The sequence below is a fragment of the Euprymna scolopes genome, chromosome 12 (genome assembly GCF_053919585.1).
Source record: "Euprymna scolopes isolate OS-2025 chromosome 12, ASM5391958v1, whole genome shotgun sequence".
NCBI lineage: Eukaryota > Metazoa > Mollusca > Cephalopoda > Sepiida > Sepiolidae > Euprymna > Euprymna scolopes.
This window is the reverse complement of record NC_136493.1, coordinates 122,103,709-122,247,887: the sequence shown is the minus strand read 5'-3', so window position 1 is coordinate 122,247,887 and position 144,179 is coordinate 122,103,709.

The following is a 144,179-nucleotide window of genomic DNA, read 5'->3' as shown; positions in this document are numbered from 1 at the left end:
TGTGTAGCAACAAACTGCTATATATATATATATATATATATATATATATATTGTATAATATAAAGCTGAATGTCTGTGTGTTCGCGCGCCTGTGTGTGTGTGTGTGTGTGTGTGTGTGTGTGTGTGTCTGATTACATATAATGATAGAAGATGTATTAGGACACAGGAATGGGTATGTTTGATCTGGCAGAACGGTGGTTCATTAGAATTGTGGGGTCTGCGTTCGCGCCTTGTCCACGAAGTATGGAAATAAAAAAAAAATAAAAATTAATAGAAAAAAGTTTACAAGTGTGTTTGATATAGATGTACATAAGAATACTTTGATATGTAGGTGTAATGGTTTTAGGTGTTTCTAAATATGGTTTCGAATTTTTAATCACTTATTAATGGCTATGTTGTTATGCGAGTTTGTTTCCGCATTCAGGGATTTTTCTCAATATTTCGTCCTTTATTTATCAGTGTTTTACTTAGTGTAGTGTCAGGTTCCTCTGTCACTAGGCTTTCGCTCTTAGACAGGATCTTAAAAACAGTGTCAAACCTAATACATCGCGCACTATAAACCAAACTCCGACCCTTGCAGCATCGATAAAATATTTAAGTTCGTTGAAATTTTTGCAAGTATTTAATGCTTGCTTGTAAGTTTTGGTCACCCCTTTTGCTTCATTTTATACCGATTATCTTTAAGTTAAAGACACTTTTATTCCCCTGCTCTATCTGACACGTGAGTTATATGTTCCTTTAAATGTTTTTGATAAACGATTATTTTTAAAGTAAGTATGATGTGAGTGTTGTTATTTCAAATAGATCCTTAATATATATTTTTTAAGTGTCCCTCATTTTTATAAAATCACGGAAATTAATTAATATGTGCTTGATTCGGAGTAAGGTTTGGTATGGTATACATATGGGTTGAGTTTCGTTTTCTCAAAAGATATGAGCTGGGCAAATGCGTCTGACATTTCTTTTCTTGTTACTGTGACTTTTTTCTGCTTAGTTTAGTGTTGGTATTATATGTATAGTTTATTGGTAATAATTTGGTATGTGCGATTGCTGCTGTTTTGCAGGAAATGTTCCTATGAGTAGACAATGGCTGCTACCCGGCCTTTGCTTGCTTATAAGTATGAAATAAGTATGTGAAGTTCGTTCAATTCCAGTGGATGATTTGTTATGTGATTTTTTTTTATTTATATCAGATTACTTTAATTTACGTTTGTCTCTATCTCATTGGAACTAGAGGGTTTGTCTTTTGTTAGAGTTTGTATTTTTGGTAATATGTCTTGCTGAAGGTGTCCTATGTTTTGTTGAAATTTGGATGTTGATGTTGATCTAGGTGTTGTTTAGGATCTTGTTATCCATGCATTCAGATTTCCTGATTTCTCTTAAGTTTTAAGTATCTATAGCCTCGCCTTGATTAGGAGTTGATTTTGTTTTCATTTCAGATATAGGTGAGGAATTTCCTGTTGTGAAATTATTATATAAGCTCATACTCTGTTTCTCTTTTAGTGTTTTTCTTTTTCTTTTAGTTTTGTTTTTATTTTCTCGCGTTTTTCAGTTGGTCTTAATGTTTCGATTTTGAGTTTTAAGTATCTATCTTTTGATTTTATTCCCATTTTTCTGATATTTTGCATTTAGTCGGTGATTTAAATCTTTCCGGTTTTTGGAGTGTGTAGTTTCTTTAATGATTTTATTAGCAGGTTTCTTTGATTTCCTTTGTTTTCTCTTCAAATTTGCTGTGTTTTTCATTTTTTATTTTTATTTGAGTTACTTTCATTAGTTTTGGTGTTTTTACAAGATGGTTTAGACCATTCATATAATATATTTTTAGCTTTTGGTTATTGCCGCGTTAGTGTTTTCTACTTCTTTATTATCTGAGTTTGATTTCGTGTAATTTTGATAAATTTGTCCGTTCTTTTAAGATCTATTTTTTCTTGCATTTTGGTATTTATAATATAGTTCGGATTTTTTTTTTTACCATTTACTTTTAGTAATATTGTGTTATTTCTTAATACATTGACATTCTAGGGGATTATTTTATTTGATATCTGGAAGATAAAGAAGGGTGATGTTTTGTTTATAGGTAAATCAGAACTGGCTTCTAGTAATATCAAGTGTAGAAAAAGTTTTCTTCTTTTTTATTGTCTGAACCTCTTTCAAACTCTATGCGCGGTCTCTATGTCCTTGTTTGTACTCCTAATAAGGTTAAAAAGTTGATAAAGCCATGCTCCCCACCCGTTGCGGAGCACGTTTTTTTATATAGATGCCAAGGGGAAACTCATGTTCCTCAGTTCTCCGGAATTACTTGGCTGATATACGTCGATGTGAAATGGATTCTAAGCATTCATAATAAGTTGTTATACTTAACTGTGTATGATTTTCCATGTACTTTTATTCTTCCTGTCTGTTACTTTTATCCCTGATTCTTCAGTCACCGCTTGTTAAATCAGTTTCTTGTTTACTTGTGAAGAACAGCAGTGTATTTTCTTATTTGATTTGTTTGGTTGAGTGTTTGACCTGACTAACCTGAATGTAATACGAATAGGGACTACTTAATATTCCTTTGGATTTGGCCCCAAATAGTTGCTCCTCACGTAAAAGTGGTTCTGTGAGTTGTTTAAGATTCAATAACTAATCTCTAATACTCAGATAATCATATAATGATTAGATCACAGTGGCAGAACTTAAAAAGCATTTTAAAAATAAATGTTTAAATTTCAACAATATTTCTCGCAGTTAACGGTAGTCGAATGGATTAGATCCATGCTAATGAAGTCAGATATGGCTTTTGTTTCCGGGTTCAAATCTATCGACTGGTGTGAATCCCGAAACCCTGCGCTGATGATTCACGAAATGATGAAACACTAGGTATTAAATTATTAAAATAGTAAATATATAATAATAATAATAATAATAATAATAATAATAATAATATAATTATTAACAATATATTTAATTTTAAATACCTACAGATACTATAGTTTCATCTTTTCAGGAATCATCAGTAAACGGTGACGCGATTACCGCTTGCTGAAGATTCCAAACCAGCAACGAAGTCATCGTTGATCCATTAGCAATGAAGAAACCATCTCGGCCAATATTTACTGCAAGAAATATTGTTCGAATTTAAACATTTATTTTTAAATGTCTTAACGTCTGCCAGAGTCATCTAATGTTTTTAACATCATGATCTCTGCATGCGAGCTTAAGTGACGAACTTTATTTAAACTGTAATATGCTGAACGATGAAAACCGAGTTCTTAAAGGAGCTAATATAATTATTTACTATAATATTTTTTAATACTTACAGACACTATAGTTTCACCTTTTCGGTAATCAGCAGTACAGGGTGACACGATTACTGCTTGTCGAGAGATACTAACTTATCAACGAAGTCATCTCGGATTCCATTAGTAAATATATAAATGGACTCTCCCGTCGGTTTCGACGTATGAGGTTCCACCACAGCAACTAAGTTGTTCATAAATTCAAACAGATGATTTGTTTATAGTTGTGAAAGATTTGTGCAAAACTGACCACACTTATTGGTATTACTGCTAACCTTTGTCGGTGCAAATGAGTGGCACAAGGCACATCATACAGTAGACCGCAGTATTTTACGTCAGAGTTTAACAGTTTAACTTCTCGTAAAGGCATGTCGTCACATATATATATATATATATATATATATATATATATATATATATATATTGGGGAATATATATATATATATATAATTATATATATATAATTATATATATATATATAATTATATATATATATATATATATATATATTCCCCAAAACATCTGGCCTTGATAGAGGGGAAACTAAAACTTGATGCTAGGATATAAAATGATCTAAAATAAAAACATGGGGAGACTTGATTCAAAATATTTCTCATTTGTTATATTTCCTTTCTTTTGGAAATAAGGAACGATTAGTAATATCTCCAGTATAAAAGAATTTTTATAAACTGAGAAATTTACTTCATGTATGAAAACAAAAGAGGGGAGATATAACATATTTGAAGTCATGTATCCCTTTGCTGTTGTGACGTTATCGACCTGAGGGAGCGGTTTGCCCCTCATTGGGGAGCCGGGTATATTAAGATAGCTTTAATAGATCCCAGGCAACGGAAGATATACCAAAGACTTTTAGTGGAAGATATAAATATATATTTTATTTCATTGTCAAAGGAATATATATATTGATTTATTGTTCGGAAGTCAGAGATATATATTTTGTTATTCAGAATTGAGGACAGGGAATGTTAGAATAATCGACTGTACTTGTCGACCTACAGGATCTTTCAGACTATGGCTGTCTGAATGATGGCATGCCACCTTTTGAGGTCATGTGAATTGAATGTTTATTTTAGTTCCAGATTTCCAAACCCTCGACTATAATCGAGCTGCACACACGCAATCCGTACCGCGTGGCGTAATTTGATTGGATAAGGGACTTCCCACACCGAAAACCCTTCCCCTATATAATGCTAAACCGCTCAGAGATTAAGCAGATTCCCATTAGATTCCAAGGGGCATAGATTGTGGGGAACCTCGCCGTTCCCTGAAGACGTGATGAATGCGCCCATCCTTCGACCCGTCTGATGCTATCTCCGAAGAGAAGAGAGATTTGAAACATTTAAGAGCTCGGTTGAAAGATAGTCGAACCTAAAAAAAAAACACCCTCCACCACGATAGGCTGTATTATATTGCTAGTCAAGACGGAGAAATGGGATTAAAGATGCTGGTACCAACCCGACTCGGGAGAGAAGTCATGGATCAAGCCCATGAGAAGGCGGGGCACTTAGGAATCGAAAAGACGTATCAGTTGATATTTAGAAATTATTACTGGCCGAGACTAGTCAAGGATGTTGAAGAATGGGTAAACAGATGCGTAACATGTCAGACTCACGGTAGATAGCACCCGCTTGATCCACTGGCGGAAACAGATGTTCCGCAGTATCCCTTCCAGAAAATGAGTTTGGACATCTCCGGACCGTACCCCTTGACAGAGCGTGGTAATCAATATATCGTGAGCATAGTTGACTGGCTTACTAACTGCCCAGAGGCTTATGCAGTGGGCCCGTGTAATCCTAGGTGAGATTAATCCGAGGTATGGGTCCCCAGAGCAATTACTTACCGACAATGGCGCAGAGATTTGAATAGGATTATGAAGGAGGTACCCGACGAGCTTGGTGTCCAGCATGTGTTGACCTCCCCTTATAACCCGTACTGCAAGGTTGGGCGATTCCACAAGACGCTGGTTAAGCGTGTGAGTGAATATCCGGCGGAATTGGATCGATTCCTCACACAAGCCTTAGCAGCAGTGAGGTTCACAATGAATGAAACACCAGAATTCTCACCATTTGAATTAGTGTTTAGAAAGGATGTGGTGCTCCCGATTGATAATCTATGAGGCCGCTTAGGAAGTATTTGGGAGAGGAGCATCACCAAATATTGTTGGAACAGCAACATAAAAAGTTTGTCCAGGAGAGCAACCGCATTAAGGGAGCAGAGAAGAAACGGAACGCTCGAGTGAATAAAGATAGACGGGAAGTTGAATTCAAGATAGGAGACCCTGTGTATTATAACGTACAAACTCGAGAGGGGAAGCTGGATAAGCGTTGTACTCCTTACTATCGAATAGTAGAGCAGACTGGCCCCCTAATCTGCGACCATGTTGCTGGGAAAATAACAAGGGTACACGCCAATGATCTGAAGTTTGCAGAATTGGAATATGATGTAAAACTTGTCCCGCGAAAATCGGGGAGATCCTACGTAAGGCTACCTTGGTTGTACCCCGGGAAATGGAAACCTCCGATGAAGAGGGAATGTCCGTTCAACGCGACGTAGATGTTATGAGAACGCTAAGAAATCGGGATTATAAAACGGCGATCCCAGACCTCCAGGAATTCCAAGAGGCCGGAAATCGACGCCAATCTTGGTGGGTTTCCGAACTGAGAACTACGGAGGGCGTCGGCATTGGAGAGGACCCTAGAGAGGGGTCAAATGCGGACAGTGAAATGCTGTCGGAGGGCTCGAGTGGAAACTGGGAGGAAGAAGAACAAATTCCTCTATCCGTATTGAAAGAACGGTTGACAAGGCAACCGAGAGGGGCTAAGGAAACGACTCTGAAAGACAGATTAAGTGGTCAGCGGCAATAAGGGGAGATAACTGTTTACATCTTATTTTGAATTATGAGTTAAATCAAATTCCTTTTCATTTTTGGAATATGGAGCAGTCTTCCTAGTTGGGAAATTACAAATAACAATTTTATATGAGTTAATCCAATATATATATATATATATATATATATATATATATATATATATATATATATATATATATATATATATATATATAACGCGATATAATAATCATTGGAGTAGTATCCTAACAGAGTTTGTAGATACATTAATTTAAGAATTGTATTGATTATTTTGAAAAATTAATTACATGTTTTTTCCTTCCTTTTCTCTTTTCTTCCTCCTCAATAATAAAATATTTTTTGTCATATGGAATGGATATTATGCTAATCAGTTCGTGAATTGGATGAAACATTTTTGCTATATTAACCTGTATTTCATGTAGTGAATTAATTGGTGTTGTTAAGAATTAGCTTTTGAGAGTTGTGTTTTTATGTTTTCAACGGGAATAATTGGTAATATAAAATTTTGAGGGTTGAATTAATTTTTGGAAAAAAAATATCCTTTGTTTACCTCAGTCTGGAAGGATTTTTTTATCAAATTGAACAGAGTAAGTGGGAGTTCAGTTGGGAATAATTAAATACATCAATTGTGGCGAATAATGGGCTTTTGGGAGGAAATAACATTTTACCTCAGTTGGGAAGGATTTCTTAATTGCGAAATAAAGATAAATGAGATTGCTTGAAAATAATTATAAATATCACTAATGGAACTAATAAATTATATGGAGTGCACTCAGGTTACACGAAAAACGACATAATCTTTTACTCGGCTTTGTGAAGACCGCTAAAACATTGCGCATTAAAAACCATAGGGGTTGATGGCGGAGAAGGGGGCGTGTGCCGTTCTAATGATTTTCGGCCGGGAGTGCCCTGATACAAATGGCAATACCTCCGCCCTGCATAGGCCCTGGTGTCATTTATAGGTGTGGTGCACGGGAATGGGATGGATAAATAGGTGTACTATGAACGATATGTATACAACGCGTGGTAACAATAATTGTGCTGTTGTTGGTGATTGTATGGTGCATGAAAAGGGCGAATGTAAGAAGGAAGCGAGGCGATGAGCATCTCGAGGCTAATTGCATAGATGGCAGGAGATAGACTGGTTCGAACGCGTCAGTAATTCTGGAAAATGCGATTGCTAGTGTTAAGGAAAACGAGACGCAAACCGAAGACCACCTTGATGCTGAAATCCAAAGGAACTGAAGACGGCTTGAAGATTTTCTTCTTTTCTTTCTTTTCTTTTCTTTTCTCTCTGTTTTATCAAAATTCTTGTAGGGCGCTGAGCTGATAACTGTCAAAAGAAAATCCCAATGATACCTTGAATAACTGTCTATTGAGGTGAGAATCCTCAGTTGAAAGAAATTCTTACAAGATGCTTATAAAGGAGACTTGAACTGTGAATTAAAAACTGAAGGTTCAACTACGACTGCTTAAGGTGAGAAAAATTCCCCTAGTCTAATAAAAAGCGGGTCCTTTGAGTATCCTGATTAGAGATTACGAGACTGTGCTATTGATAGCAGCGAAGTGAAAAAATATTTTGGATTATGACTGAAACTCAGTAAGAAATAAAAATTTGATTAAATTTCTGAAGAAAGAAATGGAAAAGGGGAAATAACTCTTATAAAATCCTGGAAAACAGGGAGCATAACTTTTAAACAAGGAAAGTAACTCTTATGAGCTAATTGGTGCACTATTTTCATTTTATTGAGTGACATTTGTAAATGGTGATTATCTTTGAATTATTAATGTGAACTAAAAAAATACAAAACAAAAAACTTGCATGTGAAAAAAGAGACTTAAATACCTGATGAACACGTGAACTGCATTTTATTATCCCTGATGAACTCTGCACTTTTACATCTTATGCACTTATAAACTTTTTGTAACTGATTTTCTTATAAAGTTTTGGATGAAAAAAAAAGGAGAATACTGAGTAAACAGTGGTTGTTTGATTGTGTATATGTTATCTTCTTGACGGGTAAATTGATGATGGAGAGAGGGTCTGTGGGAAAAATCTGACGGCGAACTGTGAAAGGGATGGTGCGGTGTGTTGAGAAATTAGACTCCATTGGTTCTATCCAAGCAATGCAGTCTAATAAGGTTGATATTGACGTGATCGACCTCGGTGACCGGTTTGCCTCTCATTGGGCAGCCGGGTATGCTAAGATAGCTTTAATAGATTCCGGGCAACGGAAGATATCCCAAAGACTTAAAGTAGAATATATAGATATATATTTTTTATTTCATTGTCAAAAGAATATATATATATATATATATATATATATATTTATTTATTTATTGTTTATAAGTCAGAGATATATATCTTGTTATTCAAAATTGACGACAGGGAATGTTAGAATAATCGACTGTACTTGTCGACCTACAGGATCTTTCAGGCTATGGCTGTCTGAATGATGGCACGGTATCTTTTGATGAGGGGAATTGAATTTAAAAAAAACTCTCGACTATAAGTCGAACTGCACACAGGCAACTCACACCGGGTGGTGTAATTTGATTGGCTAAGGGACTTCCCACACCGACACTCTCCTATATAATGCTAAACCGCTGAGAGATTAAGCAGATTAACATTGTATTCCAAGGGGCACAAAACGTGTGGAAACGCGCCGTTCCCTGAAGACGTGACTAACACGCTCCGTCTCCGACCCGTCTCAGGCTATCTCCGAAGAGAAGAGAGATTTGAGACTTGTACGAACTTACTAAGAACTGAACCATATATTTGTAAAAAATCTGTAATATATTTTGTGAAATAGAATAGAGTGCAAGCCTATATTGTCCTCTCCTGCGTGAGCTTTGTTATTCGTTTTACACATACCAGATTCAAGTTGACGGTCTCTAGAAGTACCAGATGACACGAGCCAAGTTTTCGGAGATCAGGGGTCCTCACGTAACTTCATAAAAGTTGGTGTTACACTGTTATTTTATATCATTTGACATTATATCAGCATATTTTAATCTCCTCTTTATAAAAGCCAGAGATTTTGGAGAAATATCATATTTTGCAATTCATATGCAAAAGTAGGAAAACAAATTACTATAATTCGCACATTATATGGCTGTAAAACAAGTTCCAAAAAAACAGGCTTTGGATAGTTGATGATTTATGTGCAAGCTTAAGGGGGAATTTCCAGTAGCTCACTACGAAAACCAGATCATTATTTTCCAACGAGATTTAATTCGTAAAATTCTGATTAATAGTCGCCAAGATTTGGAATTTATAAAATTGCCAAAAACATAATTTATCTATCTACCTCTGTATCTATCTATATATCTATTTCTATCTCTCTCCTCCCCCTGTCTCCCTCTCTCTCTCTTTGCATATATATATATATATATATATATATATATATAGAGAGAGAGAGAGAGAGACGGACTGAGAGACAGAGAGAGAGCTATATTGGTAGCCAACTTGAATATTGAAATGCTTATATTTTTGGTTCTATAGGACGAAATTACAGGAAACTTTGCCGGCTTTGTCAAGATTATATTACTATTATATGCTTACAATTATCTGACAATTGATAAAAACACATTTGTTCTTATTATGTCCTGCAGGTTAGCTCTAACTTTGCTGCTTCGATTTTCTCTTCTTTTGTTTGAAAGGTCACTAATATATATTTCCATCAGTTATTTACTAGTATCTAGAGATTTCTTCAGTCGATACATCTTATACGAAAGTTTGCAATGCGAATATCAGGTCTTCATTGTCATAAGGAATTAATATCAGATGGTTCCGTCGCATGTTGTTAAAATAGATAAAAGGAATAAGATTTGGTTGTATGTAAAGAAGACCAACTACGTGTGTGGCATAGGGTCTATGTTGAGATAGTGGAATAAATAGGAAAAGATGGGGGCTTAAAAACAGAGATAGAGATAATAAAAGACTGAAAGAAAACGTATAGCTATGTTTGTGTGATAGCCGCCTATGAAATATAAGATCAATTATCATTTGAAAACATTTTGGAATATTTATGCGAAAAGGAGTTATCGGTTTATCAGAATTATTCAGTTATAAAATTTTTATAATTTAACTAAAATGTGTCGTGGTTTCGACAACTACAACTTACGCTTCCTTCTTGCCGATCCCTGCCCCTCCTCTACAATCCTTACATAAATACATTTATAAAGCCATTAAAAGATAAGGAAGAGAATGAAAATAGGCAAGGAATAAAAGAAGAAACGGAAGAAAGGGAAAATCATTTTCCTCTCATCCGTCATCCCTGTCCTCTGCCCCACGTCCACTCCTATCTCATACCGGAGCTTAAAAGCTGTAAAACAAGAATAATAAAACTTTCAAAACGCATATAATTGATAAAACCTCCATATATGCTTAGATCTAATCATGTACTATATTTTTATAATAATAATAATAATAATAATAATAATAATAATAATAATAATAATAATATTAATAATAATAATAATAATAACAATAATAAATAAAATATAATAATAATAATAATAATAATAATAATAAATATAGAAGGTAAAGGGGAATAAACACGTCAGTGGCTGAAATATAGACGATAATTGGTAATGATAAATTTTAATAATAGTTGCTTTGATTATTAGTGTATAAATAACGAGAACCACAAGGATAGTAAATAATAGTTGGATGGACGTGTCTAAAGAATAATTTTAAAAACGAAATATACCAAAAGAAATAATTTTAAATAGAAGAATAGAAGATGTAAATGAGAGAGAGTAAATCGTTACAATACTAACGATAATTGATTTGAATACAAACATATATATATATATATATATATATATATATATATATATATATATATATATATATATATATATAAGTGAACGTGTCTGTGTGTCTGTGTACATTTTCCTGCGCAATAACTCTGCCAATTTTCAATCTACAGACTCGAAATGTGATATACCGGGCACTGAGATTTGGGAAAATCTTTGGAATCTGCTTTCAGCTAGAAATTTGGCTGTTAAGGGGTCAAAGTGCAACGATTTGACCTTTGAGAACTCTAGCAAACACCTCCGCCAATTTTGGGTCTAAACACTTATATTTTAGATATAGGTTCCTTGCGCATGAATCTTGGTCACAATAGGGGTCAAATTAAAAAAAAAAATGACCGCTTTTTTTTGCTCAACATACACTTCCAAACATCCGGGCAACGCCGGGCGTAAATGCTATATATATATATATATATATATATATATATATATATATATATATATATATATATATATATATATATATATATATCTACGTAAAAATATATATTTTTAGATATAGTCTTTAAGATAATGTTATATAATAGTGTATATCATTTACTTTTTTAAATTTATAATGAATTTAGTGGTTGTGAGAGGTTAAAACTAGTCACCGCTTAGCGTTGACAATTCGGAAAGTATGGTTACATTACTTTAATATAATAGAAAAAGCTATTGTTTACATTAGGACAAAAATATGAAGTTAAATTTTCAGATAATTTTTGATAATGTTCTTTTATTTTCTCGGTTCAGTCGTACTTTATGTGCTTTCATTTCTAAAGCACTAAACAACATTACACGTACATATAAAATTAATTTTATCGAATACTTCTATTAAATTAAACATTAATAGATAAGTTTTAGGGAGAATTATTAGGGAACATACATGCATATGCAAAGTACTAAAATTAGAGTCGATGAATTGAGTAAAATAAATAAATATTTGGAGTATGTAAAGTAGTTATTTTGAAGTAATGGACTGATTTTAAGATATGGTGTCAAAAAAGATAGTGTAGTTTAAAATGTAGCTAATATTAAATTTTGCGGGGATTCATGAGAAAACGTCCATTGCTAAAGGATATTATTATAGGTAGTCTTTGAATCATTTTTGATAAAGAGTTAAGGGAGAGGGCTACGTAAGTTATTAAGGAGGTGTGATTTGTACTGCCTGAAATTAACTGACGTTTCTTGTTTCTAATTTAATAGTTTATCCCTATCTCAAAATTTCGCGAAAAAGAGTTTTTCATTTAAGCAGAGAAAGCAAGGGGAATTAAGTAATTGAGAATTTGTTGGTGGGGGTATTTCGTAATCAACAATTGGTGTTCAATTGATGCTTGGTAGTTCACTGTACTATGCAGCTAATGATGTCGTATACCTATCATAACCTTTATCTCCGAGTGGCTTCCGGGGCTTGATAAGTGGTGACTTCCATGTAAAAAAAAAAAATCCAAAACTATAATGTGAATTCATGAAGGAAATTCTGTGCCCATTAAATCTTTGCTGAAACGTATTACTAGACTTGTTTTATTGGTAGAACCATCTTTTGCTCTATTGTTAACTAGATATATAACAGAGGTTGTATACTATTTTTGATCTAGAGGACATTTAGATTTATCGATACAACTACATGTTTTATTTTTTCCTCTGGATATAATCCGTTTTATGATTTAAAATAGCATTGTTATGTTTATTTATTATCTATTATAAGTTATTGCTGCAAATGTAGCTTAATATAATAGTGTTTTTAATAAATATGTTTATGTTATTTTTGGATGAAGAGTGTAGCTTAATGAGATTTAAGAATTTATATACTAGGTTGGTCCTAACAATTTGCGTAAAGATAGGGGTAAACCAAATGATTTTCCTTTTACAAGTTTTTTTTAAAGATTTTGGCGATTTCCATTTTGGCTCTATATCTCTAATTTAGTTTTTATACACATTGTTTATAAGAGTCTTGTTGTAAACATTTTTATCTTTATTGAATATTTCTAACGATGATGAATTAAAAGTAATTCATCTGCTCATGGATTTTTGGATATGTTTATTTATAGTTTTAGTATGATTTGAGAGAAGGTGGACATATAGAGGGTACTATAGGACTTGATAAACTCCCTTTGTTAAGGCTTAGCGTAACATTTATGAACTGAACGATTTTTTATGCTCAAGGTAATTTTCACCTTAAAATTGATTTTTTTTTTCATTCTTTTATGATAAGTAATCTTATCGCATTTAGGGTCGTCAGAATTTTATTGGTAGACGACCATGATCTCTATTATCAACTTCTATATTAAAGTTAGATTGTATAATATACATAATCAAACTACATTCGTAACTTCTGCAGAGTGGAGCGATCCTATTATTATCAAATGGTCAGCTTGATTTTTAATCTATTGTTCATTTCTATCTCATTTAAGACGTAAGTAAAAAGCAAGGCAAATTCCATGGCGTCATTAAAGAGGTCTTTAGTAATAAAACGACAGTAAATTTGCGATATCAAATTGAATGAAAGAATTGTTTGTTTGTTTTTTATCTACAAGAAACAATCAATTGCGTCAGCCGTATTGAACCATTGTTTAATGAAATGTACTTGATCTGGGAATTAATACTATCAAGGACACACAAACACACACAAACACACACAAATATATATGTATATATATATATATTCTACAAATATTAAAGAAAACGTTTCGTAACTAAAACACAATGTCGAATCAATAAATATATAGTTTCCTCTTATGTCATGTTGTTCAAATATTTTGTGTGCTTGTTTATTTTCCAAGTATATTTATTACCTATCCATACACAGAGAAATATATATATATATATATATATAAATATATATATATATATATATATATATATATATATATATATATATATATATATGTAACACAATTTCAAAACTGTAAATCATATTTTGATGGAATTTAATGTTCGACAGAATACACAAATAAGGTGTCTTCAATATATTTTAATTGCGTATCTTGTCTGACAATAAGTTCATGTAAAATATAATTTAACATATAGCATGTGTTTTTGTGTAATTTAAGCCAATACCTTTTATTTACATAAATTTATAGTTCGACCGGATAGTCTAATAAGCTATACTAAATAGAATTTATTTAAATAGCTTGTAAAAAATAAATTAATTTGAAATATAATTGACAGTATTAAATTTGTGTTCTTCTATAACAAGCTCAAGTCCTTTGTTGTATCGAGATATTTCATTTGGTCACGATTACTATATAAATATTAATATTTATATTCATTTAAAGTTTACAGATGCTTTTGGCTGGTAATTTTAATTTTCCTTTTTTATGATGTATATATATATATATATATATATATATATATATATATATATATATATATATATATATATACGTGTTTACATATGTACATACATGTTTCAGTGGAGTCCCAATTCAGCGACAACACTTAATCAGATCAAAAAAGAATTGATATTGGAAATATCAATTCTTTTTTGTTCTGATGAAATGTTATCCCTTAATAAGGAAACCACTGAAACATGTACGCACGTATGTAACGACTAATAGTTGTTTAATAAACACATTATAAACCAGCTCTGTACTGCATTAAGCACTCTTTAATAATCACACGAGTTTCATTGGACTTATATCTAGGAAACCCAATCGATACAACCAGTATATATATATATATATATATATATATATATATATATATATATATATACTAGCAAAAGTACCCGTCGTTTACTGGGTTCAAAAACAGCCTACAGAAAATGGACATTTATTTATGAAAGTATGATAGGATATACAAAGGAAGGGTTGTGAAAGATAGCTTCGAAATTGGGGGTATCCAAACCAAAGAAAAATATGATGAAAGTAAAAATAAAATAGATACACCGCATAATTTGTTATACCATACCTGTTCACACTGAAACACTTATCAGAATATTTTGTGAACTATATTACAAACCTTGCTAAACTTTGTGACATATTTCCATTCTATTGAGGTCAGGCGCGAACGAACACCCCATAATTTTATTATACCATATTTCTTCAAACTGAAACATTATTATCAAAGTATACTTACGCAGATAGATATAAAAAGTCTTTATTAAAATGTGTGCCTATTTGCCTTATATGGAGGCCAGGCGCGAACGCAGACCCCACAATGTTATTATCCCATGCCTATTTAAGTTAAAACATACTTATCGAAGTATTCTTATATACATCTATATCAAAAACACTTGTAAACGTTTTTTCTTTAAATTTTTTATTTCCATACTTTGTGGACTAGGCGCGTACGCAGACCCCACAATTTTAATGAATCATCATTATGCCAGATCAAACATACCCATTCCCGTGTCTCGATACATCTTCTATCATTATATGTGATAAGTTTTCTATAATAGTCAACCATATAGGAGCCTATTCGTGACCAGACACGAACACACAGATGTTCAGCTTTAGGGTGTCCCAACGAAGCTGACGGATTTATAATTTGAGTAACTTCCTCAATACCTAAGCTATGCTTACCAATTTTCGTATGTAGGTAGATGAGCCTCTCTCTGATTTTTTGAGATATAGTAACATATCATTGTCTAATTTTTTTTACACAACTTCATCTAGGGTATGTTTTTCACAAGGTCTAATTTTAGTCATGATAAATCATGTTACTCAAATATCCACCATATTAATTTTCACACTCTTTTGCTGTCACAAGGGCATTGTCGAGCATATCACTGATGTTTCAGGGCTTATGGCCCTAATTTTCTTTTCTATATGGTTTCTACGGGCATTTATTGCGGCTGGTTTTATTGCATTGGGAGTAGGGGATGCTGTGTATCATCCCAAAGTTGGGGACCATCCTGACAGATTTAGTCATTGGCTGTAGAAGAGTATGTATACATATAATATGTCCTTGACGTTTAACTTTAACCTTGACAATTGTGTGCCCCATTCCTAGGTGTTTGGCCCTCATCATGCTTGGTTCGGTCATGACCGGTCTAGTGGTGTGGGCCAGAGGAGAGTTTGACTTACAGACAGACAGACAGACTCGCGCACACACGCGACCGCACGCACGTATGCTACCTTCCGTATACATATTCATTGCGTGCACAATTTCTAACTTGGTGACATTATCAAGTCAGGTTTAGCCATGGACGGTCCAGTTTTGAGGATTGCTGGAGAATAACATAAACAATAAAGAATACCGAGAATAAATTGAAATGCATTCGTGACTTTTTTAGACACCCCGTCGAATTTTGATCGAGTATTTTCAATAAATTTAACGCAAAGTGCAGTCTTATTTTTTGTCGCGTAAAGCACATGAATTCATGTTCGATTTTGTCAACGTCTTTTGATAATCCTCTCGTCGTCGTTTCATATTCCTTTCAAACCTGAGAAAAACGAATGCAGTTGTTAAAGTTATGTTTCTTTATGTGCATCTGCTTAACTCAATGTAAGATTTTGCTCTCACTCAGTTGATGTTCAAGTAATACTTCTTAGCATATTGCCATGTGATTCAAGCATTACAGTGGGTATATATCAATAAAACACAGCACGTCAATTTCAAAAACAGAATCGACTGATCATATTTATGATCATACATTTGACAGAAAAAAAAAAACATTATCCGTGCTCTCCGTGGTTGTTTCTGCGTAAACTAACACTCACACGCATTATTAATAGAGAAGAAATCCGTTTTACAAATAGCTTTGAGTTGTTTTCCTCACTTTATAAAATTACTGTTCACACATAAAAAAAAAATAGCCCAACTCTTCCAATGCAAGAAGAAGTATCTATCAAACAGTCGAACTCGTGTTAAATTTATAATATCACTGAGACGAAAGGTTAATAGTTCGTTTTATAGTAATTATTTAAAAAGGCTTATCCTATCTAGAGTGTTATTTTCTCAACGTTTGTAACCCCCGACATACTTCAGATCTATCTTGTGGATGTCTGGAATCTTTCTGTCGAACTCGGGAATCTTTCTGTCGAAATGGGAGTCTGCATAGGATTTCGGCTACAAACATTTTTTAATCTACGGGTTAACATGCTCGCGTACGGTCAGCCATGACTTAGTAAACGTTCTAATTCTTTGTGATCGTGTTTAGTCGCCCACACTGAAGATTAAACTTCTACCTCTAGAAAACTCGTGCTCCATACGAACGTTAATGACGCTCTCTTTCTTTTCTTGGCATTCGTGTATACTTCATTGTTTCTGTGATACCATAAACGGGACGCATAGTCGTTTTAGAAATCTAAATGCAAATTCGTCTCGATCTAACGTGAAGATTTACCATATTAAATATTACCATATCCTCTATTTACTACGTTAAAGCTTCAAATGAAAATAAGAGTTACGTAATTATCTATATTCGAGGTTATCCTTATTAGTCTATCGTGTATGTCTAAAATAGCATTTTAATCGGCAATTAAATTAAACTGATTGTTTAAGAATCAAAACAATATCGTGTCTAAATAAACTAACCACTTTTCAAATATCTGTTAAATCTATATTCATTTCATGTCAAGCCTTAGCCTCTACGAATCGCTCAAAAGATAGATTCAAAATAATTTAAATAAGTAAGATTAACATGGAAGGAGCTATGGAAATGCATCAATAAATGTAATACATATTTTCATATGTCATGACTTTATTCATCGAAGAATTACACGATTAAATGCCCCGCCATCTTCCTATGACGCCATGATATGTTTCGGTAGGATGCGTAGAGTGTTGGACAATTCAGCGCTTGTAATGGCCTATAGACTGAGAAGAAATTCGACGGGAACTATTATGTTTATCTTCGAAACATCTTGAAATGTAGAATATAGATGTATTGTCATATATATATATATATATATATATATATATATATAATATTGTCATTTATATATACATATGTATATACATAATATATATATATATATATATATATATATATATATATATATATATATATATATATATGTACATATATGCACGTATCTATAGTACAAGAGGTTTTCCAAAAAAACCTCTCATATATTATTCCGGCTGAATAGATCGAAGGAGATTAATTATTGCAATTGTATGGTAAATTAACTGATGCATTCACGCATTTATCACATAAAAGTACATATCTTTGTTGCAGATATTGACGGTGTAAGGTCCTAAGAAAGAAACTCTATGACGGACGTCTATTAAAACAGAAGTTCAGCAATTTCTAATAACTACGCTTGCTTACTTACTCTAATTTATTATTTCCTCTAATAATAGAATGTACACGCTGCTCTCTCCCATCATTATATATAGCCCCAAATATACTTACCCTCTCGTCAATGACCATCCCTCTTGAAAAAACCCGCATAAATCGGGCGAAACGTTTAGTACTCAGCTTAAATTAAATTCAGCTGGACAATCATAGGGGTGTGAAATAAGTAATGCCCCTGACCAACTTTCAATTGTTTGATCTAGCGGAAATTTTGCATGTGCAATTATTTATATCTCTGCTGGTTATGTGGTCAATTAAACCTCTGAACTAATTATGGTTTCTGTTCTACAGGTGTTTGAACTGAGGCAGGTGTGAAATGAAGTATGTTGAATGTCGAGCAGTGATCCGGTTTTTGTATTTGAAAGGATGCACACCACACGGGACATTTGATGAAATGAAAGAAACTCATGGTGGTAATGCCTCATCATATGACCTTGTAAAACGCTGGCATCGTGAATTAAAACCTGGCTGGAAGCCTGTGGAAATAGCTCCCAGACCTTGTCGCCCCACATCTGCCATTGATGAGACATCCGTCCGTCAAGTTGAGGCTGCCATTTGCGAATATCGGCTTATTACTCTTCGCCAAATAGCCCTAGATGTAAAGATAATGACATACTCTGTGGAAACTACCATTCATTACCATTTGCATATGCATAAGGTGTCCGCTAGATGGATTGCCAGGTTGCTCACATCATTCAAGAAGCTAGAACACGTCGAGTGATCGAGGATAGATTTGGAGATGTGCCATGAAGATAAGTCAAAGGTTTTCAAAACATTGATTACATAGGATGATAACTGCGTCTATCACTATGCTCCAGACCAAAGCCCAGTCAATGCAGTGGAATCACTTGAACTCACCACCTCCAAAGAAGGCAAGGGTGCAGCCCTCCGCTGGCTAGTTCATCACAGTCTCCTGGGACAAAGACGGAGTACTGATGACAGATTTTCTGGCAAAGGGTACCACAATAATAGGAGTCTATTATGCTTCACTTTTGAGGAAATTAAGGGAAGCTATCAAAATCAAGAGGCGGGGCAAGTTCAGCAAAGTACCCTCCTCCTGCAGGACAACGCTCCCGTTCAAAACTCGCATGTCGCCAGATCAGAAGCACGGGCATGTGGTTATGAACTACTACCCCATCCTCCCTTCTCTCCTAACCTTGCACCCTCTGACTTTCACCTCTTCCCAGCTATGAAGTTGCCATTGAAAGGAAAGCGTTTCCCAGATGATGCAGCCTTGATTTCTGAAGTCACGTCGTGGTTGGAGGACCAACCTGGGATGTTCTACAAAAATGGTCCCCAGTGCTTCATCAAATGATGGTAGAAATGCATAACTTTGTATTGTTCCTATGTAGATAAAGACTAATAAATGTGTTAAGTTTCGTTGCTCTACTCCTATGGGAAGTGGGCCAGGGGCATTACTTATTGCACGCCCTTCGTATTGTCTTATTCACATCAACTTATAATTCCTTCTCATAAATCGTTTGTTTTACTTCTGTCTTCCAAAACAATGTGTACTGAAAATAAGGGGTTAAAATTTGGGATTTATTTATTGTGTATGCGTACGCAAATATGCGAGATGTAAGTTCGCCTTATATTTAAAATTCTGTATGTTACCACAATTAGGGAAGCAGAAAACAGAAACAGGGAGAGAATTCCTAAGTGTAGCAGTGCGATATACGTAAATATTATAGTGTAAAGCTTCCAGCATCTAGATATCTAAACGTTGAAAAGGTCGAATTTTTCTGATAGAGTAGGCAGTCAATTGCGTTCGAAATTATAGAGGCGGATGACTCAGTAGTGGAAGTTTTCAACTGGTGAGATTTATGTCTGGTTCGTGTTAAATCACCGTGTTATAACTTTAATAGCCCATCTATGAATTCTGACGATGTTAGTTGGATATTTCCTCTTCTTTGTGAGGATCTTCCTCTAGTTGAAACAATGTGTAAGCTCATTCTGTACTCACAGTAATAAATTTCCTGTATACTGCTCTGGCTACACATTGAGCACTCTAGTCCGGTTTTTTCACCACTGGTATATATATATATATATATATATATATATATATATATATATATATATATATATATATATATGTATGTAAGAGAAAGAACATTAAAACTGTAAGTTGAACTTTACAATCAAAATTTATTGTTCGACCTAATACTCCTAAAACCAATTTACAAAGTCCTTATTCCGCGGAGTTTCCAAGAATGCTATTCTTGTTATTCTTCTCATCAAAGGACATAAAGAAATCAGCAAATTATATTTGTAGCAAGGCTAGAATTTACTCGTTAAGGCATTAAGTTAAACCGCAATTTATTGTAATTATTAATTGCCAAAATAAATATATATATATGCTCTACTCTCTATTGCGTATTGAGCTTTTTTTAATTCGGTTGGGATTAAATTTTCCCGATATTAATACTGTTATTTAGAGTAGTTTGAAGTTTACCATTGCATGTATCAGGTAAACACTACATCCCTTTGTTTTCATTAATATATATATATATATATATATATATATATATATATATATATATATATATATATATATATACTTCTCGATAGATCTATAAAAGTGAGAATGTATGTGCGTGTGTCTGTTTGTCTATATGTGTACACTTCCTAACCAAATAACTCTGTCAATTTTCGGTCTACAGACTCCAGATTTTACTTAAGGGGTATTGAGACTGGGAAAACCCTTTTTAATCACGTTTCGGCCAGAATTTTTGCTGTTAAGGGCTCAATGTTCAACGAGTTGACATTTGAGAACTCTACCACACTCCTCCGCTAATTTGGGGTCTAAACACTTTATATGTTACATGTAAGCAACGTGGACAATGATCTAACTTTATAATTTGATTTAAGGACACAACAGTGAATGATAACGGGTCAAAATTGGGGTCAAAGTTAAAGAAAATTTCATCTCTGCGGTTTCTAGCAAATATACTCAGCCAATTTGTGGTCTAAACATTTTGAATTTTACATAAAAGTAATTCAGACATAGAGCAAACATTTTAATCGTTTTCTGCTGAGAATTGTGGCTTCCAATGGATAAACGTTTAAAAGATTTGACCTTTCCGGTCTCTAGCAAACTATTACGCTAATTTAGGGTCTAAACATTTGAAACATTTAAAAGGGGTATTACGACTTTCAGCAAGATTTTTAATGAATTTTTGGGCGACAATTTGGCTGCGAAGAGGTCTAAGTTTAAAGAGTTGACGTTTGCAGATTCTACCAAACACATCCGCCCGTTTGGGGGTCTGAAAACTTAAAATTGTAGATGTAGTTTACTTGGATATGGGTCAGGTATTTTAATTTGATTTGAGCCCAAACCAATTAATGTTCAGGGTGTCAAAATTAGGATCAAAATAAAAAAAATATTGATCTCTGCAGTCTCTAGAAACTTTTCTCTATCGTAGTTAATGGAGCTTATTATATAGAAACGCATTACCAACAGATGCAGACTTTTTAATATACAGATATGCATATAAAGTTATGAACAGTACATAAGATCCGAGCAAAGTCGGGCTGAGCTACTAGTATATATATATATATATATATATATATATATATATATATATATATATATATATATATGCTGTTTTACATATTACGACTTACCAATTTTTTTTGCATTCGAAATAGGTTTCTAGTGTATTAGTTGTACAAAATATATACATTATATAACTTCTTCAGATATGTAAACTGCAAAGGTAGAATATATTTTCTGCATCAATGACAACATCAGAACATGTTAAAATTCCCGAAGTAAAAGAAACCCAATTATAAACTAATATATGTTTTCTCAAATATTTTTCTATCTATAACTAAAGTGCTAGAAAAGATCATTGTGTATTTTGAAGCTGACGTCTAAACATTAACAGGCAATCTCTACGGACATAGAAATATTGTATTTTATATCTCTATTTACAATTAACATTAAAAAAGTTTCAATTCAAACTTATAGAGTTGTACGTGTTTTAAGAGTTAAAGTTGAGAAACAAATAAAATTATTGGCGAATATGAAATGGTAAAATAGCACTAGTGTCTACATTATGCATGGAAAGGCGACAGGATATTGTGATCGTTTTTTAGCCCACGTAACAAACGAAACCACTGGGTTGTTTTTTTTATTATAGGCGTTACATTTTTCCAGCGGGCATTTGAACTTACAGATGTCGTAGGTTCATTCTACTGGTTTGGAAAGGGCAGCAATTCTTTGTTTACAAGTTATAATTTTAAATAATGCAGGGCGGCACTTGGTATGAGAGAAAAAACTTATAGAATTAACAAACTAAAACAAAAAGTACGTAGGAAAAATCTAATCTCTCCTTGTTTTTAAATATTTTTTATTTTGTTTTTTTTATTATTTCTTTTATTACTCCAAAAATATCGTTAACATGAGAAAATGTAATGCTTAAATACTAGAAAAGAAAATAATAGTAATTACTTAATAAATAAAAAGAGAGTCATTTTTTTTACGAGAAAGATGCCGTGTGATTAAAATCTTTCGTTAACTCATTTTGACATTTTTTTATTCTTTTTTTTTTCACCCCAAACAAGGCACATTGCCACTTTGGTGTAGGGGGCTACTATCAAGGGCAGCAACTGCTGGGGCACTATGTTGGGATTTGGGCAACAAGATGTCGGTTCACGTTACACTTGAACTTCTGCATGTCAGTAAAGTTAGGGAAGCAGGGACCTGGAATGGAATTTCAGAGTCTAGCGGTTCTGGGGAAGAAACTACTGGAGTAGAAAGATCCTTTACATCTAGGGATCTCTACTGTGTGAGGGTGGGATTTAGCTGCCTGTCGGGTTTGTCGAGAGTGTCTACGTCGTGGGCGCAAAAGTGTTTGCAGTTCGTCAGAGCATTTACCATTAAAATACTTGCAGAACAGGCAGAGGGATGCAAGGTTTCGTCGATGGGACAGAGGCTGAGGCTTAGATGCCAGTTCAGGGCCTATCAGATTGGCGACTCTCTTTTGAACTTTGTTAGGAGCGAGAGACTAGCAGCAGATGCACCAGCCCAAATGTGACAACAATACTCCATACATGGGCGAATGGCGGCCTTATAGAGGTACAGGATACTTTCAGGTGTCAGTAGTTTTCTAGCACGGTAGAGAGTGCCTACCTTTTTCGAAGCGGCCCTGGCAATGTTTTCAATATAATTGTTCCAACTCATGTTTCCTGTGAAGGTTAGGCCAAGCAGTTTGAAAGATGTACCCTCAGACAGGGAGTCACTGGTCATTGCTATTGGTGGCAGAGAAGGTTTCTTGTAATTAATGAATGAAACCAGTTTATTCTAGGCAGCATTGAATGTGACCATCCATTTATGTCCCCATTCCACTACTGATTGGAGGTCATCCTCTAGTGTTTTTGCCATTTCTTTAGTTATGTGTTTTCCTGGCATGCCTGTTATAGAATGTGGTGTCATCAGCATATATACCCATCTCAGAGGCAGTTTTGTCTGGAAGGTCATTAATAACTATTAGGAAAAATAGAGTCTCAAGGATAGGTCCCTGAAGCACTCCCCCATTTTATCACACTGTTTATATGTACGATCGTCGAGGACAACGTGGATTTTTTCTCTTATCTAAGAAGGATTTAATTATATTAAGTATTCTTCCAGTGATACCGTATGATTTAATTTTCCTGAGGAGACTCTCATACTATACCCTGTCAAAAGCCTTAGATATATCTAGAGCTACCGCTCTGCACTCCCCCGCTTTGTCCAGTGAATGGTATATACGTTCAGATTACAGTGAGGATGTCTGCTGAGGAACGGGCTTGTCTAAATCCATATTGTTTGCCAGTCAGAAGTTTAGCGTCTGTAAGATGCCGGACTAGAGCATGGTTAATTATGGTCTCAAATATTTTGGCAAAAAGTGGGAGGAGGCTAATGGGGCGATAATTTGATGGGTCAGTTCTTTCGCCAGAATTCTTGAATAATGGTACCATAGAAGAAGTTTTCCAACATCCCGGAAAGCATGATTTATTAAGGCATTTGTTGTAGAGTTTGGAGAGAACTGGAGCTACTTCGGCTGAGCACTTTTTTTAATAGCACATCTGGGATGAGATCAGGTCCACATGCTTTTGAGGTGCCAAGTTTTTTTATGATAGCGTGTACCTGAGCAGGGGTGATTTTTAGATCGTCTAGCGTGGCGTCTGTCCGCAAAGGAAAGTCAGGCAGGGTCCAGTTGGAAGTGTCCAGTGTGGAGTTGTAGGCAAACCGGCTGGCAAGCATATAAGCCTTGTCAGTTGCTGAGCAAACAACGTCGTGATTGTTGGTTAGTAGGGGAATTGTTGATTGCCCATTATTTACTACACTGTTGTAGATTTTCCAGAAGTAACGATTTCCTAATTTTTGTGCTTCGATGCGTTTTTTAGTGGTTTCAGTAAATTCTCTCTTAGCTGTCGCGTTTTCTTTCTTAACGTTACGTCTAGCTTATATATACTTCTCTTTGATTGAACTGGACTTATGTCGGTTAAACCTGCGGTATGCATGCTGCCTTTTTACCAATGACAGTTGTGCAAGTCGAACTAAACCATTGGGGAGAGTGGGGCTTGCTATAAAATTTCCGCATAGGAACAGGTGCTTCAATTGCTCTTTTGAACCATTCAGGGGTCTCATTTGCGCACTGTTCATCAGGAAGAGAAAAATATTTCCCCATGGGGCATGTCTGCTAAGATCTCTGATGGCTTCCCAGTCAGCCTTTTTATAATATCTCGTTGTTTTGAGCACTGGCTCCTCAGTTTTCGGTCTAGAATTTAGGGAGATTTCTACCATCATCACTGCATGGTCAGCATTTCCGCTTGGGCTGTCAGCATTTGTTATAGAATCCTCGGGAACTGTAGTCAGAAATAGATCTAGAAGTGATGCGTGTTGTTCTTGCTGGTCAGGGAAAGGGGTTGGAAACGTAACAATTTGTGAGTGTGAGATATAGCGAAACTATGTGTTGAGCTGTCCCCTGCATCTGTGTGAGTAGAGAATCAAACCAGTTTTTGTACTTGTACTTGTGCGCTAGTGTCGAGGGAGAGTGATGTGTCTATGCTGTCAGAGACTTTGTTTATTATGGTGCAGTCCTGTGTCAAGGGAGAGCGGTAGAGAAAATAAAAGTAGCTAATGTTATGTTGTATGTTTACTCTAAAGCACATAAAGGCTTGATCGTCCGTTTCTAGGTTTGTTTCTCTAGTCAGGGGGAGAGTGTTACGAATGTAGACTACAAGTCCGTGCATATGTCTGTCAGAGTCTTGACGGCAGAGTGGAAGGTAGCCAGGCATGTTAAAGTAGTAAGAGGGAATGGAGGAGTGTAGGTTAGTCTCGCTTAGTGCTAAGATATCCGGGGTATTTGTTAGGAGAAATGCTTCAGCATCAGCTTTTTACTTCATAATTGTTAAATTAGCTATCAAGAAAAAAAGTAATCAATAAAGAAATGTATTAATCTATTTTATGAAAAATTCCGCTACTGTTTATCAAGAATCTATTTAATTTATTTTTTTTGTTGTTGTCTATCGTTTTGTTTTTGGGGGAGATATAGTTTTTAACCCCCCCCCCTCTATCTAAATTATATTTTTAAAAACTTTAAATTTTATTTCTTTGGAAAGTGGGGGCTAATTTTAAACTAAACTTCCCTCAGTAGTTTTTTTATAATTTCCTATATTTTAGCGATTATAAAGACCCCTAATATGTTATCACCTTCATGTCGGACATTATTTCTCGTTCTCACGTAACACCCAATGTCATTGTGTTCTCTTTCTACTTGATAAGCGCGTTTAAATTAATTAAACCACTAACAACTTTGCCAGCAAGGTAGAAAAATCGAGTTTGCCCTTTTAAAGACTACAGTAAATAAGTATAAAAATATTTTGTAAAATATTATGTTGTCTGTAGTCTCGTTTTCGAACCGAATAAATTCTTTAAAATAAGTGAAACCACTAACAGCTTAGCCAGTTTGGTAGAAAACCGACACTTAGACAATCGATTTTTTTTTGTTTTTAAACAATAGTAAACAAGTAAAAATATTTTTTTAAATATTATGTGGAGTATCGTCTCTTTTAAAAACAATATTCCTTTCAAGAACGGTTATAAAAAGGTGTTTTCAGTCGATATTGTTTCAATAAGGGACCAGTTTTCCTACCTAGAAAAAATGGACGCGTTTTCCAGGTAGAAGTTTCAGGGTGGGAGTTTTCCGGGCACCAATCTGATATGCATTGATGAATAGATCCTAAAAGAGGTAAAAAGAAAGAGAAATAATTTTGCCATGCCATTGACTACAAACGTACGACACGATCCCCGAAACATGGAATGCTTAAAAATGTATAAAATACCAAGCATGGTCATTAACGTGATTGAAAATTCAATGAGAACATGAAGACTGAAACTGACAGCTGATGGACAACACATAACAGAAATCAACATACAAAGAGTTATCGTTCAAGGAGATTCACTATCACCATTATTCTTCATCATAGCCATGATGCCCCTGAACAATATACTGAGAAATTGCCAAGATGTATACACGTTCTCTCATACAGAGAAAAAATGACCCATCTGATGTACATGGACGATTCGAAACTTTTTGCAAGGACCGAAAATAAACTAAACACTAGCACGATTTTCAGCCAGAATAAAGAGTTTGGTGTAAAAATGCGCACTACAAGTTATAAGAAAATGAAAAGTGGAGATGGCAGAAGATATGGGATTACCTCACCAAACAAAAATGAGGGAACTAAGGGAAAAACACGCCTATAAATACTTGGGAGTGTTGGAATTAGGCCCAATTAGGCAATAGAAATGAACGAGAGAATTGGCAAAGAATACCTCAGGAGAACAATAAAACTCCTAAAAACAAAATTATATAGCAGAAACCTTATCAAAGATATATATATGGGCAATATCATTAGTAAGATTTTTTGGACCGTTCATAGGGTGGACTAAAGAAGAACTGAGACAGCTCCATCAGAAGACCAGGTAACTCATGACCTTGCACAAAGCACTACATCAAAAGGATGATGGTAAACGAATCTACTTTAGAATAAAAGCAAACGGAAAATTATTAGTTTTTCAAGAAGACTGTGTGAATGATTCAGAAAAAGGTTTAGAAAAATACACAATGCAAAACACTGAAAGGATAATCATGGCAGCGAGATGTCCTAAAAAAACGAGAAAACAGAAAACAGAGAGATAAAGGTTAATACGAGAAAAGAAAAATGGGGAAATAACAACTACACGAAAGATTCATAAGGATGAAAAAAGATTAAAATAACGAAAAAACCTAGACATGGATGCAAAAAGGGCACGTACACCGAGAAATTGAATACCTATTACGGGCAGCACAAGATAACGCGATAAGAACTAAATATATCAAAACAAATATTGGCAAAACAAAGCAAAAAACAGGCAATGCAGAATCTGTGGACAAAGAGACGACAGGATAAACAATAAAGTAAGCGAATGCCCAAACGACATACAATAACAGGCACGACCAAATGTGTGTGTGGGGGACAGGACACTGAGAATTGTGCAAACAACTTCATCTCGAACGTACAGACAAATAGTACAAATATAAACCGGAAACAGCAATTGAAAACGAAAATCACAAAATCCTATGGGGCATGGACATACAAACAGACAAACCAATGCAAGCTAGAAGACCAGGACCAAAGTGTAAATATCAAAGAAAAGAAAAAAAGGACCAATACGCAGAGCGAGCCAAAGCACTGAAAAGGATATGGATGATGAAGAAAATCAGGATAAAACCTATAATAGTAGAACTAGAAACAATCCCGAAAAGCTTTGAAAAAATAATGGTAGAAATTGGAATCAGGAGAATGATTGTAAAGATAAAACAAATTAGAATAATGAAAACTACTGGAGTATTAAGGAAACCCGTTGAATGCGGAGACTAAAACACGATCCACATGAGCGGGCCAGACAAACTGCTGCAGAGGACAAACATGAAAAAGAAGCGTTACATGGAAGCAAGAACATATTGCTGTTCCGTATCCCTCCCCCATGCCCTCGTTGCCCAATCGCAGCCCCCTCAAAAGATTGATACCAAATTGCCGAGAAAGGTAAGAGAGGTTGGTAAGATCGAGGAGAGAGCACTGATCAGATGTCCGCTGAAAAACGCGTAGAGAACTGGGACTTTGGGGAGGCTTATTGTCACTCAAATTTCTAGAGGAGCCCAATGGCCGCTGCCAGTGAAGAAATCAATGGTTAGCAGTTGTTGTGATAATGCAAATCCATTAAAACACACAGTGAACATCAAAGGAGAGGGGAATGAACAATGTGACTTTTTATCTGAGAGTACACCTTTAAAACTGCTTGGCCTAACGTTCACAGGAAACATCAGTTGGAACAATTATTGCTACCGTGGTAGAAAACTACTAACACGCGAAAGTATCCTGTACCTCTATAAGGCCACCATTCGCCCATGTATGGAGTATTGCTGTCACATTTTGGCTGGTACATCTGCTACTAGTCTCTCGCTCCTAGACAAGGTGCAAAAAAAGAGTCGCCAATCTGATAGGCCCTGAACTGGCATCTAATCTTCAGCCTCTGTCCCATCGACGAAACATTGCATCCCTCTCCTGTTCTACAAGTATTTTAATGGTGAATGCTCTGGCGAACTACAGACACTTGTGCCCCCACCACGTAGACACCCTCGACAAACCCGACAAGCAGCTAAATCCCACCCTCACACAGTAGAGATCCCTAGATGCAAAAGATATTTCTACTCCAGTAGCTTCTTCCCTAGAACAGCTAGACTCTGGAATTCCATTCCAGGTCCCTGCTTCCCCAACTGTACTGACATGCAAAAGTTCAAGTGTAACGTGAACCGACATCTTGCTGTCAGATCAACATAGTGCCCCAGTAGTTGTTGCCCTTGATAGTAGCCCCCAACACCAAAGTGGCAATGTGTCTTGCTTGTGGTGAATATGTAATAATAAAAAAAAATACACAGAGCTTTCCATCGAACTGAAAGGGATATGGATGATCAAGAAAATCAAGATAATACCTACAATATTAGTACGACTAGGAATAATTCCAAAAAGATTTGAAAGAATAATGACAGATTTTGGAATCAAAGGAATGGCTGGAAAGATACAACAAATAACGATAATGAAAGTAGTTGAAATATTAAGGAAAATCTTGAAGGCAGAGATTAATATACGAGCCACATGCGCGGGCAAAACTGGTGCAAAGCCAAAACAAGAAGAAACGGTATATGGAACCAAGCAAATTGAAACTGTATATCCATTAGTTCGATATCGCATTCCCCTATTGTCCCCCTCCCAAAAGAGTGACGCCAAACAGTCAAGAACGGTCAACGAGGATTGTCACATAGGAGAAAATGCTGACCAGACTTCCACTGGACAAGTGCAAATAAAACTGGGACCTTAGGGGAGGGGCATATTGCCACTCGAATTCCAGTGAAGATCAATGGCCGCTGCCACAGTGAGACCACTGAAAACGCAAATATACCTGCAAATGATATCAAAAGAGGTGGAGACTATTGTAAATCTGAGAATACTTATTTTCACTCAGCTTCCAGGGAACACCAGATGTTGTTTTTCAAAGCGATTTTTGTTAACCTGTGTTAAAGCTCCTTGTGAACCAATAATAATAATAATAATAATAATAATAATAATAATAATAATAATAATACATCTCGTGTATATATTATAGTATTTTTAGTTTTAATAAAAAATAATAAATATAAAGAAATTAAAAATAAATACAAATGTAAATATACAAATGATATACAAATATATAATAACGATGGACAAGGTAATGAGTAGTTAATAATTGATTCATCCGAATTATATAGACACATCAGATTTGTAAAGAAGAATACTATTTGGAAACAATGATAAATGTCACAGGAAAGGAAGAATATGAAGGGGGCGATTTTTTTATCTAATTCATCTGCAATAATAAAAAAAACAGATCTCATATCCGATACGTTTTTGTTTTTGCTTTCATGGAGGTTTCGTTTGATCAACACTGCTGTGTAGACAGTTGTTGAATCCTGGAAACAGTGCTTCATGGTAAACAACTGATAATCCCCAAAAATCTAAGAGTATTGTGAATTAGAAATAACAAGTTGGTTAAGCGATTGCGGAGGTTTAAATGACTTACTGAAAAATAATTTTGAAAACGAATGACAATTAAATGATAACATACATTTGTATTACTTATATATAGCTGTCAATTGTAAAAAAAAACTTCCAAGACAGACACCCCCCCATATATATATATATATATATATATATATATATATATATATATATATATATATATATATATATATATATATAATATAAAGCTGCATGTCTGTGTCTGGTCAGGAATATGCTCTTATATGGTTGACTATTTTAAAAACTGATTACATATACTGATAGAAGATGTATCGAGACACAGAAATGGGTATACTTGATCCTGCAGAACGGTGGTGAATTAAAATTGTGGGGTCTGCTTTCGCACCCAGTACACAAAGTTTGGAAATAAAAAAAAATATAAAAATAAAAAAAAATGTTTACAAGTTTTTACTATATAGATGTACATGAGAATACTTTGATACGTATGTTTTAACTTAAATAGGCATGATATAATAAAATTGTGGGGTCTGCGTTCGCGTCTGGCCTCCATAGAATGGATATAGGCACAAACTTTAATAAATACTTTTCATATCTATCTGCATAAGTATACTTTGATAATGATGTTTCAGTTTGAAGAAATATGGTATAATAAAATTATGGGGTGTTCGTTCGCACCTGACCCCCATAGAATGGAAATATGTCACAAAATTTAACAAGTTTTTTTTTTTAATATAGATCCACAGAATATTGTGATAAGTGTTTCACTGTGAACAGGTATTGTATAATAAATTATGCGGTGTATCTATTTTATTTTTACTGTCATCATATTTTGCTTTGGTTTTGATACCCCCGAATTCGAAGCTATCTCGTTACAACCCTTCGTTTTCATATTCTACCATACTTTAATAAATCAGAGTCCATTTTCTGTAGGCTGCTTTTTAACCTAGTATACGACGTACTTTTTCTAGTATATATATATATATATATATATATATATATATATGTGTGTGTGTGTGTGTGTGCGTGTGTGTGTGTGGAGTGGTTTATTTAGTGTGGGGGTTGTTTATATATATATAATATATATATATATTTTTTTTTTTTAAAATATCAATCATTATCTTAAAAGTTTTAAAGTACTACCTATTTTAAATACATCTATTCGCTAAATAGCAAGGAGATCCATTTCGTGTCATAATGACACTTCCCATTAAAATACTTATGATTTTGATTTTCTTGCAAGAAAGAGAATGCATTTACCTTTAAGAAACGACTGATCTCGCTCCTTTCTCATCCTTAGAGTTACAACAATATTCTTTCATACCTTTAGCGAAACAAACCTATATGGTATGAGAGATCTGACAGATTCGTAACACTATTGTCGTGAGGCGCAACATTATTTCTCTCGCTAGAATAACCTGCTGACACTCAATACTTCTACGTGTAATGCATATACATTACCAGCTTTATGAGATTGGCCCTTATTTTAGCACTGCTCACGTTCAACGTCTTTTTACTCCAGTGTGCCAAGGTGATAATGCAGTAGGTTTATTTATATATACATACAAAAAACACACACACACACACGTATCATTTAGAGGTGGTTCACAAATTATAAACTGGTGTGTTAGAAGCGCTCATGTCAATGCCTACACACTCAATTTATACACCATTTTAAATGTAACAGTATGCCGGAAATTGTTTCAAAATTATTTAATCTTCTAAAGACATTTTATTAATGTGACTTAAGTAATGTTTGCTTCTTTAAGAAACTAATATGTAACCTTATCAAGTTAGAACAAGAAAGCATTAACCTTGGATATGAAAAGTTGTTGTCTTGCGGAATTAGTCTTTGTTTATCTTAATTCACTTCGATCATATTTCGCTCCTATAATCGACTCTGAAAGGGCGTGAAAGGTGACACTTATACATGGAAAACACGAAATTGTCATTAAATCTGAAGTCCTACTCCGTGTTCCAATCGGGATAAACTGTCTATCGATTCAGACAAACCACTTTAACACTAGAGGAATTTCACATACGTATCCGATGAAATCTTACTTGATAACTGGCATCAAAATGAGACTGTACTCTTTGTCCGCCATTTACGAGAACAGCAAGAAAATGAGATAAAAAGCTTTCGTCGAAATAGCCTGAAGGGTCATTAACAAATTGAGGTCAGCCAAAAAATAACAAAAAAGCATTGCAATAAATGTGCTAACAGTAGATTTAATCGTAAGTCTGTTAAAGTAAGTCGGGGACAAAAGCAAAATCACAATTAATGGAGAATCTATCAAGAGGAAATAAATCCAAATTACTATCTGTAGAAGCCAGAAGTATCTCGAGGTCAAAAATGAAGACAGAAGAACACCTTTAAACGAAAGAATGACAAGGTATATTCATGTGTACTGTTATGACACTTTAGGCTGTGACCATAGCGTAGTATCTGTTTACTGCGGCAGGCGGGGTCAAGGGTCCAAACATCATTATTATTGTTATTGTATTATTATTGATTTGAGCGACGGATGGTCGCTGGATCAATTATTATGATTAGAAGAATAAACAATTAAATCGGGGAAGAAATGATCGACGTGTTAATCGCAAAAGGAATGCGAAAATAGAAAATAGATGTAAAATTCTTTTGGATTTGGATAAACAAATAACTAGTTGTGGATATTAGGTTGGTCTGAGACACGTAATTAAGTGATGTAAGAGAACACATGATGTAGTTAATTTTGGAGAGATTCAGAGAGTTGAGAATTGACCACCAAAGCGGATAGACCTCTAGACAGGGGTGGACAGGCAGCTAGGAGCGGCCTGTAAGAATAAAAAAAATGTAGACGAACTGCAGACCCTGTGAAAACATTTGAGACAACTGTAATAAATGTATATTATAAAAATATAAAGAGTTGTTTATGGTTTTAGGACAGATATCTGAATTGGATGATGCTGATCACTTCATGGTTCGTCACGGAGCAGCGGGAAGATACAGAAGAACTCTTCAAGAAAAAGGCATGAAGCATATATTATTCTTCTTACATATAAACTGTAAAATTATCCCGTGTGATAAATCTGATACAACATGACTCGGTTTACACGTTAATATCATGTCCTCCTGGCTAAACAACATACATACGATTAAAACGTTATTATCTGTCTGTTAAAAGAACAATACCTCACATCCACTAGATAACACATTACACATTTTGATATATCATCTGTTGTTAATATAATTACAATATACAACACATGGAGAATAATTACTTAGTTTTATTCAACGAATTCACAAACAAGCAAAATCAAGCTTTGTTAAGGACTGAAAGTCCAGAATCTATGTGTGTGCAGTTTAATATTTAGTAGACATATTTAATATTGATATTGCCTTGTTCGTATTTGTGAGTGTAAATTATCTCTATATAAATAAAATGAACTGATTTTTTCCCTCTGATTTAGACATTAATAGGATTAAAAATCAAGATATTTCATGCAAATATAATATGCACAAACGGCAGAACAATATCTGAGGTGTGTTATAGGCTTATTATTTCTCAAATTTCTCGATAATCTTAGATTTCTATACTTTTTCTGCTGAGAAGTCACAGCCAAAATCGGTTAAGATCAATGGAAGTGGTAAAATATTTTCTCTCTAATAAATTCCTCCCCCCCCCGCCACCACTTAACACCGTTTGGGGATCGTTCACAAGAAACAGTTGAGAAGAGAACACCGGTTTGGCTTCGTAGTTCTTTCATGTGAAGTTATTTAAAATCACTAAACTAAGCTGCAGTGCTCTGTGGCGTAGTGGTTAGCGTGCTGGACAATTCACATTATATTTTCACGTTCGCGCCGACCTACCGTAGTCGTTTTTTTTTCCCCTAAACAACTGGAATGAACTTTTCTTGGTGGCCGAACTGTTAACGTTGCAGATGTGTTTTTTTTTTTCACACTTTATTTTCCTACTTTTACTCATGACTCCGGGTTTGATCCTTCCTACTTACCTACCATAACATTTTTTAAAACTCCCCCCCCCGTCCCGGAAACAAGCACTCGGGCAACGCCGGGTACCCCCGCTAGCTATTCATAAAATATATGCGTTTTAGAACGTCTTTTATTTTTATGTTGAACGGAAATTAAATTAAGTCAGTGATGAATAACTACAAACTTGTAAGCAATTATTTCAGTGAATATATTTTATACTTTATAGTAGTTAAAATCCACTCTAGAGTTTTTGACCCGATACGAGGGGCGTGCAATAAGTATTACCCCTGCACCACTTTCCATAGTAGTAGAACAACGAAACTTGACACAGTTATCAGTCTTTCTCTACATAGGAACCACTCAAAGTTATGCATTTCTCCCATCGTCTCTGGATACCGTTTTTGGAGAATACCCCAGGTTGGTCCTGCAACCACGACGTGACTTCAGAAATCAAGGCTGCATCATCTGAGAAACACTTTCCTTTCAGAAACAACTTCATGGCTGGAAAGAGGTGAAACTCAGAAGGTGCAAGGTCAGGAGAGTAGGGAAGATTGGGTTGAATTTAATAACAATGTGCCTGAGCTTCTGATCTTGCGACATGCTAATTGTGGACCGGAGCGTTGTCCTGCAGGAGAAGGGTACTTTGATGATTATGCCCCGCCTCTTGATTTTTATAGCTTCCCTTAATTTTCTCAAAAGGGAAGCATAATAGGATCCTGTAATTGTAATTTTGGTACCCTTTGTAAGGAAGTCTGTCATCACTACTCCGTTCTGGTCCCAGAAGACTATGAGCATGACCTTGCCAGCCTAGGGATGCACCCTTGGCTTCTTTGGAGGTGGTGAGTTCAAGTGATTTCACTGCATTGACTGGGCTTTGAAAAACTTTGACTTATCTTCTTGGCACATCTCCAAATTTATCCTCGAGCACTCGACGCGTTCTAGCTTCCGGAATGGTGTGAGCAATCTGGGAATCCATCTGCCAGACCCCTTATGCATATGAAAATTGTCTTGGATTATAGTTTTCACAGACCCTATACTAATCTTGACGTCTTGGGCTATTTGGCGAATAGTAATGCGCCGATCTTCAAAAATGGCAGCCTCAACTTGACGAACAGATGCCTCATCAATGGCAGAATGGGGTTGACCAAGTCTGAGATCTGTTTCTACAAACTTCCAGCCATGTTTGAATTCACGATGCCAGCGTTTTACAAGGTCATAGGATGGGGCATTATCAACATTTTTCTTTCATTTCGTTAGAAGTCTCCTGTGGTGTGTGTCCTTTAAAATACCGGATCACTGTCGACATTCAACAGGCTCCATTTCACACACGACTAAGTTAAAACACCTGTGAAACAGAACCCACAATTAGTTCAGAGCTGTAATTTGCCCCATAACCCGTAGAGATGAACATCATTGTACATGCAAAATATCAGCTAAATCAGACAACTGAAAGTTGGTCAGGGGCATTACTTATTGCACGCAACTCGTAAAAAAACACACTTATTAAAAACCAACAGTTTTAATTTAATCACATTTACTTCCAATTTGATTGGTTTTTTTTTCATTTTGTATTCAGACGTTTATGCATTATGTTCTGTTTTGGGATTGTTTCTTTAGTAATGCTTTCTGAAACCCTTTGTTCTGGCAGGGCTTATTGTGGCGGATGGATATTTCCTACGGCAGTAATATGGCTGACACCTTCTAATTCATTACGGAGCAACATCAGGATCCTTCGTCTCCCGGTCGCTTCGCCTCTGTGTCTGGTAAGCAAATATGTATCAGCTATTGAACCATAAATCAAAAGCATAATCGCAATATTGTTACAGTTATCGACTATTTATTTAAAATTAGTGATGATACCAGATTGAGGATATGTAGTTAAATTTTGGGTCATTTTCAAATTAAACACTAATCTATATTAATCCCTAATAATAACTCTATCGGATGGATACCGTAATACTGAGTAAGCGTGTCATCATATAAATGGTTGCTACAAGCTTTCAGTCAGATTGGCTCAGTAGTTTCCGGCGGTACTTCCAGTGTAAATGTGCTAATGGCTTTACTAATTATAGTTAATAACTATTAATTTCTAATGGTGAACCGAACGGATAACATAATACAGTGGTAGTTTCATGATGATTATGGTTCGGAAAAAATTCCAGCCTGATCTACCCAAAAGTCTCCGAGAAAAGTTAAATTGGCAGCCAGGCAGTCAAACTAAATTAAATTTTATGTAGAATGTATGTCCTTAAAAAAAGTAGATATTTCAGCAGTAAAAAGCCCGGTTGGGTCACAAACTGCTGAAGGAGTTGGTCAACATTTTCCTTAGTTCATAAAACACGCCAGAACGCGTGTTCTGGAAAGACGAAACATGAACACCGCACGCAGACGACGTTTATGAAAGGAAAAGCATACCATGATGTATATCCGATTCCGAGAATCCTTTTATATTAAGCTAATGATGCGCTTCGCTGTCTTATAAACAAGCATACAATTACATAATATATTAAATGGTAGTATGAAACCAGTATTGGTTCTGTAACATCTTTATGCAAGACTCATTCTTTTTTGCCCATCCTTTGTTTTGCAAATGTTAAATGGTAGAACGGATGCACTACTATTTCATTGAGGCTTTGGGAAAAATATTCGAAACCTTCTAGGCGATGTCCTTTTCTCCATCTTGTAACTTACTACACAAAGAAGAAAGGTTGCTAGTCTATCTTTGTTCAATTGTTATTTGCGTGTTATGTGCGCCAGTGAGCTTCAATCTATTGCTTACCTGGAAAATATTCGCAATAAACACTCATTTAGATGACACTCTTGTCAACAATTAATCCTAAATATAAATGACGTAAAATGGGGGCGGGGGTTCACCTCAAATGCACAAACGGAATATTCAAGAAAGATTATCGCTACAGTCCTCTTTCTCCTCTCTCTTGGCTAATCGGCAATCATCTCCCAGCACCCAGAAATGAACATCGTTTTATAGGTTCCATCTTCACGCACACACGAGATTATGCGAGAACGGACGAAATAAAAATGCTGACCGCCATGTTTGTTATTCCTTTTCTTCGCTTGTACTCACTCGCTTAGCACCCACGGTAAGACTTCTCTTTCTTGCTTCTAACCACATTCCTCCCTGATCTCAAGATCACATTTCATAGTCTCTCATCCACTGTGGCGGTCGCCTCTCTCTACTTGGCCTCTGAGGTGTCTCGTCCTCCTCCTGTGGCTGCACACTCCCCTCCACTGCTTCGCCCTCAACTGGTCTGACGTCGAGAATGTGCCTCGGGACTCCTCCCACCACAATGTTGTTACTAGTGTTCTTCCCAGTCACGCGACCCCTACTCCATTGTGTGGTGCAGCGCGCCCCGGTGGCTTCACCCATACCTCGTCCCCGAGTTTAATTTCCATGTGGCCTCTACTTCTCGGCTTGCCGGCTCCACCCTGGGATGTCTCCAGGAATATGCAAACATTGACAGTTGCGAGACCGTCTCTGGTACTTGTCCCAGTTTAGGCGACATTTTATACCAGAAGACGGCTTGCTCAGGTGTGGTGCCTTCTCTTTCCGCAACTGCCTTTATGGTGCGATGGTTTCTCTCTACGATCCCGTTGCCACTAGGTCTGTAGGCAGCTCTGAAAAATTGTTGGATCTTCCATTTCTTCAGTACTTCTGTCACTGCTACTGACTTGAACGCAGTCCCGTTGTCGGTTAACAACTCTTCCACGGGGCCTCGCTCCAAAAACACCTCATCAAAGATTGCCGCTATTTCATTACCTGTTCCTCCACGTAGCTTCTTCCATAGGGCAAATCGCCCGGACCCACAGTCAATCATAGTAAGATAAAGTCCACCCCTGTAATGGGTGACATCACATGCCAGTCTCTCCCAGGTCCCACTCACCTCCAATTGGCCAGCTTCATGCGTGCCCGGAGCAGGATCAATCGACTGACATCTGTCGCATGTCCTGACCACTTGCCTCACCTGCTCCATGGTGATCCTTGGGTCGACTTTTTTCACTAAGTATCAAGTCCTCTCTACCCCCAGATGGTGCAAATTGTGCAGTTCTCGCACGCCAACATCATCTAGATCCGATACAGCAACAACATCTTTCTTTGGCAACAGCCAACTCTTCTTCACTCTCGTGAGAGCATCTGCTCGGTTCTTTTCAGAAGTCACCATGTCTACGCGAAGTTTCAAACAAAACTCTTGCATCAGCTCAGCCAGCACCCTAAGCCGGCGCTTCACTAACATCTCCGCAGCCCCTCTCGTTTTTATCCTTTTTTCGCTTGAAATGAGAGACTTTAGCCAAGCAAACACCGTGGCAGAGTCTGTTTTGATGCAGATGTCACGTAGTCCCCATTTCAAGGCCAGATTTACTCCTTTTATCGTCGCGTCTAATTCCGCCACATTGATGTGACTGACGTCATTCTTTTTCCTCAACCAGGCTGCATCCTCTGCAACTACTCCTCCAATTTCCAAAACAACCCCTGTTGCAATGCTGCTCGCATCGCACCACACGACTCCATCCAATGTTCGCGGTATGTTCGAGGTTCCCCGGACTGGGTCTTGCCGTTCTGCTTCTTTCAGGAGCTCTTCCATCATGGCGACCGTTCTTTCTCTCGCCTTATCATTCCATCCTCGTCCTTCGGCGTGTCTCTTTATGTAGCTGCATGCTGGTCTAAGCCAGCTAGCAATGGGGTAATGTCCGATCAACTTTCCGCATATGGAAAAAAAGTTCACGTCTGTTGAGCTCCTGCTTTAGTTGTGGGATTTCGTTTCCCCTGCGAAACTCTAGGCCACCTGACGCACCTCGTTTCAGTTTTAGGCCCAAAGCAGCCCCTCCGTCTAATTTTTCCGGCTCTTTGGCGACCAACCCGACCCTCTTCAAATGAGCTACCACCTCCTTGGCAGTTACCACAGTTTCATTTACCAGAATGTCGTCTATGTATGAGCTCACTACCCCATCTCCCTTTTCCATTGTCTCCAGAATCTTCCTGAGGATAGTTGACATAATCTTGGGTGCCGAATTTAACCCGAACCCTACTCGTGTAAGGCAGTAGGTTTTGCCTTTGTACTTGACTAACTGATATTTCCAGAGCTTCTTGGCAACATGGAGTTGCAAATAGGCAGATTTTAGATCTACCAACGTAGATGCGCCATTCATCTTCCTCCATTCCCTAATGGTCTCACTGCACACATCTACGGTGTCGCCTCCCGTATGGCACTTAACATGGCCGTTCAGCTCTCGTAAATCCAGGACCGGTCTTACTTTCCCTTTAGTTGTTTGCAGAACGGCCATCAACGGCAAAATGCCCGACTCCACATCATCCGTCCAAGGCATCAGTATTCCCTCCTCAATCCATCGGTCGACTTCCTGCCAAATTCCTTTCTCGCCCCTCCTCTAAGCGAATTTGTGTAGCACGCCACCCTGTTTGTCAGCGATGGCGCTTGATGTTTCCTTGCCCACTCCACCGTCCACCGCTCTCCGTTGAATTCGGCTCGGAAGTCCTGATCTTTGATCGGCAATTTTCTTTCCTCCCCGGCCTTGTTGATCCCTCTGGGGGCGTTCTCCGTCACCGCGCACTCAGCTAGTCCGAACCTCACGTTGTCACATGTGATGGTAACACCTCCAAGGCGGCATATAACATCCATTCCAATGATGGCTTGGACACCAGGCACCAGGCGATCAGTGACAATTGCAAGTTCAGCAATATCAATAGTGACTGTCTTCCTCCCTCGACACTTCACTCGCGACCCATCGAACGCCACTACTTCACTCTTCCCTTTCCATCTTCCGACCAGGGTAGTGTGCACCATGGTAGTGGTGCAGCCAGTGTCAATCAGGGCCATAATTTCCCGTCCTTCCACCGCAATCTTCTGTTTGGGCATCTGCTGCGGGTCCGCCTCTATTCTCGAATCGGGGCGGCCGCTGGCGCGTCGTCCTCCCCTCGCCAGTTTCCCGAACTTGTGCATTTTACCGCTAAATGGCCTCTTCGATTGCATTTGTAACACACTGTCCGTTGCAAGAACTTCCTGCAGTCTCTTCTCATGTGTGGTCCCCCGCATTCGAAGCATGCGATCCCCGGGTTTGGCAGATTCCTGTCCACATCCTGCTGTACCGTTGCTGTCGTTCCTCCAGGCTCCGTGGCCTGGGTGCTCACCAAGATTTTTGCAGTTCTAAGCAGCTCACTCACATCCAGCGTCTCCACCCCCGGTACCTGCTGCAACCTTTTCGTTATTTTTTCCGGGAACCCGGTAACAAAAGTAATCTTGACTACGTGACTCGTGGCATGTCCTCTGATGCCCGACAACTCAACCAATCTCCTTATCTCATTCGCATAGACATCCACAGATTCACCAGTCCACCTCTTCTCTTTCAACCTGTTAAAGGCCTCGAAAGGCCCCTCTGCGAAAGCTTCCATCAGTCGACCCTTGATTGCGTCTGCATCACCCTGTTCCCGCTCGCTGAGCTCCAAATAGAGGGTCAGTGCGTTCCCTTCCAGAAACAGTGGTATTACTGCGGCCACATCATCCAGCTTCTGAATCCTTGCTACAAGGTCCACTTTTTTAAGCCACGCCACCACATCACCGTCGCCATTAAAACGCTTAATCATATTGCTTAAACCTGTGTTGGCCATCGCCGAAATAGCTTGACGTAAAATGGGGGGGGTTCACATCAAATGCACAAACGGAATATTCAAGAAAGATTATCGCTACAGTCCTCTCTCTCCTCTCTCTTGGCTGATCGGCAATCATCTCCCAGCACCCAGAAATGAACATCGTTTTATAGGTTCCATCTTCACGCACACACGAGATTATGCGAGAACCGACGAAATAAAAATGCTGGCCGCCATGTTTGTTCTTCCTTTTCTTCGCCTGTACTCACTCGCTTAGCACCCACGGTAAGACTTCTCTTTCTTGCTTCTAACCACAATAAATGCAAAATCTATGAACAATATTTTCTGAAACTGCCGGCCTGTAGAAATATATCGATAGAGGGGTGTTTTCCAACTTACTATAAAATGTATTTTTTTAATCCAAGGTCAACACAACCTCTTTGAGATCTCCTCTTATATAATCAAATTATGACTAATTCCAACAAACACTAATTATTTACATTGATTAGACCTTATTATCGAGAAGCCTTCAGGCTTCAAGTCTTGCAAGTAAAGTATATATATATATATATATATGTATATATACATATATATATATATACATATATATATATATATATATATATATATATATATATATATATAAATATATATATATATATAGAGAGAGAGAGGTAGCTGGGAAAACTGGTAATTAGTAAAAACCTGAAGAGAGTGCTCAATACTATTGCAGAGCAAATATGTGTTGTATTTTTTATAACCGTTTTATCTGTTTGGTTACATATGCTACAGATGTTAGACAATGTTTACGATCTAACCGCCTCGTCAGACCTTACAGATGTGGTTCTTTGTATTAGGAAGACGTGTTTTAGAAGAAATACAAAAAGGGTGGGGTGGAGTAGGAGATAATAAGGGGAGAGGGAGACGGGTATTGACAATGTTTCAGTTTTGAGGGTTAATATATATTAGATGGTATTGTGTGTGGGGGGTAGCAGATTCAGGTAGGCGTGGATGGAGATACATGGATATAGGGAGGGGAAGGCGGAGAGAGGATGGTAAAGAAAAGAAAAACGGAAGGGAAGGAAGGAGGGGGAGTTTCAATTTTTAGGTTTTAAATTTTAACTGCCTTTTACTTGTTCTGTAATGTATATTAAGTAAATGAAAGAGAGAGACAGAGGGAAAGCGAGAGGGAAAGAGGGGAGAGCAAGAGTGAAAGAAAGGAAGAGAGAGAGAGAGGGAAAGGGTTAGTGTAGATGTCATGTCTTTTGAAAGGTACAGGTTCATTTAAAATTTTCGTAATCGCTATACGTCGACTTGTCCATTTCAGTTTACAGTGGGTTGTTTTTTTTTAATACATACGTTAACGCATACGCATACATACATATACATATATATGTACATTTCTACACATCCATATACAGACACATACGCACACACACACACATATATATAAACAATGTATATGCAGACATATTCTGATTTAATCTATTTTAATTTATCATAATCTTTGCCTCTCAATATTTGATTTCTTTTTAATATATCGAATAAAGAGATGAGCTCTTTCTATCTCATCCCTTAGTACCATACATACCGAATTTTTATCATAGATCATAATTTTATATATATATATATATACATATATATATATATATATATATATATATATATATATATGTGTGTGTGTGTGTGTGTGTGTGTGTATGTGTGTGTGTGTGTTATGGCTTCCATTAAGTCAAAATAAAACAGAACAAAAGAATATAGTTTAAATAATTTATTACTGAAACAACGTAAAAAGGTTACAACTGAAAAGAGTAGTAAACGTCACCGAGCAGGTGAGGGTCGCTCTGATGTTTAATCCACACCTGGGATCAAAAGGGCAATCGTTTATATCATGGATAGAACAGTCAATTTGGAGGGTGATTCCCCCACAACACCCTCTTCCTAGCTGATTTTCGCGGTTGTGAAAATTAGTATTTCTTCATTTTGGGGCAAACCACCAAGGAGCCTGTGCGCTTCCTCTTTCTGTCGGAGCGCCTCGGTTCTGATATCCCTGTTGGAGGATCTATGTCAAAACAGTCATACAGTTTCAATCGCCTCACTGCCGTCCTGCGGTGGTTCTTCTTGATCCTTGTAGAAGCGTTTCCTGATTGTGTTCAGGTGCTTCTTATGTTGGAACTTTGGGCCCTGAATGATGTATATAACATGGCCGATTCTTCGTAAGATCGTGCCCTGTTCCCCAAAAGGCACATCATTTTTAAAATGCCTAAAATACACGTTATCTCTGCTGTTAAATCGTTTCGTAGGTAGATGTTCTGTTGTGTACTATGTGTTTGGGTAGCAGTTTATCAAATACGGATTTTATTTTCTGTCAAAACATGATTTCTGCTGGGGATCCCGCATCTTGTTTGTTCGGATTTCTCGTGATTCTGTAAACCTGCAGAAATTGCTTAAGGGCCTTTTCTGTCGGTGTACCGGACGCCTTTTTTAATGCCCTTTTAAGCGTATCGACGAAGTGTTGTGCCTGGACGTTGCTTCGGGCGTAGTACTGGTGTGTCGTAATATGCTTGACTTGATACGTCTAGCAGAATTCTCTGAAGTCTGTCGAGGTGAACTGTGTAGCGTTGTCGCTAACCAAACATTCTACAACCCCAAACCGAGCATACAATTCCAATAAAACATGTGTCGTTGTTGCCATGGTCGTTTTTTTGCATCTTAGTACCTCTAGCAATTTAGAGCCAGAGTCAACTACTATCCAGTAGTAAAAATCCTCCACAGGTCCCGCATAATTGATGTGGATCCTCGACCAAGGTTGTTCAGCCTTAGGCCAAGGTTTATATGTTATCGGTGGTGCTTTTGTAGCCAAAGCACAGCCATTGCATCTGTTCACCATGTCGGTAATACCTTGATCCATAGCTGGCCAATAAATAAAACTTCTCATTAGGCTTTTCATTCTGTTTATTCCTGGATGTCCCATGTGAAAATCCCTGAGAATTCTTTTTTGAAGTGTTTGTGGAATGATAACCCTTTTACCGCATAACATTATTTCGTCGCAACCAGAAAAAAATGTCTGAACTCGTGTCACCCAGTGCTCATTTCTGCTTCGTGGTTTGAATGAAATTGTCATTTAGGGATTATGGCTTAATTTCCTGAAGTGTGACCGGCAGTTCGCGGATAATATTCTTTATCGTGGTTTATACATCACTATTAATACGTAGTGCCGCGATTACTGAATCTTTAAGAGGCTCCATTTTGGCATGAATCAGTCTCGACAGGCCGTCTGCATGGCCTAGTTGTTATGAGGGGAGAAATTGAATTGTAAAATAATAGTTCAGCAGAATAGCTCCTCATCTTAATAGTCGGTTCGCAGTGAATGTTAGAAGTCCTTTTTTTATCCAAAAATGGATATCAACGGCTTATGCTCAGTTTGTAGAAAAAAATGTCTTCCGTACAAGAACCGGTGAAATATTGAAACTGCAAATATAATTCAAAGGACCTCTTTCTCGATCTGAGAATAATTCTTTTCGGCTGGCAAGAGAGTTCGTGATGCTAAAGCAGTTTTTCGTCCCATCCGGCATTCGATGTAGCATGCACGCCCCGACGCCATATTGACTAGCGTTGCTAGCTAATATTATGTCCACCTGCGGGTGGAAATGCTCTAGCCATAGTTTTGGAGTCAGGATTATTTTTATTTCTTGGAATTATGTCTGCCAATCTTCTGTCTCCTCCCAAGCCTTATCCTTTTTCACCAATTCATTAAGTGGTACGCGCAATGTGTGCATATTTGAGATGAATCCCTGGTAATAATTTCCCAAACCTAAAAAAAAAAACCTCTGCAATTGGGATATGTTTACTGGTGCCGGCATTCCTTAATAGCGGTCGTCCTATCTGGGTCTGAGCGTCTGCCATCTTTATCGATTATTTGACCCAGGTATTTAGTTGTTTGTAAAAAGAACTCGCATTTATCTGTTTTGATCTTAAATCCATAATCTTGTATTCGAGTGAATACTTGTCTGATATGTATTTCATGTTCCTTCCTGCGTTTGCTTGCAATGATAATATCATCAAGATATGCGATTGCGGTGTCCAAGCCGTACAGCATAGTATCCATTACTTGCTGGAATAGTGCGGGTGCCACCTTGACACCAAACGCGAGTTTTTTTGTATCTGTACAAACCCCGACGAGTATTAATACAGAGGAGGTTAGCGCTTTTGTCGTTTACCGGAATCTGTAGGTAAGAGTCGCTTAGGTCGATCTTAGAAAAAAAACTTGCCGCCATTTAATTTCGTGAACACTTCCTCTGGACTAGGTAATAGGTGAAAATCTTCTAAGGACCCGTTGAGTCCGGTCGCGAAGTCGGCGTGAATTTCCCCGGACCTTTTCTTTACGAAACTGTCGGAGCATCCCACTAACTATATTCGATTTTAGCCATTATACCGATGCTTTCTAATCTGTTTAATTCCTGATTTATTTTGTTCAATGAAGCGAACGGGACATTACGTTTCGTTTTAAACACCGGGTGTGTGCCAGGTTTCAACTTAAAATCTGCGACCATTTTTGTACATCTCCCCAGGCCAGGAGTAAATACGTTTGTGAATTATTTTTTAAAACAAGTTTCTCCGTTTCTGCTGGGTGGGTATCTATTTTCTTGCAGAATGTGTATATGGGAAAATCCCAGAGGCGAAACCCCTCCATGCTGCCAGTACATAACAGGTTCTCACCATCTTTTAGCACATACAATCATAGTTCATTTGCTTTCCCCCGTTAATGACGTTTGTAATTAATTCACCTTCAAAATAAATTTTTGTACCATTAACGGCCGTCACCGTTCTGTTAGTTTTTAACATAGTCGGCTTTCGTTATATTTTCCACGTTTAGAGATTTATTATTGAAAGACCCGATCCACTGTATAATTGGAATTTAATAGCCTTGCCGAAAATGTTAACCCGTTACATATTTGCATAGATTTTCATCTACGACGTCCTTAGTTCTGGTTTGACGTACACGGCTTCTATTCTGAGTTTTCCTACAATGCGAACTTTTATGATCGATCTAATTGCATAAATGGCGTCTTTTTGTTAAAATGGGTAATCCCTTACCCAATGTATTCTACCACATCTGAAACAAGCGCTCGGTGCTTTTAGTTTTTTTTAGTTTCGGTGGTTAGTGTCTGTGTGACATTTCGACGGTTTTTTTCTTAGTTACCTGTTTTATATTCGCGATGCTTGCTTCGATATTTCTTGCATCTTTTTATATAATTTCTACTTTTTGACAATCCTCAGTCAATTTTTTAAGTGTTAAGTTCGGTTCATTTTCTAATTTTGTAAGGACTCATCGCCTGATTTCCGCATTTTCCCTGAAGTAAACCCTTGCTCAAGCATTTAAAATTGTCTGCTGTTAATACAGACAACATAAAGTCATCACAGTGTCTGTTCACTGCAGCTGTGTTGGTGGCAAAATCGTAATTATCGTATTTTACCACATTCACCCCTCTCACACGCTTATGGAAACGAGATTTGTCGGTGATAAAAGTTCTGTTGACAAATTTAGCGTTTCATTAAATGATAAATCTGCTGTTCTCCTAGGCAAGATGTAATCCACGAATTTAAAATGCTCAGTCGTTTCCAATTTTCGTATTATAAGTCTGGTTTTCTTTTGATCAAACCAGTTACTGCAGTCATATTAAAAAATCTTCATAACGCCGAAAATACGCTGCGAATGATTTTCCTCTTCCTCGTATTTAAAACTGTCTATCGCGGTCCATATTGTATTCTGAGAAAATGCTGAATTGCATTCCGCGTTCGCATTATTTTTAACAATTCCTGTACGCAATTCCTCTGTTCGTAAGTGACGTTCGGCTAACTGTTTTTGAAATTCTAATTGACCTTCGGCTAACTGTTTATGAATTGCCTTTTGCTGTTCCTCGGTTCGTATTTGACATTCCGTTAACTGTTTTTGCAATTCCTTTTGCTGTTCCTCGAATCGTATTTGACGTTCAGTCCAGTGTTTTTCGGATTGTGACTGACGCTTTGCGACATCGATATGCAACTTGGTCAACTGTTCCAACGCTACTTTCAATTCGTCCATTTTGTTTTGTCAGCATTAGCACTTTCAAAACGTTCGCTGAATTTTACAAAACCGTTTTATTCTTTCTTATTTCTTCCTCCAGACAATAAAACGAACAGAAAGAAGACATAAATATATACAAAGTTCATTGTCTAAAGAAAAAAATATCAAGTATATATTTTTCTACAGAAAAAAAAACAATGCCCGATTTTAGCATCGAAACTACAAGATTTCCGAACGTATAAAAATTTACCTTTCTAAGTCGCGACGAACCTTTTTCTTTTTGCAAAAGTACACCGCTATCTTTGATAGTCGTGACGAACTTTTTTCTTTTGAAAACGCTTTTCCGTAATGATCTGCGTTTTTTGAAGTTACCGTGAACGTTTAAGTTGCAATTTTATGTTATACACTTCCTTAGGCTTGATAACAGTTGAGTCCGACGTAGTTAGTATTTTTAGAATATTATTTCAACGAGAGTATTTTTTTCAATTCCGTTACTGGTTTCAATTTAAGTATGCTTAATATTAATCAGTTAAAATATATAGTTATGTGAATAATTCATTAGGCCACTAACGTTTAAAATAAAATAAATAGTTTACGTTTTTGAAAAAAAGATTACGATGTAATGAATAATTAACGAAATAATGTCAGTTATATTATTCATTGTAAATGCTAACGTTTAAAAAAAATGAGAAAATGGAGATTACTAATTTTAAAGACCGTGACAAACTTTTAAATATAAAACAAGAATCGGCCATCCCTTGCAAGCATTTTCAGATACATACGCTTAAAAAATTATAAAACACCTAAGTCTGTAAATAATATTTTTATAGTTTTTTTCCAGTTTCCCCCGCCCCTTTTATTCTTTTCCCATAATTAATTTTATTCTATACTGAAACTATTCTAAACGTTAATTATTTTAAACATTTGTATTTTAACATCAAATAATCATACCCTATACCTTATAAGTAAAATTTTTAACTAAAGATATTTTATTTTATTTATCTTTAATAGTAATGTAGTTATCTTACCACAATGATAGTTTTCATAATCGTTTAACGTAGGTTTTAATGGTCACCTTATCGAGCCTTATTTATTTTATTTTTATACTTTAATCACCTATTTTTATACGTAATTTTTGAATTTACAAAAGTAATATTATACGACCACTAATTTATTTACACGTTAACCATTTATTTTCTACGTAAGCTTTTTTTTAACGTTAACATTTACAATGAATAATATAACTGACATTATTCCGTTATTATTCATTACATCGTAAACTTTTTCAAAAAACGTAAACTATTTATTTTATTTTAAACGTTAGTGGCCTAATGAATTATTCACATAACTATATATTTTAACTGATTAATATTAATGTTAGTATATAATTATACTTATGATGTACATATTACAGTTGAATACAGCCGTTCCCTTTTTTAAAACTTGGGTTCCTATTCTACACAACTTACCTACTGAACTAGGAATTTACTGATAATATTGAAACTCTACTTGAAACTCTTGACGCACTATAAATTAAAGAAAATAATAAAACATATAAAAAATAACTAAATTAATATAATTAACATAATGGATGATCACATTTTAATGTATATACTTTCTCTTTAGGTCATGTCTCCCCCTTTACACTTAAATATGATGTAGTCCTAGTTATAAATAGGCAATGTTTGAGTTTAAACAGCCAGAGTTGTCCTTGGCCTGACGAAGCGATTCCCTTACTGGGGTTTCGCTGAAACATGTATGCTTATGTGTACCCATTTGTTTGTAAACTAAATTCACTTATTTTGGCTCTGTCTAAACATTGAGCACTCTTTTGGGTGACACACTTATATATTTTGTTTTAAACAAACAAATAATTACTAACAATACAATATATACGCTCCTTTACAGTCGAGCACTCTACTTCGTGTTCTCCAGAATAACAAACATGGAAATGATCAACTTTTAAGTTTCACTTAAAAACATCCCAATACCAAAGAAAAAGGATTACATACTTAAACTTATATTGAAAATGGACGATATACTCAAAAGAATGAAGTTGAAAGCTTCTTTCTTCATTAGGATAAAAACATAAATAACACAAAGGAACGTTACGGCTTTAAAAGCTGGAAAACCCCCCTAGTTATTCCTCGAATAGCTTTGTTCGAAAAAGGATTTTTACTCTCTTATCAGGAATCTGGAATTCTACAAACATAAAAATAATTTAAACAAAAAAACTAGACACTATTGTAAACGAAATTAATCACTCTAAATAACTACTTGTCAAAGCGGATAAAACAAACAATTTTTATAAATTAAACCAACAACAATAAATGACTTAAAAACCTGACCACGGATTATAACAAGGCTAACAATATTGACCTTATTAATGTGATATTAATCACATTAATTTTCCAATTTTCGTAGTATAAGTCTGAAAAGAAAAACAGTAAACAAATAACGGATAGCTTACTAATAAGCGATAGAGTGGGTAAGCTGGTTGGTAACCAGGCTTATATCCTTCTAAAGGACCATAAACCGTACTTTAATTCTAAACAACTACTAGATTAATAACTCCTACTAAACCGGAGATCGGTTGAATTAGTAAAAGGAATATTAGAAAAAACTAATCGAGCTCTAAAACAACACTTTAACCTTAATCTATGGGTGAATACATCTGATTCAATTAAATGGTTCCTTAATATTGAAAACAAAGAGAATTGTGCATTCATTCAGTTTGATATTTGCGATTACTACCAATCAATCACCAAATGTCTCTTTGATAAAGCCTTAGAATTTGCTAAAAACTATGCCGATATCTCCGATGAAGAAATTGATATTATAACAAAATGCAGAACTACAGTTGTAGTCAATAATGATGAGCAATGGACTAAAAATGCTACTAACAATTATTTTGGAGTATCCATGGGTTCATTAGACTGCGATACTTACGGATCTGGTGGGTCTATACATATTGTACACATTAACTAATGATAATTATATTGAAGTAGGAAGCATTGGTTTGTACAGGGACGATGGACTTATGATTGTAAATAATGCTAATGATATAAAATGTGACCATATTAGAAAATTGTTACATAAAAAATGTAATTTTTTGGACTCAAGGTAGAAATTAATAGTAATTTGAAACGAGTGGCATTTTTAGATGTTAGCTTTGATTTACCTAATAATAACTTTAAACCTTATATGAAAAATAATGCTAACCCTATATACATAAATCCCCAATCCAATCACCCACCGGCCATTATAAAACATATACCCGTCTCCATAGAAAGTAGAATTAATAATGACTCATCTAATGAAGAGGTATTTAATAATCATAAAAATATGTATAACCGGGCACTAAAAGATAGTGGTTAGAAAAACGCTAACATTACTTATAAACATAACAATAATATACATAATAAAAGCAATAATCTGGAGGAGGGCAGTAGCAGTGATAATAATAATGATATTAATAATGAAAATGGCGGTAGTTGTGATAATAAGAATACCAATAATAGATCTAGAAAAGTGATTTGGTTTTCACCTACGTACAATAGCTCACTAAAAACTAAAATTGGAAAAAAAGTTTTTGCAATAAATCGACAAACACTTTCCTCCAGGTAATTTACTACACAAGATTTTTAACAGAAATACCATAAAAGTGGGTTACAGCTGTTGTGACAACTAAGAAAGAATTATAAAAAAGCATAACAATAAGATGTTAATGAAATCTAATGTTGCAACAGTTAATGATCCTAAAGTAGTTAACAATTGTAATTGTAAATTTCCTACGACCTGTCCCGTAAACAAAATGTGCGTAACACCTTCGGTAGTGTATATAGCTAAAATATTCCCAGAAGAAAACCCTAATGATGAAACATTTTATATAAGGAGTACTAAATTAACGTTACAAGGAAGATACTACGGGCATAAAAGATCGATGAACACCATAATTTACGAAAAAGATACTTCCTTATCTATACACTATTCGAAGCTAATTAGAGAAAACAAAACGCCTAGAATACATTGGAAAATAATAAAAAAGGCTAAAGTATGTTACTCTTTGCAGTCACCTTCTTTTTTTATGCTTGCATGAGAAAATGTAGATTACTAATTTTAAAGACCGTGACAAACTTTCTAACTATAAAACAAGAATCGGCCATCTTCTGCAAGCATTTTCAGATACATACACTTAAAAAATTATAAAACGCTTAAGTTTGTAAATAATATATTTATAGTTTTTCCAGTTTCCCCCGCCCCTTTTGTCCTTTTCCCATAATTAATTTTATTCTATACTGAAACTATTATAAACGTTAATTATTATAAACATTTGTATTTTAATATCAATTTACCATACCCTATACCTAATAAGTCAAATTTTTAACTAAAGATATTTTATTTTTATTTTATTTATCTTTAATCATAATGTAGTTATCTTACCATAATTATACTTTTCATAATCGTTTAACGTAGGTTTTAATGGTCACCTTATCGAGCCTTATTTATTTTATTTTTATACTTTAATCACCTATTTTAATACGTAATTTTTGAATTTACAAAACTAATATCATACGGATACTAATTTATTAACCATTTATTTTATACGTAAGTTTTTTTGTTTTTTTATACGTTAGCATTTACAATGAATAATATAACTGACATTATTTCGTTAATTATTCATTACATCGTAAACTTTTTCAAAAAACGTAAACTATTTATTTTATTTTAAACGTTAGTGGCCTAATGAATTATTCACATAACTATATATTTTAACTGATTAATATTAATGTTAGTATATAATTATACTTATGATGTACATATTACAGTTGAATACAGCCGTTCCCTTTTTTAAAACTTGGGTTCCTATTCTACACAACTTACCTACTGAACTAGGAATTTACTGATTATATTGAAACTCTACTTGAAACTCTTGACGCACTATAAATTAAAGAAAATAATTAAAAAATATATACAAAATAAATAAATTAATATAATTAACATAATGGATGATCACATTTTAATGTATATACTTTCTCTTTAGGTCCTGTCTCCCCCTTTACACTTAAATATGATGTAGTCCTAGTTATAAATAGGCAATGTTTGAGTTTAAACAGCCAGAGTTGTCCTTGGCCATACGAAGCGATTCCCTTACTGGGTTTTCGCTGAAACATGTACGCTTATGTGTACCCATTTGTTTGTAAACCTAATGCACTTATATATATATATATATATATATATATATATATATATATATATATATATAAGAGAACAATATAAATGGGAAATGAAGTCACAAAAAACTATATATTGGTAAATATAGATTGGTTGATTTATTCAATAAGATAATACAAACAACTACTTACCAGATGGAAAGCACTCATTATGCCAAGGCATTTCGAAGCCTAATGCTTCCCATCAGAAGAATAGACATGATGCTAGGTAACATAGTGGGGATGCGGCGTCTAGCGAGGGATTCATTGGGAACGAAATAGATCAATTAAAATTATAGATGATAAAGGAGGAGCGTATTATATAGAGTGTAATGTAGGAAGGTGTATAGACTAACTCAGTATATAAGCTTGGAAATTAACAAAGTTTAGAATTTAAACTTTATCGGTATAAAGAGAATGTGATAACTACAAGTCTAAAATCAAACATATTGAATCAGGAATATTAAGGAATTTTGATAAAATTATGAATCGATAAATGTGAGTAAAATCGAATTATGTCTCTAGCACTGTCTCAATGTCTTTAATGATACGGGAATAGTAAAAATTAATAAACAAACAAAAATAACATGCTTATATAAAGATAATACTTAGAATGATTAATTTAACATTTACATTAATTAAATAATCAGTATTACGTGAAGAACAATATTTACTAAAATTTATATAAATAAACATTTTAATAATATTGTTCTTAAAAATATCATGTAAAATTGATAAAGATAGACATATATCGTGACATGGAAATAAACATTTATACAAAACTAAGCCAAATTGAGAAATAAATAATTGGACATATAAATAGAGACTAAAAATTAAAAGTCGTATTTCAGGATTTAGGAAGGAAATTAATTGAATAAATAAATCAGAGCGGAAAATAAGTATAAAAATGAGAAAGAAAACATAAACAGATTAAATAAATGTAAACATATTGATTAAAATGATTCATAATTTTTAATTAAAAATCAGTTTCAAAGGGAAAACAAACAAAATCAATAGATTGTACGATCGTTTCGGAAACGTTATTTTTATTGAAATAGACAGTATGTCTGGAACAATAATTTGATAAAAAAATATTTTCTTTAAACAAAGCTTCCTTATCAGCAAAAATGGGTGGGGGCGTACAAGACACCAAAATATACCTACCATTTTTGTAGTAAAGCAGGTATTTCTGGAAAAATTTAAAGGGCCACCACTAATCTGAATTGCTTGTGGAGTATATCATGAATTTCACTCAAGAAAAAAAGACCAATAAGATTAGTGACCTGAGCTGAGTCGCTCAAATACATTAAAATGTTGAACTAGTCAGGGGTATTGTTTCTGGTCTAATATTTGTTGTCAAAGGTAATTATAGACTTTCTCGCTAATAGTATTAGGTTGATTTCGTCTGGTGTTATATCTATTATTTTACGTGCTATTAAGAGGGACTTATTTAAAAGGATTGGTGATATCGATTAGTAACCTGATTTTATGTAGAAAGAAAGAGATTTAAAATTCATTTTATTGTGAATTACCTTGGTGGAGGATTGCCATAGTATGTATTTTATTTCTCACAGACTTATTCCAGCACACAATTAATCAATGACAACACCCTAATTAACCAATCCATTAATCAAATATCACCAAACGTATTAGATACCAATACCACTCTTAATCTAGCTAAAAACAATTATTATAAATATATTAAACAAAATGCAATTTACTTCGGGCCCACATCTGGACTTATAAAACATAGAATCTCCACACATAGGCACCACTTGAAAAATCTATCGTTGAAAAACCAGACAGCTTTTTCAAAATTTATTTGGCACCTTAATGATGGGAATATTCCCTTCAAGTAAAAATGGAAAATAATAGGATCTTATAAAGCGTACATGCCTGGTAACAGATTTTGCGCACTTTGTAAATAGGAAGCTCTTAATATATTAAAATATAATGACAGTAAATCCATTCGACGAAAATCTTACGGGGTGCGTTCATGAACGTTGGTTTAAATTCGACAGATTTAACCCACAATAAATTTTGATTATTAATCAATTTTAAACATTTATAATATATAACTTTTATTATTATTTTTACTTTTATATTATTATTATTATTATTATTATTATTATTATTATTATTATTATTATTATTATTATTATTTTACTTGGTATTTTATTACCATTATTTTTTCTTTTTATTTTATAATCTATTTTATTTTAAATTCATATGTATTTTTCATTTTTATTAATATTATTACTATAACTATTATAATTACTGTTATAAATATTATTATTCCATTACAATCACAAAGATTAATAGCATTACTATTATGGACTTTATTAATCTTACTATGTTTAAACCATTGCAATAAATAAATAATTCACTTTATAAATTATTAGGGATAATCTCCCATTGACCGATAAAGATTTTCTTATTTGAATGTAAATTATCTCCTTTTCTAAATTAATTATAATTTTGAGTTCAAATATAGCGTTTCCTACTATAATAAACTGACAATAGTATATTTATCAGCGTTTCCTTTAAAGTCATATTAATAATTATTTCAACCATTCAGAAACAACTTTTAACAACATGTCAAGGAACAGATGAACTAGCTTTAAAGCGTGCGGAAAAAAAGTATATATATATTATTTATTAGAAATATTAAAACTATTTCTCGTAATCTTACTTTTCCACCCTATTTTATTTTTATTTTATTTATCAACATGGAAATTTGTAACCTCTTACTCTTTATCTTTAAAAAAAAATTCCAGGAATATTGCTCTACTACAAAAAATGCTAGGATTATTATGGTGTCTTTAACCGTCCCACAAACACATTTTTTGATGATGAGTCTTTGTTTAAAAAAAATCTTTTTATCAAATTACTCTTCAAGACAGTGTCTATTTCAATAAAAAATATCGTGTCCGAGAAGATCGTAAAAACTATTGATTTTGTTGTTTTGCTTTGAAACCGATTTTTAATTCAAAATTATGAATCATTTTACTCAATATTAAAATAGCTCAAGGATATCTATCCATATCGAGCTTATTATGTATCTACATTACAACGAGCACTGTTTTATTACAATAGTATTAATACATTTACTAGTACATTAAAATAAACTCTGCTCTTTTGATCCTAGATCGAATTCCCTCAAAATGATATACATATACCCACACAGAGACATATATATATATATATATATATATATATATATGAAAAATTTATTTTAGTGCTTGGAGAGGAGCTATTTTTTAAATAATTTAAAATGATATAATGTTTGAATTTGTCCAAATGGTTATGAAACTAGTGTAACACATGCGGAAATACATGATGTTCTTATTTATTATTTTCTTCTTTGGATTTTTGCAAAAACTATTATATATATATATTCATGTATATATATATATATATGTATATATATGCATATATATGTGTGTATATATATATATATATATATATATATATATATATATATTACTGTCTATATGTATATATAACCTGCTAATTTTGTGTAATTGTTAGACTGTCTTCTAATGGGATGTGAAGTCTGGTCGGGTTTATAATGCAAAACTCTCACAAGTATTTAGTAAGCAGAGATCAGGAAAATGTGTTAAGTACTTCCCTACACTTTAACGACGTAGCAAATGAAATAAAGCCGTCGAATCCCCGTTTTCTCTGACCAATCTACATATTTATTGTTTCATAATATGGTATCCTTATTGCCTAAAACTAGATAACAGACACGAGGTTCGACACTATTTGACTATTGGTAATACGACAAATAAAAACTTTCGGAGTTATTTACCAAAACTCTGTACCAATTGTAAACACCGATTTATTTCATAATTATGAAGATGATAATTTTAGTCCTTCCCAGTCAGGAGGTCTAGACATATTAGTAAGTAACGACCACAATCAATCCGATAATATATTACCTCGGTATAATAACATTATTGAAAACGCCGGTATTCATTACATTACTCACACACGCTGCAGACTCATAAGCAGACAAACGTATGCATAATATATCTCATATTAACATAAACAAAAAATATTATGACTTTACTAGGTAATAATGTATGGCGTAGCTGAGAGGTTAACCAAGGCAGCGAGTCAGAGAATGAAAACGATGCAAATAGATATGAACGAATCGTATTATACATATATGCGTAATTATATAGCATTTGCCAAATTCAGAACGATGATGGAGATTACAAATTCATATATATCACATGAATATGACAAGTGTCCGTTTGCGTGCTCGTGACAAAATCACATAACTTCAGTTCTACATGGAGAAACAATATTTATCTAGGTCCATCTACTCTTTCTGCATGCTAATCTTGGAGGAAGAGAACTGCGTTTTTTAAACGTAGAATCAGATGTCACATCATCATCATCATTATTATTATTATTATTATTATTATTATTATTATTATTATTATTATTATTATCTATAAGCAACATCAGTAAAGCGAAAGATACTATTGAGTGTGTTCGATCCCTGTTGATTGCACTATGAACAGAAACAGAAATTTATAAGCTGAAGTAAAAGAGTTGCGTGTTTCAGATCTCCTTTATTATCTTTAAGAATCTTTTAGATGAGGAATGTTCATATGTATTATTAGGATTATTTGATCGAGTGTTTTTCTATTGAATATTATTCTCAGAAACTTTGGACCACTGTAACCTAGGAGCTTCTCCGATGTGTCTTGTATAACGCAGGAAAACATGCTGAATTCGAGTCTATGCGGTATTCCAAAGGGGACCATTTATCTCATCTATTGGAGCTTATTTGAGAACTGATTTTTATTGCACTACGGTCGTTTTACCACGATTTTTATTGAGGAATTACCTTGCCGAAAATGCATGTCTTTGGGGTTTATTTACAAAGAAATATTAATCTACTATTGTCGTCGCACCAGTTTTGTTTAAATTCATTTCTGCATTTTTCTACTTTTTTTTCCTTATTCCTTTCTTTTTTTCTATTTTATTATATGTGTCTATTTTTTACTTCAGATTCCATCTGTTCTTTTCTATTGTCGTTGTGTACTCTATTCCTCTACCAACCCTCTTCTGTTTCTCATCCCTATATCTTTTAATAGTCCACTTTAATCACCTTATATATATATTTTTTACTTTTTCATTTGTAATGCAAATGTTCTCAAGCCGATTTTGTCTTTATTTTTTTGAAATCACGTCCACCTCTAGTAAGGAATATCGCCACTTGTATGTAAGGAACTAGAATTTAGGACCATGCTTACGAAAAATTAACAAGATGTTGGCTTACGCTACATTTATTCGGTGCAGTAAGGGTAGCAGGTAGCAGGAAGGTAATTCCAAAATCTATCTGTTGGAGGGACGAAATTATTAGATTAGAAAGCTTTTTTTTGGCATTTAGGGACCTCAACAGTAAGATTTTGTTGCTAACCGGGAATATGTGCGTCGAGAGGGCACAAGGCACCGAGTGCATCGGAGCACATTCCGTTAAAATATTTGTAACACAGGCACTGCGTCTATGGTACAAGCTTTGGAGCTTAGTTAAAAAAGAGTGACCTATTAGGTTGAAAACTTTTTTGGGCCCTATCCACAAAAGGGAGAGGCTAGTGGTAAATCTACGTTCCCAGATCTGGCAACAATAATGTCATGTAAACGTACAGAATACGTTTAGGTGTGACTAGTTTTCTAGCTCGATAGAGGAAACCTACATTCTTTGCACCATCATCCGCAATGACATCAGTGTAATTGTTCCAGTTAATATTGTCCGTAAATGTTAGGCCGAGATGTTTTAAGTATTCCCGTGAAGATTTTATTTGTCATGGATATCAGTGGTTGGAAAAGCATCTTGTAATAATTAAAGAAGAGCAGTTAGCTCTTACTGACATTAAATGTTGCAATCCATTTGCGGCCCCATTGAACTACGGCCATATAGTGTTATAATGCCGGATTTGCTACACTTCTGACGAATAGCATTTAGCTTTAAAATGCCAACGCCTAAATAGATTCTTTTCAATTCTCTGTTCATTTTTGCCTTTATTGATCTGATGATATAATAAACTTTTAAGTATTTTTGTTCGTTTATTTTAAATTTAATTTAAGAATTGCTCCTCCAAACCATGTGGAGTTTATACTGTCTTGATAGGTTTGCTTTTTAAAGGATATTTTTAGACCATTGTTTAGCTGATTTATAGATTAAAACTACTCTAGGATCTTGCTTCTTTCTACATATCTCAATATATAGAAGCTATTTATCACACATTCCAATAAAAAATAATGAAGCCTATGAATATCTTTTAATACGTTTATAATAAATGTAAGATGGAAAGCATAGCATTACGATTCAAAATTTAAATTGACAAAAAATAATTCTCCACTTATAAATTTTACGAATTCTCCCCATAACAATCACTCATATAATTATTGTCTTCTAGTTAATAGCTACTGAGAAATTATTCAAAAAATCTACCGATCTCACAGTATGGCTTAAAATCCATTAATTTTCTCTAAACAAATGACATTTTTGACGAATTTGAAAATATTTGAATTAGTCTAAAATAAATAACTGAAATAGAAATTGAAATACCTAACCTAGCTGTAAAAATTCAACAATTTTACTAAAAGATACATATTTATACCTGCCGATAAAAATAATATTAAAAATTAGATTATTAATCTATAAAATAAATCTCCCTTGTCTGTTTAACTGTATGTATGTGGTAAAACTTTCGACGCATGCGACGGATTGTCACGAAGTCGGTATTGTTTTGAAGCTCTACACTTCGGACGACAAATATCGAAAAATTGGCTAAAAAAATTCATCACTTCACCTTCAACTCGACACTTTTCTGCAGGGAGGGGTGTCTTTTTTCGCCGATATTATCGAAAGTCATTCCCTCTTTTCGATTGCCTAGCTTTAATTTAAACCTACGCCCGAATTTGTCGATGGACGCAACGATAAAGACCTCACGTTTTTTCTTCACGTTCTTTTCCTTCTTTGCGGCACGGGTTCGATCCTATCTGCCTATTACGATTTTTTTTTCAATTTTATATATACATTTTTTTTTGCTCAACACACACCTTCAAACACCCGGACTACGCCGGGCACTCGCAGGGCACCCGCCGGGCACCCAGGATAGTCTACATTACTGTACTTAGAAAAAAAATTAGCTCACGTTATAAAATCGCCACTTATAACTCCATTGATGATATTAATGTTGCAGCGATTTTTGTTTACTTAATCTTGGAACTTTATTAATCATGCGGAAATTTTGATGCCTACAACATAAAGTTGCTCTCTTAAATACTATAAGGAAAAAATTCCTGAAAACACTTTATTAGATTACTCTGCCCTTCTACATTGAATCCAGGTAGAATAAGCAGAAATAAAATTTAAGTAGAATAATTCTTAATATAGACAAGAAAATCTATTTATGTCTATGGCAATCATCAGACAACGTAATTAATTGGTTCTCTTATCTTAAGCATAAATTCTGCCTACGCTTTATCACATTTGACATTAGTTATTAATCTATCTCTCCTCTTCCTAAATAAAACACTAATTTTAGATAGAAATGTTTCAGATTTCACTGACCTAAAAGTTAAAAACATTTAATTGTTAGAAAGTCTCTCCTCAATTTTGACAATAAACTTTGCACGAGAAAACATACCTCGGACAATTTTGTATAATACGATGGGGCCATCTTCTCAGCACAAGTCGTTGATTTAAATGAAATCGGAACAAAATTAGATTTAGGTATAGGGATTTGGATGGTGGAATATAGAGAGATGACGCTCTATTTGTTTCAAGGGAAGAGGCAGAATGTATTATACAAATATAATCCACATCCAATTAAGGAATTTCGATTTACTAATGTCTCCTTAATAGTGTTTACTATACCATACATCCGGCGTGTTATTATATTATGTTCACAAGTTTACAAACAATCCCTTATCCGTCATAAAATCAATTGTTCTATCTGCATCCAATCGAATATCTAAATTTTCAGCAAACATTTTCATCTCTGAACAAAACTCTCGTTTTGATAAAGATGCTCTTATTAACTTGGATTAGTATAAACATAATTCCCATAATCTTAAGTACCACATAATACACTAAGTGATTTTTAAAATAGTAACAAGAACATTTGAAATATAAACTAAATGCTGACATAATTTTTTTTTTTTTAAATACATTTTCACCCCAAACAAGGAAAATTGCCACTTTGGTGTAGGGGCTACAATCAGGAGCAACAACTACTGGGGTACTATGTAGGGATTTGGGCAGCAAGATGTCGGTTCACGTTACACTTGAACTTCTGCACATCAGTACTGTTTGGGAAGCAGGGACCTAGAATGGAATTCCAAAGTTCAGCGGTTCTGGGGAAGAAACTAAGTGAGTAGAAAGATCTTTTACATCTAGGGATCTCTACAGTGTGGGGGTGGGATTTAGCAGCCTGTCGGGTTTGTCGAGGGTGCTCCCGTCGTGGGCGCACAAGTGTCTACAGTACGTCAGAGAATTCACCACTAAAATACTTATAGAACAGGCAGAGGGATGCAACATTTCGTCGATGGGACAGAGGCTGAAGCTTAGATGCCAGTTCAGGGCCTATCAGGTTTGCGACTCTCTTTTGAACCTTGTCAAGGAGCGAGAGACTAGTAGCAGATGCACCAGCCCAAATGTGACAGCAATACTCCATACCTGGGCGAATAGAGGCCTTATAGAGGTACAGGATACTTTCGGGTGTTAGTAGTTGTCTAGCACGGTAGAGAGAGCCCACCTTTCTTGCAGCGGCCCTGGCAATGACTTCAATGTAATTGTTCCAACTCATGTTTCCTGTGAACGTTAGGCTAAAGAGTTTGAAAGATGTACTTTCAGATAAAGAGTCTTTGGCCATTGCTATAGCTGGTAGAGAGGGTTTCTTGTAATTATTTAATGAACCTACTTACGAATCCAAGAAACTAAATGCTACATGGTTTCACCCTTCATTAAAACAATATTGTAAAAAACAACATCTCTAATGATTTTTTTTAATTATAGAAAATACATTTAGATTACCTCCCATAGATATAATTAAACAACCAATAAAAACGCAGCGAAAATATATTTTCCAACTATTCCAAATTTATCGCGAATAATAGAAAATAAATCATGCACAATCTGCAGATCATAATTTCTCCAAATTTCCACTAAACAAACATTGTATACACGGAGATGTGGTTCACTGGTGCACTGTGACTATATTGCATTTTACTAACTTTAATAATCATAACTCATATTATCCTCCTCTGTCTAAAATTAACCTTACACATTCTAACCAAGGCAATAACCAACAAAGCCTATTACTAAATGATAGCCTTTTCTTAGAATCCACCAACGAATACGTCCTTTCAATCAATCTTGTGCCTCGCTCCACCACCTATAACAACACTTGAATCTCGTCTTACATATTACCTATTCTTTCATCCCCTATGGATATCGCAACCACAGAGAAAACACCCACACCTATATTTGCGCCTCAAATTTTCCCATTAAACAGGCATCTAAATTCATATATCCGTTTAATAGACGATCAAAACACTATTTCTAGCTAAGCTAATTAAAGCCATTAAATCGAAGAATATGCACTTAATTCCTTAATTTGAGCCAGGTTGAAGTAGTCGAAGTCATCCTCACCGGCTTTAAATTATTTTAACTATTTTCGGAGGCAGGTCTCATAATATTCTTTCCCCCCAAATATAAACATCAATACTATTAATTTCAAACAAGATCTTATTTTCAATTGTCGCCATAAAAGAAAAGTTTCATATGGAGAGAAGTCAGTGCTGATCAAAGCCCATCAGCCACTCGACCTAATGATTAATGGGTGTCAGAAGTCTGGTAAGATGACACGTGGTTATCGCAACCGGAGGATTTTTAATAGGAATTGTTTACATTAGACTTGTAAATGGTCCTTTTTTTTAGTCAGACGTGCAGTTCTTTAAACTACATCTCCGTCGTAATGTGCATTAGCTGAGTATAACGTGTTCCATATTATTTCCATTTAATCAATACTATTTCATGCCATATATCACTAGCAATTCAGGAAATTTATGATTTTTTGGATTGAGATGTTTGTACTGGGTGTGTAACTATTACTGGTTTTTACCTTACTAATTTTTAAATATTTTTCTCGTGCTTTGCATCTTATTTAATAAGTTTGGTTGCGAATCACTTATATATCGTATATACAATACCGTATTGCTTTTTTTAGTAAATGGGCTTTTGTGTTCGTGACTCCTTGGTTTCCAAACACCTTCTATTAATGCGATGAATACTGATTGTTTGTCTTTTCCTTCTTTACGCAAATCGCTATAGGTGTTTTTGTGTTTCTGTCTGGCGTATGTGCCAGTTTCGTTACGTAGGTGTGTAAATAAATTGACAATGTGTGCATATGAGTTTACAACAGTGAACAATACTTCATATTAGTATTGTTAAAATTTCAACTCATCATGTATATATATATATATATATATATATATATATACAAATAAAAACATCAACATGAAAACGCGATACATTCAGTAGCCGAGCGAGGTGGTCCCATAGTAGAGGTTTAGGCTTCTTATCAATATCGCTAGATTCAGCCACTCCGATGAGTCGTAGACGACGAAACACGTATCAGTGGATAATTATATTTTAAAAATAATATATATATATATATATATATATATATATGCATATCGTTATCTACATACAGTACTGTTTCGCTCTTTCACATCTCATCAGTGCGGCTAGACAACATATATATATATATATATATATATATATATATATATATATATATATATATATATCAATTTGCCCTTTATTGACTGATCGTAAAATACGCTTAAATAAGATATATTTATTAATGAAGATTTCGTATTTCTATTATATTATATAAGGGTCTATATATAGTAATGATTTAAAAAGTTTTTAAAAAATGACACGTGCGCCACCACCGAGAATCGAAACCATAACGTTTAGTATACAATTTACTGAGCTATGTCTGAGCTATGAACACATGTTTCTGCGAGGCTAAAAGTTAAAGCCTAAACCAATATCTATTACGTAACGGATGCATATTCGCTGCACCTTCGTTTTATCTTCACCTGGCAAATTCAATCTTTTTATTTTCACACTTTTGATCCGATTTCCTGAGGCTAAAACCAAAATATATAGTTTTGCATAAGTTGTAATAACTTATATATGAATTTTATGTCTGTTTTAAACAAATATATATACGCATACATGTATATATATATATATATATATATATATATATATATATATATATATATATATATATATATAGGAAAAGTTCTGTGTTGCTACAATCTCTTGACGCAAATATTAAGCTAGTATATATCATGTAGAATGTCTGCATGAATATAATTACGCACAATATTAAACTAACGATGATCATTCCGTGGGAAACCGAGAAACTCATAAGGGATTTATTGAAATAAATGTTAAATATAATGCAGATTATCTAAATTATTGGTAGAAGAATGTAGTTCCAGGACCCATATATACCGAAATTGTATTTTCTTTTAAATAAATAGAAAAAGTGTTTTTAATATGAATCTCAAACAAAAAAATCCATTTCTAGGAGTATATATATATATATATATATATATATATATATATATATATATATATACTCGTCACCAATTGAAAACGAATAAAGAAAAGTTATAAGCTTTTATACTTTTCGTATTCTTTTTTATTCATATATATATATTATTTATATATATATACGATTTTTTTGTTCCTTAGAGTTTGAATATATATATATATATATATATATATATATATATATAGAGAGAGAGAGAGAGAGAGAGATTGATAGAGTTTTCATAGGTAAGATCCTTGAACTTGGACACCTCGAGAGAAAAATTTCTGGCCGAAAACTGATTTAAAATGTTTTCTCAAATCTCAATATTCTTTATGTCAAGTCTCGAGTCCGTAAATTGAAAATTAACAGATTAGTTTTGTATGGAAATCTACACACACAGACAATCACACAGGTCATTTCACTTATATATATATATATATATATATATATATATATATATATATATATATATATATATTAAATACGAAGGACGTGCAATAAGTAATGTCCCTGATCCACTTCACATACAAGAAGAGCAACGAATCTTGACAATGTTATTAGTCTTTCTCTACATTGGAAGCACCCAGAGTTATGAGTGTATCCCATCGTTTGATGCAGCTCTGGAAACCGTTTTTGTAGAACACCCCAGGTTGGTCCTCCAACCACGACGTGACTTCAGAAATCAAGGCTGTCCTATCTGGGAAATGCATCATCTGGGAAACAACTTCATGGATGGGAAGATGTGAAAGTAAGAGGGTGCAAAGCCAGGAGAGTAGGGAGGATGGGGAGTTTTTCAAAACCACACGCCCGTGCTTCTGATCTGGCGACATGCTAGTTGTGGACCGGAGCGTTGTCCTGTAGCAGGAGGGTATCTTTGCTGATCTTGACCCGTCTCTTGATTTTGATAGTTTCCCTTTTTTTATATATTACATTTTCACCCCAAACAAGGCAAATTGCCACTTTGGTGTAGGGGGCTACTATCAGGGGCAGCAACTACTGGGGCACTACTGGAAAATGTCACAAAATTCCTAATAGTCTGTGGATGAGAATTGAGTTCCATTGTCAGTGACCAGTGTATCTGGTACACCAAATCGTGCAAATAACTCGTGTTGGAATCCTATTGAGTTGTAAGTTGTTGGATTCCTGCAACGCATTACCCCAGGCCATTTTGTATAACTATCTTCTACAATTAAGTAGTAATTTTCTCCTACTGGACCAGCGAAGTCCATGTGGATTCTCGACAAAGGGTGGTCGGTTTTCGGCCAACGTTTGTGTACTATAGGTGGGGATTTTGCCGCTAACTGGCATTCTTCACATCTATTTATTGTTGTAGCTATGTCGACGTCCATGTTACGCCAGTATACATATCTTCTCATTAGAGACTTAATCTGATTTATCCCCGGATGTCCTGTGTGGAAGTCTCTCAAAATCGTCTTCTGCAACTTTTTAGGTATTACTACTCTCTCGCTATATAATAACACATCGTTACATATGGAAAAAAATTCCTGAACCTTTTTCTCATTTATAATTTTTTTCTTTTATATCATTTATATATTCATCTTTATCGGCTTCTCTTTTTATGTCCGACAATGTTACCGGTAGTTCTTTAATGATTTTTGCTACCATATTTTCACTTCGCCGTTTGTTCGAATTGCTGCAACTACTGATTCTGTCAAATTATGTTTCTGTGGTATCATTCTTGAAATTTCATCCGCATGGCAAATCTTTTTCGATGCTAGATGTTGTAGCTGGAAATCGTAATTCAGTAGCATCGTACCCCAGCGCAGCAATCTATTTGCGGTGTATACAGGCAATCCTTTTTTTATCCGTAAATTGTGACTAATTGTTTATGGTCGGTTTCAAGTATGAATTGTCTACCATATAAATATCGGTGGAATTTAATCACTGCAAAGATTATACTCAACGCTTCTTTTTCAATCTGTGAATACGTCTTCTCTGCTTGAAGCAGCGTTCTTGAAGCGTAAACTATCGGCTTTCCAGATCCATTAGGCATGATATGTTGAATGCATGCTCCTATGCTGTAGGAACTAGCGTCACTAGCGACGACTATATTTAATTTTGTGTCATAGTGAGTTAGAAATAATTCAGATGTTAGTGCGCTCTTTATTTTGTCAAAAGCGGTTTGACATTCTTGCGTCCAGTTCCAAGATATGTCCTTTTTTAGCAGCTCATTTAAGGGAGCTCGCAAATCATGTATCCCTTCAATAAAATATTGGTAATAATTTGCGACTCCTAAGAAACTCTGCAAGGTTGTTACGTCATTAGGTGCTGGCATGTTTTTTATTGCCGCAGATTTTTCTGAGTCTGGATGTCGTCCATGTTTATTTATTATATGTCCAATATACTTAATTTCGCTCATACAAAAGTCGCATTTATTTTCTTTTACTTTAAAACCGAATTCTTGTATTCGAGGGAATACTTGTTTTAAATGCTTCTTTTATTCTTCTAGGGATTTGCTCCTGATAACAATGTCGGTCAGGTATGCATATGCGCACTCAATACCACTTAGCATGGTGTCCATCACTTGTTGAAAAATGGCAGGCGCTACTTTGATGCCAAAGGGCAACCGGTTGTATTTGTACAGTCCCTTATGCGTGTTGATGCATAGTATTTTTGAGCAATTCTCCTCGACCGGTATTGTTAAATACGCGTCGCTCAAGTCTATCTTGGAGAAGATATTACCACCATTCAACTTTTTGAATATTTCCTCTGGGCTTGGTAGAGGGGAATGGTAATCTTGTAATATGGAGTTTAGACCTGTCGAAAAGTCTGCGCACACTCTGATTTCATCATTTTTTTTTCTTTACATATACGGTGGGGGCTGCCCAGTCGCTATGTTCTATTTTTGATAGTATTCCTGTCTGTTCCAATCTGTCTAATTTTTTATTAATCCTTTCCAACCCAGAGAACGGAACGTTTCGCTTTTATCTAAAAATTGGGCTGGTGTTTTCTTTAAGTTCAAACGAGCCCTTACATTTATTGCAACGATCTAATTTAGTCATAAATACATCAGGGAATAATTTTTTAAAGTCCTTTTATATTTTCTGTTGTTGGAGTAGCACATTTTATTTTTTTACAGAATGTATTAATTGGATTATCCCAGAGTCCAAATTTCTCAATTAAATCTATTCCAAACAGTTTTTCGCTAGTTTTCAATACGAACATTTTTAATTTCTTCGTAATCCCTTTCAATTTTATCGGAAGGATAACTTCTCCTTCAAATTTTATCCCACCACCAGTTTCCGTCCGAGCTGATTTACTTGTTTTCATCATGGTTGGTTTACCCAACTTTTTCCATGTATTCAAGTTTATTATAAAATATCGGATCCTGCATCCAGTTGTAATTTTATTGGCGTTTTAAATATTTCCGCTTTTATGTATTTTCGCCGATTTTTGTCTAATTTTTCATTTGATTTTGTTTGCTGTACTCTCTTTCTGGTGAAATATCTATATCTGCAACAATCGCTTTTGTGTCCGATTTTCTTGCAAATGTAGCTTTTTTTCTTATAAGGGCAATCCGATTTCCAATGTCTTTGTGTGCATCTCTTACAGTTATATCTAGGAAGAGACTTGTTATATTCTTTACTATAATTATTATATTTGGAATATCTCGTTCCGTTGTGACTGCTTTTATTCGTATAGTTCTTGGTTGGTGTGTATGGTTTTCTAACCATTATTACATATTCCACTCCGGATTCTTCTATATTTTTTAATCCTTTTTTAGTGTAATGGCCCTTTCACAATTCTCTGCTAATTTCTGAAGTGTTAAATCTTGCTCGGATTCCAGCTTAGACAAAACTCGTTTGCGTATTTCTGCATTTTTCGTGGGGACTAACTCTTGTGTGAAGATTAGGCATTTGAACTCTTCTACTGTTAGTTCCGCGTGCTTAAAATTATCACAGTTTTTATTGACAACTGATGCGTATGTCAAATAATCTTGATTGTCCATCTTCCTTAGATTAAAACACAACAATCTCTTATGAAAAAGAGATATGTTCGGATTAAATACTTCTTTTAGTAATTTTACAGCTTCCATGAAATCTATTCCGTAGTTTTTTTTAGGTAGTATATAATCTACGAACTTGCTGTGTTCTCTTACACCCAACTTTCTGAGTAAAAGGCTAACTTTCTGGCTATTTGGCCAACATTTGCAGTCCAGTTGAAAGACATCCTCGTACCTTGTATAGTATACTCCAAAAGTCTTTTCTTCCTCCGGCACATAATTAAACGTGACGATGCTATAAAATATAGTTGTATGCGAGAAATTAGTACTGTCGACATTTTCTAGATTAGTCTTTAATAGTTCCAGTGTTTTAGCAAAACGTTCATTTTGCCTTTCTTCATATTCAAATTGTAATTTCTTCTGCTTTTCTTCTTGCTCAAGTTGTAATTTCTTCTGCCTTTCGTCTTGTTCAAATTGTAATTTCTTCTGGCTTTCTTCTTGTTCCATTTGCCATTTCAATAATTACTCCTATCTACGTATATCTAGATCGGATTGCGCCTTTTGTTGCGTCTGCAAAAATTGCATTAACATTCTAGATAAATCTTCCATTTTTTTTTTGCGTGACGTTTTACTGTCTTATATCCGTTATCCAGTGACAAGTTTAGTTTAAAACAAAATCTTTCCTTGATTTTAGTTTAACTGTGGTATTTTTTTTAATACCGAAGAGAAAAATTTAGTTTACCAAAAAGTCTTTAGTTGGTATTTACAGCAATTTAGGAAATCCACTGGTGAACTTTATTTTTCTTCGTATGTTACTTTCTTGTAATTTAGTAATACGAATCTGTTCTTCGTAATTTAGTAATACGAATCTGTTTGTCGTTTTACAAATATTCACTTTTACAGTTTGTTATTTTTTTAAGATGGATTCCACGGGAAAGGGAGTAAATCGTCGCTTTTTTTTGTCACGTTCGAGTTTTTTTTTTTTTTTTGAGACTGCAATTAAAGGTCTTAGTTTGTCTCTTTTTTCCGACTAGTACTTTAGTAAATAACATACTATTAATCGAGGTTACTTTTTTTAACCTGAATGTAGTTTTTCTTCTTGGAATTTGGGAGACAACCGTTTCCTTCTTTTAGTGCTGTTCGCTGAATTACTCATTTTTTCTACTTGAATCGAACTTCTCTTTAGCGAAAAACCGTTTTTACGACTAGTTCGCTCGTCAAAACTTGTATTTCTTAGAAAGGTCAACCGTTGCGTTGTACGTTTTTTTTTAGTGAGTTCTTTCCATTTCTTCGTCAAACTGTTATATTTGACGTTTATCCTCGTCGTCACTGTTAAGTTTGCAGGTTGAAACAAGTAACGTAACAAGCAATACAATGACGACTCAACAAACAAAGGTAGATCAAATAAGAAATGTACTAGGAAAAGGTATATTTACAGGATATTTACATAATGGTGTCAAATAAGAGAGTCTTTGCTGGAGAAACATAACTGCTCTCGGTGGCTTCTGGTGAACACACACTCAGACTAACTGAGTCTTCCTATTTATGTGTAATTACTATCCACATATGCAAATGAATGTGTGCCACCACAACACTATGAAATTCAGAGGCATCCCAAATTTATTTTTATTTTGTAACTAGTGTTTTTATAATTCAGTGGAATTTAAAGTTATTTAATTTATTCTTAAATATAATTTCTTCTCATAGACCCTTATCAATTCGAATATAGAAACCCGTCACGTTAATGAACTTTTTGGTCAAAGTAATTAGTTCAATATTTAAAAGCAACCCTCTTCCTAAAACATCACTTGAAATTGGTCAACTCTCCTCCACACCTGAGAGTTATATTAGTTAATGGCCAGTTCTGTATAACTTAACAGCTTGAGAAAATTAAAGTTTCAATGAAATAGAAATCTTTCCAGACTAAGGAAATATTTTCTTCTTAAGAATAAATTCAATTTTTGCGAAAATACTCCTCAGTTTACACTGCTGGGACCTCAACACACGGTCCAATTTTAAATAAACATTCAATTAAATAATTCACTCGAATAATTCTTCCTTAAAAATTATCTAAAAATTTCAGGAAAATTCTTCCCCTAGTCAATTAATATTTCTTTAGAAATTATTAAAAATCCAGAGAATATTCGAAATGTAATAGTATAATTTTTCTTTAAAAAACTATGAAAATTTTAGAGAACTCTAAAAAAAAATCACGTAATCATGTAATAATTGGGAAAAAACTGGGTGGATAAAAAAACAAAATCTAAGCTTATATAAGTTTTTCTATCTGGTAAATTGAAAGGGTTGTCAGAGGAAGAGTTTTTCAGTCACACAATATGTCTGAGCGAAAGTTACGCTGCTTTGTGCTGCCATAATAAAGGATACCTCAGATGATACATATGCAAGGATATATGTATACACATGCATATATATACACACCCACACACACATACACATATATATATATATATATATATATATATATATATATGTGTGTGTGTGTGTGCGCGTGTGTGTGTGTATGTGTGTATGTGGTTGTGTGCGCGAGTTTATATATATGTCCGTATATGTCAAAAGATTGTTAATTCCCTGTCTGCATAGCAGCAGCCCTATTTCGCCACGGTTAGAATGTCCGACTGTCGTTTGAGCGATCGGGTTTCGATCCTGGCTTGAGAAAGTTGCTTTTCTAGCCGCAATGATGAGCTGTAAAACAGCGAAACACTACTATATGTGAATGAATATATACATATATATTTATATATATATAAGGCATATATATATGCAATATATATATATGCAATATATATATATATATATATATATATATATATATATATATATATATATATAGATGCAATGAATTTTACCAATATTCAAATATTTCCTATTTATTTCCTCCTTAGATATATATTTAAATGTGCTTCTGCACACATATTATCAAACTTAAACATTGTTTCTAGCAGATGTATTTTAAATTTTGCTGGTTATATCGTATTTCATGAGAAGGGCTTTTCTTTAAAAAGTCATTAATTTATTAAAATATATGGGTTTCAGAGGTGTCTTCTACTTATAATACCCATTGATTTAATACTTAAAAATGAGTCATTATTAAACTATATTATACAGTAAATAACTTTGAACAATGTAAAAATGTAAATGAAATCATCTACTGATGATTCTGTTAATCTATAGTAAATATAGGAATCACTTTTGATAGCAAGACTTACATAAATGCGCACATACATACATACTTTCTTAGAAAAATATATAACCATAGAGATAGATTCTGTTTATCAGTTTCTTTCATCTTGGAAAATTTTCATATGGTCGATGAAAGAAGGGGAAATAGTTTTGTCGAGCTAATCGAACAGCACGTCCGTTTTGTTTTGCTTGTAGCAAGTACATGCGTAATTATACAATATAAAAAAGGCGAGAACACAAAATGGCGGAGTTCACGTGTATCTACTTTTTGGACAACCATCTAATCACGACCAACTTTTATGTTTGACAACAGCGCATGTTATGCTAGCCGTCGGGTAAACGGTTGTTATAACTACGTATGACGTATCTTAAAAAATCTTGTCAAAATCTGCCAGCCTTTCTTCATTATTGACCAACAAATCTTTCGCGGAAATATCGCAATCCGTGCTTTTACATGTTATTGCTTAATTAATATTTTTGCATTAAATATCACCCTGATTTTTATATACAAGCTTTCGTCCGTTCATCGACCAATCTTTGGCTCTGTTTTCTTCCATTCAGAAAGAGTCAATAGAAGTAGAACAGTCTGGTTCATATTTAAAATAACATTTTTGTTAGTGAGTCGGGTTTAAACATGGAATAATATTTCTTTTTTTTTCTGTTACGCTAAAGGTGTAAATTGCACATTCAATCTTGTTAAATTTATAGTCTTTAGTTGGTCTATTCTGCTAACGTTTCAGTAGCGTACTATTATATAAGTTTTCCATATTATATCCGTTGATCAATCATTTGTTAGTTTAAATTAATATCAGCCTTGTTTCATTATTTTAAGTTACAAATACGATATTGATTGATTCCTTATTTTAAGTTTCGAATAGAAGTTTGTTATTCCATGAGTTTTGAATTATAAACACGAATCGACATTAGTGGGTCATTTGTTAAAGTATAAAATAGAATTACAGTGTAGAGTAGAATTCAAGACACATCATGCGCAGTTGTAACAACCGTTTACTCGACGGCTAGAATAATACGAGCTGTTGTCAAACGTTTATATCCTACATATTTTGGTTTCAATTAACATTTTAATTGTGTCGTTTGGAAATTTCATATGCAATACTCCATATGCCGTCATTTTAGAGGTTGCATACAAAAATATGCGTCGGTCATATATTTACTTAAAAAAGGATTTCTGTTGATATGTTATTTTCTTTATTTAATGGGGCATTATCTTTTCTAAGATTTAAACTGAATTTTCGTCGTTATCTGTTGTTATTGTTTTTTTGTTTTTTCTTTGTAATAAAGTATTTTCATTGGTTTGTAATATCTAATAAGTTATCTTCATATATTTGACATTTTAACGTTTAAATATTTTTATATGCCGTTATGCTTTTACGAGTCTATATGTATGTTATTCCTCTATCATTTTGAATTTAAAATACGATTAACATTAGCCTCGCAAGTTTAATATTTGAATAAGAGTTTAGGCTGTCATTTAACCTAAATTTTTTTACTAGCATTGTTTTTTGTGTTACACTATATTTGGATATTATTATTCATCTGGAAAAAAGAGAATTAGATAGACGCATTTTAAGTATATTGCTTGTTGTTTCCAGTTTATTTTCTTTTGCGCGGTATTTACCACATTGCTTTTATTCAAGTTGGTTTATATATATATATATATACATATATATATATATATATATATATATGCTTCTTTGTACTTGAATCAGTATTTATTTATTATTTAAGCATAATACACCCCATGATGATTTACTGTTTCCAAATCTGAGCAGGATCTGCTCGGAGTAACTTATCCTGCCTTAACAGAAATCGAAATGGGCACCTGAATCTGATAGGTTGTTCTCCTTGTTCTTTCCTGCTATCTTCTACAGAAGGGAAGTTGCTAGCGCGTTTCTAATCTGTCGTTATTTTCATGCTAGGTACTCGTCTGAGGTCCAATCAATGAACGGCCCTTGCCAAACTTTCAAGAAAAACAGGCGTATAGCTACAACCACCACCAAGATTGTTTCCCCAACTCTATATCTATATCTAAATCTAAACGCGGATTCTATGAACAAAGCTTCTTTCCAACAAGTGTTTGTATGTGGAACTTTGTTTTGATGGTCTACTTTCAGGATGACTAAGTTATGGTAGTCTTCAAGTCCAATGTAACAAATTCTTTCTGAGAAACCCCCTTAAATAATCAGTTCATATTAATATAAATATATAATTTACTGTTTTTCATCATCGTCATTCTCATATTTTTATAATTCTTAGAGGAGAAACCCCTCTCCCCTTTCAAATAACCTTGTTCTCTTGCCGGCTAAACAAGGTCAAGTAGAACGCATTTGGTTCTCAATGTAATGTTTCACCGAATGTTGGTCTTTGGCATCGACTCTATTGCCTCTGGATCCATTCTGTCGATGTTAATCTATGTTTATCCGTTCATATTTTATGGAGGCTTTATTCACCTCAGTTCGCCGTCTGATTTAATTAGTTTTTTTTTATCATGTGAACTGACGACGACCATGATTCATTTTTTTGCGTTATACGATCTTAGCTCTTTTGTTTTATTATTTCTGAGTTTATATTGATAATATGTAACTTCTTATTTATAATATATGCTTCTGATATATTAATAACTGTTTCTTCATTTCTATATCTTTTTTCTATAGCTATCTATATAGTTATATGGGTAGACTATTTGGTTATCACTCGTTATTGAAACCTCGATGAAAACATTGTCTCAATAAACTTACAATCGGATGCGAAACGACTGTGCACTACCACAAGTATTTATTTCATCGATTGCTTGTACACGTTGAAACAATCTTATATTATCTTTAATTTTTTTATTTAACATTCATGTAATATATAATATATAGGTGTGTTTGCGCGTATGTGTGTATATGTGTGCGCACGTGTGTGGCACACACCGAGAGAGTCCTAGCTCCCCACATTTCCAGCCCTTGCGCTAAACATTCTCTCGTGAGAGAGCACGCACATGTCACACTGGTGCTGTCTAAATTTTAAAGAGTCAGAATATTAAAACCAGGTTAGACTGACAGGTGTTTACGAAACGCGGTTGAGCCGAAACAATCTGATATCTTAGGCTCTGAAAGATCAAAGCCAGAGAAACTCTCTGGGCCTATCATGTATACATGCGCCTCTATATCTGTCTCGCTTATCATTCTCATCTCATACAAATGAATGGGATTGAATTATAATTATAATAGTTAAAAGCTGAAGCTTAGATTCCGAAGGCAATGTCCGCAGCTTAAATATCGGGTCGGAAAATTTTTCTAACTTGTGAAAATAAATAAATGTACATTATAATACAAAAATATGCCTTGCTCGCTATTTTCTGAAGCGTTCAATTTTAAACAGCATGGATCACTGCCTGCTTTTATGGACGAGGGAAAAGCTCATTGTGAGATGAACAAACCCACACCATCTAACTAATATCCGACGTCATATCAACTCTTTGATATACCAGAATTTGTCAATCATTACATTGGTTTCATTGCCCCAGGAGTTGGTGTTCTGACTCAGGACGGAACAACCTTTATCGAAACGTTCACAAGACACGAACAAACGATGAAAGTCTCCCCGAGTACCGATAGTATATATATATATATATATATATATATATATATATATATATATATATATATATGTTAGATAATAGATCGAGAGTGAGAGAGAGGGGGTGAGTAAATTATATTCTAGACACGTTGACCGGAAGTGACGGTTAGCTGATCAGAGTCGTGTGAGTCGCGTGATCAGGTTAGCTGAATCGAGGAGATTGGGTTTTGACATTGAATGCGACGGACGGCTTAACAGTCGTCTCCTCCTGTCCATTGGGAGGGACGCTGACGTGTGTGGCAATGAGATCAAAAATAAACCACGCAAGCCAGAGATTCACTTCCACCCTTTTGCGGTCGAATAAAACTATAACACCAATTCATTGTTTTTGAGTGAGTGCATCTTCGTCCAAAAAGGTTCCCGTCTCCCCTCCAAGACACGAGATGAATTCAGGTGGACCAACATCGTAACGCATGAAGGTATTTCCAAATAATACATGTACCACACATACACATACATAACTGTATCTTAACGAATAGACTGAACTAGACGAAAACCCTTATTAGATAACACAACAAATACACATTTGGTGGTCGTGGATCAGTCCGACCGTACAAGGGTGGACAGAAAAAATCGAACCTGAGATTACCACGGTGAAAAAAAAATAAACACAGCGAAAAAATATTGTACACTAGACATAAAGAAGATGGATAAAGGAGATTTTAAAAAAGAGGAACGAAACAATGAAAAAGTGTCCTTTGAAAAAATAGACACATCAAAATTATATATAGATGAATTTGTTTCGTAAAAAAAACAAAAAAAGAAAATACAAAGAGAACGTTACAGAATAGAATAAATAAAATGGAAGAAATAAGGGGGAAACAGATAGCTCGATCGACATACAGATAACGAATTGTTGATTTAGAATATGAAAATTTTAAACACGGAAGAAATAATATATATATATACATATATATACAGCCAATGTGTAAAACAGAAAGAAAGGAAAAAAAAGAAATAGAACAGAAATCTGAACTTTAGTTAAAGTGTGGCTCAGACTAAGCCTGCCACATTTCCAAAAGAGAAACACGTCAATTAAAAATATTTGTTATGAATTAGAATGTTACACATTTACACACACTTAAAATGTTGCAATTTGTAAACTGTAAAACTCAGTTACTTTTAGTGAAAAACAATGTGTACTTTGAGTGAAAAACAATGGACAGGTTCTGCAAATGTGATTTCTCTCTAATTGTACGTTTTCTTTTTCTTAGGAACTTTTTCTGGCGTGGAAAAAATGTTGTTCATTGATGTATATGCTTGAAATTGGTATAATGTAATTTTAAATGTATGTTTTCTCTATAAAGAAAAACACACAAGCATTGTATCAGAACGGGGGATGTTTAGGAACCGAAAATAAATAACCCTTTCCTCCATGTAAGAGACATTGGATGACACTTTGGGAAGATAGTAGCTGCTTCTCATTTAAATCATAGTATATTGAAATTTTAAAGATATTTTAAAGAAAAAAAAAAGAAATGAAACTAAAGCGGAAGCATACAAGATAAAATCGGGTGTCATTTACCGATGTTAATTGTAAAATAGGATGCAGTTACCGTCGATGTTCAAAGATCATGCATCGGGAAAAGACAATTAAAATGTGATATATTTTCTTTAAAAAAGACCTGCTAGAGTTGGGTGATGTGAACAATTTTAGTTCCATCGATCTGTTGTTTTGTTGTTGAACTTTTGTTGTTAAAGGATTGTCTGAAATTTTATTAATGAGTCGTTTTATATTTTTTAAACTACTGTGTATTTGAATTTTAAATGTCTATGCATTTTTTGTAAACGATTGTGATTTTTTATTTTTTTTTAATTTTTGGATGATATTATGTGAAATGGTAAAGGTGATGCCAGCGACCTCAAAACTTAATAACGTGGACAAAATTGGATTTCGACGAGACTGTGTTTGGATATTTGGAATTCTATTCTTGGTGAGATGAGACTTTGTGAATGCTTATGAGATTTTTTTTATTTTTATGTAATTGATATTTTCTCAAATCATATTGTGCAGGTGTTTCTTGTAATTTGACATACATTTTTTTCATAGAATGGAGGAGTGAGTCTTTGTCTTGTGGGGTTTATTGAAATAATGATTAATTTAAAAGTAATAACTTAATGTTAATTAATTAATAATAATAATAATAATAATAATATTAATAATAATAATAATTATAATATTAATAATAATAATAATAATAATAATAATAATAATAATAATAATAATAATAATAATAATTATAAAATTTGGAAAAAGAGGATGAAATAAGATTTAAGCAGGGTAAGACATAAAAAGACGCACCACTGGGTTATGAATAAGGGGTCAACTAGTTCTTAAGTTTTGGAAGAGTCAAAGGTTCAGTCGATATTTATTCTAATTTTTGAAATGGTTGTGGATTTTTTTTTGTTTCGTTCTTTTCGTGGAATTTTGCTCCGGATGCGTAATTCGGCGGGGGACATAGGAACGTGTCCTCGTAATATTATAAGAAACATCTTTTATCTCGTAGGAGATGGGCTTATTGAAACGCGTTATAGCATGGCGAGACATATCAGGATTTACATGATCATAAGATGCGAGATGGGAGCGATAGGGTTACAGGAAGGTTGACCTTTGAGCGCGCAAGGATTTGCGCTACATGGCATTGATTCTTGATGTTATCTTATTTATTATATGTTATGATTTATTGGATAATGGTATGACAGTTCCTTAGCCAGTGAGCTTAGGTTTCCCTTAGTAGAAAATGTATGTCTTCGCCATAAATTTTGATGGGGGGAAGGAATGTTAGAGAATGGATCTAGCGGGAAGTGAGTAAATTATATTCTAGACACGTTGACTGGAAGTGAGAGTAAGCTGATCGGAGGTATGTGAGTCAAGTGATCAGGTTAGCTGAATTGAGGAGATTGGGTTTGATCATAGTAGGCGGCAGACGGCTTAACAGTCGTCCCCTCCCGTACATTGGGGGAACGCTGACGTGTGTTTTAATGAGACCAAGAAGAAACCACGCAAGCCAGAGATTCACTTCCATCCTTCTGCGGTCGACATCTGGAGTGAATAACACTATAATACCAATCCATAATTTTGGAGTAATTGAATATTTGCCAAAACAGGTCCCCTCCTCCCCTCCAAGACACGAGATTAATTCAGGTTGACCGACATAGACGATGCATGAAGGTATGTCCAAATAATAAATGTACCACACGCACACACACGCACAGACTAAGACATATGAACGAATAGACTGAACAACTAGACGATCACACAACGTTAACCCTTATTAGATAATACAACATATATATATATATATATATATATATGTATGTGTGTGTATGTGTGTGTATGTGTTTGTGTTTGTGTATTCTGTGTGTCTATGAGCTTGTTTTCTATGTGTCTGAAAACGGCTGGATCGATTTTTATGAAATTTCACACAATGGTATATTATCTGCTTGACAGTGTTCTTACATAGGTTTCATGTTGTTATGTATCTCATAAGTACCGATGATCTATAATCGGAATAATCTGTTGTAAGAAAAATAGGCTATTTTGATAAAACTTGACATCTTATACAGTCTAACATCACAAGTGAATTTGTCAAGTTTTATGACGACACATGCTTAAAGGTCGAACATATAAACTCAACAGTACGTTTTTGATATCGCAGTGTAAAACGTTATTGCTCAGGCGGCATCTGCAACGGCTTTAGCGCTATTCCAGTTGACATTGGCCACTATTTGTGGTAAGACAAAGAAAACAAAAAGGAATTTCACACGATTTCCAGTATTAAAGGGGGGTACTGGCACATAGAACTTTGTACGGATTTTACCGAGAAACAAAGAGCAGACCTTTCTAATGAGCCCGACCCTGCCACATCTAAACAGATAATACCTGGTTGCGGCATATCACAGTCTCTCATAATGTAAGCTCCTTTATATCTGAAGCATTTCCCGGTAAATTTATGGCGTTTTATTTTTAGCGTCAGATCGTCTTTGCCTGAGTTAAACTTTATGTTTAGCCTGCCCTTTGGCATGCTTCAAAACTTCCTCTACATTCATCGCAGTCAGTTGTTGAAGTTCCATAGAGACACGGTTAGGAAAACCACTTATGACAGCAACCTTACAGGATCTTCTCAACGCTGCGTCTAATATATTCAACCAATCTTAGGGATACCTTATTTATGCGGCTTATACATCCATGTAATTTATTGGTCCAGGTGACATTTCTGAGCTTATCGTATGCCTAAAAAAACACTCTCTTAAAATGCGGTCTTTGATATGTTCTCTATACTCTGGACAATTATTAGGTCTGCCCCTCTTATTACTAGGTGCACCGCTAGGGCAATCCGTTCGAAATATATTGAAATCAATGTTGCAATGTTTTCGATCTTTTGCAGCCTTTTCACTCTCGTTCGTTTATTAAGCCATTCTAAGTAAATTAGCGGCCAATTTTTGCTCATTCCTTTTTCTGACGCGAACACTTCATGGTTCTTACGAATTTTTAATCATAACAATCTCTATCGGATCTGCTATATGTAAGTCGTCTGAAATATGTTAATTGTTTCTCTCCCGATCTCTGAAGATTGCGCACTAATATTACTTTGACCTACAATCACATGAATAGGGAATTATGATATAACTCAGGATCTATCATTCATTCTAGAGCAGAAAGAGTTAAGAAAGCGGAAACTACCAGAGAGTATTTGACTGCTGGTGTCCACTTAACTGAAGGATGGTTACTTTCCAATCAAAATCCCTGGGCTTCGTAATAGACTTTTAGTAGACTTCTAATTAAGTTAATATATGCACAGACAACGCAAGAATTTAAGGTATATTTGCTAAATAGTGTGTAGTTTTACATGCAAATTTCTACAACCTTTTTTCTACTTAACAATCAAAGCAGAATTCAAACATTTTCTGCTAAATAATATCAGTTGAATCGAATAGAATATTATCCTATAAGCATAAAAAATATAATTATTTTCGGACAGATTTTCTGCTAGTACATATGTATGAAAGATATTTTTCTTCAAATACAGGGTTCAGAATTTGAAATTTGTATAATGCATTATACTATTATAAAAGCATAATATTACGTACAAATGAGAAAAAATATTTAATGCTATATTCGTGATTCAAGAGAATTTTCCTGGACGCCTCGATCAAGACATTTGACAGAATAACGGTCGAAATCGATTGATCATGTTGAATATCAACGACTTGGGTTGCTTTTATTGCTTCACCGTCCACTAATATCATTAATCATAAAAAATCGAAGATAGTATCATATTTATTTTCCTTGCCGACATTGAGATATAAATATTGATTTATATGCTAAACTTGTATATATCACTTAAACTTTCTAGTAGATCTGACAAAAGACATAGAAAAATGTATCGAAAAAAGTCCATGTACCACAACACAAAAGCAACTAACAGTCAGTTGTCGAAACAAATGTATTGTCTACAATAGCTATCTTGTATATATATATATATATATATATATATATATATATATATATGTGTGTATGTGTATGTGTGTGTGTATATATGCGTGTATGCGTGCATTATATATATACATATATATAAATATATAGATAAAATATACATATACACATGAATACATACATATATACACCCATACATACACACACGCACCCACAGCAAAATTAACCCAGAAAAGTGTAAACAACTTCTTCCAGAAGAAGAAATGTTAAAAAAATATGGACTTAACAAGTTCCGTGTATACCCAGGTCAAAGAATATGCTGACGTTTACTTATTTGCAGTTCAGGCCTGGCTCATATATATATATATATATATATATATATATATATATATATATATATATATATATATATATGGAAAATATGTTTATTCAATGATGTAATCATTTAATTCATTAATTACACAAATTAATAAATAAAGAATTATATTCTTAATTTCAAGCTGCTGTTTATTTTTTCGTTTACTTCTTTCAGCAAGTTAAAATGTTCAATTCTTGTCAGCTCCTGTTATGCAACGCAGAATCCTACATCAAAGTTTTATGCCAATTTCTAATTTCATCTGTCCTTACTCTTCAGAAGAATATGATTTCATCAACTTGTAAAAAGCAATTTAAAGAACATGGGGATGATTACAACATCAGAAAATCGAAAGGTACGTTACAATTGAGTGTTGTGTTTGTTATGCAATCTTCGGTTGTTGATGTAGAATCATTTATGCAAAATGCACGTTTAATATATTATGGTTATAACGTCATTATTAACCTAAAGTAACTTACTTAGTATGTTATAAATTATATATTTATAAATAGTTTATATGTGTTTTCTGAGATAATACTGAAAACGATATTAACATGAATACAGCAATTTAAGTTTTTTTTATACCAAACTAATTTTTAAATTTATTTAATTTGTCCATGATTATTTAGTTATTTGTTATATTTAAACTTAACGGAAGTGACTCTTGTAGTTTACTTTAATATACATTTTGTGAAGTAAATTTTTACGTTTTAAAATACTTCTAATATTTGCATTTTATAAAGAGGAATTAATCATTTATTTTCTTTAATATAAGATATATCATAATTTTTGTCAAATGTATGTGTTATTTTTTCCGGTCAGATACGCTACATACTTTCAGAAATATACTGTAATGTCTCCCTTGCATAATGTAATTTTAATCTTTAGATTATAACTATTTTTAAATATAAACTAATCTATATTTTTATAGATGTTTCATACATTTTTTGTAGAAACTTAAAATATATTCATTTCATTTTAATGTTTACTTGATACGTCTATAAAATTTACTTGCGATAAATATACATTCACTAATCTAATCTATTAAACTCGAATATGCTCTATTTTTATTTCTTCTATGTTTCTAAAAAAACTTAAAATACAGTTCAATACATTTCTTTATTCAACTTTGTTTCAGGACTCCGTACTGTGAGAACAAAATATTCAAAATAATTCATGTTATTTTCTATATCAGGATTATTAAGTATTTGTCTTTATGGCGTATATTCCAACTCTCTCCACTATATTTACATTTACTTGCTTATATATTTTAAAAGAAATATGCTGGGTTGTATTGTGCGCAGTGTAAAATGAGCTGTGTTTTAAGGGTACACTTATGCGGTCCGTAGAAAAGACCGTAGAATATTCGCTTTACCGAAACCGGATATTACGGAACATAATTACAGGAGAAATAATCAAGGTAAATACTCGCTTGAAGCGTAATATCAATAAAAAAATTATTTACATACATAAATAAGCTAAAATAGTTCACACAAAATAAATATTCTTCACAATTCGTATCCTGGAAATTAATTTGGTAGCCAGTCCTCGACAATGACTTCCAGAAATAGATCCTAGATAAAAATCTCAATATGTTTGTCTTTCTGTCTGCATGTTTGTCTCCGTTTTATAAATTACATCTAATCCCCAAAGAAAGGCCAGTAGAAACCATTAGCTCAAAAAATTGTAATTTTATGAATAATAATAATAATAATAATAATAATAATAATATAAAATAATAATAATAACAACAACAACAACAACAGCAACAATAATAATAATAATAATAATAATAATAATAATAATAATAATAATAATAATAATAATAATAATAATAATAAGAAGAAGAAGAAGAAGAAGAAGAAGAAAAATTGCTTTGCTCACTTGGAGTTATTTTTTGTACGCGTCAGTGGGAAGAAAAAGAACGACGGATGTTTGTTTTTGTGCACAAAACGATATTCGCCAATTTAAAACCTCAATTTCAACTCTTCAAGATATGGTAAATAAACCTATCTTTACAAAGAAGCACTATAGGTGTCCGGAAGAGAACATGTGTACTTCTTTTGCTATATCACATAGATTTCTTTTCTTAAGCGTTAGACATGCATTTTCTTTCGCGTTTTTCTTTCCTACAAAACAGGCACTGCCTAGTGCACATATTTTCTATTTCAAGAAATATGTTTTTCGTATTTAAGCACGTTTCACATTTGAAACGGCGGAACATATAAGGAAACTGTTTTTTATTTCACTAACAACAATAATTTTGCTTGGCTAAAATACTGATATACATATATTAATTATAGTGGTACAATATACTTTGTTTAGTGCTTTGATATGTGAATATACAGAACGACAACACATAATCAATTTTTCGAAAGGTTTAGAATGGGTTTCCGAACAGTTTGTAAAGTTAAGTAAATATAAGAGGTGGGTGTAGTTTACTTGAAGCATTGTATAGTATGTAGTTAAATACAATTGTAGAAGGCGGCACAATGCAGAAGTAACGGAAAGACACAAGCTGAAGAAGGTAAGAAATTTATTAATACAACTTATAAATACATGTGTACATATTCATATTTAATATACATAGTATATTTATATTTGCACCGTGGTCACCTGGGAAAGTCGGTCTGGTGGTATGTCCGTTTCATATAATATTTCGAGAAAGATCTCTTCGTCAGATATTTACTTGACTTTGACAAACGTGCTCTTGTAAGCAGTAACTATACCGCAGCAAATCATCGCTCGGGATTTGTGGGTAGTATATGGTTAGGGTTTTTTCTCAATTCTTATTTTATATTTCTAAATTATTTATTTTATATTATATTTTATTTTATTTATTTGTTTTTTATAATAGTTTATCTTTGGTTCAAACGTGTTGTTGTAAACAGTAAATAGTAACAGTATCGGGCTAAATAATTGTCCGGACCTTGTTGTTGGCTTTTTAATTTAATATGATTTAGTTTGTTTGTTTTTCTTTTACTTATTGTTATTTCCAGTTTATTTATTTATTTTATTTATTTATTTTTATATAGTAGTTTATGTTTATATTGAGGAGAGTTAATTAACTAATTTATTTTTTGTTTGTGTTTCTGCGTTCTGTTTGAGGTGGGGGGTGTAGACTTAGAATAAATCGGTTGGTCAAGGGAGACTACTTGATGGCTTGTTCTAAGGGGGATAACCGTTACCGATATTTCTTCTGTTAGATGTATAACGTTGTATTACTTTTTGTGCATTTATTTGTTTGCTTATTTATTTTATTTTAGTGATATTATTCTCATTCTGGGGGTATGTTATTTAATTCGTTATGTAGTGTATATATACTAATTTATGGATTCTTGTATCTTTACTACAATTATAGAGTAACTATAATTATTTATTTATATATGCAATGTGTTATGACGAAATGGTTAGAAGTTATTTCTAGCGTTTTAGTAATTTTTGTTTTTCTATAATGTATTTATTTATTTGAGTAACTTGGATTTCTGATTTTGGTGTCTTATGTCTTATCGTTATTTGCGGTTAATATTGTTAGGTTTACTCGGAGAAAACACTTGGGTTATATTGGGCATATAAACTCATAAATTTACATGAGTCATATACATGTAGCCGTGTAGCCCACATACTCGCACCATCTAATTCATATATCTTAGGGTTGCTATGTAATTGTTAAACATTGTTATAATTATTAATGTGTACTAGTCTTTAATAGGGATTGCTTATTAATTATTTTATTTGTGTATTTATTTTGGATTATTTAATTTAATTTTGGATTTATTTTTTTATTTTATTTCATTTGTTTATTTATTTTTTAATTGTATTATACAATGGTGGGATAATGTGCATTAAGTAAAGAATGAAGAGCCTAATTCATGTCGGCGATTAATCTTGGGATGTAATTTGGCAATCAGGATTGATTCTTTGATACGGAGGTTGCCAACATTACTTTCCGTGGCTAAAATATCTACTCTGATGGATTTATTAGTGTTGCCGCATGTGTGAAGGTGTTTGCGAACAGAAGAGGTTGTGTTTGTATGTGTTCTTTTACTCTAATGTGCAGGTGTCTCACTGAGCTACCGACGTATGATTGATCACATTAAGTGCACTGTATGCGATATACTGTGTATGTACGGTGTTTATTTATTATTATATTTTATTACTTACTACCTAGCTTTACCTACGTATTGGCCACTGTTGATATAAATACTTAAACTTTACGCATACATTTATATTTTTGTATATTAATTTATGTGATTGAATGAAGTAGTCATATATATATATATATATATATATATATACATACATATATATATATATATTCAGGAAGATGATTGATAATTTATAATTAAAATTAAAAATTAGAAATCAGTTTCATAACAAGAAACACAAGCAAGCCAATACGTTGTACGATCGTTTTCATTCTCAATTTATATTACTTTGTTTATCAACATCAAAAAGTAACTATTTCTCTTAATATTTAAATATTTTCCAGATACATCTACCTTATTGAAAAAATGCTAGGTTTATGTCTGGTGTCTTTAAAAAAGCATCTCAATATTTTTGCTGATGAGAAGACTTTGTTTTAAAATACTATATGTTAAAATTATTGTCCATGACTTAATGTCTATCTCAATAAAAACATCGTTTCCGAAACGATCGTACAACTTATTGGTTTGTGGTGTTCCTTCTTAGAAAACCGATTTTTAAGTTTTCATTTTTAATTTTAATTATAAATTATCAATCATCTTGCTGAATATTAAAATACCTCTTGAATATATGCCTATTGAGCTTACTTGTATTTTAATTACATTAGTTATTTGACTATCACATTAAAAGACGCCCTGCTCCTAAGACTACTGTTTTAATTCCCTTTAATGTGCATATATATATATATATATATATATATATATATATATATATATATATATATAAACATATATATATATATGAATCGGAAAAGTCTGAATCACACGAAGGTGTTCACTGTACATATGCCTGAATGCTTCTGTCTTAGAACTACCCGCCTATGGAACACTTTTTCTACTGGCGTGCTTCTTGACGGAATAAAAATATCGTTGCCTTCAAGTCAAATGTAAACAAGTTCTTTTTTCACAAGTCTAAACGATTCTGCCAACTGCCCCAATAACCTGATTTTATGGTACCCTGATGCATCTCAAAATCACATGTGAGACGCAAGCTTTCAAGAACTGTTCGAGACAGTGCGCATTAAAAGACCACGGTCGCCATCTTTGATCTTTTGACAGACATACACGAGGACGTTTTTGCAGTAAATCTTCTCTAATCAACCCCATATCATGATCAAAGCAATGGTACGTAGGTGGCGGTCACCTCCGCAAGTGCTTCTTCGAAGTGGGGTGTGGACAACGCACGCCTCACCTTCGCTTGCGCTCTCATCCCAAAAAAGAAAACTGCATCCACTTGGAGGCTACTGATATCTGTCACTTTCGGATAAAGCTGAGGCGAAACAGAGCGACTTTGATTCGCTTCTCGTCCATGGGTGATTGTAACTGCGTTGCAAGCCACAGGTCCCTGACGTGATGGGACACGCCCTCTACTCGCACTGCCTGTGTGCTGATCACCCCAGTGACGCGCCGTATTCCGTACCTCGATGTACACTTGTCGCGCGAGTTTTTAACCTACACAACATCCCCTTTCTTCAACATAACTCCGGTTATTTCCACTTCGGCAACGGGTTGGTCTAAATGCATTTTTTCTTAACATGATACCTGTACAATCCGTCCGTCGTTGCCGTGGAAGCTGAGATATCACCCCTCGGAAGCACGTTGTACACGTAGACCGCTTCAGACACCATCCAGCCTGTTCTGGCTGCGATGGTCTTAGCAATCCTGTGGTTCCACTAAAGGATTCTATTCCCGCTAGGTACGTGGGCACATTGGAACCGCAGGCGTACTCTCAAACCATCGGCAACTTTCTGAATTGCTCACTGTTGAATGCGGTGCCATTGTCAATTAGTTTCTCTGTTGAGGGGGCATCGTTCATGGAAAACACTGTTTAACTGACGGATGGCTATGGTTGTATCTTGCCGATACAGCGGCCGCCATATCGCCAACATGGATGAGCCGCTGTTAATGGGTGTCAGGAAATGCTCGCCGTTGTGGTGGGTAATATCTATCGTCAGTCGTCTCGAGTGATCCCTCACCTCCAGCTTCCCTTTATCCCGGTGCTAGTGTTAAAGTACAGCCGTGTGCTCTTGTAAGTGAGTAAATATGAGATGGGATAGCCGAGGATTCGAACTTGCGAAGCTAGATTTGGAATTGAGAATCCCGATCCTATGTGAAAATAAATATTACACAATGTTATTGAAAATGTAATGTCGAATTATCATTGTTTATCTCACATGAAATAGTTAGATATCTGTTTATTGAATTTTGTTTCTGTTAAGAAATGAAATTAAAATAAGAAATCAAGATCAGAACAATAAAAAATATTAAACATATCTGTAAAAGTGGGTTAAGAAAAATAGATTAGACACATCGGCTTTGTAAACAAATATGAGAAGAGCGATGAATGCTTGAAAACGTAAGGTGTGTCAAGACACAAGTTTGATATGCACGTGTTGGTCATGGAATGACGTAATGAGTATCAATATAGAGAGCTTTAGAAGTCATGCAAGGTCTGTCAGTAAGTCAGAGGGGACAAGTGAGAAAGGTGAGCCAGAGACAGAGCTGACATCGAACCTGGAAACGACGCTTACAAGAAAGACTCTTGTAAAGACTTGAATTCCTTGATGCTAAGCCATTGGCCGGTCGAAATTGAATAAACAAACAACTTCATTATTTTGTATCTGCGTCTTCGGGTTATGTATCCAACAGAAAATGCATTGTCAATTTATATTATAAAAAACTTTGTGAAAATCATCATCTAAAAAAATAGGTAAAGAAATATGTGCCAATGTTATAGAAACACTCCCATTCACAGAACTGCCAAAAGTATAAATGACAAACTGTATGTCGGTCTATCTATCTATATATCTAAATATCTTCCTCTCATTATGTATTACATGTTCTCGGCTCTCTTGTATTAACATGTACCTTGTCTATTCATATATAAGACCTGCCCCCATCTGCACACCACAATTTGAACACTTATTACATAGCACTAGGTCGATGGATTGGCAAGCCACGTAGCTTTTGATCATCATCATAACGCCTGCCTTCTGCACTACTGAATCAACCAACTTAGCGAAATATGAGGTCCGTTTTATCCCAGGTTGCCTGCGTTGCTGGTGGATTTTTTTAATTCCATTAATTCGAACAGGGCTCACGGTCGCAGCGAAATTAATTTGTATGAGTTCAATGGCGTCGAACCATTTTTGGGGTACACTTCTCGTGCAATCTGATTTGTTCAGGCTGGATTTGACCAGGGACACGTCCACTGACAGCGCATATTCTTTTACCAGTCTCACGATTGTATCAAACCGACGTCGGATGAGCATCTCGTTCGTGGCTTCGGTTCGGACTATGACCTTCCCTCTAAGTGGTATCTGAAATTCACTTGTGGACATAGGCAGAATCGGTGAATAGTCGCAGGCTAGTACGTTTCCACAGGATTGCAAAGTTTGATGATGACATCCAGCTCTGTCAGGTTTATATGCTAGGCCTTCTTTCTAGTCTTAGCCAGCAAGCATTCTCCACTACATCCCCATCATAGACGAGCGACACACTAATGGCAAGAGAACTCGCATCAACCCACACACTGAGATCTCGGCCGTCGATGCACCATTTTCCCCGCGCTGAGTCTTCCTCATACACCCTGGTAAGGACATCCCGAGCATTGTATTGAGAGGTGCATTAGCGGTAACACCGGATGCTCTCCGCTTAATGAACACCATTGCAAAACGAAACCAGCCGCCCACAGTGAATGGGCAACTAACTTTCACCACAGAGAAAATATGTGCTGCCGCGTAGCAACGTGGGGCTTGTCCGGGACCTTGTTCCCTCGTTTCCAACATAGGGAGTCATTCTCTTTCCAGATCTGCAGACCAAGCACTCGTGCACCATCCTGTAGCTTTTCCAATTTCTTGCCGAGGAGGCCAAAGTTGCAGGGATGCTCCTTTACGCGTACCGGAGCTATATTTCCTCATCCACGTACACGTCATCAATATATGCAAATGTTGCCTGCTGGACGCGCTCATTTTTAGCCACAACAGCATCAAAATCATCTGCATAATCGATGGCGCCACATTAAGTCCAAACCTCATGCGGGTTAACGATACCGTTTCCCCTTAATAAGTGCAGTTTGGTAGGGAAAAGTGATTGGTGCACGCGCGCTTGTAGACAGACCTTACGAATATCTAACACAACTATATTAGATCCCATTTGGCGCCATTCTCTCAATTTCACGCCGCATATATCTGCACGAATTGTAAAGGGGTCCACGTGTACGTTCAGTTCTTGATAATTAAGCACCGGCTTAACTTGCTTGTTTTGCTCGATAGTGCCATTAGCAGGATGAGGAACTTGGACGAACTAATTTCTTTCTCGTGATAAGAAAATAGCCACCCGTCATCGATCCAAGTCTATAGTTCATCATTATATTTCACCTGGGCTCTGGGGTGAATAATACTCCTGCACTCTATTGTACATCTTTTCTGGCGGCTACTGGTCCGACCATTTCCAGGATACCGTCCAGGACTTCGTGCGCTGGCTGAATTCAGCACGAAAGTTAAGCTACTCCAGCTTCAGTGAAACGTGCCCTACCCTGATCGTCAATACGGACCCCACTCGATTCTTTGATAGCGTCTATTCCTAAGATCAGGTCGTAACTAAGCAGCTCACCGTTTATAACCAGCACTCGCACGACTACTGAAGGCCTATCACCGATACTCACACCGATGATGTGTACACAAGAGGCTAAAGAGTCCCCGCCAAACTTCAGCACTGTGATCCTCATCTCGTCCAACATATCTCAGCATGTCTTGCGCACAGGAGTCTACGTGCAACGGGTGATTCCGAGCGCGAAGCGCTCAGAGATATTGACGCGCACGTTCACCACCGGTAGCGCCTTGTTTAACAGCAATCTTGGGAGAAATCTGGCGCTATAGCTCAATCCCCTTGCCCCTTTCCCCGACAACTTTTCGTTACGTGGCCGAACTTGATGCACCGATAGCAACACATGCGTCTTCGTATTCCTCAGACCTTCACACCTCTTAGGCAGTCTCTGGAACAATGGTTTGCACCCCCCCCACATTTATAACACTTTGCGTCTTCTGTTGGTGGTGCGGGTGCTTCCGCGCCTGCTGAAACGGGCTCCGCATTGTTTTTTAGAATATTCTGAGCTCTGGACAGTAACTTGCCTAGCCCACTGCTCACTGACTAGTGTTTTCTGGGAGTATGGTTAGAAAATGGCATCTTCCTAAAATCGGCCAAGTTCACATCCGTCGTCTTATTTGGTCCAAGCTTAATTAGTAGTTTAATCCTTTTTTACTTTTTTCGTATTATTTTATCGCTATTGTTATTTATGTTAGTATCATTATGCGTATTGGTATCAATAGAATCATCTTTATTTTTATTATATTTCGCTAGTATCACTGTTATCCTTAAAATCATTAGTACTAATACTTTTAGTATTACAAGTGCTCCACTAAATCTAATTTCTCGGGAAACGCCAGGAGACGGGTAAACAAGTTCATAATTATTCGTGTGTGTACATAACTGTTATAATGAACGCGTGTTCTCATTATAGAATAGACTCTTCCAAATTGTAATTTACTTAACTCTCTTGCGGTTTTAGGATATATCTAATCCGAAAATTTCCAAACCATTCCGTGTAATCCCATGTATCGTTTACAACAGATATTTACCTTCGGAATTGTGCCAAACTAAGGAGCGATATGTCAGAATACACGTATTTTTCTTGCAAATCTATCGATGTATCAATATCAATGATGTATATAATTGTTAGAGGACATACTGAACGAGCTGGAATGTAATCTTTTAAGATAATTTTGTAATCACACTTTGAAAACTTTCAGCTTTGCCAATATATTCGTTTTTTGAATATAGTATAGTTTTTTTTATTGGTAATTCTCTTTCACGTAACTACTCATGTCCACTATGCCATGTTTTGATAATGACAATAATACTAAGAGAATATATATGCTATAAATATATATATATGTGTGTGTGTGTGTGTGTATTATGCATATATATATATTTATGCACATTTATTCATATTAGAAGTTTCAAAAGATATATATATATATATATATATATATATATATATATATATATATATATAGGTATATTAACTTTTTACAAAAAAAACATGCTTTCTTTATTTATATTATTGTATCCACGTTATTTCCCATATACTTATTTTTTCAAACAAGTTGGATCTTTGTAAATTGAAAACAGACGCAAAATGCATTTCTCGCATTACATCGGAAATAGAAATACGAAAACATTAGGGAAATTATGCATTCGATATATTTTTTGGAACGTTATGTATTACGGACAACTCTTAAAAACGTGTGAATTAATCTCATCTGTAAAACTACAATTTCAATGTATGTAATCGTTTTTTTTTTTATATAACTACGAAAGATTGTTTCATCCTTAATATGTATGCATGTATAATTGGTTATTTAAATTAATTTATATTAACATAGGTAAAATCTATAGTGCTTATAGATAGTTAATATAAATTTGCCCAATAATAAGAATACGTGTTGATTCTGGAAACATTTTATTTCTTCTTGCGCGTGTTATTTGGCTACGTAAACACAACCATGCTGTGTTTAAAGTTGTAAATATTCTGAAATGAAACACTGGGAAAAATCATTAAAATCAATTTAAACCGTGTTGAATATCATTTCTCTTGTTATTCGCTTATTCTGTTTCAATGCATTTCCTTTTTTTAATAATAATAAATATTATTAATAATAAATGAATGTCGGTTCAACGCAATTACATTAATTGTCGGGTGATATTTTACACAAAACACACGGTTTGAAGCGCTAACAATGTGTACACTATAATCTCTAACAGCCAACAATGCCTTCTCCTGAAAGTTATACATACTCTGAAGTATATATATGTATGTATATATATATATATATATATATATATACATATATATATTATATAATATATATAAGACAAAATAAAATATATCAATTAAATTTTAAATGATACACTTATAATACACTCTATCTAATGATTTTTTCTGTTATAAAATTTGACAAGAGGGTTGTTTAAGAATAGAAGTTTTGCGATATTTTGTCTCAAATTTGAACAAGCATTCAGTTAGAAAATAATTACACCTGCTATTTTCAATTACATTTAAAAATCAGCTAGATTAAATCTCCCTCTAATGTTGGTCATAAGATCTTAATTATAAAATGTGGTAAAATATGTGAATTTAATGGGACATGAATCCTGCGTAACAAATGATAACTGTTTTCAATCAGGGCAATAACACGTTGGAAAAAATCAAAATATCTATTTCTCTTTCGTGCTTACTGTAAACTTGTTAATGCATCTTAGCACACGAGTGTTACCAGCATAACTGTCTTCATAATGAGTACTATTAATTTCTAATATCTCTTCACTAAGACTACATGAAGAGCAATATTGAAGATGCTTGAATTTGAAAATTAGTGCAAGTTATTATATTAAATATTACAGTTTTGCAACCAGTTTTTAGGTAACTGAACATAGTTTGGGTTAACATTCACACCGTAAATCTATCACTACTGCTCCTAGTATAAAAAATACTACATTTTTAGGTTTCTTACAGGTTTTTATTTTTATTTTTACTTTTGAAATACATTTAGGCGCAAATAAGAATATAAAATGTATATCGCAAAGAAAAGAGATACCCATTGATCTTGATTTTAACCTGATTAAGTTTATATGCAGAGTCAAAGATTATTCAACAAAGGAGATCGACAAATACGCATTGCCTTGAAAGGGAAAAAAAGCTACTAGAGTAAGAAACGTTATTAAAATGAAGTATTAAATCAAAGTCTATACAGAGACTATAAGACAAATGAGACAAGTAGCTGACAGAAACAGATAATACAGAAACACATTTCAATAAAACACATTGCTTAATAGTATTTATAGAGAAAAAAGTTCGAGATTAGATACAACACGTCTGAGGAAGTAGTTCTAGAAATTATTTTCTTGCTTGATTTAAATATTTTGTCGTTGTTAAGCTTTCTAATTGCTCCATCACTTAATGTACTGTTTCAGGATTCGGTAATAGTATTTTATTATAGGTTTAATTTTCTGTTTGCTCAAAAGTAACACATCACTCAATAATAAGCACAATGTATAGATTACGGTGCAAATAATAATTCTAATGATATTTTATCATTAAGTATTAATATTCAAATGGCAGGTAGCAAATGTTAGGCACATTAGAAATAATGACGAGGAATGTGCGGTATTCCAATTCCGTCTGAACGGATTTACATTAATTTTGGAACGGCTGGTGTCATGGTTGGTTGGTTGATTGGTTGTTTTTGCTTTACGGAATATCAACCCTTTTCGAATTATTTGATGCCGAATCCAAAGATTTTGAAGAAAAAAAATGATAGAATATATTTGTTGTTTTAAAGTCGATTTCTATTTAAGCCATTGTTGGAACCATAACAAGTACTACCACTCTGGGTCAGAGTGGACCTGGGAGCAATGGTAATTATGTTATATAAGTAGTGTTATTATTAGACGAAAGTACCACTTGTGCGCGTATGTTACGTGAGTTCTTATTAGTAAAGATACGAGTTTAAGTGTTCATGCTGAGTAAGATATATTTGAAGGTTCATGTGTGTGTCACGTTGTGAGATATGGAGACATTAACATTGTTAGAGAAGAGATGTGGACATTAACACGTATATATAATGAGAGAGTGAGCTGTTTATAAATGAGAGAGATTGCATATAAATACATTTTGAGAAGGTGTTTGCTATCTAGATAGACAGACCGATAATTGAGAGGTTTGCATTTATGCCGATGGATTGACAGGTTGGCATTTATGCTTTGACAGTTCATATTAACGGGAGTGTTTGTATAACATAAATAGACACATATACTTTCTGACACATATTTTTTAGATGATAAATTTCAAATAGTTTGTACATATAAATAGACAATACCTTTTTCATGTAATGATGACCACAGGAGACGGCAGTTATAAAAACACATGATGAGCATTTATTCTTCCCTGGCCGGTTGTGAGCTTTGCATTCAAGAATTCAAAGCTTCACATATTAAGTTTCAAAGTACCGTCTCGCTTCTAGACGTTCGAATTCCAAACGCCAGACTATCGTCTGTCGTTCTCAACTCCCTCTGAGTTTCTCACTAAATCTAACTAAATAACTAACTCTCACTTCCTATATTGAGAAATCCATGCATGTCCGGCCAACGTGACCACAATTCACGTGCCATCAACATGCGCGACCTGCACGTTTTCGAACATTCTGATTCCCCAATAACCTTTGTTGTTTTCACAAAGGAATTCAACCTACATATCTAATTCATTTTACCCATAATTTATTATCCACATTCTTCTAACAATGAATAGTTTATTTATTATTTATTTCATCAGTATGAACAATTTACTGGACATTCCATTTCAACCTATTGTTCTTTAAAACTTATTTCCAGGGTTCAATTCCTGCTTTCTCTCATTTTATTTTCATTTTGAGTAGATCTCTCTATTTTTATGCTTACATGAAAAGGGGTCAGCCCTTATCATGTAACAATTAAAGGGTGGCTCCACACTCCCCAAGCCCACAAGCTGGGGCCTCACCACTTGATATAGTTTAAGGTCATATCCAGGACCCCCATTCAGGGACTATTATTCTCTGCAGGGGGCAGTCGGTGTATTCTAATGTCCCACCGACAGGGCCACTAGTGTCATGGACTAATCTAAATTTCTTATTATATTTTATACTATCCTCGGTTCCCGGCGTTTCCAGGGTGTTTGGAGGTCTGTGTTTAGCAAATAAATAATTAAATAAAAAGTGGAAGTGACGAAGGTTCAAATTAAGGCTATTCAATCGAGAAAAAGGGTATGGCTTTCGAAAATATCGACGAAAAAAGCGTCCCTCCATGTAGAAAAATGGTCAGTTGAGGAAAAAAAGAATGAATGTTTGTAGACGATTTTTCAATATTTTACGTCCGAAGGGTCGGGCTTCAAAACAATACAAGTCTCGTGAAAATCTGTCGCCCGTGTCGAAAGTCTTAGGCAGATACACATACGCACACACATGCATACATGCATACATACATTTAAACAGGCAGGTGAGATTTATATTTTATAGTAAATATATTATGCACTTACAGACGCAGCTGAGCTCACTGTTTTCTCCCGCTGGATTGACCTGCATTATTAATTAATATACATTAAATACCTTAGTATACCGTTAAGTAATTAGTAGTGGCTCGTTTTCCTATTTTTATATACAGTGTGTTCATTCTTACGAACATCATATAAAAAATAGGGTACGGTTTGCCTAATTATTTTTTAGCAAATATACCAACGCTGATAAACATGATGTGAAATAAACATGTTTATCTGTTATTCACGGAGGAGACGGTTGGGTTATAAATAAACAGAAGGCAGATATACTTATAGCGTTGAACACGATACCGAATTAATAATGGTGATAAGCAACACGCTGAATTAATAGGGCGATAAACAGTATGTTGATATTTTTGTGGGCATGACGACGGCGGAGAAAAACATAATATCACTCTAGTACTAATAATATGATTTGACGGTGGATTTTTTATATGAGTATATTTATATTTATAGGATATATTCGATACTGTTATCATTAATACAAAATAACATTCTCTTTTTCATTTTATTTATTTTTATTACAGAAAAAGTATACATTTTACTTTTGTTTTTCTTTACATTTTTCACTCTAAAAAAGCCACGTTTTTACTGGAGTTTAAAGTGCTACCGTGATAGAAACTATATTTAAATGTTAAACCTTTTCTCTTCCCTGCGGCCTCTCTCCCACAGTAGAGACGTTGCGAGTCTGTCTTTGTTTTATCGCTACAGCTATGGCAGGTGTTCGTCTGAACTCCGATCCCTGGTACCCCCTCGCCAGATTTACGCGATAAACACCCGTCTAGCTGGAACCACTGTCAAAAAAGTTCCCCACTCTTTATTTGTGCCAAAACTAAAACGTAGATTCCATGAACAGAGCTTCTTTCTTAGAAGTGCACGCCTGTGGAACTTTGTTCCGTTTGCCTGTTCCCTGCCTGACTACAGCCTGGATGTATTCAAGTCCAACATAAACAAACTCCTGATGAATTGCCCCCTTAAGTAGACACTTTCTAAAATCTCTAATACCAACGTAATGTACAGACAATAACCCTTATCCCCGATTGGCTTCCAGGCCTAGATAATTGGTAACTACCTTGTAAAAAAAAAACTGGGTAACAGTCGAATACGACGATGTTTGTTCAAATCGCACTCATATTTCTGCATTTAAATGCGGGCAGTGAAACATGAACTGGACTGTACAGCAAACGACAGCTATTAGAGGAAATAAGTGCTTAGATTAGAGAAAGAGTATATATAAACATATTTGGTATATATATATATATTATATTATATAGACATATATTATATATAGTATGTTATATTATATATTATGTTATGTAATCATCATATGCGTCTCATCTCCATCGGTTTAGCGTTAATGTAGTTATATTTAAGCCAAACATTACTGTATTTACGTTACCTGTAGTGACTAATACAGTTGATATCAGAAATAGGTTTCACAAACCGTCCATGTTTCTTCATATGCCAGCTATTTTGAGTCGATTGTTATATCCTCCTTTGGGAACCCATTTTTTAATATTCGAGTATATTCATATAGATATAATCAATAAGTCGTAGGGCTCATCGACAGGAGCTTGCTCTAGACCACATTTCGAAATACTCGTCGTCAAAATTTTAATAACATGTAAGCTATCATGATTTTAACTGAAAAAATCATGCCTATGGGTTTGTAACTGGTTAGGTCAATTATCGGTGCAGTTAAGCAGAGTTTGCATGCCAACGTCTGATTAAATGAAATGGAAAAAAATAAATAAAATAAAAAGGAAAGAAACGTAAACATAATCTTTTTTTTTCCAAAACTCATAGACGGATTGAAGACGAATTCCAAAGCCAAGCAATAAACAAAAATGAAGCAGTCCCTTTCAAGATGGTTCCTTTAATGTAGATGTTATGAACACCATAAATCTGATCCATTTAAAAAATCTCGTAAATTCCATTTCCCGTCTCTCTGGTGTTTACGTTACATATTGCTTGTGAATACGTGAGTCTCAAAATCATCTAACAGGTATGGTCCAGACGGTTTCTTAACAGTACCTTCTGATGACTGTCAATGCCCAAGTTAATGTTTTTTTTATTTATTTTAAGCGCTAAGGCTGGTTAGGTTTTTTAATCGGACCGGATTCACTAGAATTATCCGGTGTTACCTATTTTAGGTCAAAATGACGTTGATCGTCACATCCTCACATTTTTAAGAGAAACAAATATTTTACTTTTTTTGATTCAGATCCTTGATTGATTTTAATCAATGCGACTATGGATGATGCTTTCGTTCTTAAGTGAGAATTTTCTGTTCCTGTATATCTGTCATCTGACATCGAGAAAGCGTATCTGCCACCAGATTTTCTTTTCCCTTTATATGTTTAATTTGTAAGGGATATTCATGCACTATAAGAAACCAATTTTGCAACCGGCTATTTTATTTCGCATTCTTTTTAAAAGTATTAATGGTATGTACACTCGTGGAAGCTTTCCCCGATGTAATATTTATTTCGCAATTTTCCGCGGTTAATATAATCGCTAGAGTTTTTTCTCAATAATATAGTATTTTTTGTGAAGTTTATTCAGTTTTTCTGGAGAATAAAACTCGTTTGTCTTACGTTTCCGTTACAATCTGTCTGAGACAGCACAGAACCAACCCCATTTTTCCTGGTATCTGTGTGTGGAGATGATGCCTTATAAAATCTGGCGCTAACAATACTGGTTATTTGCTTAGCAATTGTTGTATTTGTTCGAATGACTCCTGACATTGCGATGGCCATCGGAATCTATTTCCTTTTTTTTTGTAGAAGTCTGTCTGCGATGTTGGAAAATAAAAAATAACCTGCCATACCCAGAAATTACTTAACTTGTCTTAGATTGACCCATTGGGGTATTATTTAATATTCTTCAATTTAATTTCACTCGGGCTTACCCACCCGTATTCTATTTTGTGTCCTAAATATTTGAACTTCGCCTTTCCGAAATTACTCTTTTCCAGGTTTATCGTCAAATTTGCTTCGCTTAATCTTTTCAGGATTCACTCAATATTTGCAAAATGTTCACACCAATTCTCATTGTAGATGAGAATATCATCGATGTAAGCGCCCATGTTTAGAATTTCAATACAACACCTGCTCATCAATCGGGTGAGGGTTGCTTTGGAATTTCTCATGCCAAATGGCATAACAGTGTAATATCATTTTCCTCCAATATCCGTTTTGTATGTATCTAGCGTATCCTATCTGGTCGAAGCAATATTCTATCCGAGCTATAATACATGAATCAGTCCTTGTAATTTCGTTCGATTTCTGATAGTTTGTATAGAATCGGACTGAGCCCTCTTACTTGTCTACCAGCACTTACCGTGTTGCTGATTCGCTGTGGCTTGGGTGAATAATGTTATTCTTCAACATATATTCCGTTTGTTTCATTATAAGTTCCTTTTCCCTAGAATTCACCCAGTATGGATGTTGTCTGGCAGATTGTTTACTTTTTAGTTAAACATCATGCTCAATAATGCAAGTTCGTTCCGGGACATATGAGAACAGTCTTGAACATTTCTTCATAATATTGATTATATCCTGTTTCTCTTCTTCCGAAAAAAATGGTTCAATTTTTCATCCATATTCTCCAATATCATGAGGTAAGTTAAATACATTGGGCTCTCATTTATTTATACACTACTGTCTAATAGTGTTTCTTTATCTTCAGTTATATTTAACGCACCCACAAGTAAATTCGAATTACCTTCCCGTTCTACATACTTTTTTAGTTTGCTTATATAGCACGTTTGTATTTTATTTCTTCCTCCTCAAAGGATTCTTTTATATTCCCGGTAATCGACATTTTCAGACATGGTATAGGAACAATTGAGTTTTGCGTCAAATTGAGGCTTCATTGACGGTAGAAGCACAATGACTCTGTCCCTACAGTGGATTTTCAACTCTTGGGCTTGCGGTTTTACAGACGTAACTTTTTTCGCTGTAAGATAGCTTCCCGCCATCTTTCTTGCCCTTTCCAAGTTTTCTCGTAGGCTTTCGACATTGTGTTTTATTGATTCCGGCATCTTATCTATGCTCCCCCACAGGTATCTGGCTATTTTGAGGGGGTTACTCATTTCTATACCCGAACGATTCTTGCGCCAAATCTCTTATTGCAAATAGCACAAAGAGTAGTTTTCTGTTCCAATATTTTTTTCGCCCAGCAAAATGAGCCCATAACATGTATTTAAGTGCAGCATGAAACCGCGAGAACGCTGCTTGTGACTGCGAGTGGTACAGACTTGATGTGATATTTTATTCCCAGTATCTCTGCTTCCTTTTTGAATATCTAGGTTTCCCCTATCAGACTGAGTGACTTCCGTAATTCTCATCTTTGTAAGGCAGTTTAATAATTATTCCACCATCATCTTAGCATGTATGATGCGTAATGGAATAACTTCCAGAAATCTGGAGCTAACACACGTTACTGTAGACAAATACTTATGGACTGATTCGTTTTTGGAAAGGGTCCGACGCAATCTATCAGTATCCTGTAAAATATTTTCATTTGCGTTCATTGGCTTTATCGGTGCCGAGGAAATGCCTGCTTGAATTTTCCCTTCCTTCTGACACGTTTCACATGAATGGTGGAATATTTAACACTGGCCTTCACGATAGGCAAATATAAATGTCGAGTCAGCTTTTCGTGGGTCTTGTTAATTCCCAAATGTCCAGTTAACGGGACTTCGTGAACTAATCTAAGCACGTCTTCGCGATATTTATTTGGCATAATTAGTTGGCATCCTTGCTCTTTTGTATCATTTTTCTGATTCGCAGAAGCATTTTTATATTTCCTCTTCCAGGAAATGTTGTGTATGCCTTTCGTCAACAGCCTGTTTATTTGTTTAACTAATTCCCGTCATTCTGAAATTGCATTAATTCAGTAGTAGCTTGCTCAATGGTGTCATTTTCCTATTCCGTGATTGGTTTAATGGCGTCTTTCTCTCATCATGCGATTTACTTCACGATGTTTTTTTTCTCATTGTCCATCGTCTGCTACTGCTACGCAAATTGTACACGTAGACATTTCTTTAGACTGAATCACATCTATGTTGGCTAGTTCAATATTGCCTTCATTTCGTAGGAGGGGATCTATATCCTTTATGGGAAGTTTTGCCACGGTCCCTTCTTCTATTATTTCTAACTCTGCCCGCTCCTATGTCTACCTTTATCACGACTATATTAATTATTCCTCCTCCAAATCTCCCAATCGATATATGCCCAGTATTCGACTTCGTGGCGCTTTCCTTTTCAGAATTAATGACTGAGCTGTTCCAGTGTCTCTCAGTGGGCATTTCGCTTGCCCTTCGGTTCATTATTCTTCACTCCCTTGTGAAGGGTTTCATAAATGTTGCTATCCTGTGTCGACGATATTACTCCTTACGGTTTTATGAATTTACTTCCAATTGGGTCCTTGGGTTATTTGGCAATGTGTTGCTATACGGCCCGCCTTATCGCACTGAATGTTACAGGATTTGCCTTCTATATTGGTGTCCATCGGCCATAGTTCCAGTTATCTCTCTTCATAGTTACTTCTTTAAATTCATTCACTCGAATTGTAATGTTTTGTTTGCTTTTATTTCTCTTTCAAGTTATTATATATTCATTGGCGATTATCGCCGATTCACTATCCGATTCGATTATTTTCTCATTAAGATTAATTCGCTTTTTATCAGCCAACCAGTTAAGGATTTCCTCTATTAACACGAGTTGTTTTATATTTTCTGCATCTCCATTGATTCCTTTGGTGTCACACTAGTTATTCATTAGTTTTTTATGCTCCTTTACGAATTCATTATATGATTGTGTCTCGTCCTTTCTTAGCATCCGACATTTTTGTCGATAGGATCCGGAACTAACTAAAAACTCTGCATAAGTGTTCGTTTCACTATGTCGTAGTCGCAACACTCCTCTCGCGACAAAGACGTGAATGCCTTTTATTATTTGCACGTGAGTGTAGTTTGCAGTAAAATCGCCCACTTCTCACGCGGCAAACCAAGGTTGACTGCAGTGCTTTCGCAGTGTGGAAAATTTTCATCCACGTTGTCTTCAGTGAATTTGGGTACAAGCCTCACTAGTTTATTCAAGTCGAAATGTGCTGAATCAGCTAACCTTACCCGGCTTATCTAATTTCTTGCCCCAACCTTACTTTTTTTTCTAATTCTGCCTTCTCTTGTAACTTATATTTTTTATAATTCCATTTGCTCCTTTGATAAATTAGCTCGTTCATCGAGTAACTCGTTTAATATTTCTGGGTTGAAATTTGCTCATCCACCATGGTATCAACTATGGCCGGGATTATCTTATCTTTCCTTATAACTGTCTGTTTCCAGTTCAAATTAGGCCCCTATTTCTATTAACGAGGTTTTCCTATCTTTTCCAGTTTTTCGGTAGAGGGTTCAACGAACCTTTCCACTCTCTTCATTTTCATTATTATTATCAATGCACAGTTAATGAACTTTGGTCTTGCAAAGTTTCATTTGAATTGGCTATCGCGTCCCCAGTGTTCTTTATCCGTATTTTTTTTTGTTGTTGTCTAGTGTTGATTTCCACTTTTGACTGCTATCCAAAGCTTTGTTTTATTTTTCCGAATTTTCGCTATTCCAATTTTATATTATTTTCTCCTGAAGACAAAATAAAAATTTCGGACAAGTCCCCAGATTACATTCTTTTTCGGGTCCTATTTTTAAATTTTACAGGAGGTTAAAGTAGAAATTATCCATATGTCGAGAGGGTCATAGACAGAAGTTTGCATTAAACAACATTTTGAAATCCCTCGCTGCCAAAATCTTTATAACGAAACGGTGGTAAAAAAAAGAAACGTTACCATAAGCCGTTTTGCTTTTTCGAAAACTCATAATAAAGACGTGGCAAATTCCAAAGTCAAGCTATAAAAAATGAAGTAGTTAAAAGTCTCTTTCGAGATGGCTTATGTAATGTAAATGTTATAAACATAATAAGGCTGATCCATTCGAGACATTTCGTAAATTCCGTTTACACTCTCCTTTCTTTCTACGATACTGCTTGCTTGTTGATAGCGGAGTCGCCAAATCATTCAACTCTTGGCGGGGTCCTAAGAGCAATTTACTGAATGACTGAGTGGCTGACTGACTAATTTTCAAAATAATGGTTGCTTTTATTTTGGTCGCTAGAATTAGTAAGGTTTTTGATTCAACCTGATTGACCTCTAGTTCTCCCATTATGAGAATGATGTACTATTACCTTTCTTTAAGTGATAATGATCTTTGATCGCCACCCGATCCATCGATGCCCCCGTTCAGTCTGAAGATACAATGGACACCCCCCTGTAATGGTAGCTGTGCGTGTAATATTGAGGTAAGCGGTTCGTAATATCCAACAACCGCATCCTGAATCGGCACTAATTGAATCTAGTGGCAAGAAGTCCAGGCTAAATTAATGTCGATACAACCGATGGCTCATACACCACATGGAATTCTGAAATGGTTACCCATTTTAGCACTGACCAAGCTCAAAGATAATTAACTTTTTTGGTCTAATGAGAACCGGTCTGTCAACACGATTATTCCGTATGTAATGTTGACATTAGTGCCGAGCTAAATCAATTAATGTCCATTGATCTTATTTTATTCTTTACTAAATGGCCCTTGTCTTTCAAGAAACATTAACATTCCGGCAGTTTTTTTCTTGTAGGTCCTCCGTAACTCTGTCGGATTATATGTATCTATTTACCATCGTTACTTTTTTCAAGTAACTCTTCTAATTCGACGAGAGAATAGAATCTCATATTTGCGTGTTTTTCTTGTTCATCTCCTAATTGTTTAATTGATTTATAACTCATCCTATTTAATTCTTGTTTCGATTTATGCTGAGTTATTATTCAAAATCTGGTTGTTTTGACGTTCTAGTAGGGCTATATTCTCAGCTCATTAATAGGTGATGTTTATTTACATCTGGGTTAATTGCAAGCAGAGTAAAAAGTTACATATTATACTATCTCTTTGTCCACCAACGTCATATTTCGTACAAATGTTATATATATATTCATATAGTTCCTTCTTATCGGGTTGTCTGATGTGTTATTATATCGCGATTCTTATATCTTTTTGCATAATCTTTATCAGAGCTGTGTCTATATTCTACGTGCACAACAGTAATATTACGCAACGCTGTAGTTAATTATGATCTTCATTTTCTACACGTTTTGTTTCACGTTCTGTAATTTTCGGTAAGGTTCACGGTGATATTTATTGTACACTGATCAATTTAGGCTTACCAAGATATTTCAAGTTATAAACGCTTTAACCCCTATTTTTTTTGCATATTGATGTAGTGTATTTTTTTATAGTCTTTTTATCTCCTTCATCTACATTGATAAAATAGTGCTTGTTTTATTAGTAGTATTATCTGTAGTGTGATTCGTGGATGTTGTCTCATCTATATTATAAAATTATCCTGTCTGTTTACATGTATGTATGTATGCATGTTTGTGTGACTCCCTAAACTTTCGACAAAGGCGACAGATTTTCACGAGATCGGTATTTTTTTGTAGGGCCGGCCCTTCAGATAACATGTATCGAACGAATGGCTAAAAAAATTAACTCATTCACCCTCAACTTGGCGTTTTTTTCTACACGGAGGGGGTCGATTTTTCGCCAATATGTTCGAAAGTAATCCCCGTTTTTCGATTGACTGGCCTAATTTAAACCTTCGTCCCTTCTCGTTTGGCGGTGGACGCAACAGCAAAGACGTCACGTTTTTCTTACGTTCTTTCCTTCTTCGGGGTACGGGTTAGAGCCTACTACCATTTTTTGTTGTTGTTGATAAACAGACATCTCCAAACACCCCGGCAACGCCGGCACCCAGGTTAGTTTTAATAGTAGTAGTAGTAGTTGTAGTAGTAGTATACACGGTATTATTGTTATTATTATCAATAATATTAGAAGTCATTGTTATATACGTATTTATTTCCCGTATAATTAGACATGTCCCCACGGAGGGCTGTAAAACAAGCGACTGTAACTCTTTAATTTACATTAAGGTAATGGTGTCTGCAATATTAGTATTATTAGATGTGAGACTGATTACTATTATTATTATCGGTAGCAGTATCAATTGTAGGTGTAGTTGTTATATACTTATTTATTTTTCTCTATTTGCAGTATAATTACATACGTCGGCTTAAGGAACTTCCAAAAATGACAACTGGTTTGGTCGAGTTAAACCTAAGCCGTTCATGGAAATGCAATATTTTTTGTGACAGTGGCAAATAATCGTGCGAATACTGGACAGAGCTGAGCCTTGTATTTCAACGTTAAATACTATAAGTACCATTTATTGGCCGATTTTGACCTGTCCCTCAACCGATTACTTCGTATGGACAATTGTCGCTTTAGTAGTGGATTTGTGGCGATGCCGGACATTTGCAAACCCGTTCCACTAAATTGCATACAGGAAAGTGATAACCGTTTGTGAAGGGTGTACACCTGATTTGTCATGATTCGTTCGTGCCAGGAATATATTACATCCACCCGTGTGAAAGGGCAAAATGTTGGCCATGATTGGATTCTATTAACTTGCAGTGTATGCAGATTCGCACATATTCTGGCAAAGACTTGAGTACAACTATATACGCGGTACACACATAAATAAAACTCTCAGTAAAATATACAAGTGTCTATTGAGAAATAGTTTTTTTTTTTTAATTTAGTCTTTATAAATGTTCAGATTATATATAAATATATATATATATATATATATATATATATATATTGATTACAGTTTTTTATATATAAATTGTATTAAAAAAACTATAATTTTCAAATTAAACATTTATGATTTCGACAAAGATTACAATATTTATATATATAAATATTGTATTTTTTGTCCAAACACTAAATATTGCTTGATAAGCATAATTTTTTTCTGAATAAAATTTAAATATAAAACTCTAAATTTTAATTTACTTAATCTAGTATATCGAATTATATAATTCGGTTAGGATTGATTTATATATATATATATATATATATATATATATATATATATATATGTGTGTGTGTGTGTGTGTGTCTCTGTGTGTGTCTGTGTACAATTTACTATGCAATAATTCTGTTAATTTTCAGTCTACAAACTCGAAATTTGATATACAGCGTACTGAGAGTTGGGAAAATCTTTGTAACCCGTTTTCGGTCAGAAATGTTGCTGTCAAGGGTTCAATTTAAATGAGTTGGCCTTTGAGAACTCTACCAAACTCCTTCGCCAATTTAAGGTTTACACTCTTGAAATTTTAGATATAGGTTCCTTCGACATGGATCTAACTTAAAAACTTGATGTTAAGGGGTCACAATAGGTGTCAAATTTTCAAAAATGCACCGCTTTTTTTTTTGCTCAACATACACCTCCAAACATCCGACCAACATTAGGCTGACACGCTAGTATATATGTATAAGAGAACGTGCCTGTGTGTGTCCGTGTGTGTCTGTTTACATATTTCAACGCAATAATTCTGTCAATTTTAAGTTTAACGACTCGAAATTTGATATGAAGGGACTGCGATTTGGGAAAATCTTTCGAACATGTAAGCACCAGAAATTTTGCTGTTAAGGGATCAAAGTTCTACGATTTGACTTTTGGGAACTCCTCTGCCAATCTTGAGTATAAACACTTGGAATTTTAGATATAGGTTTCTTTGACATGGATCTAACTTAATAACTTGATTCTAGCCCCAAACAATAAATGTTAAGGTGGCATAATACGGGCCAAATTTAAAAAGAAATTCACCTCTGCGGTCTCTATAAAATTACTAAGACCATTTCTGGTCGAACCATTTGAAATTTTACATAAATGGTAATCAGAGTAGGGCAAGCTTATATATACATACATATACATACATATATATACATACATATATATACATACATATATATATACATACATATATATATATATATATATATATATATATATATATATATATATATATATATAAACTTCAGGTCGTAGCGTACAGAGATTCGTTTTTTTTTTTGTATTTATTAGTTCGTAATTTTGCACAGGGCATCAATTTAGTGCGCATACCATCTGTTCTAGTTTTTGACGTATCTTCTATTTTATTATCTCCCTTTCAAAGAGTGACATTTAATATTACTGTTTTGACGAATCGGTCCGAAATAATAGTGGGAAAGTATTACACCGACATGATAAATAGGGTTTTCACGTTGCAAACCCGAAGAAGTTCAATTTAGTGTAGTTTATTGTTTTCCATCGAGTCTTAAAAGAATGAGCATAAATCTTTACTTACTTGGACACACTCTGTAGTTTCTTATCTCGTTGAAATATTATGCTACAGAAATCATTGAAACGCGTGTCATTCTTATTTATATAAATTTTTAAATGAATTCAACTCGGGTAAAAATTACTACATCTGGAGTATAAATCAAAGACAATGATTTTTAGATTAAATGGATAATTACATAAAACTCGCTCTCTCTCGCACATACACCCCCCCACACATATATATATATGTATATATATATATATATATATATATATAATGGACACTCACGTGGATTTCAAAAAAAGGTGATATATATATATATATATATATATATATATATATATATATATATATATATATATATATATATCAGAATGCCGCGTTTAATAAGAACACAGTTTAATCATATCCATACAAGGATTAGCACGACACCGGACACCATGAGTTCACGTCCTTTCCTTGCATCTAGTCTTATTTCATCTATTTTCTATGCATCATAAAAAGATGTAATTAATTTGCTAAATATATTTTCTTTGTATGTGCTATATTGCAATTTCGAATTATATTTAATATTTGCTAATGACTTTTTTGATAATCAACTATAAATTTCTGTTCTGAAAAATATTTTTTCTTTATCAAATTTAAACAATATATATATATATATATATATATATATATATATATATATATATATATATATATGAAATGGGTCAAGAAGTTCCAACGAGAGAAAGATGTATATTTAAACGAGAGAAAGATGTATATTTAAACAAGGGGGTGGTCACAAACAATGTGTATTTTAACCATATTTTATTAATCTGTGTCTTAATTCTTAATTGAAAATTATTTTTAGATCATTGTAATAATGCTTTTAAATCATTGAAACCGTTGTTAACGCGTTTCAGACGTTCTGTGAAGCGTCCTCCTTAGAAATTATTTAAAATGCTTAGAATATATTCAAGATATATTGGAGATGTAAAAAGAACATTCTCCTAGTTCATTTGAAATGATTCCAAGAGATGGAAACGTGTAAGTGAATCTACGTTTCATTGGAATCTTGAATTTTTATTACTGTTTTAATTGTTGTTTTTATTTAATAGAGAACGATTTAAAATTAATGTTTAAAAGACTTATCACATTAGCTACATATTTTGGTAGTGAATGCAATTCCTCCACCCATATTTTGATTTTGAAGATTGAACTATTTCGTTGCTATTCGTTGCTATATTCATTTTAATTTTTATCCTTTCAGATTCAAATATTAAAAACTATATTTTATTTCAGTATTTAATTGATACGTTTATTCTTTTATTGTTTTATTTAGTACTAGATTTTGTCGTCCATAAACAGTGTTTATTATATCTACCGAGTTGATCTTAACAATAGTATAGACTCAACAATTATATTCTCTTTACAGACCCCCTACCCCGCTTTCCTTTTATTTCGATATTCCTTAATACGTCACTAACCTAATTTCGGTTTTATTAACAGTTAATTAAAAAATATCTTTGGAACGCTGATGTTTTTAAAGCTAAGTTCCCTTCAACAATTTGTATTTTTGAGATGGAACTCTTTCGAGATAAGTCGTTGCTATATTAATTTTATTTTTTATCTTTTTAGATTCAAATGTTAATAACTACATTTTATTTCAGTATTTAATTCATATTTTAATTTTTTCATTGTTTTATTTAATAAAAGCTTTTCTCATGCATAAATGTTGTTTATTATATCTACCAATTGATTGCATAAATAGATTAGGCAATTGTATTTATTTTCAGTTCATGAATGGGGAATCTATCACCATACTTTCCCTTAAACACGCCAAATAGACTTTTAAAGTACAAGATTTAAGAAATTATTTATAATAGAGAGTAGAGAACGCATCATGTATGCGTTATCGGCAGCTCTCATTACTCTCGCTTCTCCTTATTTTTCCTTCAGTTTTCATTTTTTAATGAGTGTCTTTTTCTGGTTGGTAGTGTTTTGTTGCGAACAGTTGCCAGAGATGTCAGAAATTTTCTGTTTCTATGCCTATTCTTATACCCATGTCACTAGTAAGGGTATTGAAGGCAAACGTTTTATCTGGGCTGAGGTTATCCGCCTGATAGTCAGGGACCCGATCTTGGATTAACCATTAAGGAGGCTATCCTATCAGCAGATGAACAGTACTCGGTATTGCCATTTGGTGAATGGATTCTGGACAATGCAGTAGATTCTGGTGGGGTCTCTCGATGCAATATTAGTGGGTAATTGTTACGGTTGTACCTTATTATGTGCTAAAATACGTTTCTTTTTCTCTCTTAGTTTCCCTCACTCTTCTGCTCTAAGCAAGTCTGTCGATCTAGTCCACAAATTCCAAAACTACACCATGACATGTTTCAATAAAAAATACACTATTAAACCCGGATCTCCAACATCCAACGTCTTATTTCGTCTATATTCTTTATTTATGCAGCATGTCTTCTTCTCCAACATCAGGGGTCTACGTTCTATCCTTCCAGAGGTTGAAACCCAATTAAAGTAGACTTTACAAGACCTATTATTTCTAAGCGAAACTGGCATTGGACAGACTATTTTCCTAGATAAGTTCGTAAATAAAGGATACTCTCACTTGACTCCAAGATCGCCATGGGCATGGGATATGTGTCTATATAAAAGATGGTTTTCCATGTGGGGGTACATCTCCAGAGAAGATCCTAACTTACATTATATGTGCGTTTATATTTACTCTCTGTCGCCCACACAACAGCGGAGTTACTATCTTAAAAAGCATATCTGAGAAAATTGAGTACGTCCTATCTGCTTTTCTCTCAGCTAACATTCACGTATGTGGAGACTTCAATGTCTACAATGTAGAATGGTTAACCCACTCAAACAAGACGGATAATGAGGAGAGGTTCTGTCACGATTTTTCCATTGCTTATGACCTCACTCAGATAGTTCAGGCTCCACCCGTGTGCCCGACACTGACGGTTAGTATGCGAGTTTCGTAGACCTTTTTCTCCACACTTGCTCTGATCTACGTTTATTTTCCGTTCTGTCTCCACTTGGATCATCAACCACTGTTGTATAATTAAGATAGAAATGAAATGTAATCAGTCCTCAGAGGTACTTCTCCATTGTACAGTATATCGATACTCTAGTGCTGACTGGGATAGCGTCCGTACATTTATATCATATCTACGTCTGCGTTATATATATATATATATATATATATATATATATATATACATATATATATATATATATATATATATATATTAGTGTTGTGACGATTAATTGTAATAGGGAACCGGAAAAATTGAACTTTTTTGGCATCGGAATCTGTATGAGAATCGGAAATATTATGGTTTAATTTCTGATTCCAAACCAATTCTTTAAATTTTAAAAATAAAAAATAAAACAAGCACAAATTGATTTTTTGATTAGAATTTTTCCTTTACAACATAAGACTGAGATAGGCTACATAATGGGTTATAAATCCTATTTACAGCTGTAAAAATGATTCATGAGTTGAATGTATTTTATTTATTGTTCATTTATAAATTGCATATTGCCTTTGTATTAATTTTGCACCCATTTACTAAAATGTCTATATGCCTTTATCAGAGAGAGGTCACATTATTTTTAACAAGTTTTGAATACTCAAACAGGGAAGGAGGTTTACATTTCGTTTGCTCCAGATGTACATTGAGGTGGTTGTCATAGGCTTCTTCTGAAATAATTAAAGTTTTATGGCACCTTTTTGGATGCAAGGAAATCCTCAGACTCTCCATGCCTAATTCATTTTGTTGTTATTAGTTTTTATTATAAGCACAGTGAATATTTTGGACTTCGCTTGCTTATTCAATATCACCGATTTTTAAAAGCTTTTCGCACCTGTTTGATTAATGGTCATATGGTGACTTTTAGATTTAATATGCTTATCATTTTTTTTTTACGCTGGTTTTGTCTGAGAACCACATCTTTTGAAATGTTTACTCTTTCCTTATATTTGGTTTGGCTTTAGCATAGGTGATAGTATAGATGAAAATCTCACAAGTTTATCAAAACTTTGGAAGTGCAAACATTGAGAAGTTTGTTAATTCAAAAAAAAAACTTCATTTACATTTAAAACACCCAAAACATATGAGATTCTACTTGTTTAGGCGATTATGTGTGATAACACTGAAACGTTGTTTTAGCATTTAGAACAGAGGTTCAGTTGTGCATATAAATATCATGTAAACTGATCAAATTTCGGTCATTATATTTTTTAAGCAGTTAAGTCATTTTTACCACTATTTCTAAGGTCGATCCGCAAAATCATAAAATCACATGTAATTGCTATAGTTTTTGTATTGCAACTCGTACTGAAGAGTAGTAGTAGGAAAGGAGATTGGTTCTTATGACTTTTAGCAATACTATATATTAATACGATAGCATGTGTGTTATTTATTTTATGTGTCACCATTACATTCCAAGTTATTTTTGTTTAATTATGGATTTCTATTTCTTATAATAAATAGTTTTATCAGGAATTCTTCGTAAGTTTTGGTTTTCGTTTCGATTATAGTAAATGACCCTCAAGTTATTTATTTTCTTATAAATAATTCTACGAAACATTTTTCATAAGTGTTGGTTTCGGTTAAGTCATCTACTTTTTTGGTTCCCGAAAATCTCGTGCCCGGAAAATTCGTTCCTTTATGCTCGGTGGAAAAAATGATCCCTTATTGAATAAATATTGATTGAAAACAGATTTTATGATTGTTCCTGATGGGGGGATATTGTTTTAAAGGCGACTACGCACCTCCATATTAAGAGGAAAAAAGCATTTTAACTCTGGTTAGAAACAATAAATCGTGATCACGGTGTCAAGGCACGAAAAACGAAAAAAAAATATTAATTTTGAAAATAGTTTAGTTTTAATACTTTTTGTGTTATTATTACGAAACAAAAATAAAAGAAAGGAAAGTCGTATTATCAAAAAAGTACTTATTTTATTTGGAAGAATTAATTTAGTTGAAACACGTCTTGTGTTATTACTAAACAACAAAAAAGAAAACATGGTACTTATGTATTTTTGGTAGCGCAGTGACATACTAACGTTATTGTTTCGAAAGCAATTCTTCACATGGGGAGATAAGTGTATCGTTTAAAATTCATTTCAGGGACATTTTTGAAGTTGCAGACAGCGGTTATTGTAAGGGGGATAACTCTAATTACGTCTTGGTCAAATAACGCGGCACATAAGTAACAAACAAGATTTTTTACTGAACAGAAAATATTTGAAAGCAAAAATATTTATTGTATAAAAATGTATCAATATATGACTGTAAAAACATTCTGCGTAATTAAAAAATCTGTAATAAAAACAACATTGGATTTTTATAAAGTGAAATAGTTTCTTCTTTTTTCGACCAAATAAATAATTAAATGAGACATTTTTGGGGATTAAAGCAACATTGAAGGGTCAACAAAAAATTAATAAGCTAAATGTTTTAGACCGAGAATGGCCACTTGGCGACAGTTTAGTTAAACGTACCAAGAAAATATGGCCGCCGTCCGCGTACTGCGCAGATGCCTATGTTGTTTCGTGAACACAAAAAGTGTTAAATCTAAATTGATTTTTCTAAATAGAATATTTGTTCTATTATTAGATAATACAAGAAGGGTTTTCTCTTTTTTTTGTTTATTTCGTAATAACACACGAAATGTTAAGATCTAAAAAAATTCTTTAATCAATATATAGTTTCGTTTTTCGTGTTTTCCATTTGGTTTCGCTACATAATAAACCGTATCAACTTCCGGTAGCTAGATTTTTTTTTCCGAAGAGTGATCTTAGATATTACCTAAAAAATATACGAATTTATTTTCTTTTGGAGGGAGGAACTCGTTTTAAAACTATATCTACCACAGTGTTTTCTTTAATTTTCTATTTTTGAGAGATTATCGAGACTCATAAGACGTGCTCCCCTCATGTGGGATATTTTTTGTTAAAAGTAACAGTCGATATTACTTGTTTTTTCTGCTTTCTTAACTGTATAAACTCTTTAAGATAAGTTGAACTACTAAAAAATTACAAAGCTAGGTAGAAAACTAACACTTAGAAAAATCAATTTAATTGTTTTATAAAACAGTAACCAAGTAAAAATATTTTTAAAAATATACTGGGGAGTATAGTCTCTTTAAAAATAATATCTTCTTCAAGAACGGTTATAATATGTGTTTTAATCGATATTTATTCAATAAGGGATCAGTTTTTCTACCTAGCAAAAAGGGACGACTTTTCCGGGTACGAGTATTCCGGTTGTGAGAATTCCGGGTACGAGTATTACGAGTACGAGTTTTCCGGGTACGAATTTCCTGATTTTATTTTTTATAGATGATTTTACCAAGAACTCTTCATAAGTGTTGGTTTCGATTTCGAGTATAGTTAATGATCCATATTTTTTAATAACTAATTTTATCAAGAAGTATTCATAAATTTTGGTTTCGATTTTGATTATAGCTGAAGGAACTCAAGCTCAAAGTCATATGGATATATTTCTTTATTTTTTTTTAAATCGCACCTTTATAACATATAACAATCGACAGAACATGAACTCTGTAATGCAATATATGAAATCTGCAACAATTAAACTATACTCTTTAAGCGCACTTAACGATCTTGCTCAGCCGGCGGCTTTGGTAACTTAGATAAACACTTTTGTAGTTTTTACAAGAGCTACTATTATATAAGAACATCTCTATTTACGCTATGAATACCAACATTACATATGAATGAGCCCCTTGTGGAATTTCCACGGTTCAACTAGTTGTTATGATTTGCATCTCGATTTTGTTTTGTTTTGTATTTTTTTTACAGCAAAGCAAATAACTTTAACAACCCACAATATTTATGTAATTAAGATAAAATGTATACATTCATAAAAGGCTTGCACATAATAGTTAACGAAGCCCCACGCCCTCTCCGTGTTGAAAATGGTTTTCTAAATAGTAAAATTATTATTTAAAAATTCGTTCGTTACAATGGGGGGGGTTATTAATTTTATTCTAACATAGTTTCCTCAGTTTACCTGCCAATCGGCGATTATTTTCAACTCCTTATGAAAACTTTGAAGTAGCCTTTTATACACTAACAAGAACCTGATATATTTTTGCTTTGTTTAAAATCAAAATATCGCTTTTGTTGTCTTTCAATTTGCAATACATTACAAGCAACACATTAAGAGAAAATATACATATGTAATAATTTGAAAATTAAAAAAAAAAACAAAAAAAAACCTAAAAAGAAAATCTCTAATTAGATATTTATAAATATTAAAAGAATCGGAATCGGGAATCGATAATTGCATCGGAATCGGGAAAACTTTTGGAATCGTCCCACCACTAATATATATATATATATATATATATATATATATATATATATATATATATAAAGAGAAAGGGAGAGAAAGAGAGACATACAAAGAGAGGGCGAGATACTAAGAGGGATGAAATCTTATATTATACTCAATTGCTCGGTTGGTGTTGTATTAAAAAAGGTAATTTCACATCTAACAGTAATGCATATACTATTCAATATTTGTCCGTTCAAATGATGGTGTTTTCTGCTATTATATATATATACATATATATATATATATATTTTTTTTTATTTTTTTTTTTCATTCACATAGGATGGTAAATGTCCCTGATTATATTTATGATACACGTTTGGTTTATTTTCCTTAGGAAATCTAAGATTTATCTCAAGATAACCAAATACGTTTACCATCACCATTGCAATAAATATATTTCTGGAATACATAATTGAGTTTTATATATATATATATATATATATATATATATATATATATATATATATATACATATATATATATATATATATATATATATATATATATATGTCTCGGAAGTAGAGTGAAAAGCCCATCTTATTTTTCTTTTATTAATATTATTTTTTTCCTTGTACACATTTTTTTGAATTATTCAAGAGATCTCTGCCTTTGGATAATTATGGACCATCTTCTTCTAATTACGGGATTTCCTTGGATTTTACTTGTAGAAATTCTTTTAACTTTCTTGAAGTTTTACATTTGGATTTTACCGTCACTGGATTTTTTATCTTCCACCAGACTTATCCATTCATGTGCAATCAGCTTTTTCTTTACCATATTCCCTCTGCTATACTTATTTTGTTTTCAAGTAATATCTTTGACTTACTTGTTGCTTCATGAAATACTTCTGAATGCAAAATCCGATCAAGCATTTTGCTAATTCCTACCCTCTTATTTCAAGGAGAGTGTTTCTTCGAAACTCCGCGTATTAAGGACTGTCGATTTATCTAGTGCTTCCTTTTCATATTAAATACGTTTTTAACTCATTTCAAAGTGTTTTAAACATATTTTATTAACTGTTTGACTATATATATATATATATATATATATATATATATATATATATATATATGAAAAGTTACCACATTAATATGCTTTTCATTTTTCTTATTTTGTTATACGTCAGTCGTCTTAAGCATCTCGGTATTCTACATTGCTGAGAGCCTAGGAATACACTTGTACATATATTTTAGATAATAAACATACGTTTAAAGCAACGAGTTTAGACAAGTAAAATTATGCGTGGCTTTTATTCTGTTGTCAATATGCGACGACACTTGTTATTCAGATTCATAATAAATGAATGTGCATACGTAAATATTGTTAATGGGAGTAAGATGCTAAACTTGTAATAAACAATTCATTCTGCAAACTCACTTCTTCCCTTGCGACGCATCTGTCCATTTCTATTTCACAAACGTAGTAAACGTTGAGAACAAGTTATAATGGCTTGTGATAAAAGTCACATGAACAAGTAAATTCAAATTGACAGTTATGTAATTGACTCTTGTGGCCCTAGAATAAAAGAAATACAACGCGTCAGTAAAAACCACGGCGTCTATCTTCAATAATTATACGAACATTTTTATTCAACGTATTTCTACAAAATAAGTTATCTACGAAGGTTGATTTGCTCAGAAAAAAGCGTTTCGATTAAACCAATATTGTTGGAAAGATAAATTTCGTTTTCTTTTGAATTCTAACAAGTATTCCCGAATAACTTACGTAGGGTGCAGTATTATATACACTTTGCTTGCTATGATAGATAAGGATGCTAAAACACTACAATGTATCTATTTTTACAAGAAAATAATCACATATCAAGGTCTGTAGGCCACTCTAGGACAATGGTTAAGGAGTGTACGGCAGTTAATGCGACAATATCGCAGTAATCGTTATTAGTGGAAATTTGGTAAATTGGATTACTTAAGGGGATGGCTCATCGAGAACTTGTTTACGTTAGACTTAATTACAACCACATTGTAGTCAGCTGACAAGCAGGGAAAGTGTTCGACTGAAAAGAAGCTTTGTTAATTGTTAGTTCAGGCATATATAAAGAGCGAGGGAAATGATTAATAGTGGTTTCAGATAGACGACTGTTTTTCCGTGAAATTTAAGCGAGGAGGCACAATAAATTCCTGCTAAGATGAGCACTTGCAATGAAAATTGCGAGAAAGACGAGATAGGCTCACAACATCATTTCCGTTGCAAAGAGATTGCAGGGAATAGAAAGGGGCATCCCCAATTAGACTACCAAGTCTTTTGTGAACTATATCAAGGCAGAATGTTTTTAAAGCGGCTCCTGCACAGATGTAGCAACGGTAATATATGTTTGGACATTAGTTTTATATACGACCATTTTAATTTATTTCATTGTATGGATAATGTTTTCCTTTTACCTTTGACATGTGATAAGCAAGATGGAGATTAAGTGATAGAAACACAAGTCGTCAAAACAGCTAAATATGACCCACACAACAATATGCAAGAGTAAATAAAACGTTAGGCATATATTACTGTGTTGGTTTCATTGTATATTATTAGTAATTAAAAAGTATTATTTAATGTTTTAAACATAATTCAATCCTATTACCAATGAATAATAAAACATCTGTTCTATTTAATAAGGTAAGAGCAACAAAACAATTGTTTATTGACTTGGATTAAAAGATAGATATGAATCGGAATTTTGTATTAAATCGATTGAAATTTAAAGGTAATAAAAGTAATAAACATGATTTTAATAAATGCACATAATGCTGTCAATATCTCTGTTCCTATAAAAATATAGCGTGATCTTATCACATATGGATATGTTCAAGAGCAATAAAAATGTAATATTTATCCCAATATATATAAATATATATATATATATATGTGTATATATATATATATGTATTTATATATGTATGTTTGTATATATGTGTGATAGCCGCAAGAATTCCCCGAAGGTGTGTAACGAAAGCTTCACCAGAAAAATTCAATATTGCTAGTCTAATGAGCACCATCTTATGCAGCCTTCAAACACCTTTTCAGACACATAAAATCGAGATAATAAAATTCTAGATGACATCTTAGGAGTAACACCTTCACAATCACAACATCTTAAGAACAAGCTGTACCTAGTTTCTCATCTCTCTATTCATATCAACCACCACCACCAGTTTACAATGAAGGAATAACAAGGAGGAACTCAATACGTTCTACAAATGTTACGTTTACGCCGGCAGTAACTGGCACATATATACACAGATGTACCATTATTTTTCTCGTATTATTACAAAATAATAAAGTCTTCTTCCGGAAAATCCGCTACCTCTGATTGGTTGCTTGCCTATTCTCTCATTCCGGAATTATATCATTCTAAACAAACGCTTCAGAACATTAAAATATGGCGTTGCTAGAAAACAAACATTAAGAGTGTGTTGCATTTTGCAACTATTGCATACTTTCACAAAAAAATGAATAACAATTTCTGAAAAGCTTACATTTAACTGAACCAAACATTTTAGAGATTACTGCGGTATATTAATTGCATGGCGGATTACGAAGATTAAATACTTGTAACTTTAAAATTATCCTACCGTTTCAAATACTGGCAACGTATTTTAAACATTTAAGCATATAAACATACATGCATGAGTAAAAATTACACAATGTTTAATTACACTCGATAATCGTAGAAACACAAACTTTATTAAAAGAAACACACTTTTTAATATGATGTAATTCTATTAAAAATATATAGCATATTTGACGTCTTCAGAATCGTTAAAATAAGAAAAATTAAATACTGAGACTCTGAAGATCTCACTGCGGTGAGCTCTAAAATGTTTTTTTTTAGTGGAATCATTGGTATTTTAATAAACATTGCTCAATCTTTCCATGTCGCAATAATAAATCGTAAGCAAAGGCATATTGCTATTTACTTGCACGGACGGAACACTTTCCAAATGTAAACACAGCGTAATTTTGAGAATGTAAATATACACAAAAAACCGAGACGCCACTATCTCCCTGAACACGGCCCTCACAAATATTCTTTTACGGGTACCAATATTTCATTTTCTATTTTTGAAAGATAATCAAGGCAGTAATGATGCCAAATTAGTTTGTCTTTTGCATTTTGTTAGTACTGATGACGATTTGATTTAATTATATATATTTAAACTGATTACCTAGGTTTCAAAGCTGTGACTTATTATGTCGACACTTTCTTTTTAAGAAATAAATAAAAGCTAACAAATAAGTTAAAACACTAAAGCCTTATGCAGGTACGTTTCGAAGTTAATTTTATTAGCTACAGAATCACTTATTTGTTACATATTTGTAATCAAGACGTTTACTTTTTGTGAAGAACTTTATCATTTTTTCTAAGCTTTTATCGACACTTTAAAAACGTTACGCTGGTTATTTTCCTTGCACATGTTTGTTACCATGCTGAAATTAATACGATATTTTTTACAAAACTTATTGTTCACATGCAGAACACATGGTGTTTTGTAATTATTCTGTACTTTAATCTTACAATTAAAAAAAAGATTATGTGGAACTAGAATTAAATTTGTTACTCTTTCTGGAAGATTTGATTCTGCCCAACCTCCAAATAAGAAGAGGAAAATTTAAAGAACAAACGGAAAAATCCAGGACTACATTTCATGTCTTGGTCTTAATGTTGGTAAAGAATGTCTTAAAAATTGACAAGAAAAAGATGGGCTCGAGCTACTTTTAGAAAAAAAAATATGTGCAGTATACCAAGAAGAAAAACAATGGCCGATTTTAACGATACTGTTATAGGTAGGAGGCAGTTATCTACCACTGATTTCGAAAACTCTAAAGAGGTAATGTAAAGTGAGAATCCCTTACTTCGAAAATTTGTTTTAACTTGTTTTTTTTTAATGGACAATTTTTCCTATTTTTTAAGTGATTCTGTTATTCGAGCATGAAAAATAAGTATGTAATAATGTTTCGTCCCTTAAATTCGTTTTTAAAGTTCGCCCCGGGCAACGCCAGTTAATGGGTCCCTTATATATATATATATATATATATATATATATATATATATATATATATATATATATATATATATATATATATATAATTGTGTATGTGTGTGCAGGCCATATATGACTTACTATTCGAGAAGGCTAGGCACTGTATGTACCGAGCCGTCATAGAAATATTCAGCTTAGTAATTGAGCGTGCATTAATTCATTAAGCTGCACCTTCACTTTCGGTTAAGGCATGCATCTAGGAGAAGAATATGTCAAAACCTGCGATCCTTTGTATACTCTGTCCTATGACAGTCATCTGCACCTAAAAAAGGTAAGCAGTAATATCAAAATGTGCTTGGTTCTACACTAGGCCTTCACCACTATAAACAAATCATCTCTTTGGAAATCGACGTGAGTGTCCATTATATATATATATATATATATATATATGTGTGTGTGTGTGTGTGTATGTGTGTGTGCATGTGTGTGTGTGCGTGTGTTTGTGTATGTGTTTTTGTGTGTGTATGTGTTAGTGTGTAAACAAACCTTTGGTCAATAAAGACATTACCATGCCTAATAATATGGTATTCTTCTAGCATTCGAAATATTGTTAAGAAACTTCTTTTTTTATATATTTTAACTAAAAAAAACAATTCGTCACACATATATTTTGCAAATATTGTGAATTAATCTTTAAGAAAAGCTGTTTCGAAAATGGGCAGAAACAGTTATATAAATTATTAGAAACTCAGTCTCGCGTCTGTATTTTTAGATTCCTCAGGTGTCCTAAACATGACAATGTTAGTTATATGAATTTTTTAAAACGTTCAACTATTGCCAGGGAACGATGTGTGCATGTATGTACGACATAAACGACATTAAGTAATACTAATCTGTCACAGAACACTAGACCAGGCAATTCCAAGATGACGTACGGCGTTGTATAATTTGTTCGCAGGTGCTTTAAACTTTAGAATATACTTGATTTCTATGTTCATGAAACTTTGTAGGCATTTCGATACTTCATCCAGAATAATATCTTAAAATATTGATTAGGTCCATTATTTATATGACGCCATCAGTTGCAGGTACGTATCATAAATATATGCATTTACATGCCAGATGCTCGACAGATTAAATCTATAACTCCATAAATGAATATAAAACGATCATATATTTACAACGATCGATGGCTCCGTTATACCTCAATAGACAATGAATCCCCTGTAAGGGTAGCTCCTCGAGTTTTAGTGAGGAAAGCGTTGCGCAATTTCCTGACCATAGTGCTCCTGAATCGGCACTGCTTCGGTCTAGTTAAATGATATGCTATGTGATTGAAAAACTGCCGAGATTTCGGAGAGCACAAACAGCAGATGTGATTTCCAAATTGTCACCAATTTAAATGCTAACAACGCTCATCGTTGCTTAACTTCAGTGATCTAACGGGAACTAGTGTGTCCACGTGATTATGCCGTATATAATTATCACAGCCGTCAGCACGTTTTCTTATTCTTTATCTATAATTATAACTAAAGGCAAACTAAAAATAAAACAAAAAATAATAATTTCCTAAAACAAATAGTCTGTGACACACAGTAGCGTGTGGCAGCTTCTTCACGGCTGTCTATAACGTGGTTGTTTTCAAGTCCATTGTAAACATGTTCTTGTTTAACTGCCCTCTAAACCAATGTCTGTATAATTTCCACCACTTACAAAAGCTAAGGTATTATCTCATCCGTTAGCTTACACTAATTTACCCTAAGCCTGCATTGCCATTTTGGGCTTCATAAATGGGGACACTCTAATAATAAATACTTTGAAATCCGACATCGCCGTAAAAATTCATTGGCATCATAATTTGCCTCTAGGTGTCTAAAACTTTCTTTAGATTGTTGCCATGGAAGTTGAAGCCACAGGATTACTTCATTGATGAATTACTCTAAATAAACAATTTTTGATAGTATCTATTCCATAGCACAAACCATTCACATTATTATTACATCAATCAATGAATCCCTTTTGCCCTAAACTCATCAGAAGAAATTGCAACTATCAATCCACCAAACAGAAATAGAATGCATTTGGGTTTAATTAAACAATCCGAAAATGAATAAATGTATTATTCATAATTAATATACTCATATCTACTCAAATAACACCGATCAATATGATATATTACACATTTTATACAATTAATTTATACGAACTTCTTTACAAGAAAAATCCAATATTTTCAATTTCCAGTATAAAATTATTTACTTTATCTGAATTTAAATCAATACATAATTTAGAACTTATTAATGTTTTAATAAGGTCTATTATTACATACATTACAATTCTTTATAGGTCATAATCCTATTACTATAAGCTTATTTGGTTGCAATATACGTTGGAAATGTGTGTTGAGAAAAAAAAACTGGTAGTAGGAAGGCAGGCTCGAACCCGTACCGGGAAGGAGGAAGAGAATGGGGAAAAACTGACGTCTTTGCTGTTACAACCGCCGCTAAACCGGAAGTGATGTGGCTTTAAATTAAGGCTAGACCCTCGAAAAGAGGTGATGACTTTCGAAAATATCGGTAAAAAAGCGACCCTGCCTCGAAAGTATTAGGAAGATATGCAAACATATAGATATACATTTATATATTGATAGCTTAAATTTTCGACCCAAACCGAGTAAAAAACTTGCCCTATTCTTGAATACGTTTTATGTAAAATTTCAAATGTGTAGAACAATTGCGTGTGTAATTTGGTAGAGCTCGCAGAGGCCAGTATGTTTTAAGTTTAACACCTACTATGACCCCCCAAACATTTATTATTTTGGGCTCAAATTCAGTTATTAAATTATATCCATGTCCAAGAAACCGATATCTAAAATGTCAAGTGTTTAGATCCAAAATTGGCCGAGGAGTTTGATGGAGTTATCAAAGGTCAAATGGTTAGACATTGACCCCTTAACATCCTAGTTTCTTGCCGAAAATCGATCACATAGATTTTCCCAAGTTTCAGTACACTGTCTGTCAGATTTCGAGTCTGTAGACTAATAATTGAGAGAATTATTACGTAGGGATATGTACAAAGACAGACATATTGACTTTTATAGATATACTAGGTGGGTGCCCGGCGTTGCTAGCGTGTTTGGAGGTGTATGTTGAGCAAAAAAAAAAAAGGTCATTTTTTTTTAAACTTTGACCTCAATTATAACTCCTTAATATTTAGTGTTTTGGGTTCAACTTAAGTTATTAAGTTAGATCTATGTCAGAGGAACCTATATGTAAAATTTCAAGTGCTTAGACCCAAAATTGTCGGAGGCGTTTGGTAGAGTTCTCAAAGGTCAAATCGTGTTACTTTGACCCCTTAACAGCCACAGGGTCAACACTTTCAACTTGTACATTTTAGCAGACAAATATTCCCCCCCCCAAAAAAAATATTAAAATGCTTGCGCATGTCTGAATACTCGTTTTGTAATACTTTCAGGTGTTTAGATACAAACTTGGCTGAGTAGTTTGCTAGATATAAAAAATGACACATCTTTTTAAATTTGACCTCTTACCAGCTTAAATGTTTGACCCAAACCGTTTAAAAAGCTTGCCTTATCTCTGAATACCCTTTATGTAAAATTTCAAATTATTGATGAGAAATAGGTTGGGTAATTTGGTAGAGACACTATTGACCCCTTAACATTTATTTCTTGGAGCTCAAATCGAATAAAAAAAGTTTGATACATGTCTAAGTAACCTAAATTTAAGATTCTAAGTGTTTATACCCAAAATTGGCGGAGGAGTTTTGTAGAGTTTTCAAATGGCGAATCCTTCAACTTTGATCCCTCAACAGACAAATTTCTGGCTGCAATCCGATTAAAAAGACCTTCTCGAATCTCAATATCCTGATGTCAAATTTCGAGTCTCTAGACCGAAAATTGGCCGTGGTCGTAACAGCAAATATGTTACGTTTTTCCCCTTTCGTTGCTCCTCCACAGTACGGGTTCGAGCCTGCCTTCCTCCTACCGCTTTTTTTGGCTCAACACACACATTTAAACACACGGGCAACGCCGGACATCTATGCTAGTATATATGTGTGTATATATATATATATATATATATATATATATATATATATATATATATACATATATATATATGTTTAGTCTAAATAAACGTTCCGAGTGGCCAGCTGTACACACATACACACTTCATATTATAGTTTAGTTGTATATTTGTAAGTGATAAAACGCGCTTTATGTAACTTTACTTTCTCTGTCTGTTCTTCATCCACTGGTAGGAAGCGGTAACTGCTTGAAACAATCACGTGATTAACAACTTTGGCACTCCCCTGTTCGTGGATCGTTGCCAGAGTTGGCGCCCTGCACGCCGATTCATCAAGCATCGGTGGCGGTTGGTTCGGTGTTGGTTCGTGGGTCGCAAAAGATCGAGAACCACTCGTTCTTATCGCAAGAAAGTTGGATTGAAATTCATCATGGGCGAGGTTCTTTTGCTTTCGAATCGGAGGCGTCGGTGGTACAATGACCCCTGCATGCTGAAAACGGGGTTCTCTTTCATTTTGGTAGGCATAGAGAGCGGAAGGTGGGCAGATGGGAGAATTAGAAAAGTACTACAGAAGAACGAGAATTTCCTTTGAAAGAGAGCGAAATGTAGAATATTTAAAGAAACAAAGACATTAAAATAAACAAAATATTACAGATTGAACAAGAATTTACCTCTAATACATAGAAAATTGATATTTAATAATCATTGGGTAATTGCATTTTTACAGAAATTCAACCAATATTGGAATCTTTTGATAAATATTGTTGTGTGTATCATTTGGATTATTTTAACTGGTGTTCATATCTTGCGTGTATGTTTTAAAAGCGTTGGCCTATGTAACCTTCAACCTTATTGAAATGTATCATGTCTACTTCAGAAATCTGCACGGAATTTCGAGCGAAAACCTTTCTTTGATTAATAAAGTTAACAGGATTTCGTTCCACCAGCAAGCATTAGTTAGAAATGTTAAAGTTAAATCATTTACAAATGTATTCAGAGTATCGTTTCTGAATTTTTGAGATGAGTAATGGTTATTCGTATTATTTCGATACATCGGACTTCTGTTCTCACCTTGAGTGTGATTTTGACAACGTTCCTAGGTTTTAGTGTACTTGGAAAAATCAATGGTAAAAATTCATATTCTTCTAAGAGATGATGGGTCAATCCTCAGTGTAGTAAACCGTAAAATACAATTATAAATTACTTAGGACCTAATACAAGCACGCTACACCAGTGAAGTAAATAAAGAGTTCCGCTCAAGATTCTTTTCCAAATTCCCGAGGTCGACAGTAACATTCCCTAGTTCGTAAAAATATACCTGGGGAAGGTAGGAGGTTACATCGACGGAAACGTTGTGACAATCACACTCGGATGAGAACAGCAGTCCGATGAATCCAAATGATACGAACAAATACGTTTATTATATTTTGGGAGCTTAATAAATACTGTATAATCTCATTGGGATTGGTCGGCTACCTGAATTCATGTAAATTTATAAGTGAGGAGAAGAGTAAAACGTTTATTCATCTAAACGATTCGGTCATTTATTTGGCACGCATTTTATAAGCGCTTATTTTTAAATGTAAACAAGCTTTATTAACTATTGTGATCTTTTCTTCGTTTACTTATGTAACTTCGGCTTTTTATATAACACAAGCAATTACAAGAAAACATTTAAGAAATATATTTTAAAAACTATAGATATAAGTAGAGGCTCACATTCTCAAGTGTGGTATTTTAGCTTTTGTGAAATACATACGGATATTAAATGAGGGTTTGGCCTCATTTGGATATTCGTTCCGCATCAAAACTCTATAAACATCAATACATTTTTAAGATCTCCATCGGTATCTGAATCGGAATTGTGAACTCAGAACAAACTCATTTTTTTAAATCGTTTTTGAAACACTAGTGTCAAGAAGTATTAAAACAACCACAATATATATATATATATATATATATATATATATAAATTTAAAGGAGATTAGAATAATAGTCTAAAGAGCTAAGTGTATTTTAATGTAATAGTGAAATTACTAGTTTAATTAAAATACAGGAAATGCTCGTTGTAATTTAGATATATAATAAGCTCGATAGTTAAATGTCCTAGAGCTAATTCAATATTAAGTAATGTGATTTATAATTTAAAAGTTTTAAAATTTTTAAAATTTAAAAATCAAAATTTAATTAAATTAAAAATCAGTTTCATAAGAAGGAACAACAACAAAGTCAATTATCTGTACGATCGTTTCGGAAATCCGTGCTTTTTATTTGTGGTATACATGAAGTCACGTAGAATAATTATACATAGTTTTTTTGGTAAGCACGGTCTCCTCATCAGCAAATTTAGGAGGATTTCTATTGAATTGAAAAGACACCAAAAATAAACCTAGCATTAAAAGTAAGGCAGATGAATCTGAAAAATTGAAGTAAAAGGTTTGGATATAAAATTTATAAGAAAATTAATAAGGAAATAGGTATAGGTTAGAGATAGAAATGAGTAGAAAAAAAAAATATATATATTTTTGAATTTACATAATAAATTTGATTTAAAAATATATATATATATATAATTACCTTTTGGTTTTCATTTTTTTGAAATCAGGAACTGTATTTAAAGTAGTCATTTAGATGTTTGCTATAGCTTTTTATTTTATTGAATGATGAATTTTAAAAGGGCGACGCTCGTGCAGTAAATTGTTTCCGTTAGCGTATTTTGATTTAGAGACGCCACAGTTAATATCTATAGAGAGAGAGTTTTTTTTTTTTTTTTTTTTTTTTTTTTTTTTGCAAGTTTTTAAGGGGAGATAATTGTCATGGCTTTATTTATTATTTGATTTACGAGTCTAAGGGCGGTAATTGGTTTAACTTAATTTATTAAAAAAAAAAAAAAAAAAAAATCTATTTTTACTAATGAGTAATTTTTAATGATTTAAGGTGGTTTATATTTATTAAATTTAAACCAACGTTTATGATTACACGATAGAAGCTCGTGTCTTGAATTTACTAGTTTGGTTGCGCTTTTTATATCTTCATATTTTAAAATTTTTACGGTTTCTTTTGTACATAATGTACAAAATTTATCTCCTGGTTTATATGATTTGCAAGTCTCAATTATTTGCCATTTTAAGTTGAAAGAAATATTGCTATTTTTTAGTTGCCAAATATAGTTGGATAGAGTAGTTTGGTTTGATAGAGAGTTATTTTTAAAAGAATGTTTGTGCGTTGAAATTCTATGTTTTATTGGGCCAGATGTGGAACCAATATATATTACCTCTTGATTATTATGATTATTTTCCGTTAGGTCTATTGTTGGATTATAATGTGGTGGGTTGGTTAATAATTGATCGGTAGATTGATTTAAGTTGGTGTTATTATTTAATTCGGTAGTTGAGTTATGGCTGTTGATAGGTTCTTGTATATTTGGAGTTTTTGATACTGTGCAGCTATAGATAACATTTTTAATTTTACATGAGCCTTGTAGGGGACATTTATTTTTTCTTCTACAGTTACAGTCCGATGTATTTTGTATAGTTGCATTTTGTAGTTTATTAATTTTATTATTATTAGAGCTAATTATTTTCTGATGAAGGTTAGACATAGTAGAGTAAGAGACTTTAATTGTGTTCTTATTGAAAATCTTATTATATCTATGGGGGGTTTTAAAGTTCTTATCTAATATTTTAAAAAATTCTCTAGCTATGTTTGTTTCTAGGTTTTTGGAATACGGGGGGTTGAACCATAGGATCTCCTTGTGTCTATTCTTACGTTTGCGGGTTTTAGTTTGTTGTTTATTTATATTATTATCTAATATTTGTAGTTTGGTTTTATCTTTTTTTGTCTCCTGGTTATTTTTCTTAACTCGTATACGGGAAGACATTGCCATATTATATGTTATTACGCTCTTAATAGGTTTATTTTTAATGCAGTTTATGTTTCTATCATTTTCATTTATGAATTTAATTTGTGAATTATATCCAGAGTTTTTAAGGGCTTCATTATAGTATTTTTCATTTTTGGTAAATATTGATTTAGTAGAAGACAGTCTAGAAATTCTTAGAGCGATATTGGGAACTATTGATTTTAATATTGATTTAGGGTGGTTTGATTGATTGTGGACATATAGAAGTGATTGGTTAGGTTTATGGTATGGTTCAAAGGTAGAATTTTCAAGATTTAAGGTTATGTCTAAGAAATTAACAATTTTTTTTATTAGGGTCGATTTTTATACTAAGTCCATAATTTTTAAATAATTTATGTAGAGCTTTAATTGCATTTTCATAATTTTTATTAGTAGAATTCGTTATGAAAAGTGCATCATCTCTATATAGCCCTCCTTCAAGTTTGAATTGTTTATGGAGTATACAATGTATTTCATTTAAAAGGAAAAGGCCAACTAGATCAGTGACCTGAGTCGAGTCCGTCGATCCCATTAAAATGTTGAAGTGGTTAGGGGTATTTTTCCTGGTCCAATATTTATTATCAAATGTTATTAAAGACTGTCTAGCTATAAGTATTAGTTTAGTTTCGTCTTGAGTTATATTAGTTAATTTTCGTGCCATTAATAGAGATTTATTAAGTAGGATAGGTGATATAGATTGGTAATATGATTCAATGTCAAAAGAAAGAAATTTAATATTATTTTTATTTTGAATATTAGAAAACCAGTCGATTACTTGGTTTGAAGATTGCCATAGTGGGTATTTTATTATGGATTTAATTTTGGGGATAATTCTATCTAATATGTTTTTACTAACCAGTCCTATATCTGATTTCGAGGGGCAAATGAGTCTAATAGTAGGGTTGATATTGAAGCTGTGTTTGTGGTCTTTTAAAGTAAATCTCGGGGTACCTGGTACTGTTATTTCTGTGTATTTATCTATTTTAAGTTTAGTTAAAATGTTTTTTGCATCATTATTTATTTTATTTAGTGCTGATTTATTAGTAGTTTTATAATTTTTATTAAGTTCTTTATATATTAGATTTTTATATTGTATATAGTCCATTGTGTAGAAATTTCCAGTTTTATCTGCCGGTACTATGAGTTTATTTTGGTGGCTTGTAGAAATAGATTTTGAAAATTTATTTATTTTTTTAAGTGTTGGAGTGATATATTTTTTATTTTTCTTAAACTTAATATTTTTAATCAGGTTGATTAAGTCATTTTCAAAATTTTCAGTGTCTATGTTTCTCTTAGGGTTTTTGTATGTTTTTAGTCTGTAGTATTTCGCTGCTTTTCTTTCTTCATTGTCTTGTCTGAGGATGGTTTCTTTTATTTCTCCAGGTTGGTGGTGTATTGGTTCTGTGGTTTCACTTTGGTAATTATCAAAATGGTAGGCTTTCCATCTCAAGTTCCTTATAAATGTATTTATACTTGTAATTAAGCTGGTTATAAAGGTGTCTTTAGGGGGTATGGGGATGCATTTAGTTGATAATTGTATGTCCTTCTTATGAAACATATCTACAATGACGTATATAAACTCAACCTGTTATAGGGAGCTGATAATTTAAAGGAGATTAGAATAATAGTCTAAAGAGCTAAGTGTATTTTAATGTAATAGTGAAATTACTAGTTTAATTAAAATACAGGAAATGCTCGTTGTAATTTAGATATATAATAAGCTCGATAGTTAAATGTCCTAGAGCTAATTCAATATTAAGTAATGTGATTTATAATTTAAAAGTTTTAAAATTTTTAAAATTTAAAAATCAAAATTTAATTAAATTAAAAATCAGTTTCATAAGAAGGAACAACAACAAAGTCAATTATCTGTACGATCGTTTCGGAAATCCGTGCTTTTTATTTGTGGTATACATGAAGTCACGTAGAATAATTATACATAGTTTTTTTGGTAAGCACGGTCTCCTCATCAGCAAATTTAGGAGGATTTCTATTGAATTGAAAAGACACCAAAAATAAACCTAGCATTAAAAGTAAGGCAGATGAATCTGAAAAATTGAAGTAACTAAACTTAAAATAGATAAATACACAGAAATAACAGTACCAGGTACCCCGAGATTTACTTTAAAAGACCACAAACACAGCTTCAATATCAACCCTACTATTAGACTCATTTGCCCCTCGAAATCAGATATAGGACTGGTTAGTAAAAACATATTAGATAGAATTATCCCCAAAATTAAATCCATAATAAAATACCCACTATGGCAATCTTCAAACCAAGTAATCGACTGGTTTTCTAATATTCAAAATAAAAATAATATTAAATTTCTTTCTTTTGACATTGAATCATATTACCAATCTATATCACCTATCCTACTTAATAAATCTCTATTAATGGCACGAAAATTAACTAATATAACTCAAGACGAAACTAAACTAATACTTATAGCTAGACAGTCTTTAATAACATTTGATAATAAATATTGGACCAGGAAAAATACCCCTAACCACTTCAACATTTTAATGGGATCGACGGACTCGACTCAGGTCACTGATCTAGTTGGCTTTTTCCTTTTAAATGAAATACATTGTATACTCCATAAACAATTCAAACTTGAAGGAGGGCTATATAGAGATGATGCACTTTTCATAACGAATTCTACTAATAAAAATTATGAAAATGCAATTAAAGCTCTACATAAATTATTTAAAAATTATGGACTTAGTATAAAAATCGACCCTAATAAAAAAAATGTTAATTTCTTAGACATAACCTTAAATCTTGAAAATTCTACCTTTGAACCATACCATAAATCTAACCAATCACTTCTATATGTCCACAATCAATCAAACCACCCTAAATCAATATTAAAATCAATAGTTCCCAATATCGCTCTAAGAATTTCTAGACTGTCTTCTACTAAATCAATATTTACCAAAAATGAAAAATACTATAATGAAGCCCTTAAAAACTCTGGATATAATTCACAAATTAAATTCATAAATGAAAATGATAGAAACATAAACTGCATTAAAAATAAACCTATTAAGAGCGTAATAACATATAATATGGCAATGTCTTCCCGTATACGAGTTAAGAAAAATAACCAGGAGACAAAAAAAGATAAAACCAAACTACAAATATTAGATAATAATATAAATAAACAACAAACTAAAACCCACAAACGTAAGAATAGACACAAGGAGATCCTATGGTTCAACCCCCCGTATTCCAAAAACCTAGAAACAAACATAGCTAGAGAATTTTTTAAAATATTAGATAAGAACTTTAAAACCCCCCATAGATATAATAAGATTTTCAATAAGAACACAATTAAAGTCTCTTACTCTACTATGCCTAACCTTCATCAGAAAATAATTAGCTCTAATAATAATAAAATTAATAAACTACAAAATGCAACTATACAAAATACATCGGACTGTAACTGTAGAAGAAAAAATAAATGTCCCCTACAAGGCTCATGTAAAATTAAAAATGTTATCTATAGCTGCACAGTATCAAAAACTCCAAATATACAAGAACCTATCAACAGCCATAACTCAACTACCGAATTAAATAATAACACCAACTTAAATCAATCTACCGATCAATTATTAACCAACCCACCACATTATAATCCAACAATAGACCTAACGGAAAATAATCATAATAATCAAGAGGTAATATATATTGGTTCCACATCTGGCCCAATAAAACATAGAATTTCAACGCACAAACATTCTTTTAAAAATAACTCTCTATCAAACCAAACTACTCTATCCAACTATATTTGGCAACTAAAAAATAGCAATATTTCTTTCAACTTAAAATGGCAAATAATTGAGACTTGCAAATCATATAAACCAGGAGATAAATTTTGTACATTATGTACAAAAGAAACCGTAAAAATTTTAAAATATGAAGATATAAAAAGCACAACCAAACTAGTAAATTCAAGACACGAGCTTCTATCGTGTAATCATAAACGTTGGTTTAAATTTAATAAATATAAACCACCTTAAATCATTAAAAATTACTCATTAGTAAAAATAGATTTTTTTTTTTTTTTTTTTTTTTTAATAAATTAAGTTAAACCAATTACCGCCCTTAGACTCGTAAATCAAATAATAAATAAAGCCATGACAATTATCTCCCCTTAAAAACTTGCAAAAAAAAAAAAAAAAAAAAAAAAAAAAAACTCTCTCTCTATAGATATTAACTGTGGCGTCTCTAAATCAAAATACGCTAACGGAAACAATTTACTGCACGAGCGTCGCCCTTTTAAAATTCATCATTCAATAAAATAAAAAGCTATAGCAAACATCTAAATGACTACTTTAAATACAGTTCCTGATTTCAAAAAAATGAAAACCAAAAGGTAATTATATATATATATATATATTTTTAAATCAAATTTATTATGTAAATTCAAAAATATATATTTTTTTTCTACTCATTTCTATCTCTAACCTATACCTATTTCCTTATTAATTTTCTTATAAATTTTATATCCAAACCTTTTACTTCAATTTTTCAGATTCATCTGCCTTACTTTTAATGCTAGGTTTATTTTTGGTGTCTTTTCAATTCAATAGAAATCCTCCTAAATTTGCTGATGAGGAGACCGTGCTTACCAAAAAAACTATGTATAATTATTCTACGTGACTTCATGTATACCACAAATAAAAAGCACGGATTTCCGAAACGATCGTACAGATAATTGACTTTGTTGTTGTTCCTTCTTATGAAACTGATTTTTAATTTAATTAAATTTTGATTTTTAAATTTTAAAAATTTTAAAACTTTTAAATTATAAATCACATTACTTAATATATATATATATATATATATATATATATATATATATTGTCATTGTTTTTAATACCTTTTGACACTAGTGTTTAAAATTTCTGAAATCAGCAATGAAGCGAGTCACCATTGCTATCGGTAGGAGAAATGAACCCGGCAACGAAAGCATCTGTGTCACCATAAGCTAAAACAAAGCCGTTCAGCCAACGTTCACCCTGGCGAGAATATACTTTAAATAAACATATATATATATATATATATATATATATATATATATATATATATATATATATATATATAAATCGTAATTTAATTCAAGAAACCAAGTGTGATCTTGTGATTTTAACTCAACATTCTTCACACATGTGCCTAAGTGACAGACTTATTTCATTTCAATGTTATGTAAAAAAAAGAACCCAATTCTTAAAAGCAGAGAAATACTTATGAATATTTATAAAATCAAGACATAAGTGTTTCATTTTTTGGGGAAAATCTGTGCATGTACTCACGATTGCCGCCCGTTGTGAGATTCGAACCCAATAACGAAGCTATTGCTATGTGTGAATATATATATATATATATATATATATATATATATATATATATATATATGGTGATTGCAACGTCTTGTCAGACGAGAGACACTCCCTCAGTCACTAAAGGTCCATGTGCCCGAATATGACTTTTTAGCCCTGCCAGCGACTTGCACACCCTCAAGCAGACATGAAACTGAAAACGCTCACTGATCTGTATGAGACTAACAGCAGTGAAACCTGTATTATCGTGGGCTTTCATGTGATTAACAAAACCTGCCTTCAACAACAGAGCCCGATCACACACCTTACAGATCCAGAGATCTCCATGATTGGGCGGCAAGGTTTGGCATTTCCTACATGCTCTCTTAAGCTACTCTCGGTCTATTTTGGCTGCTTCATAGTGTTCTTCACCCCTGTATATCAGTGTCCTCCACTGCTTGCGATCATACGCTAGGGACTCCCAACTGTCAACCGGAATATGAAAGCTCACCAGACTCTCCTTGATGCTATCACGAAAACGTTTTTTGGGCTTGTGCTGGGGTCTTTTTCCAAGAAAGAGCTCACCATAGAAGAATTGTTTTGGGAGACGATAGTCTTCAAACCGGATGAGATGACCCGCCCAGCGCAACTGGTTCTTAATAACAACGGTAGCAATACTGGTTGTTTTGCTTTTTAAGACATATGTATCAGGGACAAAGCTATATCACTTTAAACCAAGAATGTGTCTAAGGCAGTGCTGATGGAACCTCTCGAGCAATTCTATATGTGTTCGGTACAAGGTCCAAGTTCAGATGCGTAGATTAGGGATGATACTACACATGCTTGATATACTGAAATTTTAGTTGTTAGAGTCAGATCACCGTCAGACCAGACTCTATCTTGTAGCCTTCCAAAAGCATTACATGCCTTGCTGATTCTCTGTCTTATTTCCGCATTAAGAGTACCATCATTTTATTAGGCACTCCCAAGGAAGACAAAATTTTTTACGACTCCAAGGCGCTTTCCACAGACGAAGATATCAGGTTCCACATACAGATCATTGGGAGCGGGAGTGTACATGACTTTAGTTTTCTTAATGCTAACTGTCAGTCCGAAGCAGGTACAAGCATTTGTAAAGAGATCCATCACTAGTTGCATATCTACTGGAGAGTGTGTTACCAGGTCAGCATCATCAGCATACAACAGTTTCCTAACAAGTCCATCACTAACAAATGTTTTGGCTTGGAATCTTCTGAGGTTGAACACATTTCCAGTCGTTCGGAATCTAATATAAACACCCATATCACAATCGTGGGAACCATACCAGAGCACAGCAGTCAAATAGAGCGAAAACAATGTTGGTGCAGCTATATCACCCTGCTTCACACCATTATAAATGAGGAATTCTTCCGAAAGCTGACCATTGAAGTTGACGCGACCTTTCATACTATGATGAAGTTGCTTGAACTTGTCTGTTAAAGCAGGTGTACAGCCAAATTTTTCCAGCACTTTCCAGAGAGCCTCACGGTTGACTGTGTCAAACGCCTTGGTTAAGTCTACAAAAACCTGGCAAAGAGGCCTACGCTGTTCAATACATTTTTCCAAGAGCTGTCTAGCAGAAAACACAATATCCACAGTTCCTCGACCACCTCTAAAACCAGACTGGGATTCCGGAAGGATATTAGGACATACATACTTTTCCAATCGGTTTAGCAAGAGCCGTGCAAATACCTTTCCAACCGCACTCAGCAGCGAGATACCTCGATAATTTCCACAATCAGATCTTGTACCCTTTCCTTTGTACAACATAACCGAGATGGCATCTACCAATCTTGGGCAACCGGGTAACCCTGCGATACTGACAGTATCAAAGAGTGGACCACACAATGTACATTGACACCACCATGTATCAGCAGCTCAACAGGGATGCCATCCAGCCCAGGGGCTTTGTTCGAGTTTATCTGTTTTATGCAGTCAACTGTTCCACAAGAGTCGGTTCAACATCAAGTTCCGGACAAAAGGAACATTGAGGGATACTTTCTATTGCAGCAACATCAACATTGAATTGGTTATGAAAAAGATGATGAAAGTGTTCATGCCATCGATGCATAATTTCATCTGAGGTTTTCAGCAAGGTTTTCCCGTCCTTCGCCAGGAGTGGTGTAGTTAAAGAGGATTTCGGACCATAAGCCTGATGAAGCAAAGTGTAGAATGTCTTGACTACTCTATGATCGTAGGCAGTCTGTATCTCCGTGGAGAGGTTAGACCACCATTTGTTTTTTATTTGGCGCGCACAACACTGAACTTCACTCCTAACAGAAGAAAAGTGGGCAGCGAGCGCTGGCTCGTTCAGAGGTGAAGAGTTGAGAAGTTTCAAATAAGCTTTCCGCTTTCTATCAATTTCAGGCTTAATTTGATCGAAATTATCAGCAAACCAATCTCTATGTCTGGGAACCTTCAATCCAAGAACTTCAACACCTTTTTGGTATATTGTATCTCTTACTGTCTTCCAGTCACAATCTGAGAAATCCACCTGGTTGAAAGCAGATTTCAATGAACTTCGTACGACTGGATCCTTCAATTTGGAAACATCAATACGTTTAGGCACTTTGACACCATTGAAACGGCTTTTTTTGCGAACTGTAATTCTCAGTTTTGCTCTGACCATTAAATGATCAGTCAGCATATTATCTTCTGTTCCTGTTTATATGGACAAGCATCGCCAATAGGACTTTTCTTTCTTTTTTTTTTTTGACAAATGTCTGAGGAAGTATCTGTACAAAGATGTTATTCCAGAGATTTAGCTTTGTACGGCAGCTAGTCTCTCTCTCTCTCTCGGTTCAAAATGTTGATACCAGCAACAAGCAGGAGCAAAATAGCCAGCAACAAATTAAACTGCAGATCAGCTTAATGCGGGTACTGGTCTTCCGCTTTGTTTTATATATATATACATACATACAGAATCACCTGTTTGTTTAAATGTATGAATGTATGTATGTATATAGGTTTGTATATATGCGTATAATTTCGACTGAGGCGACAGATTAGGGGAATTTGATAATGTTTGAACACGCACACCTTAAGATGACAATTATAGATTAATTAGATAAAATCCTTAATTCCTACACCCTCAACAGGGAACCTTTCTACCAGGAAGGATCCACTTTTTTCGTCGATATTTTCAAAAGTCATCCCTTATTTTCGATGGTCTAGCCTTGATTTACACCATCCTCACTTCCGGTTTGGTAATAAGCGTAACAGCTGAGACGCCATGTTTTTGGTTTTATTTCATGTTTTCTTCTTCGCGGTACGGGCGCTAGCCTGCCTACTACCACATGTTTATGCCCAATACAAACGCCCAAACCCACGGGCAACGCCTGACACCGCGGCTAATATATATATATATATATATATATATATATATATATATATATATATATATATATACATATATATATATATGTATATATATATTTATATATATAGTGTGTATATGTACATATATACTTTATGAGTAAATATTATTTTTTCGTGCAAAAAGTATACCTATGTACGTGAAAGTTTCCGGGGTTTAGCCCTCGTCAGCAAAAGTAAGGAACTTCGGCTAAGAGCCAGAAACATGCCTGCCCACCGAAATGCTTTTTTACACGTAAAAATAATATTTCATAATAAAACTAAATAAATAGGCCCAATAAAAAAATATGGGCCATATGAGCGCATAAGCCTGACGAATCCTACAGTGGATGAAACGCAGAATATTCAGTGTAGCTTAGTCGCCATATATAATTTATAAATTACTATATATATATATATATATATATATATATATATATATATATATATATATATATATATATATATATGACATTTCTCACGTGTCAGGGAAGCTATTTATACAATAAATAAAACTATCGATATATAATAACAAATTATTAAACAGCACGCATATATATATATATATATATATATATATATATATATATATATATATATATATATATATATATATGCTGAACAAATACGTGAAGGAGCCTACATGCCCACATTTAAAGTTTGTGGGCAAATTTCTCATAGACTTGGTACTTTGCTTCCCATTGATACTGGAAATCCACAGTCCAGATGCACCTGAGGTTGCTGTTGTAATAGTCGGTCAATAATTTCATCAGCGAGATATCATCTTGCATCGCAGAAACCATCAACTACAGCGTATTGCTGTAACACATTGGGCATATGATGCTTTACAGTATCCAATCATTCATTGGACAGGTCAAGAAGGTTATAATTTCTTTGTATGGCAGACAAATCCTCAAAATAAAGAATTAGTAAGAGGAAAAAAAATATCAGCTAATGCTTTCTACGCATTCCGAATTATGGTCCGTGACGACAGTTTTAATATTCTGATTAAATGTAGGAACCTATTCCAACAATACATAGTTGACATGTGTGCTTAAATAGAGCATGAGAGGCTTATCTACATTAAAACTCATCAGAGGGAGCTAAGAGTTGCTGATTAAATTCACTTAAGAGATTCTGTAAATATTGACGGCAACATTGAAAATGTGGGCCGTTTGACCATACTACCAGCAACATTTACTGGGGGACCACGATATATGCATGAACGCACACAAGATGCATTGGTCTATGTGAGAAAACATGGAACTGCTGATTTATTTATAACTTTTACCTGCAATCCCAAATGGCCAGAGATTGTGAATGAACTCCTTCCATATCAACAACCACATGATCGGCATGACCTCATAGCAAGAGTTTTTCATCTAAAGCTACGTGTCCTTATGGATTTACTTACAAAAGGAAACATTTTCGGAGTGGTTGTAGCATATATGTACACTATTGAGTGGCAGAAAAGAGGATTGCCACATGCTCATTGTCTGGTTTGGCTTCAGCAAAAATTGAGATCCTCTGACAGACTCTGTTATCAGTGCAGAAATTCCTGATCCTGTAACAGATCCAGTTTTAAATGATATCATTAGACACAACATGATTCATGGACCATGTGGAACATTAAACAGCTCTGCACCATGTCTAAAAGAAGGAAAATGCTCTAAGAGATATCCAAATAAATTTTTAAATGAAACTCGGTCAGATCAAAATGGTTACCCATTATATCGACGATTGCCTACTGATGCTGGAGGCTTTGAAACAACAGTTACCCTCCCTGAGAATGCAACGTTTCACGTAGACAACCGATGGGTTGTACCATACAATAAACCCCTTTGTAAGATTTTTAATGCACATATCAATGTCGAATATTGTAATAGTGTAAAATCAATTAAGTACATTTGTAAATATGTAAATAAAGACAGTGATCAAGCTGTCTTCACATTGGAAAATAATGCTCATGATGAAGTTAAGAGATATGAAACCGGCCGTTATATTTCCACTAATGAAGCCATTTGGAGAATACTTAACTTCCACATACATGCGCATCATCCCACAGTTATTCACCTCGCAGTGCATCTAGAAAATGGACAGCGGGTTTACTTCACTGAAAATAACGCAGCTGATAGAGTTGCACATCCACCTCCAACTACTTTAACAGCGTTTTTCAATTTGTGTAAAACAGACGCTTTCGCACGTACACTTCTGTATGCTGAAATTCCCGCTTATTATACATGGGACACTCATAATAAAATATCCAAGCGACGCTTACAGGGTAGGTCAGTTCAAGGCTACCCGTGTGTTAAAAAAACTGAAGTTTTAGGCAGGGTATACACCGTGCATCCAAATCATTTTGAATGCTTCTGTTTGAGACTGCTTCTACATCATATTAGAGGTCCACAGAACTTTAATGATCTAAAAAATATTAATGGTCAAATTATGAATACATTCAGAGATGCATGTGCTGCACATGGACTGCTTGATGATGATAACCACTGGGATGCTACATTACAGGAAGCATCTACACATAATTTGAGACATTTGTTTGCTATCATGTTAACTACCTGTGCAGTATCTTATCCAACACGACTTTGGCATACACACAAAGAAGCATTAAGTGAAGATTTCCTTAGGGAACGCAATCAACATCCTGGGGCTGGTATAACTTTTACAGACAAAATCTTCAATACTGCTCTGGTTCATATTGAAGATATTACATATAAGATGAATGGCAAAACACTGACAGATTTGGGTCTTACCTCACCTGATAGATCTAATACACATCCTATTGTTACTGCTTGGACACGTGAAATTAGCTATCAACCACATGAGCAAGCATCAATTGTTCGGGACGGTATTGCAAAACTAAATAGTGAGCAAATTCATGTTTTTCGAACTGTAGTTAATACTGTTGAAGATCAGCAAGGTGGCCTTATATTCCTTGATGCACCAGGAGGAACAGGAAAGCCATTTGTTACCAAGTTAATTCTTGCAAAAGTAAGGTCAGAAGGAAAAATAGCTGTAGCTGTGGCATCATCAGGTATTGCAGCAACCCTTCTTCCTGGTGGTAGAACAGCTCACTCCACATTCAAATTGCCATTATCATTAATAAAAGATTATATTCCAATTTGCCATATAGAACGAGGATCAGATTCAGCTAAAATTTTACAGAATTGTTCCTTGATCATATGGGATGAATGTACAATGGCACATAAAAAAGCATTTGAAGCTCTAGATAAAACATTGCGTGATCTCAAGTCACGTGATGTTGTCATGGGTGGCATCACACTTTTATTATCTGGTGACTTCCGACAAACGCTTCCTATTGTTCCACGTGGAAGTCCTGCTGATGAGCTCGATGCTTGCATTAAGTTGTCATATTTATGGAAGTACATCAAGACTGTAACCTTATCTACAAACATGCGTGTCCATCTTAATAGTGACCCATTGGCTGATAAATTTGCTTCCATACTTCTACAAATTGGAGATGGCAAAATTCCAACAGACAAACATGGTAAAATTGTAATTACTTCAAGTATTGGATCAATTGTTTCCTCACTCGCAGAACTTTGTAACAAAGTTTACCTAAATATAGCTGCAAATTATACTAATCCTCAATGGCTAACAGAAAGAGCAATTTTAGCTCCAAAAAATGATATGGTACACATCATCAATGACCAACTGCTTGATGAAATTCCAGGTGAGGAACAAATTTACACTTCTCTAGATTCTACTGTAGATAATGACCATGCTGTACAGTACCCTACAGAATTTTTAAATTCCTTGCAATTACCTGGTATGCCACCACACAAATTAAAACTGAAATCTGGATGTCCAATTGTGTTACTCAGAAACCTTGATGCTCCACGACTATGCAATGGAACAAGATTATGTGTAACACGAATGCAACCTCATGTGATAGAAGCAGTCATATTGACTGGTGTAGCTACAGGCGAATTGACATTTCTTCCTAGAATACCAATTATTCCATCAGATTAAACAATTCCATTTAAAAGGCTTCAGTTCCCAATAAAATTATGTTTTGCCATGACAATAAATAAGTCGCAAGGACAAACCTTGGCAGTGGTTGGTCTGAACTTAGCTTCTTCTTGCTTTAGTCACGGACAGTTTTATGTAGGATGTTCACGGGTAGGTTCCCCACACAATCTATATATATTAGCACCAGAGGGTAGAACATCAAACATTGTGTATCCAAGAGCTTTATACAAATAGGAAAGCCAATTCTCCCTTCTATTATTTATAGTTATTTTTTGCTGTGAATTATCAGCATGGCAGTCTCATAAGTATTGTCCACACTCCACCTATATTCCTGTCAGGTCAATGTTTTAAAACTCTGATAGGAAATTCTTATGGGAAGTTTCTAATCTTTTTAATTATAGAATGTGTACCTTTTTCTATTAAAATTTAATTTAATACAACCGTTCACTTCTTTCATGTTAAGTTACTTAAAATCACTAAACTCAGTTGCAGTGCTCTGTGGCATAGTGGTTAGCATGCCGGACAATTCACATTATATTTTCACATTCGCGCTGACCTACCGTAGTCTTTTTTTTTCATAAACACCTAAAATGGATTTTCTTGGTGGCCGAGTTGTTAACATTGCATGTTTTTTTTTTCACACTTAATTTTCCAACTTCGCCCCAATACTCTGGGTTTGATCCTTCCTACTTACCTAACATCACTTTTTATTTATTAAACAATCCCCACCCCGGAAACAAACACCCGGGCAACGATTTTTTTATTCTTTTGTTTTGATTTACTCAAAACTGCACACACCTCGAAACATCCGAGCAACGCCGGGTACCCCTGCTAGTATATATATATATATATATATATATATATATATATATATATATATATACATATACATATATATATATATGCACAAAATCCGGCATACAAACACAGAAAACAACATGCATATATATATATATATATATATATATATATATATATATATATATATATATATATATATATATATATCAGGGGCGGAGATGGGACTAGTGCCACACGTGTCCGGCACGACCAATAACTCGGTCAATGTTATTCAAAATGGATTAAAAATAGATCGTTTGGCCAGAGAAATGTAACCTAGAAGCGAAAAATTATCAAAGTTGGGACCCCAATTCCTTTATTGGTGAATAAGGTTAGAACTCGTTCGTTCCAATCCAAATGGTTTAATGACATTGACTGGTTATGTGTGAGTAAATCTGAGGAAAAACTCTATTATTGGCCTTGCTTGCCTTTTCACGGTTAAATCAGGACAATCATGGACTGATACTGGCAAGGTATTTTAGTCAATCTGTGCTATACAATGGAAAGTCACGCAATAGATATTATAATAACTTACTTTGGGTCCACGGACCATAGGTTGGGAACTGAAGTTAACTGAGGGCAGAGGAGCACGAGTAGCAATAATAGTTTAGAATCGCCACTGATATATATATATATATATATATATATATATATATATATATATATATATATATATATTGTAATTTATAGCATATATATTGCTTAATCGCCATATATATTTTATAAATTACTAACTAGCTCTACATACGTGTTGAGCACTTTTAAAGTAAATACTTAAAGTTTACGCATAAATCTATACTGTCGTATATTAAATTTATGTGAGTAAATGAAGTAGTTATATATATATATATATATATATATATATATATATATATATATAGTAATTTATAAAATATATATGGCGATTAAGCTACACTGAATATTCTGTGTTTCATCCACTGTAGGATTCGTCAGGCTTATGCGCATAAGACTGACGAATCCTACAGTGGATGAAACGCAGAATATTCAGTGTAGCTTAGTTTTATTATGAAATATTATTTTTACGTGTAAAAAAGCATATATTTCGTATATTAAATTTGTGTGAGTAAATGAAGTAGTTATATATATATATATATATATATATATATATATATATATATATATATATATATATATATATATATATACATATATATATATATATATGTTCCGGATCAAATATATTTACTAGATTTGATGAAAATTGCTTTTTAACAATATTGATTAACCAATCATTTTTATCAGACTGAAAAAAGATACACTATTTACGTTGATGTCAACATAATTAATTCGCTTCAGAAAAAAGGAAGGCAAGGGGAATCGCAATACTAAGAATTCTTTCAATTTCATTCAATTAGTCTTTATTTTACGATAATGCCATAATTGTGATATACACCAGGAATAAACGAATTATGTCGGCGTTTTAAATTGACTACGTTTAGTTTATCCTCATTAATGTTATCATGACCTCCAGAAACCCAATTATTGTTTGTGATATTTACGTATATTAAATTCACTATTTAACGCGTTTTATGATGGATCAAATGCGTTGTATGAGTATTATGTGTGTAGTAAATATTTTTACTTGCTTCCATCAGATATTGAATAAAGCTCACTTTTAATGCAGTGTCTGGAAAAGATTGTAGTTTATTTATCTTTTTTATATATATATTTAAAATACACATTAAGTATCTAATCAAACTTTATTTATAAGTTTAAGAACATTTTATACATGTTAACGTATTGAACACAGCGACTTCTTTCCGTGCGAGTTTTATTATAAAGTATTATTGTAAACTGTATTGTTTTGTTTTTAATTGAAAATGAATGACATCTTCGTCGCAAAAATTTAACCAAATAAGTATGTTTCTATTTATTATGCCCTTTTTTCCCCAAAAAGTAGATTGTTGTTTTTATCGCTAGATGAATTACATTAAAGTAACCAAATCTAAATCTACGACACCAGGGAAATAATTTATTGATTTTATTTGTGTATGTTCATATAGATTTTATTCATTTTAAGGTTTACGTATATTAAATTTGTACGAGAAAATCCATTTCACGATAAATACCAAGTGTCGGCGCATACTGCAATAATTGATCCCCTTGGCCGAGTCTTGTTGAACATTGTTGGGGTATTATCTTTCACCGAACCTGAATTGTGTTTTGGTTATTGGCTTTTATTAGATAATGAATTGCGTTGGTGTCGCAAAATTTAAAGAAATGCCGCAAGGAACATATACAATTTATTTGATTTGTTTAGAGAAATATTTATGTTCCGCACTAAAATGTTATACGAGTGTATTGACAATGCGATTTATTTAAAATTAGTTTAGCTTCAATTCATGTGTTATGAACCACTTACAAATAAATGCATATGTTTATTTGATCTCCAACGGTGAGCAACATTTTACCGGAGTGTAATATTTATGTAGATTTTGTTCTGTATACAGATTTCTCTGTATTATATATTTCTTTATATCAACCTTAGTATATATATATATATATATATATATATATATATATATATATATATATATATATATATATAATATTTTCTTATATTTATCTCATTATCTCAATATTAATATCTTCTATAATATAAAGCTGAACGCCTATGTGTCTGACTGGTCAACAATAAACTCCTATATGGTTGACTATTATAGAAAACTGATCCCATACACTGATAGAAGATATATTGATACACAGGAATGGGTATGTTTGATCTGACACAATGATGATTCATTAAAATTATGAGGTCTGTGTACGCGCCTGGTCCACTATGTATGAAAATAAAACATTTAAAAATTAAAAAAAATAACGTTTACAAGTGTGTTTGATATAGATGTACATAATAATATTTTATAAGTATGTTTTAACTTAAATAGGGATGAAATAATAAAATTGTTGGGTCTGCGTTCGCGTCTGGCCTCCATAGATTGGAAATAGGCACAAACTTTAATAAATACTTTCTATATCTCTCTGCGTTAATATACTTTGAGAATTATGTCTCAGTTTGAAGAAATAGGGTATAATAAAATTATGGTGTGTTCGTTCGCGCCTAACATCCATAGTATGGAAACATGTTACAAAGTTTAATAGATCCACAGAATATTGTGATAAGTGTTTTAGTGTAAACATGTATGATATAATAAATTATGTGTTTTATCTATTTTAGTTTTACTTTCATTCTTTTTTTGCTTTGGTTTTGATACCCCCAAATTCGAAGCTATCATTTTGCAACCCTTCCTTTTCATAACCTGTCAAACTTTCATAAATCAGAGTCCATTTTCTGTAGGCTGTTTTTGCACCGGTAAACGACGGGTATTTTGTTAATATATATATATATATATATATATATATATATATATATATATATATATTGGACATATATATATATATAAATGTATATATAATTATATATATCTATATAATTATATATACATATAAATATAAAATCATATATATATTTAAATATATATATAATTATTAATGCATATATATATATATATATATATATATATATATATATATATATATATATATATATATATTCTAGGACATCTAAATTTGCCATGATCATCAATAGTCCCTAGACGAAGCATGGTTTAAAGGTCTTATGCTCATAAGATTATTAAACCATGCTACACGGTATACATAGCAAAATATTTCCTCAACTTTTTATGATTTTCGAACGTTTTCTTGGTTAAAGGATTACTATTTACAAACACTGAAAACACTTTTATCAATATTGTTTAAGATTATGTTTTCCAAAGCAAACAACTTATACGGAAATTGCAATAGATAAAATATCGTTTTCGCTAATTCGACATTATTTTTGTTTAAGTTTGTTTTAACGTACATTCACATTTACATGCTTGGTGACAGTAGTAATTGTGTTTTTTGTAAGCATTTTATTGTTATTATTGTCATTAATATTTTCATGTAAATTGGTACTATTATTATTAATATTATTTTTATTTGTAGTAGTAGTAATGATAGTAGTATTGGTTTTACATCCCTTCACATGAATTGACAGCAAGCACATTTACAAGATTAATGACCAAGATTGATGATAGACAAACGTTGTAAGCAGATGTTCGTTTTTTGTCTAAAATATTTTTTGGAAAAAAGGAAAGTTTACCCCACGAAAAATGAATTGAAATAGATACAATATCGTTTGAAAAAAATGTGTA